We start from the raw sequence: 121,896 nt of genomic DNA on the forward strand, positions 1-121,896 counted from the left end.
GTGAGCTTTGGCAGTCGGGAGTTTCGGCAGGTGCTTGGCACCTCGGAAGAGTGTCTTCCTTCGGCAGGAGAGAAGGCGTGTCTGCCTTGGTGCTAGTTGTTTTGAGACTGGACATGCTCGGTTGATTATGGTGTGTAGTCCCCCAAGTTCGCGGTCAAGAAGTGACTTCTGGGTTGGGAACTTGCAAGCTTTTGTGTGATCATGACCGAGCATTCCAGGTTCAGGTGGGAGCCGTAGGGTAGTCCCTAGTCCCCCAAGTTGTCAATCTAGAAGTTGCGTTAACACTTGGAATGTATGATAAAAGCTGTGTTAGCCTCAGTGTTTGTTGGTAGCTGGGTACCTTTAAAAGAAAAGTAGACTTGGGTTGTTGAAGCTTCAGGAAGAAAATCTGTGGGCCTCAGTGCTTATGACTCGGGTCTTGCTGAGTGGTAACCAAGTGATGGTTTGTAGGAGGTAGGGTGACGCCCGTTCACCAAACCTGTCTAAATACACATCTCTCAACCCTTGAGCTGCTAGGGGAGTTATTACATTAAAACTGAAAAGCAGAATTTATTCCGGAAATTAACTACGAAACTTTGGATGCAATTTTGGAATGCCAAACGACCTCAAAATGCCAAAATCCATCATACAACACAGCAAAGCTATGAGTTTGACTCGTGGCTTCGTTCCCTTTCCGAAATGGTATTTTGCGTCCTAATCGGAGCTCGGACGACAAATCTACAAATTCCCGCCACGTCCTTTTTCTAGCTCAACCGCGATAAAATCCACAAGGTGGGCTAAAGCTTGAAGGAGAACAAAGAAGGGTGGGCTTCAATTTCTCTTTTTTTCTTTGAATGGCCATGTGGCCTAGGCTATTAGTTCCTTCGGTAGGGGAGTGGGTTGGGCCTTTGTTGGAAAGGGGGAGAGCATCTCATAACTGGTACACAGCTAAGAGATGAGGTGAGCTAGCAAAATTGAAAATAGCTAGGGCTTGGAGTTATAAAGGGGTCTAGGCATTCGGCAAGGGGTATCAAGGATTCCGCCAAGATCTGGTCTGTGAGAGCTCTTGGGTGATTTTCATGTTTCGTTAAGGTGAGTTGTGGATTTCTAGTTCTCAATCGAGACCCTTGCCAACGGCAAGGGCTTCCTAAAACTTTTCGAGCTCTGTCCATCTTCGAGCAGAGGGTTTCGAGGGCATCTCTTGGGCTGGGGTTGGGTTCGAAGGTTTGTGTAGCATTTGGCTAGGTTGTGGGTCTTCCAAATTGGCCAGGAACTGATTTGTATCCCAGCCTTTCGGGAAGGCTGGAAACGGGTGTAGACATGGGTTCTCTCCAGCTCAGTAGGTTCAATCCCCTTGGTGTTTTTGCCCAGGGAGGTTGAGAGCTTGGGGCTGGTCTTCCGAAAAATAAAGTTGAGTCATCCGAAAGCAACGAGTGGAGTTTGAGCAAGGTGAGTCCCTTGTTTTGCTCCTTTGAACATACGGTCTGATCTACGAGGTTTGGAGCTAGACACGCGGAGTTGAGACGAGAGCTGAGCCCGATTCGGACCGGGCCCTTGGCAAGCCTTGCAGACTCGGTGGGCTTTCCTTGTGACTGGGTGTCTAGAGCAAATTCAGCAGGTGGGTATTTGGCAAGGTGGTGACTGGGCCTTGGTCTTGGTGAGCTTATGTGTTGGTAAGCCGAGAATCGGAGCCGAGTAGGCAGATCTTGACACCTTGAGAATTTCATGAGTTCCCATTTAGATTTTTCATGGTCCTTGCCATTCGGCAAGTGACCTAGGACCTTTGTGATTATCCTTGTTTGTTGTTGAACTGGCGGTTGCAGAGCTAGGCCGTTAGGCAAAAGTGCTTGATTGCTTGGGGTTTGGCAAGGTTCTTGGAACTGGGCATATTTGATGAGTGAGAAGGAGCTGTAGCTGAAGTAAGTGTACGGGCTGGGTGTCTTGATCACTTTGGAGCTGGGTCCGTTGCAACTTTTTGGGATTTTGAGAAGGAGATTGGAGCTAGGTTCGGTAGGGTCCGCTACCGTGAGTCCGAATAGCTGGGGTCTTGAAGTCAAGGAGAGAAAGTCGGGGGCTAGGCCCCTGCGTGAGTTGCGACTTGAGCACGTTGTTGTTGGCAAGGGAGCTGGGCTGTCCGTGTAGCTGGGGCTTGGCAAGACACGAAAAAGCTAGAGCTGACGTGTTGGGAAGTCACTGGGCTGGGCCTTTGGTAGGGGATGAATTGAGTTATCCATGAGCTAGGCAAATCGGGTGATATATTTGGAGAAATTTCTTGGAGCCGGGCCATTTGAGGTTGGGCTAATTTTGGCAAGGCTTGGTGATTTGAGGCTGGGCAAAATTGAATTGTGAGGCCACTCATTTTTTATTTCCATGGGCCTTGCCGAACGTTTTTTTTTTTTTTTTTGTTTGTTTTTTTTTTGTTTATGAAATTGCAAATGTTGTGCAGGTACAAGGATTTGGGAGGGAAGGTGAAAAGGTGCTAGGGTTTCCCTTGTAACCCTAGGGCTTTATAAAATAGGAACTTGGAGTGACGTAGGCATCACACTTGGAAATTTCTTGAGAAAGAGTTCCAGAAAGTGAGAAGGAGAAAAAGATTTCTGGTGAGATTTTGGTGGTGGTGCCAGGGCCAAGGAGATTTCCGGTGAATTTCCGTGGTGATGCAAACAAGGTTAGACCTCATTTCCCTTGAATTTTTGAGTTGAAATTCAACTTTTGGTATGAACATATTGAAGAATATGATGAACACCTTGAGCATGAGTATGAACATGTTGAATGTATGCATCTAGATCAAAAACATGTAGAGGTCGTCCAATGTTGTGTTTTTGTGTTTGGATCCTCCTTGCATGTGCATTAGTTCCCTTTTCTTGTTTCTGCATGTTGTAGATGTCTGAGAGTGAAGAGGCCAGTGAGTATATTTGTTCTGAAGATGAGAGTTCCCAGACAGAGGGTTTTGTAGAAGGGCTTATAGAAGCTAGGATGGTAGTTCATGAGGGTGAGATGGCTGGGCCATCAGTGGAGTCTGGGTCAGAGGCATATAGGAGATGCAGAAGAAGTATAAAGTGTTAGAAGCCGGTGTTGATCGGGTTCTAGCCTTGGCACACACACGGAGGTGGGCTCGAAATGTCGGACATCACCATCGAGTCTGGGTATAGCCGTGGCTTCGGCTTGAGGGGGTGGACATCCGGGTTGGTGTCCCGTTGGGGAAGCGAAATACACTTACGAAGCAAAGTTGGTTGAGCTTCGGACAGATTATAGTGTGCCACCCTATGTGGGCTTGAGGTTACCCAGTGCTGCGGATGTAGTGAGATATCCTCCGGAGGGTTCAATGATGATATTCACCGATATGTACCAGCATGGTCTCGGACTACCGTTTCATCCTTGGGTTCAGATGATCTTGGCCAAGTTGAAGTACGCGGGGGCAATACAATCCCAACTTTTGGCTACTGCTGCACGAAGTTTACATTGCTTGGTGGTTGGTTGGGTTGGGAGAGCCAACATTTGAGCAGTTTATGTACTTGTATTCAATCTCCAAGCAACAGGGAACCTTTGGCTGGGTACAAGCCAATTGCCGGAAGGCAAAGGAGAGAGGTTATTTTATTGGGCATAAGCCGAGTACGCAGAAGTCTTGGCGGAACAGATGGTGCCTAGCCTATGGTGATTGGGAGTGTCCTCCAGGGAAGACCATCTCCAGACACATGCCAACCCACTTCCAGTCTATAGGTCATTAGCCTCATCCCTTAAGACTAGTTGTTTTGTAGTGTTTTGACGCCTGGGTCTTTATATATATATTTTCTTTTGGCTTGTGCAAGTGTAAATGGCTGAGTTGATATCTAAACTATGGTGCAGGTTCGGTGAAGTGGGGACCGATCTCCAAGGAGTGAGAAGACGAGGTTGAGAGAGTGAGGTCACTGTTGTCGGAGACCCAGCGTGAGCACAAAACCTAGTCACCCAGAAGAACCATGTACGAGTCCACTCTTGCAAGGGAGTAAGTACACTGGGTCGCCGTTGTTGTTTGTCTTATGATTCTTTTTTGTGCTTGAGACTAACTTAGCTTTTGATGTGCAGTGGCAAGGATCATAAGGGGAAGCACGAAGGTGGCCATGGATCTGGATGATCCCGAGATGCAGAAAGCAGGTGAGGAGTCTCGAGGCCAAGAAGGTGGAGAGGAGGTGCTCAATGCTGGGAGGCGTCCCAAAGGTGATGAAGGCCTGGTCTCGATGTCTTTGGGAAAGAAGAGAGTCTTTGGAGGAAGCTCACGAGGCGTGATGGGGACAGGGCGAGGCTTCCTCCCTTTGACCCGGCGCCGCCAAGCTCCCATTTGGTATGGATGATGTTTACGCCGATGGGGTGGAGAAGGTGGACTTCTCGGGGCTGCGTCGGCGAAGAAGGAGGTGAACGGCCATGCATCGACAAGAGGTTCCTTGGTGAACGTCTTCCGGAAGGCGTGAAGAGTGACCCGAGGTTCGGCGAGGACCCCGCCACCTCCTATGGATCGGGCCCGAAGACGCTCCCGACTCGAGGCCTATGTAAGTTGGCTTGCCTTAAAACTCTGTTCATATAATTCGAATTTGCCTTTAACTGATCATGCTTTGTGTTGCTGGCTTATGGCGAGATGTACGTGAATATGGCCAAGGTAGATAAGGAGATCCAGAGGTTGAAGAGGCGCAATGAGATGGCCAAGGATAAGATAGCGGAGGCGCAAGAGGCCATCTAAGAGAAGAACACCACTGGTGCTGCTGACGGTGATGACCAAGGAGATGGAAGAGCTAAGCGGTCGGGGCCGAGGAGGTAGCTGCTGCCCAGTCGAAGCGATCGAGTCGTTTCGGGGTTCGAAAGAGCTAAGGAGCTACATCATGGATCAGATGGTAGCGATGCAGCTAGGTTGGGAGGAGAGGGTGGCGATGTTCAACCCTTCGGTGGAGATTAACTTTTACACGAGTAGCGAGCCTCCCTCATCTAGTCATACCACTGATGCCACTCGAGCCAGAGCGAGCCAGCCACCACGGATGCTCCATCGACCGAGTCCTGAAGGCGTTGCCTTCTTTATGTATTGTAGCTTTTTAGTTTAAACACTTGATGTTTACCTTGATTATGTATGAACATTTTGCCTTGCCTGGGGCAAGGTTACTTTGATGTGCTATGATATGAGACTTGTTGTCATTTGATATCAATAGTGCTTAGCAAAATGAGAACCATGTGATTGATGAAAATGAGCCCGGGTCGGGCGTTCATTAAATATGTGCCGAAAGGCAAAAAGTACAAGAGTTGGTTGAGTCAAGGCTCGAGACCAAAGTCTAAGAAAACATAATGGCCTAGGGTCTAGGTATGTTTACTTATAGTAGTACTTGAGGTGATCAGCATTCCAAGGATGAGGCAAGGTCTTGCCCTTGGTATCACGAAGCTAATAAGTGCCGGGGCGGCAGACTTTGGTAACCTCATAGGGACCTTCCCATGTTGGGCCCAAGGTACCTTCAGTAGGATTCTTGGTGGCCAAGGAAATCTTGCGCATGACCCAGTCCCCAAGTTTGAAAGCATGGGCTTTGACTCGGGAGTCGTAGTACTTAGCGATGCGCTGTTTGTATGCGCGACATTGCGCATGTTGGATTGGTCACGAAGCTCGTCAATGAAGTCGAGGTTCAGGGCTAGCTGCTCGTCATTGGCTTCAGCCTCATAAGTGGAGGTGCGGTATGTGGGCTGGCCAATCTCCACTGGTACCACTGCCTCGGTACCAAAGGAGAGAAAGAAAGGTGTTTCTCCTGTTGAGGTCCGAAGGTGGTGCGATAGGACCAGAGAACCTCTGGGAGTAGCTCTGGCCAGCAACCCTTAGCTTTGTCAAGCTTAGTTTTTAGAGTTTTCTTGATGATCTTGTTCACAGCTTCCACCTAGCCATTAGATTGAGGATGGGCTGGGGAGGCGAAGCAAAGCTTTATCTTGAGGTTGGAACAAAATTGCTTGAACTTTGCATTGTCAAATTGCCGGCCATTGTCCGTGACGATGGTGTTGGGGATGCCAAAGCGACATATGATGTTTTGCCAAACAAAAGTTTCTATACGGGCTGCGGTGATGGTGGCTAAGGCCTCAGCTTCAGCCCACTTGGTGAAGTAGTCTATAGCTACAACTGCATACTTGACTTGGCCCTTGCCCTCGGGCATAGGTCCGATGAGTCAAGTCCCTATTGGGCGAATGGCCAAGGACTGACCATGGCTGTCAATGGCTCGGTGGAAGTTGTGGGATGTTGGCAAATCGTGACACTTATCGCACGGGTGAAGGTGCCGGCATCGGTGAAGTGATGGCCAAAAGTATCCTGCAGAATGATCTTGTGTGCTAGGGAGCGGCGCCTAAGTGGTTGCCACAGATACCCTCATAAATCTCCTCGGGACATAGGTACCTTCCTCCGGGGTCGGGCACCGAAGGTAGGGAGGCTGGCAGCGCTTGTATAGGGCACCATTGATGATCAAGTATCGGCGGGCGATAGCGAACACGCCGCGCTTGGCCAGGATCGCGGTAGTGTCTGTTGCAAGAAGCGAGTGATAGGGTCTATCCATGTAGGGCTTTGATCGATGACACGGATGAGTGGTGCCCGTGTCTTTGGGCTGGTCCAAGAACTTCGATGTGGATGTTGCGACCTATGCCTGCTCCATCGCAGAGGCTAGTCTTGCTAATGCATCGGCATGGTGTTCTCGAGGCGTGGCACCGGCCTATGAGATAAGCATTGAAAGTTGTAGCAGATGACGGGTATGTTGGAGGTAGGCTGTCATGGAAACGTCTTTGGCCGTGAAGTCTTGGTTGACTTGGTGGACAACAAGTTGCGAGTCGCTGAATATTTGGATTTGCTTGGTGCCCATCTCCTTGGCTAGTCGAAGGCCGGCTAAGAGTGCTTCGTATTCGGCCTCATTGTTGGAAGCGTGGAATTTGAAGCGGAGGGCATACTCAAGGACAACCTTGTCTGGGGATATGAGAACGAGGCCAGCTCCACATCCCTGGGCATTGGAAGAACCATCCACATACAAGGTCCATAAGGGCTGAGTCAAGTCTAGGGTGCCGTTGCTGGCGACATGGACCTGGCTCGAGGTAGGAGTAGGCTCGATCGTGTCGTGAACTGGCACGGCCCTTTGCGGCTTGGCGGGGTTTGTAGTGGATATCAAACTCGCCAAGTTCAATGGCCCACTTAACTAACCTCCCAGTCTCTGGTTTCTGCAACACTTGCCGGAGTGGTTGGTTGGTTAAGACATGGATGGTGTGAGCTTGAAAGTATGGTCGGAGCGTCTAGGTGAGACTACGGTCGAAACAAGTTTCTCAATGTTTGGGTACAGAGCCTCCGCATCTTGCAATCCTTTGCTCACATAGTGCCGGATGCTCGGCACCTTCGTATGGGCGAATGAGCAGGCTAACCGTGGCGAGGCAGAGAGGTAGATGGTGAGGATGTCCCCGGACTCGGGGTTGACAATAAAGGGCTCGGCTCATGTACGCCTTGAGCTCGCCGAATGTCTGGTCACATTCGGCATCCAGTAATCGCGCTTGCTACCCTTAAGTGCCTTGAAGAATGGGGCGCAACGATCGTGGCTTTAGAGATAAATCTGGTCGGGCTGCGACACGCCCGGTAAGGCTCTGAATATCCTTGACTGTCTTGGGTATCGTCATGTCCAAGATAGCCTGGATCTTCTCCGGGTTGGCCTCAATACCTCTTTGGCTGATCATGAAGCCAAGGAATTTGCCGGAGGCCACTCCAAAAGCACACTTGGTGGGGTTGAGCCGCATCTTATACTGCTTCAAGATGGTGAACATCGCAGAGAGGTTGGGGATGTGCTGGTCAGCAGTGCGACTCTTGACCAACATGTCATCAACATATACCTCCATGGTGTTGCCAATTAGTGGAGCGAAGATGCTTTGTTCACCAGACGTGATACGTAGCCGGCGTTCTTGAGGCCGAAGGGCATGACTTTGTAGCAGTAAAGACCACGGTCAGTGATGAAGGAGGTATGAGCTTGGTCCTCAGGGTGCATGAAGATCTGGTTGTACCCTAAGTAAGCATCCATGAAGCTGAGAAGGGCGTGGCCAGCCATGGCGTCAACTAGCTGGTCAATGCGGGGTAGGGGGAAACTATCCTTTGGGCAGCCCGGTTGAGATTTGTGTAGTCTACGCACATGCGCCAACCCTTCCGTGGTTTACGTACTATTACCACATTGGCTAGCCATGTGGGATAATCCACCTCCTTGATGAATCCAATGGTGCTCAGCTTATCCACCTCCGCCTTCATGGCCTCATACTGCTCTGGGTCATAAGCACGACGCTTACGCCGAACGGGTCGGACGGCAGGATTAATGCTTAGCCTATGGGAGATGACGTCAGGTGATATGCCCGGCATATCGTTGTAAGACCAAGCAAAGACTTCAGAGTTGAGGTGGAGGAAAGCAACAAGATCAGAGCGAAGCTCTTGTGAAAGGGAGGTGCCGATCCGGACCGTCGATCGAGGATGTCCTCGTGAAGGGTGACCAGTTTGAAGTCCTCCACAGTTCGGCCTGTTGGGTGGCGAACTCCTCCCTAGGATCTTACGGGCGCTCGGTGCCGAGTGGTGGGGCGGGTTACAACTAGGGCCTCACCCTATGTTGGCGATTGGTAGACTTCACTGCCGAAGCATAGCGGCCGGGTGCCAAGTTGATCGCCACAAGACGCGTGCTGTGCCATAGGCGTAGGAAATTTCAATAACATATGTGTGGAAATGAAAACCTTCATCTAGGCCATGGCAGGCGCCCGGGATGACGTTAAGGTGTGGGGCAATCAATAGAGATAGGGAGATGAATGCTCCCAATAGGTGGACCACATCGCCCGAGAAGCTTACTAGGGGTGTGACAACTGCGGTCGAGCAAATGAGGCGGGACCGAGGCTCGTTGAAGGCATTAGCAAACATTACACGACCGAGCCGGTGTCCACCAAGATGCGTCCAACGTCGAAATTAGAGATGTCGGCTCGGATAATGATTGGGTCATTATGAGGGAGGATAACGCCACGCTCCTCCTCCTCGCAGAAGGTAATGGGGGCCCAGCCTGTTTTTTGTGTCTTTGGCAAGCGTCCTTGCTCAGTGTTGAAGACCTGGTGCGCATAGGTGGAGCGGACATAATGTTTGATGGAGTTGTTAGAGGTTCCGGCCAAGGTAGGGCCACCACTGATGGTTGAGATCATGTTGATCTGCCGTTGGTGAGGGTTAGGTGGGGGTGGGAGGTTGTGCACATATTTATCCAGCTTCCCCTCACGAATAAGTCCCTCAATAATGTTGCGCAAGGCAACACAAGATTCGGTATCATGGCCACCGAACTGATGAAAGAGACAGAAGACACCTATGTTAGGCATAGGCTTGCTGCCCGGTTTTCGAGGTGGAGGTCTGGGGTATGATAGGAGCCTCGTGCACCAGGACATTCTCATAGGTAGTGTTAAGGGTGGTGAAGACTTCGAATCTGGGTTTGGGTGAGAATGGGAGTGGGGCCCGATCACCCTGGGGTTGCCTCCACTAGGTGGTGGTGGTTGCCATGTCGCCCTGCTTGTTGTTGCTTGAAGGTATGCTAGTATCTATCCTTCCTCTTGGGGTGCTTGGGCACCACAGGTGCTAGTGTAGGGCAGAATGTTGAGGTGGAGCTAGGATGGGTACAAGCAAGCGGAGGATCGACAAAGGATTACGCGGGGTTGCCGGCCGTGCTTGGAGTTGAAATACTCGGCCTTGGCGTGAGCTGCTTCATGAGCTCGCATATGTGTTCCAAGGGTTCTGTGCACGTACGGAAGTTAGACTCTCGGAGGCCACTCTTGAAAGCACCGAAGGCGACACGATCATCGATTCAGGCAGCGGGAGTATTCGTGGCTGAACTCGGCTGCATACTCCCGAAGGGCTCGTCCTCACCTCGCCGAAGCATGTATAAGTCGTCTGCGGAGTAGAGGCAATCGATCTGATCATGAAATGGTCGGAAAGCTGTTTTAGACTGTCCAATGTGTTGATGGTCCGGGTTCACTGTAAAACCGGAGGCGCGCCAGAGAGTGGAAGGAAGAGGAGGCACATGCCTTCGTTAGTGAGGCCCTTGCATCCCAAAGCGCATTGGAAAGAATGTATGTGGGTGAGAGGATCCTCCGTGCAGTGTAGAAGCGTCAGAGTGGCTGCATGTCCTTCTCCGGTGGTAAAGGATGCGTTCGGTAAAGGGCCCAGTCGTGGCTTTGCCTGCAGGGGTTGATGGTTGCGCTGTTCGCTCTCTAGGCGTCGGACTTTATTGAAGAGAAGCCTCATTACCGGGTCGGTATGAGGGAGAGTCTCAGTCTTGGGGTCCGGTGTGTGGGTGGCCATGGGCTGGATAAAGTTCTTCGAATGTCTCGGTGTGATAAGACTCGTAGTCTTGAGTAATCCTGCGCCTTCTCAGTCCCTATACCTTCTCCAAGGGGTAGTTGGGTAGGCTTTGGTGGGGACCTAGGTGTGTCACCTTTGGGTCTTGGAGATTAACGGGGATAAGAAGGGTTCAGCGGTCGGATAAGGTCCTGCAATCCTGTAGACCTTTGTTGATTCATGGGGTCGGTTCCTTGGCGGGAGATGCGGAGAAGCCGCGACTTGGTCGGCTCCGGATGGAGGGCCTTTACCCTTCTGGGCCTCGGCTGGATCGGGACATTGTGGTGGGAGTGCTCCAGCTAGTTTGGTGGGTACGCTCGAGTTCCCTGGGTAAGGCTGCGTTGGGAGCCTTGGGCCCGATTCATCTCCCGATTACGCGGTGTGCGGTAGTCATGCTCGAGCTCGACATTCTTAGCATGAAGATGGTCACATTTCACAGACATCCCAGTGACAGCGGCGCGGAGGCTCTCCGATTCTGCACGAGATTGGCATCTCTTGAAGGTCTCCTCTGGAGGTACTGGGGGTGTGGTCTTGAGTCCTGGCTATCCTCGGTAGGCATAGGTGAGTGTGAAGTGAAAAGAAGCGACGGGCGGATAGGAGAAGGAGGCAATGGGCTGGTAGAGAAAAATGGGATTCAAGTATCGCTTCCCACAGACGGCGCCAAACTATTGATGCTCTTTTTCGGAGAGGGTCAACTTAGAGAAAATAAAAGGGATTTGCCTTGTGAGGAGAGAGTGCGGACCTTGAAAGGCTAGCTGCGAAGACAAAAATGGGAGAATCGGTCGTTAAGCGGACACCGGTGTGGTGCGGTAGAAGGCTCTCCGATGCTTAAGTCACTAAGAAGGGTAACTTTGCAGAGTAATAGTAAAAGGTAGAAAAGTAGTTACCCCTCTTACTAGGGTACTGTTCCCTTTTTATAGGGAAGTGAAAGTGTGAGGTTGGTGTAGATTTCCGATGTGGGACTTTGTGCAAGTTGTCGCGGTGGTGACACGTGTCATGAGAATTAGGTTTAGCAGTTTGTGAGCTTTGGCAGTCGGGAGTTTCGGCAGGTGCTTGGCACCTCGGAAGAGTGTCTTCCTTCGGCAGGAGAGAAGGCGTGTCTGCCTTGGTGCTAGTTGTTTTGAGACTGGACATGCTCGGTTGATTATGGTGTAAACAGATAGAATGTGGGAGTTTTTGGGTTGTGAGATTTTGAGGTGGAAATTTCAAGAAAGAATTTATAGAAGGAAGAAAGATACAGACACGTGGGAGAAGGAGAAAGATAAGGGTTGGATATTTCCCCCATTTCTACTAAAGATTTTAGGGTTTCTTTGGTAAAAGCGGAGGAAGGAAGTAAAAAAGGCGCGATTGGAAAAGGCGCGTCAGGACACGTGGGCTAAGAGGTAAGTGTAGCGTACCCATTTCAACGTTAATCTTGCTTTTTCTCTTCAGCCATTTAGATTATTTTGGATGGTTGAGATTGATTCTCATATAAGGTTCTCACATAAGCGTTCTCATTTGATTCAAACCGTAAATTAAAAGCCTATTTGTTCTGTTGTAAATGGATTTTGGGTGTGTTTCTAAAGTCCATTTTGTGTAATGATTTTTTATAATTTGAGCCCTTATATCAGGTATAATGGTGAATCTTCCTATTTTTTATCCTCACCACAAATCGTTATGGCTTGCAATTCTGTATTAGCATTCTGGTTAAATTTTTTTGCTAATCAATTTAGTTTTCTTAAGTATATTTGAGCTTCTTATCTTGCTTTAGATATATTGTAACATATCATATTAACCAGAATGCTGTCACTTTTAAAAAAAGTTGCTTCTGCTGTGCTTTGAAAATAATTAATGTAAAGTAAAGCAGCTCCGTGTTTGGTAAACAATATCTTTAAAGTGCTGTTAGTACAAAAAGCAGTGTCAAAACCGTTTGGTAAGTTTTAATATAAAATTGTTGTAACTGTGAATGATGACTAAAATAGACATGATGTTAAAAGTGTTATGTACTAATCATGTGGTAGTAGTGGTAGTGATGGAGTGGAGGTGGTGGTGGTAGGGATGGCGCTTGTGGAGGTGGTGGTAGTGACAACATGGTGGTGGAGGTGGCAGCATGGTGGTGGTGGTGGTGTTGGTTGTGGAGGTGGTGGTGGATGTGGAGGTTTTGAAAAAGGTGGTGGTTGTGGTGGTGGTGGTGGTGGAGGTGAAGGTGGAGTTGGTGGTGGTGGTTGTGGTGGTGGTGGTGGAGTTGGTGGTGGTGGAGGAGGTGGTGGTTGTGGTGGTGGCGGTGGTGGTGGCGGTGGCGATGGCGGTGGTTGTGGAGGTAGTGAATGTGGTGGTGTAAGTGGTGGAGTTGGATGTGGAAGTGGAGGTGGTGTTATTTTTTAAAATGAATGATAGTATTTTGGGAATTAAAAAAATTCATTAAGGGTTCATCTCTGCTTCTTTTGAAAGCACTTTGAAAAGCAACCCATAGCCTGCTTTTAAAGCTCTGTCAAAAGGCCACTGCTTTTAAAATAATCGAGATATTTTATTTTTATCAAACACCTAAAACTGCTTAACTTTAAAGTGAAGCAGGTTTTTGGCCAAAAAAAGCAATCCCAAACGGGGCCTAAGTGTATAGGTATAAATGGTTGACCATAATATTCTCTTTTGAATATAGGTGGCTGATGACTCTCACTGCTCATGTCGGCTCTATGTTCACTTTTATGTCAACAATCGCAAAGACCCCTTGGTTCAGAGACAGCACCAGAACAATCTCTAGCTCCTCCGAACCAACCCATTTCCTTGCGCATCCACTTCATCATCGTCTTCCCCAAAGGACTACTGGTTGCAGAAACTCGAAGAGGACTTTTTTCCAGAAGCACTTGAACTTTGTGAATTATAACATGGTGGAGCTGCTGGTTGGAGTTCTCTGTAATGTTGCTTGTAACGAACAATGTGACTTGATTTGATGAGGTATGTATGAGGAAAAATCATTTGCAGTTTTTTGTAGTTTGATTAATTCACCTTAAAACAAGTGTACTAAAGATTGTGATAAGAACAAGCCAAATTTTATTGAGGTACCAATAAAATTTTCTTTCTGCTTTTATCATATCTAAACAATAAAAACAAAAAATTTCTCTAACCGCCCAGACCTTAAGCCTCCCCCCTTCTCTCTCCTCTCTTCGTCCACGCCTCTCTGCTTTGACTCACAAACAATGGTGGACCTAGAAATTTTTCTAGGAATGGGCTAAATTTTTTTTTTTTTTTGGGAGATCTTTCATAACTTGGATTTTTTGGGCTGATTAATATTATATGGTATGATTTTTTTTTTTTAGTACAAAATATGGTAGGATTTCAGTAGGTAGAAGAAAAAAATATATGATGTGGGTGGCTAGGATAGGCTCAATTCTAAAAGATAAGTGGGTTAATATTTAATTGTAGTTGATTTTATTGTACAATTAAGACTAAACTACAAAACCAGCACTGGGCTAAAGCGTAGTTGAGCCCCTTCATAGGTTCGCCATTGCGCACAAATCCCCCTCACCTACTTTTCTCTCTCTTGCCCTCTCATCTTCTCCTTCCCAACCGCCCTCCCCTCCCTTCCCTTCTTACCCGCCCCTCCCCTCCCCTCACTTTCCCTCTCCTTTCTCTTTTTTGCTTTTGTTTTCTTTTTTGCAGATTTAGGGTTCTAGTTTTTTATTTTCTTGGGGACGATGGCTGCCTTTGTTGGGTTGTTTTGAGGATCTCGGGTTCCAGCTCTTGATTTGCTTCATGTGTTTTGGTTTTTGTTTGTAATAACTGCATCAACTCTTTTTGAGTTTGTTGCGTGTCTGTAGCCTCTACTTGTAATTTTTTACTTGTGAGAGTTAAAGATTGTAGTTTGTAGTTGTCGCTTTGTGCGTTGTGGTCTATGCCTGACTTCTGCAAGCTTGTGACTTTTATGTCGAAATTTCTTTGGCTCTCTATGGCTATTTGTGGAGGTACACTCGTGAGCTTGATATTTCCGGTGGAGTCCTCCGTATTTGGATTAACCCTTTGTGGTTACTACTCTTCCATATTTGTTTTAACCTTGTGTGGTTATGTATATTTGTATTGACTTTTATGGTTAACTACCTTTGTGCTTGAATTATAAATACAATCTATCGTCTTTATTTTAAAAAACAATAAAAACAAAAAGAGAATACCATGCGGCCAGCCTCAAACTTAAGTTTAACTTCATTAATTTTATTCCAAATTAAACCAAATAAAGGTTTACCTATTAATTAAACTTTATACACCTTCCCCAAAATCACCTAGTCAGCAGCCTAATCCCTAATAAAAACAAAAAGAGAATACCACGCGGCCAGCCTCAAACTTAAGTTTAACTTCATTAATTTTATTCCAAATTAAACCAAATAAAAGTTTACCTATTAATTAAACTTTATACACCATCCCCAAAATCACCTAGTCAGCAGCCTAATCCCACACACAACACATTTTGGTGCCGCCGCCCCTCTCACCCCCTCTCCCCCCCCCTTCCCTCTCCGCGCCAAAAAAAAAACCACAAGTGTCATTTAACTTCATTTTCCTTGTTTTCATAAATTCTTGTATTTTAGGAATTCTTTTTTTAATAAGCAATAGTCTGAACGACAGTGAAGAAGGAAATTTCTCGCACACACATGACTAAGGCTCTTTTTCATTAGGCTAGACCAACACAAAGTATTTTGGGAGTTTAATTTAAGTGTTTATGGTTATTCGAAAAAATATGATGTGGCTTAAAATTGATCACATTTCAGGGCACATCAGGGGAATACATCAGAACGTTTCTCTACATGTTTGGTGTTGGTTTGCTGAACATATCATGAACCAAGTTCGAGCTGAACATATCATGAACCAAGTTCGACGAAAGCCTAAGAATCTCAACTAAACAAACCATACACAAATTTGAACACCAGCCTTCTGGAACATTCGATTTCTTCTGGGAAAAAAACACCTTATATTAAATGGAGTTGGTTTCACTCATGCCTAACTAATTATGGATTAGGGCTGTGCTTCTCCATTGGAACCCAACATTCGTCTGAGTACACTAGCAAACCCAGTAATGGTTCAACCCAAAACAAAACGAAAAATTAGTACTACAGCCATCCAAAATGTGCCGCCACCGCTGTATTCAAATAATAATTTGCTATGATCAAGTGTACGTTTTTACTTTCAAGCACTTAGTGTAGTCAAGTTCTTCGATTCCTAGTATTTTATTATTTCAATTCAAGTTTATTTAGTTTAAACTTACAGTTCTTAAAATAAAGATTTTAGTCAAGTTTTCCTGCAAGAAAGTTTTCATTAGTCAATTGATTTTAAGACCATTCATATTATTCACAATTGTCTATCATAAAATATTAATTAGAAACATTTAATTATTTAGGATTATTAATGACCCAATCCCTCAAGTTTCCATTGCAGTAAGACTAAAAGAAATTAGGATTAATGAGCAAGAAGGGTTAAGAAAAGGCACAGATTTTATGTACAAACAATCATGGAAAAGCTATACACACACACACACACACTAATTATTAAATATTATTTTAGGCAAGTTAAATTCATTCTAAACTAAATATTATGCAGCAATTAAGCAAGGGGAAAGCCCAATCTCTCTACTTGGTACAAAAAAGCAATTGATAAGAAAGATGTTATAACTAAGATAAGCCAATCCCATCCCCTTCTCCTCCTAGCTAAGTGGCTAAAATTCCCATTAGGGTTTCTCCTGTTAAAATGTCCTCACCTTCTTCCCATGTGCTGATCCTGCATTCACTGGTTTGCTCGTCAGATAAATACTCGCAAGAGACCGGTATCTTCGCTTCTTGGGCCGATCAACATCTTCTTCTTTCCCAAAAATCTCTTCAATCTTTGCCCAAATGATCACATTGATCAACGGCTTCTGATCAACCTCCTCACCCTCGTGCTTAGTGTTCTTGTTGCTGCTGCTGCTGCTGCTGTTATTGTTGTTATCTTCGTCGCTAAGCTGCATCAGCTGCTGCGCCGCGGCCAACTCCGACTCGGTCATGGCCTTATCGGGCCGATCGGTTTTTCGAGACGATTTTTCCATTGAAGAGAATTGGTTTGAAAAAATAGACATAGAAAGAGAAATGGGGTGGTTATATTGGGATTTTTATTGGTTGGTTGTATGGGTTTGGCGTAGAGCGTGTTTTGCGGGTACGTGTTGTATGAGTTTTGAAGGAAGGGAGAGAGAGGGAAGCAAGAAACTGCAGCGTTGGTCCTATGGAGGTGGGTGGAAGATGTGATTTCGCTTACGTGGATTTTATTGATATTTTATATGTTTTTATATTGTTATAGTGTATAGCTTCCCATCAATCTTATAAGTGCACATCTCATTTAACGCGGTTGGATTTAGATTTCAACAACACATTGACTTGCTTTCTTGACCAATCATGGAGTAATAAAACCAAATTCGTTTCCTTGTTTCTTTTTTCTTTTTTTGGTTGCTTTGATTAAGTTAGTCAACATAGACTAAAAACAGGTAAACAAGGAGACTGCAGAGAGGGGTGTTGTTGTCCTGGTCCACCATAGGAATTGTTTCACATCCCATAATAAGCCGCTTTCCAGATGGAATTGATGAAAGGTTGAATTGAACGCCACCAAATTGACTAAGGTCCTTCTATCTCTTATAAATGTTAAGTTTAATGTAAGTCATGGTAGAGATATGAACTTAAACCAATACAAGTCAACCAATACAAGTCTATAGGTGAATGATTATTTAGTCATATATCATTTAGTTTTCACATTATTATGGACGATTTGTTGCACTGTTGAATTGTTGAATATATACATATATGTAGTCTGTTGACAGAAATTCTCTTGCAGAATGGATGTTGTTGAACTTTTCGAGAAGGAACTGAGTCAATGTTGTAACAACCCATTCTGGATTTTCATTTTTAATCTTCAAAATTTTAGTGTAAACTCAGATTTTCGACCCTCCTTCTTTTTGGGAACTGGATCCTGGAATTTCTTTTGCACTAGCATGTAGAGTCATCTCCATGAGCGCATAGGCACGAATAGTGCCGTGAATCGGAATTATAACCGGACAGTTATGGTGAACGAAAATGCAAGGCCAATTTTGTAACTTTCGAAAAAATTATTTATAAAAAAAAACCCTAAAAGTCTCTCTCTCTCTCTCTCTCTCTCTGCATGACTCGCCTCCCCAGCCGCCGCACGATAAGGAAAGGCCACGAAGTCATGGTGTCGCACAACCCAACCTCACAGTCCAGTCACATTCCGATTGATTTTCCGGCCGATACAAGTCTCCGTTGTTGATGGCCCCTTCTTTAGTTTTGTTCATCTCTCAACAAGGAACAACTTCCTAGTTGACAACACCTTCACCATAGCCTCCCAGCATCCAGTGTAGGGCTCGAAAGATAATCAGTTTTCTAGATTTTCTAATGCCATGTCCGATGATTCTGGTGACGATTTCTGTCGATCCATGTCTTATCCTCTCATAGTGCTCTACTTGTTAATGTAGGTGCTTTTTATCAATTTTGAGGTTTTAGGAATTGATTTGAACATCCACGGCCACAGTCGGTTATTGCGTGGCAAATTGGAGTTTTGCCTAATATGGACAACAGTGTGCTTGGATTTGGGAAATCCAGTCGTTTGATCAACGATTGGAGTTTCGGCTGATATGGGTCGTTTGATCAGGAACAATAGGACCATTTGATCAATCCCATTTCGAAATATGTCACTCCTCGTGTCACCAAAAGTGTGTAGGACCATATGATCTTTCAGATCGACGATTCTAGGGTTTAGTTAGTCTATCACCGTCTGATTGTGCAAGCTACGTTAATCCACCCATTCGTGAACAAATTTCTAAGGTTTGTTTAGTGGATCATAGTTGACCCTTGACGCATAGGAACCTTCATATTAGTGTTGTGCGATTGGACCGAAAGTACTGCAAATCGTTGGTTACTGTCCGACTTTTGCGGCCGGTAAACCGAGGTTGACCAACCGGACCGATCGACTGCCGTTACGGTTGTGGTGTCTCGAGATCAATTCCGTCACCACCGCAACCGACCGAGTATATTATTAAAAAAACTTCCTTTGCAACTTCCCACCCGTAACCCATATCAGCTCTCTCCCTTTGTTTTTTTTCTTTCCCACTCTCCCCTTGTTTCTCCCCCAAGACCCGACCACCCCCATCCCCATAATAAGAGAGTGAGACAGAGATAGAGGCAGAGTCTAGAAAGGGAGGCAGAGAGACAGAGACAGAGAGAGATGGAGATGAAGACGGAGGAAAGAGAGCGAGAGTCAGAGATAGAGTCGAGAAAGAGAGAGAGAGAGAGAACGACAGTTGGATTGGATTTGAAGAAGAGGAATCATGGTTAAGTTCGAGGTTTGGAGTTCAAACCCTACGCTCTCCAACTTTTGCTAATTTTAGTTTTGGGCTTTTTAATTGGCCCGATATTCCTTCTTTTTTCAACTAAAAAAAGCCCCCTCTTGTAAGCCTAAAAAGGCCCCCCACCCATACTATTTTAGGCCCAAATCCATCACCATATATAAACCCTAAATCACCCTAACCCTCTCTTTTGCTCCATCGTCGTCTTCTTCTTCTCTCTGGTTTCTCTGAGTTTTTTTTTTCCTTCATCGAATTCTTCTTCTTCTTCTTCCTCTTCTTCTTCTTCTTCTTCTCTCTCTCTCTCTCTCTCTCTCTCTCTCTCTCTCTCTCTCTGTGTTTGTGGTGGATGAATTGTGCGGTTCATTGCCGACACCGACTACCAACGACGACACCAACCGATGCCGATACCCCTGTAACCGGCCTTGTGTGGGTCGGTGGTGGTTCTGGTTTTGGATATACCACATGGTTTCGGACAATATATGGTTGCGTGACATCGGTGCGGTTACCGCACCAAAAACACCATTACTTCATATCATAATTCTCAGTTTGTGGGCCCCTCATGCTTATTGACCTAGATGGTATGCCCCGCCGTCTCGGTTGATCGGATGTCTTCCGAGGCCACCTTGGCCTTTGAGAACACTTGAGATGATCTTCGGATGTCATCGTTTAGGTTTCACACACACTTAGGGTTCCGGGAAACTAGGGTTTTGTTTTAATGTTTCAGTTCCATAATTGTTGAATCTAACACCTCTATCTATTGGATTAGATGGTCACACTCCATGTACTTCTCAAGACGGACCCACTCAAAATTGAGCTAGCTTCAAACCTTTTGTGAGTGGACTTCATTTTCTAAATGATTTTGACGAGTTGAGTTGCTTATAAATATTTACCTTGCGTGATTTGAGTTATTTTGTTGGTTTAAATAAGCTTTCAATTGATTCTTGCATAGTAGTGTTTTGATGCTATTGCTTAACTTATATGGTTAAACGCTTTGAGACACTCATTAATCCAAAACTTCTAGTCGATAGAACTATGAATTCCTGGTTTATAGGAATAAAGGAACGAGAGGAATTTTAAGACAATTAGAGAAACAAAAGGAAAAATCTAAGGAACTGCTTTGAGTTCTGCTTATCTATTACATTCAATAACTTACGTATTTATACAAGTTTTGGGTTCCAAAAATAACTAAAGTAAAAGAGTAAATGAAGTTAAACCATAAAAGTTATGTGGTTTAAAAGCTCCTACGTACTTAAGCCATGAAAATGTGGTGGCTTAAGGTCAATTCTCTTTTAAGCCACAAATTATTCGTGGATTAAATAATATAATTGATTTATATCAATTATATTATATCATATTTATTATAATATTGAATTGTTGTAGGCAAGACATCCATTTTATATCGAGAGCTTACTACAACTTAGACTGTGTAGTTAAAAACTGAAGAGGTTTATGATCTAAGTGAACTATAACTTCTTTTCCCAACAAGTAAGCTTTCCAATGCTTCACTGCTTGATGCATTGCATACAACTCCTGTCATAAGTCATATAGTTCAATACCGGTCCACTAAACATCTCATAATGATATGCAACTGGTTTCCCATCCTGAAATAATACTGCTATCATGCATAGTTTGATGCATCTGCTTCCACTTCAAATGGTTTCTGCATATTCAGTAATGCAAGTACTGAGGCCTCTATAATCTTTTGTTTCAACAATTGAAAAGATTCTTCATGGTTTCTTGACCATTCAAACTTTTGATTGGCCTTTGTAAGAGAATGTAAGGGTGCTACAATTTGTGAAAAGTGCCGAATAAACTTTCGTAAATATTGACATGCACCTATAAAGCTCTGAACTTCAGTTACTGAACTGGGTGTAGGCCATTGAGAAATCACATGTACTTTCTCTATATCCATTTTCAGTTCTCCTGCACCAACAATGAATCCCATGTATACAAGGTGTTGTTTCCCAAATTCACACTTTTTACTATTTAACTGTAATTGATTTGTTCGTAGAACCTCCAAAACTTGAGCAATATGATGAAGATGGTCTTCCCATGTGACACTAAATATGAGAATATCATCTAAGTATACAATGACAAAGTCGTCAATGAAAGGGCAGAATACCTCATTCATCAATCGCATGAATGTAGTTGGAGCATTACATAACCCAAATGGCATGACTAACCACTCGAAGAGTCCCTGCTTTGTCTTGAAAGTAGTCTTCCAAGTGTCTTCTTCATAGATGCGAACCTGGTGATAGCCGAATTTTAGATATAGCTTCATAATGTAACGAGCACCGTATAATTGATCTAATATGTCATCAATCCTTGGCAATATTTGGATATCGATTCTTAATGGTTATTTTGTTGAGTGTCCTATAATCAACACACAAACGCCAGCCTCCGTCTTTCTTAGGCACAAGTAACACTGGCAAACCACATGGTGAGCAGCTAGGTTTCATGACTCCTTGTTCAAGAAGTCCCTAAATTTGCTTCTTGCTCTCGTCAGATTCTGTCAAAGAAGTGCGATACAAACCCAAGTTTAGTAGAGGTGAATCTCCTACCAACTAGATATCATGCTCCACAGCTATCCTCGGTTGCAAACCATGCACATCCTAAAATAAGTCCTTGAACTTCTCTTGCAATTTCCCTATGTTTGAGCATTACGTAGGAGATAAAGACAAAGTAGACAATGTCACAGCTCCAGAATTCAGATCTTGCTGTCGAATCATCAACAAAACGAATAGCCCACATGAATTGACTAACCTATTGGCTTGGTTAGCTGTCAGCAAATTATCTGTAGCTTGAGGCTTGCAAGCATTGATGTGAAACTCATTCCCATCCTTCACAAGTTGATACTTGTGAAGCCTTCGATAATGAATGGCATCTCGGTCCCATAAATATGGACTACCTAATATGACTTGGCAAACGTCTAAAGGAACCACCTCACATGTCACCTCATCTATATATCGATTGGTGATAGCAAATTTGAAGGTACGTTGCTTTGTGATCTGTAAGTTAATGTCCTTCTGAATCCATCCTAACGAGTATGGCTTAGAATGCGGTGTGGTGTCTAAACCTACTTTTCTTACTAAAGTCTTTGAAATCAGGTTTTTCTGACTTCTAGGGTTAATGATAGCTTGTACAACACTTTGCTTCACCTGAATATTCACATGAAATTGTTTGGGCTTAATTTGGCATACCCAGCCCAAGGTCACAAAGTCCATAGCAATTTTTTTACCAGCCACCAACGTTCCCTTGAATTGGGTCAAGATTATACACTCCGCCCAACACTACGAGCCCAGATTCGGACTTTGCAAAATAAACAGGAAATCAAAAGCCCAAAAATCCAAAGAGAACCCAGCCCAGGATCTATCAAAAGGTGTCAAAATAAAAACTTGGTCCTTGAAAAGAAGAGAGCAAGCTAGCCCTTGGTTTGATTCCAGAAAAATCAGAGCAGGCCCAGCATGATTAAAGAAAGAAGAAAAATAAAAACAGGCCCATGTGAAATCTCTTTTCTCTGACATTGAAAAGTCAACATTTTCAACTGATTTGATAAGTATGTTAATCAAAAGCAGGCAAACTAAGAGAAGACCTCTCTAAAATCTCTACCATCAGAAGATCAAACCCCTATTTTTATGTATAATATATTTAGAGATATTTCTTCTACTCCAAAAAAGGGTGATTCTCCCAAAAAATAAGCAGGTCATATTCTCAAAAAGAAATAAGCAGGAAGACAAAGAGTTGTTCAAACTGAGAATCAAACTAACCATCACAGTTTGAGCTCTCACAAGGGGCAGTTGGAAATTAAAAAGGGGTTAGGTTCTCTTCAGGAAAAACAGGGAAGTGATCTTGAGAACTGACTGTTGAGAGCTTATCTGCCAGAATTGATTAAAACTTTTCTTCTTCCTTTGCATTTAAAAATGAAAAGATCTTTTGAGAATTTTTGCCGCCCATTATTAAAAGAAAGAAACCCTACTCCAAAGCATTTCCTTATAAATACAAGAGAGGGTGAATAGAATCGACACACTCAATTTTCATCAATCAAATAAACAACCCAAAAAAATCAACCAAAAGCTCACTTGAACCACAAGAAAAACTAGTTTTAGATCAGAATTCCCAAAGTTCAGACTTAAAGAAATAAGTCATTCAAAACGAGATCTCTCTCGTTACAAATTTGGTTCAACAAAAGCCAAGACAAGCAGAGTTTGAGTTTTCTCAAATATGAAAACCTCAACAAATTTCACAGTGCAGTTTCCAGCTCATTAGGTTCTTAAGAACAGCCACTGTCCCTTCAAACTGAAAAAGTTGCAGTTCTGCCAGCTCAAAAGCCTCCCAAAGCTTGGAGTAGATTAAAGCTCTACCAAAATTGAACTTTGGTATCCATCTACAGCTGAAACTGAGCAGCTGAAGTTGTTGAAAGTCCATCTAGCCTAGACATACCCAGTTCAGCCGGATCGAAGCTTCTATACTGACAGAATAGAGTTCCACTTTCTTTTGCTTTTCTAGAGTTGATTTCTTCCTTTGTAGCTCAGAAAGAGCAGCCTCTAAAACAGTCCACTTTATTATCCATTACTTTGGCCAGAATTACCAATTTTATACTGATATAAATTGTGAAGTCTTCACCAGTCTGAGGCAAGAAAAAGAACTTACTTGGGAGATATTCCTCACCCAAATTCATAATCGCTTGTTTAGAAATCAGTAACTTGGGGCTCAAGTTATCGGTTTTAAAGAAGTCTGCTAGAATCTTTATTGCTAGTAGTGGCACGTTCATGCACCAAAGAAAGCTGACTTGTTGACCACTCAATGGTTTCCAAGGCAGTGGGGAACTTTGCCCTTTCATCTCAAGAATAAACACAAAACGGGTGAACATAAATAATTTTTCACGGTTATACGTGTCTTCAGTATCTGCTGGTCTTGTCATAAGGGTAAGTGTAACATCAAGTTGCTTCAACTATAGAACCTCTTCTACCTGTTGTGCAATTAAAGTGGCTTTTTTGTCATTTCTCCCTTGGTTGTTTTTTTTTCTCACTTTGGCCACAACTCAGGATTGAGTATCCAGCACTTGTCTTTGGCATATTTGCTGGTTTAACAGTGATCACAATAGATTTATTGTGTCTAACCTTCCTAGCTCTGCTTTCCCTTTTTTTGCCAATCAGTTTTGTTGACAGGTTTTAATTTGTCATCCTTTTTGTCAGTTCTTTTATTTTGCCCCTCAATGGTGATGGCCTTCATAGTAGCTTCTTCAAAAGTATCTATGTTGAACAATTTTAGTTCTTTCTATATGTAGTCTGCAAGACCTTCGGTATACTTCATGAAAACATCGTAGTTGTTGCCTTCGATGTCCAGAACCATAGCTTGGTTATGGAACTCTGATGTATACTCTTGTATAGGCTACCCAAATTCTTGTCCGAAGTGTTGTCACTTATGCCATCTTTCATCTCACAGCCAATTGGATAAAATTATTTTCTCAAAAGCATCTTGAAGTTCTTCCAAGTCAATTATGAGACATCATATCATCTCCGATAGGACGTCCACCATGTAAGGGCATGGCTTAAAAATTTCAAACTCACAAATTTTATCTTTTGCGCATTAGAATACTTATAAACGGTTAAATAAGTTTCTAATGTGTCTATCCAATTATCTAACATTTCATTATAAACATCTCCTTTATATATAGGGATATCAACCTTAAAATCAATTTTTAAGGTATCAAGAAAATTTTTGTTGTCACCTGATTCAGCTTCCTTTTTCGTTGGATCAACTTGTGTGTCGTCTTCATCTTTGCTATCCTCAACAACCTTTTTCTTGAACTTTTGATCAGGCTCATATGAAGTTGATGGATTCTAAGGTTTTCCAGTCTTCAAATTCTCCATGAGTTTAAGGATTGACGAGGACAAGTTTTCAACTTGTTGCTCAAGCTTAATGATGTGATCGCCATCACTAGTTGTATCCTGTTTGTTTTCTCCCGTCATAATGTCTCTCTTGGACATTGACTTTTGGTGTATGAGCAAAGGACCTAAAAGTTCTTCTCCAGAAGCTTTGCGATGGTTGCAAGTTCAGACCATAAACCACCGTCACCCTCTTGGATCTGGTGCTCTGATACCACTTGATCCAAAACTTCTAGTCGATAGAACTATGAATTCCTAGTTTATAGGAATAAGAGAACGAAAGGAATTTTAAGACAATTAGAGAAACAAAAGGAAGAAGCAAAGGAACTGCTTTGAGTTCTGCTTATCTATTACATTCAATAACTTACGTATTTATACAAGTTTTGGCTTCCAAAAATAACTAAAGTAAATGAGTAGATGAAGTTAAACCATAAAAATTATGCGGTTAAAAGCTCCTACGTACTTCAGCCATGATAAGGTGGTGGCTTAAGAACAATTCTCTTTTAAGCCACAAATTATTCGTGGATTAAATAATATAATTGATTTATATCAATTATATTATATTATATTTATTATAAGATCCTCCTGGATCACCCATGATCCATTGCTAATCCTTATAAGTTTATTATATGGTTAAATATATATACTTGAGTGAGTTTTTCGAAAGTATTCTTGATTATTATGATTTCTAGATTTCATTATGACCACATGTCTATACATAAAAATATATTATATATATGTTATTTATTTATATTTTTCTTCTGTGGGGACGTCCAGATGTTATTACTGTGCAGACGCCATGTATTTTCTACTAATCATCTCTTTTTACAAGTGTGTTCTTATTTGAGAAACACCCTTGTAGGGCCTACCACACATTGTATTTCAATTATTTAAACCGTCTAGGTCTTAGATGTTCTCTCAAAGATCATCTCTGCAAAAAATCACTTGAATCCGAAATGACTTGACCATTCAATTATATGGTTGTTATTATAGTCTTTTCTTGAATCACCGTGTTCATCTATTTTGTTGGTCCCAACTAGATATCTTAATGATTTTTAATTTGTCCGATTTTTTGTAAGGATTATCTATGAATGAAGACTTGAAAAATAGGAAGTTTGGAGATCATTGGAAAAAAAAATTCATAGGGGACCTTAAAGGGTGTCCCTCAAATAAGCTTATATATATATATATATATATAATAATCGCAGTTTATGCACAAATTTAATTAAAGAATAAACAAATATTGAATGTATAAAAATAATGGTATGAATTAAATGTAATGAATTTATGAACATAATATGTAATAAGAAAATATTCAAAAAACTTTTATTGACATTAAATATAGGCTCAGTGAGAATGCTTACAAAAGATAGCTTCCTAGTTATGCTCACATTTAGTTGTTCTTCAGAAATGTTGTTTCTGAGAGAACCCTTTGAAACTAAGAAAACTAAATTTTACATTCTGATTACAAATGAGGCCGAAGCCTCCTTATAAAGAGAGACATAACTCTAGAAAATTAAAGTAACTCAAGTAAACTAACTCTAGTACAATAATTACAGGTGACTTTCACTCAGATGCTTTTACTTTCACTCTGATGCTTTCACTTTCACTCAGGTGCTTTTACTTTTACTTTTCACTTTCACTCAGGTGCTTTTACTTTTACTTTCTGCTTTCACGTTGCCTCAGATGCTTTCAATGATTCAACTTTCAATTTTGTCCGCGCTCACCAATTCAGTCATAGGCAGAATAGGCTTCAGTGAGGATCTTGACCATGGGGATAGTCAGACCATCTCATCGGGCGATCAGGACTAGGGCTCAGAGGCCGAGGCTGACAGCTGGAGGAGGACTCAGATTCATTGTCTTCATCATCGTCTTGCATTTCTTCAGCTTGCAAAAGTAACTGTTTAGCTAGATCTCTTAGCTCAACTTTAGATTTTCCTTCAGTAGAAATTTGGGAAGACTGAGAAGAAGAAGGCTTAGGCTTAGGCTCAGGCTTAGGAGGTAGTGCCGGGAAATCTCTGTAGAAATATTCAGATATGCGGTGGATTTCAAAACGATCCCACCATTTAACAGAAAAGTGTCGGGAAAAGAATCTCTTCTCCCAATCTGCATGATAATTCCATTTCATAATCCAGGGGATCTTGTAACGGGTAAAAAATAACAAGGGTGTAGGGAAAAATAGATCACGCTCAGGGAGTTTAGCTCGAGCAGAGAATGTAGTAATAAGCTCAGTGATTGCAGAGGGGATGATTTCAGAGACAGGACCATGAGTATCCCACCAGTGAAGAAACCAGTAGGGAAGCTGATCATTTTTAAATTTATTATCAAAATTGATAAACCAAGAATGGGAAAACTCAGGGGTTTGGTGTAGGAAAATATAATAAAAGGACTCAACATAATCTGCATAATTGTATTGAAGCTTGGAAGGAAGGGTTCTTAACTCATAGGGGTGAGGACCCCAACTCTTTTGACTCAAGACCTGATAAATGTACAAGGAGTGGTAAATAATTTTTTGGGGATCAACTTTATCTCGTATAGGCTTAATATCTACAGATTTTGTTTCATGAAGAATTTCTCTGTAAAATTTTAAAGACTTATAAGGACTATGGGGAAGAAAATGAAAACCAGGAGGAAAATGATTAAAAGCTATTGCAGCAGGACTCACAGATGCAGAGATATGGGGCTCAAGAACAAATAGATTAGTAGTGCATTTAGATACATAAGGAGAAGACTTAGGTCTAAATGTAGAAGAAGATAGAGGACTTGCATGTGGGGGTAAAAGATAAGGATCATGGCTGGATGTAAGTGCAGACTGGTAGTTGGGTCTTACCTGGCTCAGGGTAGATCCTAAAGGGTTAAATTTATTAGCTAGAGGAATAGGGGACATACCAGGATAAGGTGTAATAGATGCAGGCTCATGTTTAGGAGAAGAAGAAGATGCAGATTCACATTTAATAGGATATTGGCTCAAGGTTGCAGGGAGGATTCTGGGTATTTGGGGGCTGGGACAGATTGTGCTGTTCTTTATTCTTATCTTTTTCTTTCATTTTTCTTCCTGCCATAATTTTCCTGTAAAAACTCTCTGGTAAGAAAATCAGGAATAGAATTCTCACTGCCTTTAATAAATTCAATAGTAAAATCAAATATGCTCAAAAGTGCTTGCCATCGTGCAAAAATCTGTTTTGATGCAATGTTTTGAACATCTTTTTCAAGAACATGTTTAGCAGATTTGCAATCAACACGAACAAGAAATTTTTGATTTAATAAATCATCTTGAAATTTAGTAATGCATAATACAATAGCTAGTATTTCTTTTTTAATAGTACTGTAATTATACTGCGACTTAGACCATGTACCAGAATAGAATCGGACAATTTGCTCAGAGGAAGTAGGAGTAATTTTTTGTTTAAGAATACCACCATATCCTATATCAGAAGCATCAGTCTCAACAATTTTAAAAGAACTTGTAGTAGGAATACCAAGACAAGGAAGTGTCTTAACATGACTTTTAATCTGTTTAACAAGCTCAGTATGAATAGAAGACCAAGGAGGAGGATTAGCTTGTAATCTATCAAACAGGGGCTTACATTGTTTTCTCAGATTCTTATAAAAATCAGAAATATAATTGAGTGATCCTAAAAATCTCTGTAATTGATTCCTATCAATAATTTGATCAGGAAATTTATCTGCAAATTGTATGGATCTATCTATAGGCTGTATTTGTGATTGACTTATATTAAATCCAAGAAATCTAATATGCATTTGGAATAACTTAATCTTCTTAGCAGAAACAACTAATCCATTGGCTTTTATAACATGCAAGAATTTATATAAATGTTTCCAATGCTGCTCAATAGACTCAGAGAATATAAGAACATCATCAATGTAAACAATAGCAAATTGGCTGTAAGAATTAAAAATTTCATTCATTATATTCTGAAATTCACTAGGAGCATTCTTCAAACCAAAAGGCATAACATTCCACTCATAATGACCAAAGGGAGTAACAAAAGCAGTCTTATATCTATCAGACTCAGTAATTTGTATTTGCCAAAATCCACTCTTCAAATCAAATTTAGAAAATATAATAGCTTTACTCAGGCGATTAATTAAATCTCTCTTATTAGGTATAGGGTATCTAATCCATTCAAGAACAGTATTAAGAGGCTTATAATTAATAACTAGTCGAGGAGATCCTCGTTCTAATTCTGCATTCTTCTGTACATAAAAAGCAGAACAAGACCATGGAGACTTACTACGTCTAATTATATTTTTCTGTAATAAATCATTTATTTCATTTTTACAGAATTCTAACATCTCAGGACTCATTTGGATAGGACGAGCTTTAGTAGGTATATTTTTCTCAGAAAATTTCTGTATATAAGGCAAACTTACAATATGATTCTTTCTATGCCAAAAAGCAGTAGGTAAATCAGAACATACATCAGCAATCAATTTCGTTTCAAAATCTTTAATCTGTTTTTGCATTGTAGGTGAACTTAACTGAGATTCAATTCGCTTATTTTTAACTTCTTCCTGTAAGTGTTTAATTTGATTAGTTTTGTCAAGAATCATAGATGTTGTTATAGAAGTAATACTTTTTTGTGCAGTTTTTAACTCATGTAATTCAGATCGAGTAAGAAATTCAAACTTAACGTTTTCACCTAAAGGACAGGCAACAACTCCATCAAATTCAACTTGTAAAGGATATAAAAGACTTATAAAAGGTAAACCTAGGATTACTTTATCAGTTATATTTTTGACCAAAACAAACGAAGTTTTAAAACACACTTTATTTTGGCAGATATGGGCTTTAGGAATCTCATAATTCAAGTGTAGCATTTTACCAGAAGCAGTACTTAAAGATTCAGTTGATTTTGTATAATATTTAGTAGGAATTAACCCTTCTTTTATGCAGTTCAAATCAGCACCAGAATCAAATAAGGCAATAGTATCAAGCTCAAAATCTTTAATAATTATAGTAATTTTAGAATACCATTTTCTAAAAGGAATATGATTAATTAAACTAATATTGTGATCAGTTTTCTCATTTTCGTCAGAATGGGTAGGACTACTTGGCTGACTATCAGACTTAATCAATTCTTTTTCTAATAAAGAATTCAAACCTTGTCGGATATCATAATTCTCAGCTTGTAGTTTATGACTTAATTGTCTTAATTCAATTATTTCCTTTTTTACAGCCTTTACCTCAGAGTGTAGATCATGCAAAGTAATGTCTTTTTTCCTATTAAACCTTTCTAGTGTAGAATTTAAACTTATAACAGAAGAAGGTTGGGCTGTATTCGTATGTCCTATAATTTTTCTTAATTTCTTTAAATAATCAGACTTCAACTCAGGGTGTTCTATTTTACTAATCAGGTCAATTAACAATTCTTCTTGTTCTTCCTGTTTGGTTAACACAGAAATAGACTTAAGGGTATTACAACACTTATCTTTACATCCTAATTGAATATTAGGTGAACTTATGTAGGATTCAGAAGACTCATAATCAGACCCAGAATTACTAACCATAGTTACATCTTCAGACTCAGAATCTTTTAATTCCAGGACTTTAATTAATTTGTCTTTATCCGCATCCGTGATCTGTAATTGTTTAATAGTATCTTTAACTTTGCACTTATTAGCATAATGACCAAACTTTTGACATTTAAAACATTTAACTTTACTCATGTCGGTTCTTTTCTTAAAGTTTCTACTTTTATTTTTTCTTTTAGGCTTATCGGACCATCTTTTCTTAAAGCGGGACTTTTTCTTATAAAACTCATCATTAGATTCAGTAAAATGTCTTTTACGCTTATAATGACGTTTTTTACGCAGATGACGAGGAGACTTAAGCTTATTTTTTCTAGAAGGAGGAGTATACAAACCATACTGTTCGCAAAAACTTCCTAACTCATATCTTGCAGATTTCCTTTCAGACTGTATTTGTTTATTTATTTTCATGTCAATGCACATTTTCATACCTTCTTGATTAATTATACTGATTATATTACCATAAGTCAGACTATCATAATCTATATGACCTAATTCATTACTTAATTAGGCAATCCATTTATAAACTTTTCTTTCCAAAAGGCTTGATTACTGTCTTCTCTCAGCATTACCCGTGAGATAAAAACATCTTTATACCACCTAAAATCACTTAATTGCAGACATCTCAAATTACTCAGTTGATCATGTATTCTAGACTGTGTATGACTCGGGGTTCCTATAAAATGCTCAATTATTGTATAAAGCAAAGTATTAACACTGTCTTCTATACCTTGTCCTATATTTTCATCAAACAAAGGCAGACCTTCAGCGTTTAATTTTACTGCATGTATAATATTATATCGGGACTCATCAGTTAAATGCTTATCCCACCAAGATCTCAGAGTTCCTGTAAAACCAGTTTCTAACAGGGGAATTATCTCAGATTGTCTTAAATTATGATTAGTACTATAACTATTAGCAACCATAGACATGTGGGTTAATTTATTCATAATTTCGAGCTCAGACAGGCCATCTATATTCCATTCATATAATTTATCAGGAGAAACAGAGAATTGACTTAGATTATTTCTTTCTTCAAATTGAATGTCAGGTGGTGTAGGCTTAGGATACCAATTTCTGGTTAGGCTAGTAGGATTAGTTAATTTCTTGACCTTTAGCGCAGATTCTAATTCTAGGTTTTTAAACGCATTCTCAATTTTAGAGATATTGCTAGACTCAATAGATTCTGTATTTGATTCAGACTCAGTGTCAGACTGTGTTTCTACAAGGACGGATGACCCTATGACTTTAACTCCAGATTTTTCAGGTTGTTCAGTTTTTAACTGTTTAAGCATTTCATCTATTTTGTCAACTATGGAGGATGTCTTAAGGGCAAACTTAGGCTGTAAATCTTGGAATTGGATGAGGGGCTTTTCTGTAGACTTAATGGTAGGCTCAATAGGCAAGGATTTATCGATTTTTGTTTCAATTTTATCAAGCTGTTTTCCTATAGTAATAAGACTCTGATTTGTATAGTTATTTTGTTCTATAAGGCGTTTATTGGGCTCATCATTTGGATCTGTTAACTTAAATGGGCTTGCAATGACATTTCTATATCCATGTTTAATTTTAATTGTTTCTGCAGGAGGGTGACTAGATATTACTTCAGACTGATCTAATTTTATCCATTTTTCTTTGGTTATAGTTTTTAACTCAGTAGGACTGTAACGGCTTTCTATAAAATCAAGATAAAACATTTCTTTTTTCTCAGATCTCATATAATTTTTCCATTCAGCAAATATTTCTTGTCTTTTACATGCATCAGGGACTAGATGATGATATATTTCTCTTCTAGGCTGGTTAATGGGATCATGCAGATGTTTATCTAAGGCTTTCCAATCAATTTTAAACTTTTCAACCTTTCTAAGGACTTTTAACTGATTATCTAAACCATATGCATGGGCTGCGGCTAATTCACTTGCTAAGAAATCAGATTGAGTAGGGGACATAGGGGGAGACTCAGGTTTAGGCTCATTTATAGGCGGAGCATTATAACAAGGATGACTTACTTGGGCCTTTTTTCTCAAGGATTCTAACTTTAGATCTATAAGAGCTCGTTCAATTTCTAAGTCTCTTTCTTGAATAGAAGACGAAGCAGATAAATTTCTAGCAGGCTCATGACGCTTAGAAGGACTTGGTGTAGGCAATTGCTGTAATTGTACATTAGACTTAGTTTGATTTCCAAAATTAATTTTAACAGTGCCATCTAAATATTGCTGTATGTAATCTAAATTATTTAAGCTACGTTGTATCGGTGCAGGTTGGGATTCGGTAACTAAAGTCCAATCTCTAGGTAAATTTATTTCAGACCATTTAATAGTATGGGGAATACTTATATTAGCATCAGGTGTATGGCTTTGTATTAATAAAGTCTGATCTCTAGGACTCCTATTCAGGGCTTGAAAATTCATATTTGTACCTGTAACTTTATAATATATTCTATAAATTAAAGCTATAGGCTGGGTACCAGGCAAAACATTATAACCAGAAGTTTTAATATTCAAAGTTAAGGTTTTAAGAATATGTGGATCATTCAAACTGATAGTAAAATTAGGATAGCAATCAAAATGTACAGGACCATTGCAAAGACTTGATTCAATCATACCAAGCACAGAATCATTAAATACTGTAAATCTAGCATCTCGTAAGCATAACAGAATAGAAGCTTGTAAACCTAATCTAGTTAATGGCTTAGCAGCAACTTGTACAAGACCAATATGCAGAAAATTATTACCATCATGCTTATGTTTTTTAATGGCATCTAAATTCAATAATTGACAAGACTCATGTTCTTTACTTAAAGCATACACTTGTTCTACAGTTTTAACATGTGTAGTTGTATTAAATGCATTCAAAGACCATTTTTTCCTGTATATATTTTTATCAGGTATTTTAGGTATATTCCAATCACGAAAATCTAATTGCTCATTATCATCATTAGAATTATACTCAAATTGTTCTTCATTTACTATCTCAGGTAGACGTCCTATAGTGGTTCTAGAGCTGCTCGAACTACAAGAATTTGTTCTAAAGAGGCGACTCATCTTACTCAAGTGTGTGGGAAAGGAAGAATAAAGAAGAAGATAAATAGTGACTCCTAAATCTTACTGTTTATTCTAAAAGAAACCTATCAGTGTTCTTCCTAATTTTCTGTCTCCTGCCCACCTATGCGTGCCCTACCACGGGACTTACCAACTGGAAAAAGGACTCACGGGTCAGACCTTAAGGAAGAAAACCAAGAAGTGACTCAAAGAACAAAAGAAAGAAAAGAAGAAACCAAGAACTTCAACTCAGAAATCCTAAACCAGCCACTTGGGTTGGATGAGTTGCAACTTAGACAAAATTCTCACAACTCTTACGGCTCTGATACCAAAAGGGGTCTAGAACCAAGAAGGGTAAGTATAGACAGTAAGGAAACAAACGTATAAGAATAATCGCAGTTTATGCACAAATTTAATTAAAGAATAAACAAATATTGAATGTATAAAAATAATGGTATGAATTAAATGTAATGAATTTATGAACATAATATGTAATAAGAAAATATATATATACTTTGGAATTGAGAAAGTAGTTTCCAATTCACCTTATGAGTACACTACCCCAATTATAGTGATATATACTCAAGTCTTTGGGATCCAGCAAGATACACATATACTCTTTGGGAGATGTGTCAGGATTTCTTGCCTTTTAGGCGTCATCTACGCACGTAATGACCAACTAGTTCAGTCAGCTTATCCCCCATCCTATGTGGTTGGACATCTCATCCCCCATCCCCGATCCGCCACCACAACCTGTGTGGCTGCAAAGGTGAAAGGGAGGCTAGGCCAGAAGTGCCTTGTCTATAGCATATGGAAGGAGATAAAGAAAAGGATAAAATTTCAGCTTATGGCCCCCTAAACATTGAATCCTAGCTCCGCCCCTATGTGGTTGGATAGCTTATCCCCATCCCCAATCCCTCAACCGCACATACATCGAGATTACTATGTACATGTGGGTTGGTCAGCTCTTCCCTGAGTACAGTTTGGTGAGGTTAAGTACAGTTATGAGTTGATTATGAAAGGGTATGTTGAACTTGTTAGCGTCAGCTTTAGTTTGTTAGCATCGACTTCAGTTTGTTAGTTTCAACTTCAATTGTTTTATTGATTTGACACACATTATAACTTATATTTTAAACCATTAGATTAAAGAATTTTGAATGGCTAGGATTACATTTAGAAAAAAAAAATTCACTTCTTAAAAGTAATTAATACACATTGAAAATGACAAAACCTTTCAAATCTTTTCAATTTTTTTTCTTCTCTCTCCTTGATTTCAGCTTGGTTTTAGCATTTAGGTAACCAAAGTCTGTTTCTGCGTCACTCTCCAAGCCATCATTCGCATTTCAACCAGATGTCTTCTTCTCTAACTTTTCTAACTATTTCTCTCTCTCTCTCTCTCTCTCCCCCTCAACCTTCTCGTTCATGACACTTTTTTTGGATTTAGATGAAAAAGAAAGGAAGCTTTTATTAAGAAAGAAAGGAAATCAAAGAATTAATGGGTGTAAACTCCCTTTCCTTGTTCTAAACTTAACTTTAGATTTATTTGCTCTGATATGCTCATGTTGTGTAAGGGGCTAGAGACTTGGTAGATTCTTGTTGGATTGTGTGATTTAATATTGTGCATGCTGAAAGTTTGGGAGTTTAGTGTTGTGTTTTTCCTATAGGTGTAAGGTTTGGGTAATGTTCTATTTACAGGTACAAGGGGAGATTGTTGGATTTTTGGCGAAAGTCCAATGGTTTAAGTTGTTTTTAACAAAACTAAGGGTATTTGGGCCTGAAATCTATCAGATGTTGGAGATGCACAAGTTCCCTCTCGGGTTCTAAGAGAGAATTCGAGGGCAAGTCCTGTCATGCTGCAACAGCCTTCTATTACCTTGCATTTTGATGAGGAAATACTATGTCCAAAATGTGGAATTTAAAATTATGAAAATTAATGTTTTAGAATTTGTGCAGTTTCTTCTTTGGCTAGGGCATGTTTGGATGTGCTTTTGAAACTGAAAGGGCTAAAAGCGCATTATGATAGCCAAAAGCATTTCTGACAACGTTTGACAAAAAAAATTTAGTAGTGTTTTTTCGTCATAGAAGCACTTTCTAGAGAAGCAGGTGCTATGTGCCTATTCAAGAAGGACATGCTATGTGCCTCTTCAAGAAGCACTCTCAAATGCTTTTTCAAGAAGCATTTGGATTTCTTATGAAAATTTTAACGTTTCTACAATAAAAGCTTTTTTCTTCTTTTTTTTTTCTTTTTTTTTTTTCTAGAAGTGCTTATGAGAAAAAGTGATTCCTAGAAAAGCAATCACAAACGAGCCCTAAGCAAAGTATGAAATTTAAAACAGAGAATTTGATGTTAATCTTTTCAGAGGCATCAATCTATAAATGAGTGATGGTGGTTGGTAAATTGTGTTACCAGTAACCTCGTGTGATGCTGGTGCTGGGGCTGCTAGTGGTAAGGTGGTGGTGGGGTTTGGGTGGGATCCTAGTGCTATGCGGTAAATTTCGTTGAATGCTTTTTTCTGAAAATAATAGATGATTGACTGAATGAACATCTAAAATTTCACTAAAAATTTTCTTCTCCCAATTTTTGTCGTTTCTATCTAATATTTACTGATAATGATAATTTATGGGTTTTGAAATGACCCTGAAAATTTGAGGATCTTATGTAGTTAACCCTAAATAATTTAAAAAAAGAGAGAGAGAAACTAGGCAATGCATGCTTGCCAAGGCTAGTTGGAGGATCCGTCAGCAGGACCAGCAGTTGTGCGCCCCATTTTCAGAAATAACTCTCATCTCAGTCAGGAGCAGTTGCTAGCTGTGTGCGAAGAACCAAATTCCAAAAGGACCTATAGTACTTGGTCCACTATTGCTTGGGCTAGAGTCATGTGGAAGGGATTAATCTGGAGAACTGGCGATCACGTCTGATTCTGCTTGGCACTTTATCACGAAACTAAAAATCGCTGTAGCAGCCATGTTTGTGGCAGTGATGTTCAAACAGGTTTTAATGGATTTTCAACCAATAAAATTTAGGGCCTACACCCACAGATTGAGAAGATGGCATGACAAAATTTAGGCAGGAGAAAAGTAAACAACTTGCATCACGTTAATAACTCCACCTCAAAACAAGAACTAAACTGAACAAGAAATTCGTTTTAAGACACTTGTATGAAACCCCCAAAGTTGCAAGGGAATATAACAAATAATAATGCAATGCTCTCTTAGGAATTAGAATACAAGCAAGAACGAGTGAGGACCCAAAAAAGAAAAAAGGAAAAACCCTAAAACCAACAGGAATGTAATAAAAGAATTAATAGAACAAATAACAATGTGTCGTACCCTGGCCCTCTTTATCTACACACCCCCCTAAACTATAGACTTCATCCCTCAAAATTTCCTCTTGGTAATGTGGAAAACAGCATGAAATGTCTGTAATCGGAGGAACAAATACTTCTGCAACTCCAGAAAGATAATTAACTGGAACTGAAAACCACCCCTAAGACTTTATTCATGTATCTAATCACAATTTAACCCGCAAACCTCCAACACAGGGCCACCTTTTGACACAAATGGATTGACTCGAACCCACATAAGAGTTAATATTGAGGCCAGCAGAATGGACCAAACCAAAATAATGGTGGGCATCCTATCTTGTTTACCCAGTAATCCCTTGAGGAAGGGGTAGAGATGCATAATGACCCAGAAGGCGAAAAATAGCCGACCAAACAATGGACCCCATGAATCATAGCCGTTATTGATGGCGTCTGAAATACCAACGACAACCCCGACTATATTTATTATTAATAAAGTCATGGGAGGGATCAACAATGATGTCCACTTGAAGATGTAAAGTTCTGAAAATGCTCCGTCATCTGCTGCCTTAGATGTAACTGTGAAGTTTGTGTTAACACCAGCCAAAACTTTGAGTAGACCCTGGAAGAGAGCAAACAGATGTGATGAAGCACCTCCAATTACCCAGAACTGCTCATTTCTCCACCAGTCATCTATCCCAACGCCACCCCATTGCATCTCAAGGATACCAGTCGCAGCAATGGATATGAAGAGAGCCATGAAAATAATACTGGCATAGTTGCTTATCTACATATTCAAGTTAAGAAGCCAAGAATTAGAACAGGCATGATTAACATAATCGAGTTATATCAGCTGTGTCAAGGATGTAATTTTGGACTAAAAACATAGGGATTAAAGGGGGAGGGAAATAATACAATGGTAGGCATTGCAAGTGTAACAACCTTCCAGTTAAAGTGATTTAGCAAGTATAAATACAGTAACAACTAAAAGCACTCTTAGCTCACATGTTTTTATTATTCTTAATCCAATATAGTAAAATTTTGCTCACATACTTCATACTCCAGAGGAACTTGAAGAAGTGGTTTAAGCTTGATAATGATAGACACTTAACTTTTGCACACAACTCACAGCAAAAAGATCACAAGCCAACAAAATTTTTTCCGGTTTAGCCATTCTACCATGAGAAATTCCTTTAAGCAGAATGCCACCAAGTTTTAAAAGTCAAGTACAGTTAACAGCATATAATCATGGAATTTTGGTTCTAATAATCAGAAACCATATTAGCACATTCAACCAGCTCAATATGTTGCTAGAGACCCCAAAACTTCGTATTTGAGACCTATATGCGGCTCAAACCCTCATACCACATATTTGTTACATTTAGGCATCTTTCAAGCATGGAACAGGAAAAGGAGAGAATGGACTTACCTCAGGGACAATGAATTTCCCAGTCAGAAGACAGATGGCTGGCAGGCTACAGTAGACGATCAAGGGAAGGGAGGTCCAAGGATACACAACTGAGTTTATATAGGAAAATCGTTCCAACCATTTCAATCCACTCCCATATCCATACCAGATTGGACAATGCCTACTCAAGAAAATCTCAACAGATCCAAGGGCCCACCGAAGAACTTGGTGTAAACGATCGGAGAGGTTAATAGGAGCAGATCCTTTGAAAGCAGGAAGCTTGGGTATGCAGTAGACGGACCGCCATCCATGGCAGTGCATCTTAAATCCTGTCAGAATATCCTCAGTTACAGAACCATATATCCAGCCAACCTGTTTGAGATTCAAAATTAGATTCAATAAGTGAATAAAAATGGTTTGAGGATAATAAGTTTACAAAACTTTAAACTTCTTTCCGAATTACTTACTTCCTTTCCCCATTCTGTTTTATCTTCATAACCACAGCTTATGACTTGGATGGCTTCTTTCAGGAGCGATGCAGGACTGACATCATGAGGTATTCCACCATTCTCCAGAACTGCAGAGGCTACAAAGACCGGAGACTGCCCAAATTTCTTCTCCAATTTCAGTTGGGACATATTGGATGATTTATTGGTGTTTGGCTCTGCAATATGAGGACAACTTAGTCATCGGGTGGGTAAACTTAAAACTTTAAATAGATAAAGAAATAAAGAAACACCAATACAAGAATGATAGTCGCTTTCTTTGGTGCTACCAATACCTTCAATTCCCACTTCAATATTTTCAAGTGCATGTATCTGCTTTGATGCTTCCCTCTGTTTCGATTTCTTCTTTTTATCTTTCTTTGACTTTGCATTCTTGTTTTTTCTAGACCCACACCAGAGGCAGCACCACTTTGGCCAGCAATTGCAGGTTCTGCTGGGGGGTTTCTTTTTGGTAGGTGCATCGTATCCATAAAGAGCTTGCCTTCTGAAAACACACCCAGTTCCAACATATATTGGTCCTTGTATACCGTCTAATCCTTTCATGTTGATCTGTTTTCAGTACCAAAATTAGCCTTTCCAGTAGCAAAAGAGGATAAAATATCAAATCAAAAGAAATCATATACTTACATCAAAGAATACAACATTCCGATTGGAGTATCTATCATGACGATCAATCCCATCAAATCTTTGAGGGAACTGCACATAGCAAATTTTCTTCCCTGATGTAGGGTCCATCATGAAACACATGGATTCTCTGATTGCCTTGCTATTGTTGATGTAGTGATCACAGTCCACATTCAAAAGATAAGGAGCATTTGAGATAATTGCTGAGACCCGCATCTTTAGATATAAAATAAGGGAAAAAAGTTGTAAATTATGAGCCATAAACATCCTAATAAAAAAGGATTGCCAAAAAAAATAACCAAAGAATGGAGAAAAATAAGGAAAAGGAGTCAACTTTAGGTAATATAGATATAAAAGGAAAAAAGTTAAGGCTTACCAGAGCATTCATGGCACCGGCCTTTTTATGGTGATCAAACCCTGGTCTCTTTTCACGAGAAACATAAACCAGACGAGGTAACTCACATCCTTCAACGTCACGAACACCATTATTACCAAGAAAGACCTGTAAATGAATATAATCTTTATTTGGTACTCTTCAGACCATCAATATATTGTATCATGCCTAATCCCACACACTTATCCATGGCAGCACGGGTGTCAAACATCTATGATAAAATTACGTGAAAAAACCTCCCTAACTACAAAAAAAGGCAATTACCAAAGAGCAAATAAAAGGTACAACTAACTGAAAATTCTGCAAGAAGCTCGAATTTGTGTATGTTCTTGATAAATAAATAATATACATATATATATGTGCATATATCAATTACACATAATCATCCTCAGCAATCCAAAGGCACATTGACTCTCAACGAATATTAACCAAGAATTCTAAAAAACAGCATTCAGGAGAAGAATTACATTGGAACTGACACAATTCTTCCAAAAAGAAAATATGAGAAACAAAAAATGCCACATCTTTTTTTGTGTGTTATCAAAAATAGCAGTCAATAACTTGAAAAAAGAAATATAATCCCACCTGAATCATGCCAGGATGGTCTCGTACATTGTTCCCAGGCCAAGGAGTCCCATCCTGCATTGTCCAGCCATCCTCAGGAACCTTTTGTGCCATGGCTACCAAGCCATTAATTCTAACTTTAAATTCTTCATATTCTCTCTGCACAAACATGAGAATAAAATTATTTATGCAACCTCTAAGGTATTTTACCAGAACTATTAGAGAAAAGAAAAAAAACCGAAAACGATTTTTTGAAAAACAATGCATTCAATTCTTTATAAGAAACTGCATGAAAAAAGTCACAAACCTTCATTGCACGTCTTTCCCTAACAAATGCTGGATGAACTTTATTTTTCAAATAGTCAATCTTTTGACAGAAGTACCATTCTGGGGCCCGGGGCTCAATACTATATTTCTTACAAAAAGGAACCCATTTCCTGGCAAATTCAGATGTCTCAGAAAGAGCTTCAAAAGTAAGCATGGCAGCACCATCATCCGATACATAGCACGCAACTTTATCAACTGGATAATCAACCGCAAGGATGGATAGAACCGTGTTTGCAGTGATTAGCGGAGGTTCTTTCATAGGGTCAACTGTACTAACAAAGATATCTACACTGGCTAATTCAGATGGCTTCCCTTCCTTTTCGTACCTGAGAATACAAGGAGCAAATGATGAAGAAACTTATTCCTACTTATTTGGGAATACCCAAAGCAAGTGGGAAAATGCAAAACTTTCTTCCACAAAAAAAGGACAAAAAATGAAGACAACACAACATTAAATAAGTTGACCAACCTGAGCGATAGCCGATCTAGGTATGTTTCTCGCTCTATTGGATACCATTTGGGGAACTGATCCAGAATCCATGATACAGCAAACCATATTTCACATATGACTGATGTCAACCACAAGCCATATGCATCCTTTACTGGATGGAGAATTCTATAATGAAAAAATAAGCCAAGGATTACAAGGCGGAGTATTATTATCATTCTGTATGGATTTATCCTGCTTGAAGTGATGGGTAACTTCCTTGAAAGTGGCTGCCTGCCTTCATCCATCCTGATAAAGTATATCAAATGAAGCTTGTAAATATACCATATGATATAATGAAGGAAAACATATTCATTTTTCCAAAAATACTTGACTCCCTATCATGAAGTATAAACAATCAACTAACATCATTGGTAACTAGCACCTACGAACAATGAGGGGATTGGAGTTTGGAGGAACACAGTGCTCTGTCTCTGTGTGTGTGTGTGCGTTTGTATGCGGTTCCATAATCCTCACGTTTCTTCGTCATGTAATTGTCGCAACATTAACTGCATAAATATTTTTTCCTTGTATAAGTTTTGGATGGTCACTTACATGGGTAAATCAGGATCATCCGGTTCATTCCCACCAAAGTTTCCGCCATTGTTAACTCCTTCATGCTTTACAACCTGAAGTTTGTCATTCTGCTTTTTCTTCCACTCTTCCATTCGGTCTTTCCACGCAACACTCCCATACCCATAGACTGCAATGTCTTTCTTAGGGACCATTGGTCTTGTTTGCACTAAGACATTCAAAGTGCTAAGATTACTACTTGAGGGATAAAAACAGTACAAGCATACATAAACACAACACAACATCATGCAATTTCACAACAAAAATAACTTACAAGGAGATGGATCAGGAAAAGGCATCGGATGGACTCTGTTTCCATGACCCAAAAAGGGAGGAACAATAAGAGCATGTCGATCCGAAGAAATTTCAGAATCCTAAAACAACAAAAAGTGTCACCATAAGGCTTAATCAAATCACAGCACACAACCATAAGGACATACACTGACATGCATGCACACATAAATAAATAAATTAAAAAGACAGCTTGCGAATTCTGACTGATTTACCTCCTCGCCATAGGTTAAGAGTGGGACTTCAGAACCCAGGGGAGATTCATGTTCTGAGTGTGTGGGAATTCTGACATTGCAGTCGGAACCACGGCCAATGTTAAGGCGTGAAGACAGCACAGCCTCCGCAACTTGATGTGGACCCATAGTATCAAGATTCCCATAATTGAACTCATTGTCCAAATCGTCAATGTCATCTTCTTCATCATCACCTTCAACCCTTGGACTACCTGCAAGTTGTGTCACTAGTTAAGTTAAAAGTTTCACATTCAGTGGCAAATTGAAGTAGCTGCATATAAAAAAATGGACTCACCTTTGATTCGTTTGTATCTGGTTTTACATTGAGGGCAAGCCTGATTTCCTTCCCTTCTCTCATACTCATAACAAGGTCTGCACACAGGGAAAGCACATTCGTTGCAGGCCACAAAGGGCTCTCCATCTACTGTAATCTCAATCTCGTCCCCACAAATTTGACATATTTGCCCACTCAATTCTTGTACAGACTTTATCTGTAAAACAGAAAAGGCAATAATAAGGTTGACAGCTTACGATGTAATATAAATTCTTGTCTTTCCATCGGCTCTATAGATCCACCAAACATGTAATACAGACGGTGAGGCGAATGCACATTATATTTTTTAGTGGGGGATTTCTGAACCTTCCCAACCCCCTTTTAAGCACAGTTATGTGCAAACTTAATCATTGTGGTGAATGATCAGTTTGTCACTTTCAAAACCAAAGTAAATTAATAACAAGTAACACCTTCAGATAAAAGTTTAAAAGTTTCGCAAAATGATTCCACAACGTCCAATTAAGCTAAATTTCCTACACTTTGTTTCACTTTTTAACCAGTTTATGCAATCAAAACAATAATTCCACTATATACTACTGTTTCTTGAAAACATTTTTTCTAAAATAAAGAATAAATAACTTTATTTGTTTTAGCTCACGTTTGCTTTCTTAACCCCAGGTTCCCTGACTGTGTTAAAAGACTACTATCTACTTTGTCCCTTCCTTTGTCTATGGGTTAGCGTAGAGAAAAGAGAGATAAATGTGAATGATTTCATACAAGACTTGGATAATGAAGATCTTCAAGAATAATTTTCTGAAATGTCTTAAAGAGATAAATTGTTACATAAGTTCATCAAAATTCCAACATCAATATACGTACAACGCCATTTCCAATTACACTGTCAATAAATAACCAATTTCTAAAATAATTAACCAAAAAATTTAGAAGATAGAGATAAACCGCACAACAGAAGCTGAATCTAAATCCCCTTATCAAATCAGTTTTGTTCGGTCCGAAAGCACACAAAGCTGCTGCATTTCAACTTGAAGGACTCATCTTGGAAATGAGTAAAATTAAAGGGGAGATAGAACACCAAAATATGCATAAATAGATAAGCCAAAACGATCTTTCTATCAATAACAGAAACAAAAAACAATAATAACGAAAAAAATGTGCAACCCCCAAACTTATAACATAAGTTCAAATCAGAAGCAAAGGTTTACAAAATTCATCAAATACCATCACAAACCCTAATTGACAGCATTTGCATTAGACCCCAGATTAGAACACAACAAAATGCACAAATGGGTATCCTCAAAACCAAAAAAAACATAAAACTGAGGGGTTCCAGGGGCTCTTACCCGTGCATTCTCATCTGCATTGATCAGCACAAACTCATTCCTATTATGAGAACCAGCAACAAGTCTACCTCTTGTATCCATCGTTCACCAGAAGAAAAAAAACACCACCACAAGAGTAAGGAAGAAGAAGGCGAGTGTTGAATCCAACAAGCCCAGCTGCTCAAATCTAGAAAACCCAAGTCAAGAACAGATCTTTCACTGAGTCTGCTGGCCCCCAACTCGCCCAAAAGGTCCACTTTTACGCTGAAGACCCAATATGGTGAGTTCCCATCACAAGAAACCCAAACCCCACCCACATAAGAGATGCTTTTTATAATAAGGAAACACTAAAAAGAGAGTCTTCCGCGTGGGCTTTTGTAATTTGATTCCTGCGCAAGCCAAGTCTCCTCTGTCACCTGCGTGGTCTCAATCTGTGTTGCCAAATATACCAATCTTGGAGACAGAGAGAGAGGGTGTGTGAGGACTCTGTAAGTGGAAAATCACGAAGCGTAGGAGAGAAGGAGATAATGAATGCTTTAGAGAGAGAAAATAGAAAGAGAGAGAGAGAGAGAGAGAGAGAGAGATGAAAATGTTACAGCAAAATGCAGATCAGCAAATGTAATGTATGATTATGTATGTGATTGAGAAAAGCACAGTGAGTGAGGTGAGTGGGGCCCAGATTGCGGTGGTGGGGCTGAGTTGTGTCCCCACCGGAGTTGGTAAGAAAAACGATTGCCAAAAACAAAAAACTGAAATCAGAAACAAAAATATTTTTAATGAAAAAAACAGAGCAAATATTATGTCATGTCCCTTTCTCTTTTCTCTTCCTGAATAATTAGTCTGTGTTTCTGATTTGTAAGTTACCAATACTAATAACTTTGTTCGGTTCAACTTCTTCAAGTGTTAATTTTTTTTTTTTCAGGGTTGGTGTTGGTTTTCGGTGTATTTAATAAAAAAAAAGAACTGCCTCAAAATAAATGAATAAAAATATTTTTGGGTTCATTTATTTTTGGCATCAAAAAAGGAAAATCCCCATAGAGAAAATGGAGGACAGAAGGAGTGACAGTGACTATTATTACTACTACTGTAGACGATGGATGGAGACATCAAGAGAGAGAGAGAGAGAGAGAGAGAGAGAGAGAGAGAGTAAGAAGAAAATAAAGACAGCCAGGAAGTAGGATCTGCTCACGCGGCGTAGATCATGTCTTGACTGTGCTTTAAGTGTAAATTAAATAACTATTCTCCCTATTTTTGTACAAACAAATAAATACGGGCATGTTTGGTAGTGTATTGAAAATATTAAAAGCAATTTTAATATTATTTTAGTAAAAATATTTAAAATTATTTATCGGTCATAAAAATATTTTCTGAAGAAGTACTTGGCACAGTAAGCACTTTCATTTTTAATAAAACCTTTTACATTATTCTAATAGAAGCACTTCTAGAAACAATTCTTATTAGCAAAAGTGCTTTCTACAAAAGCAGTCTCAAATGGGCATGTTCACAATTTCATTGTTTTACTTCCTTTTTTTTTTTTTTTTTTTTGGTAGAAAATGTGTGACTTTTCCACAATTCACTGGTAGATAAATTCTCTATGTGTGTCTGCAAATGAGAGCTAACTTGTGGCTGGCAATGGCAACAAAGAAAGAAAGAAATATATAAATGCAAAACAAAAGGACAATGGGTTGTGGTTTTGTTGTAGGCTAGCAATTTGGGTTTGTTTGGCAAGCAATTAATAAGGAAGTCTAGGAATGATTGTACTAGAATGGAATCAAGCTAATACCAATATGTATAATGCATTTGAGTGAGTGAGAGAAAATCTTACAAATGTTGCCACCACACAAACCACTGAATCTATTCCACTTCATATTTCTGCAAATATGGCAATTTTTTGTTTGTTTCTTTCTTTTTTTAATTGCAATAACAAGGTGGTCTTTATTCTTTGAACTTGCAAATGTTATGTCATGCTTTATTAATTATATGGGGTTACAACCATTTCTCACTTGGTTATGGCTCACTTTTTTTTTTCTTTTATGGAATATTTCATGCACTTTTTAATACATGTCATGTGTTAAGATTTTCGACATTTATTTCAACATTCACGGTATTGAGTGATTAATGATTTTTTACTTTCTATATCTAATTTTCACACTAAAAAGTAAGGACAACCATGAATTTGACATGAATTAACAAACAGAGCAGCTCATCGATTGGCTAAAGTTGCATTGCATAGACAGCTAGTTTCATAGTTTGAAGAGCCATCGAATTTTCTGATGGACGCACTTTTTGAGGATTGTAACAAGTAGGGTTTTACGGATACGAATCCTAGAGGAACGATGGGCGCTCTATTAGTAACTAGGTTCTTGCTCCCACTTGAGGCTCGCCTAATCCTCTAGGAGGTAGTCTGGTTTTTTCTATATTTGTTTACTTCACCCTCATTATTAATAAATATTATCGTTGATTCTATAAATAAATAAATAAGTAAAAGTAAGGACAACCACAAGTTTGACATGAATTAACAAAGTTAAGATAGTCAGACAGGTTTTCTCATTAAGAAAAAATATATATAGTAATATGGGTTGCTCTTAATTTTTCATTACAAGATATCAAGGATTGTGAAGGCCATGGTTCACATTTCGGGTCGTAAACTAACTCAATGCAATTTGAGTTCGGTTCGTCTTTAGCTCAGTCAAGCTTGTCTCCAAAATTTTAAATAAATAAAAACAAACAAATCAAGTCAAACTCGACTTGTTTATCAAGCTCTAGCTTTGATATGTTGAGTTCATAAAGCTCATGAATTGTTAGTATTTTGTCATGAGACAACTCGAGTTGGGCTTTAGTTCGACTTGTCCGCTCATAAGTTTAAACATTTTATATTTGTAATTATATTACAATAAAAAAATATTTAATTAATAATTTATTCAATTTGACAAAGAGAAAATATGGGTATCCTTTTTAGAAAGAGAATTCATTTCATAGAATCAAAGTCGTACATAGAGTGATACGATACAGTGGTCTCATTAAAACCTTCTTAGGAAAACCACATGGGACAAACCCCAAGAAAGGAAAGAGTATCACACATGTCATGGACTAACAAGAGAGTCTAATTTAGGTCACTTTGGACCGCTACAATAAAGGAACAAACAAAAAAGAAACCCAACACAAAGATCACCCACGAGTGCACATCAACACATAACGACTGTCAAAAGAATCCTGCTATGAAACCATAGTCATTTGTACAGCCACATAATAGTGAAAACACCCGACAGAAAGCACACTAAGAGAGACTCCAATAATGACAGAAGAGGAGCCTCACAAAAGCACACCAACTCAATCCAACCAAAGAAAATAGAACTCTTCAATTGGCACTGAAAAGAGATAATCTGCAAAGGACAACACAAAAGAAGAACCAAACACAATGAACATGCCAGGAGTAGAAAAAACTAAAGAAGAAAAAAAAAACCCTCAAAAGGCACACCATATCATCTCAATGCTAGAAAGAAAACCTCCTATGAAAATATCATAGTCCTTTAGGCAGGTTAAGAATCAAAAGGTATCCTGAAATAGATAACAACATAGAAGAACGCCATGCCCAAAAAAAAAAAAAACTGGCCTCAACCACTTAACCTAAATCCAAATGTCAAGTGTTAAAGCACTCGCCTAATGCCAAGCCCATGAACGCTCCATATAAAGATTAAGGAAGGCTCCTAGGAGACCCCAACAGACCAATCTCCATAGGCTTATCGAAATAGGCAGCACTACATAGACACTTAGGATCCATGAAATCTACCCTTAGAACCAAGACATCACTACCAAAGGACACCATAACTGGACGATGTTCATGTGGTGTGAGAACCAAGCAACTCTCAAAGGACCATTCAATATTAGCGACAGTAGCATCGCAGTTAGAGGCCAGAGAAGATGGCGACTATGGCAGGAGCAAAGATGAAGCTATAGCCCCAATCGCAAAGAAACCAAAACACCAAAACACTGAAGCCCAAGACTTGGCTAAAGAACAAGGGGAGGCAAAATGACGGGAGAGCAAAACAATTCGAATGTACTAGCCCCAAGGGTATCGAGAGAGCATGGAGGATAAAACGATACTAGGGCGATGATGACGACATCATGAGAAGAGGTGGCCAATCGGATTGATGAGTGAGTGAAGAGACTGAAAACCAAAACCTAACCCAAACCCAACTAGTCGGACCGGGGATAGACAAGATCAGCCAATGAATCTGCGACAAGGCTACACAAGAGGACAAAGATGACGAGCGCTGTCAAATAAAGGAGGATGACAACTGCTGGAATTGTGAGGAAACCTAATATTGACACACGGCTCTCCTCGTGTAGCCAGAGAGCAACCCCGTTTCAGTTTTCCACAAAAAAAAAAAAAAAGGGTATCTTGAAAAACAAAGTATTGGCGGGCAACTAGTATGATCCTTCATTTCAATTAAAATTTCACTATCAAATTACTTGTCCAATACCCAATAACAAGACTTTCTTCACTCCCACACAATTCTAAAGTGAAACATATCAATTTTGCTAATAAGGCCTAGCTCACTAAAGAAAAGGCATTTACTTATAGACTAGAGGTTCAGGTTCTAACTCCCATGACATCTTTGTTTTGTGTGTGTATGAGAAACTCTCTCCCTCTAGTTTAGACTATCGCTTGTACTAAAGCAACACATGTCCATTTTCAATTACAATATGAAATGTCCTAAATTTTTCATCCACACAACTTAAGCATGTATATAAACAACTCCTCTTTTCAAGAGTTAAAAACAAGCATAAATTTTCTATTATGTATGTGCATTTTTATACATTATACCCTTGATTTTGTTCTCACACTAGATTCAAATGAAAGTTTCAAGTTGTTGATGTAGCTACCATCTTAATAAGGATTGTACTTGGTCATGTCAATAAGGATTGTATTTGGTCATGTCCCTTTTTTTTATGAATGGATCATTTCATTAATTGTCTTTCTCTTTCTCTTTCTCTCTCTCTCTCTCACTGAGAGCTCCTACACTAAATCTAAATTGAACGACCTCTAATATGGTTTCCCTCATAATTGTCAACCATGTCAATTGGTAACACGCCAAGTACGATGGCAGGGCTCGGTATGACAACACCCAAGTCACTACAGTAATTCTCGAAAATTGCGAGTTCATCACAAGCCAAAGTCATCCAAATCTTTATTTTTTGGATATTTAAGGGTGTGTGCAAGGGGAAGATTATGTGGGGGGTGTGAAAAGGTGAGTCATTCTATAGTGAACTAAATACAGGATTGAATAATTGTGATTGATATTATATTTCTCCAAGAGGAGGATATATATATATACAAGTACAAGTTGACTTTTCCTACAAGGAAAAGCAATTAACTAATTACAAGGAATCCTAACTAGGTAATGATTCTAATTAGATAACATGAATTACACCAGGAAATCAGGGATTATGGGATCCCTAAATTATGGCTCATGCCAACACATCTTGTTGAAGAATGGGTCAAATCAAGATCACTCTTCATAGCACCAATTGGTGATTGTTGCTTGATGCATTTACACATAAGCATTGGTTGTTAAGAATCAAGGGAGCTAGGGTAACATTTTGATTTGGGTTATGTCTAGATAGTGGAAGGAGAAGGCCATTAGTTTGTTTGTGGTATTTGCAAACATCATCTCGTATTAAGATGGACTTCATGGGTTGAAATTAAAGTGAAAGGTTTGAAATTTTACATAAAAAAAATTATAAGTCAACATCATCTCATTTTTTGTCAAATGGTTAAGTGAGCATCTCCAACCGATATGTCAAATTGCCACATGAACATGAAATGGCAAAAATTGAAGGTTAAAGTTGCTCCAACTGAGTAGTCAAATCCTACATGGATTTGAAGGTTGAAAGAGATATTTCAAAAATAATATATCAAAAAGCTTGATGTCAAATATTATTTTAATATTTTTCTAGTCATAGACCCCACTATCATTTATTCTCTTTAAAAACTTTATGCATCCCATTTTCTTTTAAAAATATAATAAAATAATATGATATTTGGCATTTTGGGTGGAGTTAAATTTTTTCCAAAGTATTAAATTGCCACATAAGCCATCAAATTCAAATTCAACATTTTGCATTTGACATGTCCCTTAGAGATGCTCTTAGAAGTCATTTTGCAAAGGGGTAAATTTGTCTTTAAAACTTTGAAGATAAAATGGTGGGGGAAAAGGAATTGGAAATGGAAATAGCAGCACTATAAAAACATAGTTAGGTCACACCTCTTGCGTTTTTGCTGACATGAAATGAAATCTACTATCCATATTCTGCAAGACTGCCCTTTTGCTCATGGTGTTTGGACTAGGTCCTCTTCAGGTGGTTCTAGAGCACAATCTCTAGATCAGGGAATACATGACTGGTTTTTATGTTGTTAGGAGAATCTCCCTCATGCTGTCTTCGAACTCTTTCTATCTATTGGTTGGCAATTTGGGAGGCAAGAAATGACAAGCTGTGGAACAACAAGAACATGTCCCCAGACAGAATTATCCATGGCACTGCTGTTAGATTGTCTGACTTTGCACGAGTCCATGCCAAACAAGATGGTCATGCTCACACACTCATAAAGGCCCATAAATGGACTAAACCGAAGCCGGGGGTGCTTGAAGATCAATGTTGACCGCTTATGGGAAGCAGCAGCACCGAGGGTGGAGTGAGCATTGTGGTACGTGACTCTGAAGATTACTTTGTTACAGGAAGGGCGTTACATGTCGACAACATCTATTCCACACCAGTTGAAGCAATAGCTGCCCGAGAGGGTGCAATGTTGGCGGTGGAAAAGGGTTTCACTAATTTTGTTTTTAAGAGCCATTATCTCCAGATCGTCTCTACTTTAAGAACTACTACTACATATTGGTCTTTTATCGGCCCTATAGTGAAATACACCAAGAGTATGATGCCACAGAACACTGGAGAAGTTTTTACCCATATACATCGTACTGCAAACATGGTGGCTGATCTGCTTGCACGCTTTGGCCGGAATATTAGCATAGCCATCACCTAGTTTGAGGAACCATCAGATTCTGTCGTTGATCTCTTATTTAAGGATTGTAACTAGGAATTTTGTTATTGCTGCTGCTTGCGGTTGAGCAGGTACGGCTACTTTGTTAGCTTGACATCCAAACCCATTAGAATGGAGTACACTTGCCTAATCCCTGACTACATAAGTTGATTTTTGTATTTGTTACTTTCCTATTCAATAAATACCGTCGCCTTTTCTCAAAAAATAAAAAAAATAAAAAATAAGGTTTGTTGGGTGTGAATGGAATTTTTTTATTATTATTTATAAAAACCTTTTTATAGGATTGAAATATGGATAGAGCTACAAATTAATTTTGGTTAAATATGTTTTCTGTCCTATTATTTTGCTCAAATTTCAACTTTGATCCATGTGTTTCTAATTTAGGCAATTTAGTTTTTTTATTTAAGATATTTATAATGTTGGTCCTTTTCATAAAATTTTGAGAAATTAGAGTTAGATTTGTTTTAATTCAATATTTTTAATTACTTAAGAGCTTTAGTTATCTTCATTAGGGGAAAATATACAATTTAGCAAATGAACCTATTTGACGAAATTGAACAAAAAGGGCCAACCTTGTAAACAAATTAAAACCATGGATTAAATTTTCAAAATTAAAAACAAAGGGACTGAAATTTGATATCCAAGCAAACACATACACTAAAATTATGTTTAACCCTAAGTCTTGGGGTTTGAGCATGTTGTTACCAAGAGATAAATATGAGCCGATGTTCCAAATCCCAAATGCAATGAATGAGGACAATGCCTTCGTAGAGCATTCACAATGGTTGTTTAATAGTTCAATATAAATTGAACTATTTTGGCATCTATTGAATTGAATTGCAATTTTACTTGCAATAGTAAAGTTCAATAGCTTCAGATCAATAGTTATATTTACTTACATAATTTTTTACATACTCAAATAAAATAAAAGGGATAAATTTAATAACACTAAAAAATTGTACCATTGAAATATTTGAAAATAAAATAAAATCTAATTGCTGTATTTTTTCTATTACATTGAACTATTGAACAACCATTGTTGATGCTCTTAACAACATAATGTATTAATTGTTATTTTTTCTATTATTTATTGGCATGTGAGTCTCATAGTTAGGGTTCATCACATAGCACCCTCTATTGCAATTACGTTTATTGCAATGAACTAAATCACACCATTACAAATGAAATTTTACAGTTTTAATTTAATTTTATGCATGGCCATCCTCTTAGCCAATAATTCTTATTGACCTCTTACCTTTTACTAGGGTACATATTCTCATTTCCTATGCCTTGCACGTTTAACACCCAAAGCTAATAATTTATTCGATTAACTATTCATGCACAACCATTTTTTAATCGGCTGCCACGTAACATGTTTGTTCCTTTTCTTCTTTTTCCTCCTTCCCATGCTCCATGCCACATGGGCGTGGATTGTCGGTGGGTAAAATGCATACACCTAAAACCCTAAAATATATAAAATACAAAAAAGGGTTATTAGGCCCGCGTATTTATTTATTATATTTTTCTAATACCTTTACAATTACCTTTTTAGGTTGTAAATCTGTGATAGGCTACACATTACAATTACATTATCAAAAGTTGATTGTAAATGATTGTTAATCGCATACGTCAACGAGCTATATGCTTTGACCCTCATCCTTCATTATTTATTTTTGTCATTTTACTTCTTTTATTGGAACCTTCAAGCTTGCTTGCTTTTACACAACGTGTATCCGAAGCAAGAAACCCATATGGAGTGCATGTGAAACTCTAGCATTCGTCTTCTTGTATGATTATGATTATGATATTCACTTTAATTCATTGAGAAAAAAAAAATTTAGAATATATGGATTAGATGAGTTAATCAGGACATTGAGTTCTTCTTTTTGTAGTCAAGTTTAAATATATTTTTTGTATAAATTAGATTAATTTAGAGTAATTTAGATAGGGACGAACTTAGGATCTCAAAATGAAGTGAGCTAGATTTACCTTACGGGTGGACTGTTAGATTTTGGGCTAAGCTAAACCTGAAAACTTATATACTAATTATAAGAAGAAGAAAAACTCACATGAGCTATTGTCCAAGTTAGAGAGATAATGTGTCCGTCCCTGAGTTTAGACTACTGCTTGTTTACCCCAAAAAAAAACTGAGGGTCAAACACAAATCAACAAAAACATGACATTTAGGGTTTGCTTTGAGAGATCATCTCAAAGTTATAATTTGGTAACTAACAGTTTGGTTTGTTTTAGTGCATAATATTATCATTAGTGGTGGGGGGAGGGGAATTAATATAACTTTCCATTGATTCATCAACTGCTGCCTAGTCAAATGGCAACATGCCACGTGAGCTAATGTGAGTGTGGGGTCCATAGACAATTGAGTAAGTTCCAATCCGTGTAGGGCCAGAGGGTGGGCCCCACCCCCATTTGAGGTTGTCTCCTCCCGTTGGGAACTAACTAGATGGATAACAAAGACTTGTGAGAAAGAGGAAGGTACAGCTGGCTCCGTGTTGTTTGCTTGGGTGGAAAGTGGAAGTCTGAAACCACAGAAGAGAGAATTTAGTGAGAAAGAAAAGCCGGGCAAATAGTAGGGCAGGAGGACTTCGGCCCCAGTCAGTGTACTACAACCTAGCGCCAGTTATCACTAGCGTTTGTCTTTTGTGCTTTGCTTGTACGGAGTGAACAGGTAAAAGTACTGTTGAAAGAAGTGCTTTTTCTTAAGGCTGTTTCATTTCACGTCATATTTGACTTGATGTTGAATCTGGACTTGAGCACTAAAATTATTAAATGGGCTCTCTCTCTCGTTTGTGGGCTTTGCCCGAACGCGTTTTCTAGAAAGACATTAGTTGGGCTTTCTTATTCACAACCGCGCATTTATTCGTTGCACCCATATAGAAAATTCAGAAAATTTCCATTTTACCATTAATCTTTAATTATTTTAATTTGTCTAAACTGAAACAAACTCTACTTCTCTACTCATCCAAAACTCTATAAATACCTATCCATTTGTTTAATAATTCACACAACATCAATTTCTTCCTCCATCACTAACAAAGATTGATTCAATCTTTTTCATTTTCCTTTCATTGTTGTTGAAGATGACGCAAGAAGATAAAGGTTTTATGCAAAGGTTGGGCGTAGATTAGTGAAGATGGTGTTATTGGAAAAAATCAAGCAAATAAAAACATTTTGGAATTTTGTCTACCAAAAGTTTATAGAAAGTGATCCTGACAGTGCTGCCCCGAATCTCGAATACCTCAAGCCATTGCATCTCAAATCAAGACCATCAACCAACAATACTCTCTATGAAAGAGATGTTTGAAAAAGGCAACTCAAACCTCAATAAGTGGCTTTAATCTTGGTCATGCAGTGAGTGCCAATTCTTCATATCTTAATGTTGTATTCAAAATTATATTTATGAACTAACTTATTTTTCCTTTAACCCATGATAGTAATTTCAAGCAAATTCATATTTTTGAATTATAATAGGCTTCCAAATAGATCTTTTGAGTTATATCATGCTTGGCACATCTTAAAATATTGCTTAAAGTGGAACGATCAATTTCAATCTCTTATGGGAAGATCATCTTAGCATAGTAAGGAGACCATTAATTCAGGAGGATGATTCAAAAGATGTGGTAGATTTTCGGTTGCCATGTGTCCATATTGATTATAAAGTTCACATCTTCCTCATCATACAATTGAAATACCTACTCACTCATCATACAATTGAAATACTCATGGTCCTCATAGTCTGACACAATTGAGTACAAGGATGACTCAATCATTGGCGGATGTGGTTCCACTGGATCACAACGTGGAGGAGTATTTTCCTTCGGAGGACGTAATAGTGTCATTATTTCTGACACGGATGCACCAATGGAACAGACTGTGGGCATTGTTCACTTAATGAGCCATGTGTAATGGTTTTCCTCTTTTTTGTTTTGCCATGAACAGTCTATCAAAAAAATAAAATTGGAAATGCAAGAAATATTAAAGAATGACATTAAATTGAATAAAACGGCAATTAATATTTTCTTGCATGCGAAAAATCACTCGAATATGAAACTATTTAACCACTAAATTCAATGGTTGTCATTTTAATATTTTCTTGAAATAACTTGTTTGCCTATTTGTTCCTCAACTTGTTGCATTTAGGTCTGGGCACGAATCGGTTCGAACAGTAGAATGCTCTTCCGTTAACCAAATCAAAGACTTCAGTAGACCATTTTCTCTTCAGTTAACCAAACCAAAGACTTCGGTAGACTTCAGATCGGTTAACCTAATACTCGGTTCGGATTGGCCAGTATGTCGGTAGTACCATAATAAAAACATACTAATAAAAATACAATTTATAATACTTTCACATAACATAAGTTCTTGAACAAACACACCAAATTATCCTTGTAAAATATAAAAATCCAATAGTCTAATTCATCCAAGTATGAAATCAAATAATTTAGTGACTATATCATTCGATATGTACTCAAGATGTACTAGAAGCCACTTGTATTTGTTGTTTGAACCTTTGAGTGTTATTTTTATTGAATTCTCTACATTTATGTAAATGATTTTGACACTTGTTCTGCGTTGGGTTCTTTAGTTTTTCATGCTGAATCCAACCATACAAAGAACATAAAATTTGAATCAACAATTGGAAAGTTATAGGTGAAAAAGGGACAAAGGTTGAAATTGGAAAACATAGGAAGTTCATAAATTCATCTCTGACTAAAAAGTGCTATAGTACTCGGGTAAGTGATACAATGGTGATAAGGAGGTGATATAGTGGTGATAAAGCGGTGATAAAATGGTGATAAAGCAGTGATACAATGGTGAGAAAGAAGTGATACAGTAATGATAAAGGAGTGATACAAAATGTTTTTCGTATTTATCTTTGGTTTCTTGTTTTGTATTTAAATAATAAAGGAAATATAAATATCGGATTGGTACGGGTTTCCGTCGGGTTAAGAATTTTGTTTCTGTTAACCAAAGCAAACATTTCGGTACGGATCGGATCGGATCGGAATAATTAAAATTAAAAAATAATTATTTAACCAAACCAAACCAAACCGTCGGTACGGTACGGTCGGTACACGGATAATTCGGATAAGATGCCCACCCCTAGGTGCATTAATAATTTCCGACTTGTCTAAAATTTTACATTAATAACTTTTAAATGAAAGCTAAAAAAATAGACAGTAAAATTCATAATGAACCCACACAATGCCCCTCGATAGAAAAGGAATATTAGCATTATTATTTTGGTGCGTATACTGTTTGGCCTGACAATTGATTACTTTACAATTTACATGGGATGGATTCACATAGGAGCAAGGGTGGTCAAGTGACCACATAGGAGCAAATGTCTTTTGACAGGATCTGAGCCAAATTCTACTTTCGAATCTTAGTTAGAAGGGCAATTTGGTCAAGTGTGCCATGCTCGGCACCTGCCAGGTGTTGGACACGCACATGATTCGATGCAGATTCCAAAGTGAAATTTGGGTTGGGTCCTATCATATTTGTCCTTTTACTTTCATTTATTTTTATATTACTCAATTTACTTAAGTTTACAATGTAAATAAGGAAGTACCCCCCCTAACATTTGGATTCAAATAAAAATACTAGAAAATCAAATTCCTACCAAATCAAAATATGAAAAGAAAAAAAAATCAGTTTAAGTGCAAAATATGATTTAGGCTAAAAATGATGGCTCATTAAATCAATATATACTTCATACTAAAATCTTATAAAATCAAGTTTTCTTATTTGATGCGTAAGGAATAACAGCTGCCAAAAATTATTTTGAGAAAATGATTTTTTATGTATGAAATGAATGCATTAAGGGACCTAAGGCCAATCTAGGTAAAAAGCCTTATTTTGGTTAGTATGGAAAAATTAGGAATTTTTTAATAGATTGTATTTCTTTGTTTGTATGCTTTATTGATTATTTCTATCAATACAGTTTATGGAACGATACTTTAAGAGAAAGTTCTCATCAACTATTTATAGTTCGGATAATGTGGATAGTTCAAGTTCGAGAGATATGGGTATTTCAAGAGATGTGTTGGGTAGTTCGAAAGAAGTGAGTTGCAAGAAAATTTGAGAACTCATCATGGACAATTGTACTGTGGTTTTTTTTCTATTAATTATGAATTATAAATTATCGTTTCATTTTTATAAGTTTATTTTTATGTAATTTTTTTTAACCTCTTAGATGTTGACCCCTGCGAGGAATTTTTTTGGATCCGTTAGAAATTGTTAGTATTGCTGAAAACAATAGATATTGTTTGTCTCTCCGATTCCAGTTGCTTAGGCAACATGGTAATAAGGTTTCATGCGGTTACTCTGCGGTCACACGTTTGTTTTATAATTCTAGCTAGATTAATTAATTTTAATTTCTTCCTCTAATCTTGTAATAATATTAATGCATGTGCTGATGTATGTAGTAGTAGGGCTGCTAAGCTTTTACGAAGCCACACATCTTGGGATGCATTACTAGATGAGGCGCTTGCCTTCACCACCACAAATCTAACTACGGCGGTTGAAACGCAGCGTTTAAGCCCCTCACTTGCTAAACAAGTAACTCATGCCTTGTAACAACCATTCTGGAAGCGCTTCACAAGGCTGGAAGCAAGGATTTACTTGTCCATCTATGAGGAGGAAGGCCACTCACAAAATGAAACTCTCCTAATTAACTTTGGCAAAGCTGGATTTTAACCTTGTGCAGCAAGTCCATCAGAAAGAACTAAGTGAAATTACAAGGTTAATTAACTACATTAAGTGAAATGCTAATTAATTCAAAATTAATGATTATTAATTGTAATTAATTGATATTTATTCAGGTTGTGGAAGGACTTGGACTTTGTAAACAAGCTGCCCTTTGCAAGAGACAGAATAGTTGAGAGCTACTTTGGGGCTTCGGGAGTTTACTTTTAGCCTGAATATTACTTTGCTAGGATGATATTGGCTGAAGTTATTGCTTTGATAACCATCATTGATGACATCTATGATGTGTATGGCACAGCTGATGAACTAGAGCTCTTTGCTGAAGATGTGGAAAGGTTTATTGAAATCCATATAAACCGAATTAATTTTTTTTAAATTTAATTATTGCAAAAAGTTTTAGCTAAATACTGAATAATGATCATCAGTTTGACACAAGTCTTATTAACTTTTTTTTATCATCAGGTGGGACATCTTAGCCATGGACAACCTGCCAGAGTATATGAAATTCTGTTGTCAAGCAATGTTGGATTTCTACACTGAAATTGAAGAAAAGTTTGGAGAAGAGGGAGATTTATATCACAGTCACTATGCTAGGGAATCAGTAAGCCTCATATGTTTTGAGCTAGCCACGATTAACATCGTTACATGGCCAGAAATTAATCATTTAGTTAATTAATTTCTTTTTCTAGTATATATGATAAATTCTGAGGTAATATGTACAAATAATTCCTTCCTACAGCCTTCCAAACTTGGAGAGATTATAGAATAATATTGTATCACTACGTCAGCTGGTGATACTCCCTCTTAAAATTTAACACGTGTCATTTTTTAAAGAAAATAAAAACTTTTTGGACAGCTAGACTTTGACATCCGATTTTACCCTTTAAAATAAAATTTTAAAAACGAAAAAAAGAATGAACTCTCCCACCCCAACCCAGATGCAATTACCTTTGGCCGCCGCCGCCACCTCCTCCTCTGTTTCTATTCCTCCATCCATCTCTTTCATGTACAAACGACAATCTTATTTTACATATGGTGTTTGTTTTCACATTCAATTTTTTTTTCATTTTTCTTCCTTAACAGCAGCATTGTAATCATAATCTCAATTGTTCAATTTCCTCATATCTCATCTCCCTAAAAAAGAATTAAAAAAATCAAAGAAATAGATGATTGTACAGCAACCAACCACAACCCACCTCGAACCTAGCATTACCTCCACTAGTGGCCGCCACATCCCTCTATTTGCCTTCCTCTCAGTTTCTCTCTCCTCTCTTGTCTTCAATTACATTAATGGATGCATGTCCAATTGAACCCCAGTCAACTTATGGGTATCAACTTATATTCCTTGTATGGAAGGAAGAAGAGAAACAAAGAGAAAGAGAGAGAGAGAGGGAGGGGTTGGTGGGAGGAGAGGCAGAATGGCGGTGGATGGATTTTGCCTAATTTTAAGTGTTTCGAAGGCTAAAACAGTTTGCCGAGTTTTTTAGTGTTTTGAAGGCTAAAACAATAACTTCAAATTCAACTGTAAATAAGCTATAACTTTTTTCTAAAAAATGACACATGGCAAACTTTGAACGGGAGTAGTACCAGCTGACGTGGTGGTATTATACTATTTTATAATCTCTCCCAAACTTGGGCCTAAATAACAGTTGTTTTAAATTTTAAAAAAATTTGTTTAGGCTTATAAACCGGCTCAATCCAAACTGCCATATTGTTTCTAGATTGGTTTCTCTAACTTGTATTTATATACATAGAGTGTCCATTGAGACATCCCTCAAATAAACCAATTTGAGGGACACTCTTGTATTTTAATTATCTGAAATAATTATATATATAATAATAATAATAATAAAGTGTATTACAATTTTTTAATAATTAAAAAAAAGTTGTATAGTCACCTAGCTATACGATTTAATTATATTATATTTACAATGAGTATTTCCGCATGGCTATACTATTTATTGGAAAAAAAAAAACAGTACCATTCTAGTTGCGTTAGTTTATACTTTATAGATATTGCTAGTTTCGACATCTCCAAAGCAGATATTGAAGAAAGAAATTTGACACTAAATCAATTTGAGAGTTCAATTCGTAGTATAGCCGCACAGCTATGCTATTATTAAACCAAATTTTAAAAAAAATTCTTATAGCCGTGCGGCTATAAGATTTAATTATAATAGTATTTTATATGATGCATTCATATGTTAAAGACATGTAGAGAAGCATTTTGTATTTGATACACACAAAGGAGAAAGAATCTAAATTCCTCTCTCTCACTTATTGCCACACCATCCAATTGGTTTTTAAGGCAAACTGCCCACACCTTCTCTCCATCTAGTGTGGCTTAGAGCACTTCTAGCAGTTTGCCCTTTGCCATGGCAAGGGGGGGACTAGGGCAACAACTATTCACGTGAATAGTTGCTGCCATTGCAAAAGGTTGTGGTGTTTCCACCAATTGCCATAGCAACAACTATTCACATGAGATATGAGGAGAGAAATTTGTATAGAGTTTTGATGTGGGAAGTGAAAACTACAACTAAGTATTTCTTTATTTATTTTTTAAAAAAATTTGTTGCTGATGTCAAAACTCGGTGGAACTACGGCAGATCTTGCCGAGGGCTAGCCTGATTTCGTGGGCCCCATCTCCTGCCAGGGCTAGCCCTTGCTGAAAACAGCTTTTGGGCCTAAACCCCTACCCTCCCCCCCAAAGCCCTTGTTGCTGGAACTACTCTTACAACACACACAACTCATAAAAAAGCATGGCCCATAATTTTCTCTTTTATAGCTGCTCCATGTGGCTTTTGTTCCCTACTTTTTCACAAGGGCTGACTTTCCCTTCTTTTTAGCTTGCCCACGTGCTGCCTTGTGTCTCTTCATCTCCTTCTCTCACATGGTGCAAGGCTTCACACAAAGGGGAAAGAATCTAAATTTCTCTATCTCACCTAGGGGTGGGCTCTGTTTGGGTTGGTTCGATTTTGGGCTCAATCCGAACACTGAATCGTAGGCCTCGGTTTGGCTATTTTGAAAACCGAAACCAAACCATAATTGATGAAAACCAACCACTTCGGTTAACCAGACTTGGTGGTTTGGTTTGGTTCGGTTTCGGTTTTTTGGCTTTCTTAGAGAGAGAGAGAGAGAGAGAGAGAGAGAGAGAGAGAGAGAAGAAATAAAAGCGATGGAGAGGAGAAGAAGAAGAAAAAAGACGGAGAGATGGAGAAGAAGAAGAAGAAGAAGAGGAGAAAAAGAAAAGAGAGAGAAAAAGAAGAAGAATTAAAAAAGAGGAAGAGGGAGACAGGGAGAGGGAGTGAAGACAGACGTAAGAAGAAGGAGAATAAAAAATAGAGAGAGAAGGACTGATGAAGACAAGACAAACGGAGAGATTGAGAGAGAAGAAAAAGAAAAATATTGAAATTATGTATTTTGTATATATATTTATTATATATAATATTTTTTTAATATCTTCAGTTTGGTTTGGTAAAACTGTGGTTTTCAATATTGCAAACCGTACACCGAACCATATATTTCGATTTGGTTTGGGTTCAAACCAATGATAAAAAAAAGATTGAAAAAAAACTAAACCAACCCAAACCATCGATTTGGGTTAAGCGGTTTGACCAGATTACCAATTTGAATGCCCAGCCCTCACCTATCGCCGCATCATCCAATTGGTTTTTAAGGCATGCTGCCCACACCTTCTCTCCATCTAGTGTGGCCTACAACACACACAACTCATAAAGAAGCCTCGAACCATGCACCAACAGCAGCCCATAATTTTATCTTTTACAGCTGCTTCACGTGGCTTTTGTTCCCTACTTTTTGACGAGGGCTGACTTTCCCTTTCTTTTAGCTTGACTTTCCCAAGGGTCACAAATAAAAAAAAACACAATTAATTCAAACCAAAAATTTGAGCCAATTTACAACAGCTAGATTAGAGAGGGTGAGCGAGAGACAAAGACAGACGCTTTCACTATAAATAGGTAAGAACCATAGCTCTTCAACTCACACCAATCCTTGAACAATTAAGATCATATTCTCTACCTTCGATATCTTCCAGATTCTTAACTAGCAATACAATGTCTGGTCAAGTTTCACTTGCATCGGATCAACTTCAAACCCCTAAGGCCACTCCTAATGATATTAATCGACGTTTTGCTAATTTTTCTCCGAGCGTATGGGGATCTCATTTTCTGTCATATGCTTCTGTGGTAGGCTAATACTATATAGGTACTTCGTATCTGCAACAATTATTTTGAATATGTATATATATTTTTTTTAATGAATAAGGGGGAATAAATATGTATATTTTCATATTACTGAAGATTCACGGTTTAAATTTGCATGAACCATGCTGAAGTTCCTATCTTTTTAATGGCCTTTCAATCTGTTTTTGTAGGAAACAAGCATCAAAGCTAAGCAACGTGCCCAAGAACTGAAGGAAAAGGTGAAGATGATCTTAATGGCTCCAGTTAAAAAGCCTTCACAAAAATTGGACTTGATTCAGGACATTCAGCGCTTAGGTGTTTCTCACCATTTTGAAAATGAGATTGAGGAACTTCTGCAGAAAATTCACAACAGCTCCCATGATAGTACTGAGCCTGGGGACCAAGAAACTGATAATGAGCTTTACACTGCAGCGCTCAGATTTCGATTACTCAGACAACAAGGTTATAATATTTCGTGCGGTACGTAGCCCTCATGGTTAGTTTTATAATTATGGATTAATTTTCATCCTCTGATCATGGCTTGTTTTAAAAATGCCTCATGATGCAGATATATTCAATAATTTCAAGGACAGTGATGGGAAATTTAAGGAATCTCTGGTGAATGACGTATTAGGACTTTTAAGCTTGTATGAAGCCACACATCTTAGGAACCACAGAGAGGATATACTTGATGAGGCCTTAATCTTCACCACCACTCATCTTGAATCTGCAACGCACCGTTTAAGCCCCATACTTTCGAAACAAGTCACTCATGCCATGTACCAGCCATTCTGGAAGGGCTTGCCAAGGCTAGAAACAAGGCATTACATGTCTCTCTATCAGGAACGCGATTCACAGAACGAGACTCTCCTGAATTTCGCAAAGCTGGATTTCAATCTACTGCAACAAGTTCATCAAAGAGAACTAAGTGAAATTTCAAGGTTAATGTATTATATATTGTCAATCAGTTTTAATCTCCTATTTACATTAGCATAATATAATTAATTCATGCAGGTGGTGGAAGGACTTAGACTTTGTAAACACGCTACCTTTTGCAAGAGACAGAGTAGTAGAGAGCTACTTTTGGGCTTCTGGAGTACACTTTGAGCCTCAATATTACTCTGCTAGGATAACACTATGCAAAGTTATTGCTTTGATAACCATCATTGATGACATCTATGATGTGCACGGCACACATGAGGAACTAGAGCTCTTTACTGAAGCTGTTGAAAGGTTCAAAATAATAGTCCTTATTTCGTTAGTATTAGTATTTTGAAAAAAAAAAAAAAAAAAAAAACAGAATGATTGAGGAAATTTTACAGATGACACTCCAAAAGAGTCATCATGCACTCATCCAAAACAATTATGAAAAGAGAACTTTTTTGGAGTGTCTATATCAGCTCCTCATACTAGTATATCTGAATAAGCCGTAACAAGACATATAGTCTCATATCATCTTATTTATATGATAAGGTGGGACATCTCTGCTATGGATCATCTGCCAGAGTACATGAAAGTTTGCCATCAAGCACTATTGGATGTTTACGTTGAAATTGAAGAAAATCTTGCAAATGAGGGAAACTTATATAGCATCCACTACGCAAGAGAAGCAGTGAGCCTTTCGTGCCCATAATATTATGCCATTACCGATTAGAGTTTTTTTTTATTTATAAATTTTTTTATAATAAATATAAATATAAATATTTTAAAATATTAGTAAGTCAATCTAAATGTAATAAATATGTTCATTTCTTAATATATTTTTTAACTAAGGGCATTTTTGGGTATTTTGAATATTTTATCATTCTTTGTCTTTCTCTTTTTATAAATAGATTATACGGGGCAAAAACTTTTTTTTTTGTCACTTGTATTGCATGAAATTTCAATTTGGTCACTAGACTTAATTTTTTTTTTTTTTTTTTGTAATGATGAAATTGAATTTTTGTATAAAACTCAGTGACTAAAAATGTATTTTTCCCCTGCGTGTTTTTTTTGTGTGTGATGAAATTATAGAGAGATTAGAGATTAATTGCATGGTTTGGTCTTTCAGATGAAAGTCCTAGTTAGAGCTTACTTCCGAGAAGCCAAATGGTTCCATCAGAAATACACACCAACAATGGATGACTACATGTCGGCAGCGCTTAATACATCCAACTTCATGTTGGCAACCACATCCTTTGTTGGAATGGGAGATATTGCTACCAAAGACTCCATGGATTGGGTTTTCGACGACCCTAAGATGGTAAAGGCTGCATCATTAATTGGTAGAATCATGAATGACATCAAATCCGACCAGGTACTTTTATATATCAAAAGTACTAATTAAAATAACAGTAGTTTATTTGAATTATAGAGAACTTGAGATAGATCTCAAAACCAAACTTTTAACTTCGAGGTAGATCCAAAAATTCAACCAAAAGTTGGGTTTAGTTCACACACATTTGTTGTTGTTGATCTAAGTCCTTTGCCTCCTACGTGTATAAGATAAGATTACTTTAAAAAAAAAAAAATTCTAATATAGACATTTTGTTTTTTTCGTCTCTTTTGTTTGAGCAAAAGAGAGGACATGTTGCCTCAGCTGTGAAATGCTACATGAAAGAATATGGTGCCACAGAAGAAGAAGCTGTTGGAAAGACAATTATCAATGACTGATTAAAACAATAATATAAACAGAATTTATAACAATCTGTAACACAGAATACAGTATATGAACAATAAATAAAACTGACTTGAATTTGAGATAGATGCTTGCAGATTTGATGCAATGTCCTAAAGACAGTAATTTCACCCCTTCTCGGTGCTTGAAGTTCTACAGGTGACTGCCTCCCAGGATTCAACTATCTGTTATTCTAAGCCCTAGCACTCGGACTTAGAATCTGGCGAACGTTGTTTGTTTTCCTCTCAGACAATATGAAATGCTTGTAGAATGCTTTTTCTGTGTTGAACGTATGAGGCCTTATTTGATTTAAATAAACTTCTGAAACCTTATCAGAAGAGTCACAACTGTTAGAAAACAGTTAATAAAACTAATCCGAATTAATAAAAAATTATTAATTCGAAACCAAAAAATAATTTTAAATCTGAAAGTGCCCCAAGGCCCAAGGCCCATCTTTTTGACTATTAAATATTATATATTTTTATATAATATTCAAAGCCCAAATCGATTTTGAAGCCCAAATTGCTTCCACTTGGCCTACTTCCATTTACTAAGTGTGGCACTTCCACACTTATAAGGACCTCACTCTTTCTACTTTCTATCAATGTGGGACAAAGGTTCTTGAATTTAATTCAAACTTCCAACAATACCCCACATTTGAATCGAAATTCTAGACCCCACATTTGAAATGTGATACTTTTACTGCTAAATGTATGTAATGCATTTGAGAGGAAACAGATGTTATATACATCAGGAAAAGTGTCTTTTGGACTTGAACTTACCCTAGTGAAAACATATCGGATTTACTTGATGACGCAGTGGATATAGTTGATCTTGAACTGTTCACCGTTATAGTAAACCTAGACAATATGTCTCACACATATAACATCTTAACAAACGTTAGTTCATACGTTTTTGTTCATTTTGGTCCTGAACATATCCCAGGTTTCATGAGAGCTTTAGAGAACTTAGCCTTTTAATTTTCCGTTCTCATAAATGCGACCCCACATTTACTCCCATATAGGTGACACCAATTAAGAGTTTTCTGCCTAAACTCCTCTTAATAAGATATTAGTGTCATTAAATGCAAAGCATAACCTTCACATCAACAGACAACACACTAATCATCATAGGAATGAGTTAAATTGTGTGTTCAACTTTTGAATCTTACCCAACCAGTTTGCCTATTGAACCTAGACCATGGGATCTCCAATCAACTAGGTTAGGTTTCCGTCAGGTTTGATTCATTGGATTGGCTTCAATCCCATTCCCCTCGATGTAAATTTGATTTGCTCTCTTGGTAGGCCTTTTGTCAAAGGATCTGCAATATTTTCCTTTGACTTCACATAGTCAATGGATATAATTCCATTTGAGAGCAATTGTCTAATTGTATTATGCCTACGCCTGATATGTCTTGACTTTCCATTGTATACACCACTCTTGGCTCTTGCTTGTGCTGCCATACTATCACAATGTATACAAATCGCTGTCACAGGCTTAGGCCACATTGGAATGTCCTCTAGGAAGTTTCTCAGCCATTCTGCTTCTTCAGCAGCTTTATCTAAGGCTACAAACTCTGATTCCATTGTAGAGCGTGCTATACACGTCTGTTTAGAGGATTTCCAAGATACTGCAGCTCCACCTAATGTAAATACATATCCACTAGTTGATTTGGTTTCTGTACTGTCAGAAATCCAATTTGCATCACTATAGCCTTCTAGAACTGGTGGATATCTAGTGTAGTGCAATCCATAGTCTTGGGTGTATTTCAAATATCTTAGCACCTTGATTAGTGCCTCCCAATGATCATGTCCAGGATTGCTTGTGTATCTACTAAGCCTGCTTACTGAATAAGCTAAGTCTGGCCTAGTAGAATTCATTAAATACATTAGGCTCCCAATTACTTGGGAATACTCCAATTGGGAAATTGCATCTCCACTATTCTTTTTTAACTTGCAGTTTACATCAAAAGGAGTCACAGCAGGTTTGCAGTCAAATTGACCAAACTTTCTTAAAATTTTTTCTGCATAATGGGATTGAGTAAGAATATACCCATCATTATTTCTTTTGATTTGAATTCCCAATATGACATCAGCTTGACCTAAGTCTTTCATGTCAAAACTTGAATTCAACATCTTCTTTGTAGAATTTATCGCATCCTTACTTGTTCCCATTATGAGCATGTCATCAACATATAAACATACAAGAACACAAGAATTCTTATTGTTTTTTATGTAAACACACTTGTCACATTCATTGATCTTAAATCCGTGTGACATCATTGTATGATCAAACTTTTGATGCCATTGTTTTGGTGCTTGTTTAAGTCCATATAAAGACTTAACAAGTTTACAGACTTTAGTTTCTTGACCTTTTACCACAAAACCTTCTGGTTGTTCCATGTATATTTCTTCATCTAATTCCCCATTCAAGAAAGCTGTTTTTACATCCATTTGATGTATGTCCATATTGTGTATTGCAGCTATAGCAATTAACATCCTTATAGATGTAATTCTTGATACTGGAGAATAAGTGTCGAAATAATCCAACCCTTCTTTTGCCGATACCCTTTAGCAACTAAACGTGCCTTGTATTTATCAATAGTACCATCGGCTTTTAGCTTTCTTTTAAAAATCCATTTATATCCAATTGGTTTGTTACCAGGTGGCAAATCAACCAATTCCCACGTATGGTTCTGCATAATGGATTCTACTTCGCTATTAACAGCTTCCTTCCATAAAGGAGCCTCAGGTGAAGCCATAGCTTCCTTATAAGTTTGTGGTTCTTCTTCAATCAGGAAACTTACAAAATCTGGTCCAAAACTTTTTGGTGTTTTAGTCCTTTTCCTCTTCTAGGTTCCACTTCCTTTTCTTGGACACCTGAAGAGGATGGTTCATCAGGATTTCCATCATGTACTTTCCTTTTGTTTGAACCGGACCTCTTTTCTTTGTAAGGAAAAATTTCCTCAAAGAAATCAGCATCAACAGATTCTATAATTGTGTTAACATGTATATCAGAAATATCAGATTTAATAACTAAAAATCTATATGCAGCACTTGTGTTAGCAAAACCTATGAAAACACAATCAATAGTTTTAGGTCCAAGTTTTACCCTTTTTGGTAAGGGTACTTGTACTTTAGCTAGGCAACCCCACACTTTCAGTGCCTTGTATGTAGGAATCCGTTCTTTCCACATTTCATAAGGAGATTGTTTACTCTTCTTATGTGGAATTCTGTTCAAGATGTGATTTGCAGTAAGTAAGGCTTCACCCCACAGATTGTGTGGAAGCCCAGAACTATTCAACATGGAATTTATCATATCCTTGAAAGTTCTATTTTTCCTTTCTGCTACACCGTTTTGTTGCGGTGTATATGGTGCAGTGGTTTGATGTATAATTCCATGAGTTGCACAAAAATCAGAAAATGCAGTGGACTCATATTCTCCACCTCTATCTGATCTAAGTACTTTCACTTTCCTATCAAGTTGATTCTCAACTTCTGCCTTGTATGTCTTAAACATCTGTAAGGCTTCATCCTTGCTATGTATTAAGTATACATAACAATACTTACTGCAATCATCTATAAATGTTATATAATAATTTTTCCCACCACGAGTTGGTGTAGATTTAAAGTCACAAAGGTCACTATGAATTAATCCAAGTAATTCATTTGATCTTCCTTGAACAGATTTAAAGGTTTGCCTAGAAAACTTGGATTCTGTACAAGTTTCACACTTATTATCAAAGTCAATATCAATTTTAGGCAATAAACCTAGATGCATCATTCTATGCATAGATCGATAATTTACATGACCTAATCTAGCATGCCAAATATTAGAAGACTCAGCAAAGTAAACGGAAACCTTATTTATATTATTATTAAAAGCATCATTGCCAGTTACATTGAGTTTGAACAAACCATCAGCAAGGTAACCCTTTCCTACAAACAGCCCTCCTTTGGTTAGGATGAACTTGTCAGATTCAAATACAAGTTTGAAACCCTTCTTACTAAGAATAGGCCCAGACACTAAGTTCTTCCTAATTTCAGGAACATGCAGCACATCCAAAAGGTTTAAAACCTTCCCAGAAGTGAACTTCAGAGACACTGCCTTTGCCTTCAACTGCAGATGCAGAGGCATTTCCCATGTCTGACAGTTTCTCACCACCAGTTCTGTTCGTAATTAGTGAACAGATTTCTGTCACCACAAATGTGCCTAGTAGCACCAGTATCAACCCACAGTCCTTAGTGTCGAAACCAGATTGGTTTCAGACACTACAGCCACAAAATGTTCATTGACTTCACTCACATTGGCTTGAGGATTGGTTGGATTTTGGTCTCTTCGGTGGCGGCAATCTTGTGCTTTATGCCCTGGTTTTCCACATACCCAGCAAGCACCTTTGATTTTCTTGAAATCCTTGCCTTTTGGTGCATGAGTTTTGCCATAGTTCTTTGCAACTTTCTTGCCCTTGTTATTCTGGAATTTTGGCTTTGATGTCTCAACGACATTGGCTTTGGCTTCCATGACAGGCACTTCACCCTTGTCACCTTTCCTGTGATCCTCCTCAACTCGAAGCCTCAAAATCAGATCCTCCATAGACATCTCTCTGCGCTTGTGCTTCAAATAAATTTTGAAGTCTTTCCATGATGGAGGCAGTTTCTCTATGATTGCTCCAACCTGGAAGTGTTCATTAATAGAGCACCCCTCTGCAAGCAAATCATGGATCAGAATTTGAAGTTCTTCAACCTGTTTAATAACAGTCTTCGAATCAACCATGGCATACTTGAGAAATTTGCCAATCACGAACTTTTTGGCACCAGCATCTTCTGTTTTGTATTTTTTCTCAAGTAATTCCCAAACTTCCTTTGCAGAATTGTATGACGAATAAATGTCATACAGAGTATCATCAAGCCTGTTAAGGATGTAGTTTCTGCACAGGAAATCAGATTGTTTCCAAGCCTCAATGGTCATCATTGTTTCCTTAGACATTGGATTTTCTCCTGATTTGGGAGCCTCCTCTCTGACAACATGTGCCAGATTCATGGTTGTGAGATAAAACAGCATCTTCTGTTGCCATCTCTTGAAGTCAATTCCCTTGAACTTCTCAGGCTTCTCGTCATGAGGATTCTTAGTCACCCCGTTCACAGTCACTGATGATTGTGAATCCATTTTACTGTCTTTAGATTGTTGGAAAGACAATTATCAATGACTGATTAAAACAATAATATAAACAGAATTTATAACAATCTGTAACACAGAATACAGTATATGAACAATAAATAAAACTGACTTGAATTTGAGATAGATGCTTGCAGATTTGATGCAATGTCCTAAAGACAGTAATTTCACCCCTTCTCGGTGCTTGAAGTTCTACAGGTGATGCCTCCCAGGATTCAACTATCTTTATTCTAAGCCCTAGCACTCGGACTTAGAATCTGGCGAACGTTGTTTGTTTTCCTCTCAGACAATATGAAATGCTTGTAGAATGCTTTTTCTGTGTTGAACGTATGAGGCCTTATTTGATTTAAATAAACTTCTGAAACCTTATCAGAAGAGTCACAACTGTTAGAAAACAGTTAATAAAACTAATCCGAATTAATAAAAAATTATTAATTCGAAACCAAAAAATAATTTTAAATCTGAAAGTGCCCCAAGGCCCAAGGCCCATCTTTTGACTATTAAATATTATATATTTTTATATAATATTCAAAGCCCAAATCGATTTTGAAACCCAAATTGCTTCCACTTGGCCTACTTCCATTTACTAAGTGTGGCACTTCCACACTTATAAGGACCTCACTCTTTCTACTTTCTATCAATGTGGGACAAAGGTTCTTGAATTTAATTCAAACTTCCAACAGAAGCAAATATCGAACTAAGCAAGCAAGTGAATAATGCATGGAAGGACATAAATGAAACGTGCATCCAGAACACCACCATCCCCATGCCCCTGTTACTGCGAATTTTGAATCTTGCACGTGTGGTTGAAGTTTTATACAAGCATGGTGATGGCTTTACTGATGCTGGAGTTTTTCTCAAGGATTCTGTAGTTTCTCTGTTTGTAGAACCTGTGCCCTTATAGGCCTAGAATTTGAACTTGTCCTTTGTTGGAGCATAAAATTTCTAGTCCTCCAACAAGTAATCTTATGTCCTTGTTGAGAAGCCGATCACCATACTTCACTTGCCACAAATGAGAGAGAAGGGAGTACCTGCAAGAGAACACACAGATGCCCAAATCAGTGTTTAGAAATATCATAGTAGAATCAGAATATCCCTTACCCAAGTCCTGTAGTAAAATAAGGAGCCAGTCTTCCATGATTGGAACCATTATTTGAATGAATATGTTTGGTGTTTCTGTTTGTTCTTGATGCTATGAATTAAATAAAATTTGTTTAACTTTTTAGCATATATATAAAATCCAATTGGAGTAGTAGGGACTTGTAGCGGAAGTTCCATTGTAAGCCAATGCAATCCAATTTTACATCATAATCCAATCCAATCGCAGTTACCAAATTAGTTAGTAGAGTGAGAATCTGGTTGTATTTATATTATTTAGAGGTAAATGGTTTAGTTGATACACAGTTCTTTACATGGCCCTGGATCCACTTGATCGATGCATATTTACATATCATTTTGTACCCTTCTAACTTATGATTTAGTTATGTTTTTGAGTTAAACTTTGTTTTTTAATAAGTTTTGTCTTTGTTTCAGTGTAATAAGCTTGAGACTCATTAAAGGCATTTTGGAGACAAGTTAGCTCAAAACGGTGTCTGTAGATCAGTCAACTTTACCGATTGGACTGTACTTGCTCAAGAAGAACCAGATAATGAGCCATACATCACTAGAAAGATGCAGAAGTCTAGTTTCTGGAGAATTTTACGGTTCATGATTTCGAGTCTTCTAGAGAAAGTTATACAAATTTTGGCAGCTTAAGGTCAGAAATCTGCAGCATCTGCGTTACTGGGCCAAAAATGACATTTGATGGTCTTTCCGATTTTTCCTTGAGTTGGGCTGTATATTCTTGGACAGATAAGACAAAGAGCTTCAAGATCCATATTTTTTCAGATTTTTCAGACTGGATAAACAAGCCCAAAACGAGCCCACAAACTGACTACAATGCATTGTCATGCATGATGAAGTGTTATTGATTGTGGGAAGGTTAGGTAAAGCATATTCAAAACTTATAATTTGAGTGCACAACTACAAAATTGTAAAACCACGACACTTAATAGACGACGGTGAAGCTTAAAACCGTCGTTATATTTTAAAAGACAACAGTTTTACAAAACTATCGTAGTATACCGTCTTATACACCACTAAAATCAATTTGGGTTTTAAATCACGACGTTTGTACTTTTAAAACACGCTAGCTCTTTTTTCTTTTGTTGAAACACGCTAGCTCGAAAACATTCACTCCTGAACTCTCGTGGTGCCCTTTCAACTCTCAAATCTTCCTAATTTTCCTCATCTCTCTCCCTCCCTCAACTCTTGCCCTCGACCCGACCTCCAAGACAGACTCCTCCGTCGAAATCGATAACCCAACTTCGTCGTTACATCTCTCTTCCCTCGGTAGTCGTTCGTTACTGGTACAAGACCTAGTGGTTTCGATTTGAAATCCTGAAACGACGGCGTTATATGAGCGACTGCAGAGAAAAATCACAGCACAAGGTAACAGTGGTTGTTTCAGACCTGGCGGCTGCCGCTGTAGTCCGAAGATCAAGCTTTTCAATCTGCCGTGCAATTCAAATGTCGTCGGCGTCGTAGTGGCAGTGGGAGACCGCCATCGTCGGCGCCGTCGCTGGGTTTGCCACCAACACCGGATGCATCCTCTGGACGTAAGTACGAGATTTCAATTCCACGATGGTCAAGTCTCCAATCTTCCATCTTACAAGAACACAGCTCATGCCATTTATGTAATTTCATTTGTTTTTTTTAATTCCGATTTCACTTCTGGGTCTTAGATTTATGTTGATTTATGAATTTTTGAAGTTTTCGTTTATTTTCCTATTAATGACCTAGTTTTGCTGTGCAATAAAGTTTCACATTGGCTTGGATTTTTTTGAAGCGACTTGGGAACAGGTTGGTTGAAAATTAAATTCATTACTTCTATGTGTTTTTCTGTTTCTGTGGATTTTGGGGCTTCGGGGATTTTATTTTTGGGTTTTTATTTCAGCAGTGTTGTTCTATTCCTTAGTTTTGAGATTATATACACAAATTTTCATTGGTTTGACATTTGCTGTAAATAGGTGTTTGGGAATCGAGAGAGGAACTCTGAATTTGGGAAAGGCAGTCAAAACAAATGAATAAGAACAGGACTGTAAATTTCGTCTTGTGTTATTCACAGTGCTTACTCATGTAGCTCATGTCTATGAGTGTAGGTATTTTGATTGTCATCGTTATACATTTCAGATTTAAGTATTTGGTTTCTTGAAACTTTGTTTTTAGTTGTGGTTTCTGATCTCTAGCCCATGTGTGATCTATAATTTTCTGATACTATGTGCAGGCCTGCTTAAAACAAATAAAAGAATGCAAGTATAGGTGGGTGTACCAATGGAAGATTTTGAAACTTTCAATTCTTAGATGACCCCTGATGTAGAGTTTTCTTCCCCCTTCCTTAATATTTATTTATTTTAATAATGAATATAGCATTGGTGCACAACATTTGGGACTGGAAGAAGACAAATACAACAATAAAATACTATGTGATTATTCTCTTCCCTTAAAATATTTGGGACTTGTAGTAGTTATAGTGTTTTCTGACTGTGATGTTTGAAATATAAATGGACTTTGTTTTAAATCTTTCATTGTTGCTTGTGCGTGGGGTTGGTTTGGAGATGAGATGCGAAGCAAAGAGCAATTTGTGTAATTGTGTTTGTGTATTTATCTGCATATGTATAACAACAATGACATGGTGATGATGGAGATTTGTGGACTCGGAGTGTTTTCTAAGAGTTGGTTTTTTTTTTTTCACTCTCAATGTCATTCCTGCATTTTATTTTGTCTTTTAACTCTAGAAAATAAACACATGAAACTTGAAATTTTTTTATGTCTATGTCCCTGAATTTGGCTGACTTTCTTTTTCCCCTAATTGTTTTTTATGTGCAGCTCTTTTGAACTATAAGTTGAGTCAGAGTATTTCTTTTACTTGATGAAATAAGTCTCTCCAGGAATTGCAAAAAAAAAAAGGTAATGGCTCTAAGCTTTAAGATTTTCTATTGAAAGCCTATGCTATTTGTTGTATTATAAGTCTGGAATGTATTGAACTTTGTGTTCTAATATAAGTATGTTACTGAATCTCTGTTTTTCGGCACAAAGTTCATTTCAGTTCATTTGAGTCCCAGAAAATTGAGTTCTCATAGCATTCAAATTTCTTCATTACATTCAATTCATTTCTTGGTCTTTTGGGAGGAAGTAAGAGAGATTTGAATCCTGTTTTTTTCATTGCTCAAATAATTTCTAATTACAAAGATGTGCTATGTATTGATCCTAATCTTGTTTTCCTGTAGGATCTTGACAACAAATTAACAAGTTATTTGATTAATTTTTTCACGAGGTATTTTCATTTTATTCACTTTAAGTATTTTTGCTATTGGGTGCTTTTTTTTTTTTTGGAGCAGGGAAGGCATTGAAAGAGAGGGAAAAAGTTGCCGAACAAAGAATGAGATTTTGGGGAAGATACAGGAGAAGGGGCATTGGACTATTGCAATTGAAGGGAGGAAGAAAGGCTTTGCTATATGTTGAGTACGGAATAAGAAAGGAAAGAGAAAAGGTTAATATTAGGAACCATGTAATTCATGTATCTATGGATGTGATAGAATTTGTGAGTAATCACATGTAGTTCCACTGTTTCTAATTCTATGTAATAAAATTGAATCTTCAAGTTTTATGTAAGAAATAATTTTTGAGTATATATATTCATTAATAAAGTGTTATAATTGGTTTTCTAGTTAAAATCGTTGTATAGAATCATTGGAAACAAAAAACTAGAATGTAACAGCTTGGGAACTTATTAGACGATATATTTAAAGAAAATAAAACGATGGTTTTATTTAGGGGTGGCATTTTAAACCGAAAAACCGAAAAACCGCAAAAATCAACCGATAATTTACCGCAATGAAACCGCAATCGCGGTAAACCGAACCGCATTTGCGGTATTAAGAACCGAACCGCATTTGCGGTTGCGGTTGCGGTATTTGATTTTCAAAACTTGCGGTTACCGCAAACCGCAAAGTATAGCCACACGGATGATGAAGTTGAATTTTACAAGGAAATAGAACATATGACAACTTGTAAGTAATTAGTTTATTTATACTAATGTTATTTATGCTTCTTCTTATAATAAAATGTACTACACTATGTTGTTTTATTTGTAAATAACATTGGTGCTCAAACAACACAACGGGGTTCTTCAAATCCACTCACCACCAACACTTGAGTTTATAACTTTAGTTTGTAACATTGGTGCATTGCATTTTCCTTTTAGTTTGTAACTTTAATTAACTTTGAATTGAATTTTTCTTTTTTGTTGTAACTTTAATTCATTTTGCTTTGCATTTTCCTTTTGGTTTATAACTTTAAAGGATTTAGAATTGGAATGCTTGAGAAGTTTAACTTTAATTGGAATGCTTGAAATTGTAACTTTAATTTTCTTAGGTTGTGAATGCTTGAGAAGTTGATGAGATTGTGAATTTATATATGTTTGAGAAATTGAGGTTGTGTATTTATTTATTTAGGTTGTGAATTTATATTTTTGTGAATGCTTGAGAACTCGCGGTTTTAAACCGCTAATTCGCGGTAACCGACCGCATTTTGCGGTTTACCGCAATGTGGTAAACCGCAAAACGCGGTCGGTTTGCGGTTTCAAAAATCACCAAACCGCAAATAGTCGGTCGGTTTGCGGTTTGAGTAAAAATTCGCGGTTACCGAACCGCAACCACCCCTAGTTTTATTGGAAAAGTCGTCGTTTGTACAAATAATCAATGACCGTTTTAACACAATACCGTCACCTTTATATACAATCAATGACGCTTTTTAACAAAATACCATCGTCTATTGCATGTAATAGACGACGGTTATTTTAAAAACCGTCGTTTTTACATATAATAGACGACGGTTAATTACTGTCGTAGTTTGACATTCAAAAAGATAACGGTCGATTTAACGACGGTTTGAAAAAGAGAAAGACGACGGTGTTTTCCCGTCGCCTATTTCAATTTTTGTAGTAGTGGTGGAGTTTTGTAGCAACCAAATGAAGTAAAAGAAGATGAAGTGGGAGCTGCAACCCTAAGCTTGAAGAGAAGAAGAACTGTTTTCAAATGCAATTATGTGTTAGGTGAAGTTGGTGAATTAAGTATTGTAAGTTGGTGAAGTGAGTGTTGTAGGTAGAATCAATACTTAATTCAGATTTTCACTTCCCTTAGGCCTATAAATAGTGAGTTTCTCCAAGCTTGTAAACACACCCCAAGGGGGGGAGCTCTCAAACACTTCTCTAGAGCTCCCCTTCCTTCTCTACCTCAAATTCTTTTAGTTTTCTTTTCTAGTTCTTAATTGTTATAACAAAATTATTTTGCTAAATTTTTCTTTAAGTTTTTTCAAGTTCTACTCTACTTCATTTGTAATGTAAATTCTTTTCTTAAGTATTCAATTTTGATTAGTTTCCAAGTTTCAATTATGGTTTTTGTTCTTATTCATTATGCTTATAAGTTAATATGTTAGTTTGAATGATTGATCACCATTAAGGCTTGCATGTTAGCTATCTTGGTTTGAATTAAGAGTAGACTCCATGCTTTAATTCGAATTGAACTATGAATAGGAAGAATATGTATGGACATTCGACAACAAGGATTAAATACATACTTGATTGTTTAAAATGTTCTTCTATGCTTAATGGATTCATAATGCTTAATTTTAAGTTAGACAACAGATGATCAAATTAGGGAATTACAAATATAAGGTTAGGACCCTACATCATGGATTAATCATACTTTAGCTAGAATCAATCCGTTAATCTAAGTGATGATGGATTTTGAAGGGTCTGATGGGTTTGGTAATTATAGCATCTTTGGTGTATTTGTTAATTGTTTTTTCAGTATCTTAAAGTGAAGATTAATGATGATGGTCGTGGTTTTTAAATACAGTTTTTTTACTTAGACAATGAAGGTTATGTGTCATGGAAATATCAACTGCAATATACCAACATGCGATATACAGTACTTTGGTGGTCGGTTTATGGTTTGTCTTTTTAGCATATCGTAATACGGTTGATTCACGATTTCATTGAAAAGTTGCGGTAACCGAACCACAACCACCCCTACTTGAAGATATATTTTGTAGCTTTGCCATGGCAGAGATACGGATCTCTAGCCTATGCATTTAGAGGCTGTGCATTTATCCACATTTCGTTAAATCTCAACAGTTGTAAGAGCACTTCCAGCAGTTTGCCCTTGCCATGGCAAGAGGAGGGCTAGGATAGCTACTATTCACGTGAATAGTGGCTGTCTTTGCAAAAGGTTGTGGTGTTTCCATCAATTGCCATGGCAACAACTATTCACATGAGATATGAGGTGAGAAATTTGTTTAGAGTTTTGGTGTGGAAAGTGAAAACTATGATTAAGTATTTATTTTTAAAAAAATCTGAATTTTTTTTTGTTGCTGACGTCATCGCTTAGGTCAACAAACTCGAGCTTGAACTATGACAGATCTTACCTGAGGGCTGGCTGGTTTCGGGCCCCACCTTTAGCTGGCCTAGCCCTTGTTCTGAAACATTTTTGGCCCAAACCCCTAGCCCGAGCCCAGCCTTAGCTGTTGGAAGTGCTCTAACAATGTATCCACTAAAAACACGACAAGTAGTCAAGCTTTGAGTTAAGATCTTTCTTTGAGTTTTCTAAATGTTAAAACGAGGTTAACTATGATAACAAAGATCAAATATTACAAAATATTATAATATTATAAATAAATAAATAAATTTATATTTATATATTTTATGATTTAGGGTTTAGGGTTACAACTTGAAGGAGGTATTCCCAAAAGGCCTTTTTGATGGGAGAGAGCCTGCCAAGAAGGCAGGGATGGACTGGGCCTTTTGGTAGTGGTAGTGGGCTATGGTTGATTTTACAAAAGGCCTTTCTTTCAACTAGGCTATAGAAATGAATTTTCTAGAGTTCTTTTTAATTTTTTGGTGGTATTAACTGGGCTATGGCCCAATCAAGTTCTTTTTTCTACATTTGATTTATTGCTTAAAGATATATATATATATATATATATATATTTGGGTCTGAAATTTGCTTGAAGATACTTCTTCTTTCTTAGTGCCTCGTTTTTATGGGTGAGCAAACCACCTATCCTTATACTTTATAGGTTTCTTATGGTAGAGATACATGAATAACTTAATTCTAACAAGTTGCAGCTGGATTTAATTTGTCTGGAGTAGAAAGATAGACTAACTAGTTCTTCCTTTAATACTACTTTTGTTTCTAATTTTGAAAGTGGCCGTAAGTTCAAATCTCCAACTCAGATTGAAAAAGGAGAGAGAGATACATCAATATCTTAGACAAACATCTTGCACAATTTGTCATAAAAAATATCTTGGGTTGTCTCCGTTTCATGGGCCTAAGAAAATTAGATAGAATCGTTAGCAGAAAGAAGATGTGGGAACCCTTCACCAAAAAAAAAAAAAAAAGGGTTCTTCAATCTAAGTCCAAAATCTCTAGCCGTCATTGGATTGAGTCCACACCTTTTTTGCTGTAGATTTGGGTCCATTGTTTTTTATTAATTTTTTCGTGTGTCAATTTTACCCTTTGAGGTAAATAAGATGTAACAACCTGGTCCTTAATTAATATTTAATTATTAATTTATTCCAATAAAAGACCACTATACCCCTAGAATATTTTAATGGTATTAAAGTTGACTTTTTGACTAGGAAGGAATTTTGGGATTTCAGTTATACCGTTGCGTAGAGCGCAGCGAGATGAGTCCGTAGACACGTAGTGGGCTCAAATCGGAGTTGTAACGAAGGAGTTACGATTAAAAGAAGTTTAGTGGCATAACCGTAAATATTTTTAAGTTCAGATTTTATAAACCGAGAAATTTCTGGATTCGGGAGGGGCTGCAGCAGCTGACTTTGGGAGCTGTTTTCTCTCAGCTCCGACCCCCGATTCAGGCAAGACCAGTGCCAAACGAACCACCAAACTTTCCTCTTCCAGCCCCAACCCTTCACCGCCTCGATCCACCGTCATAGTCGCGGAATCCGCCACGAAACAGCGGCGGTCTTTGGATAGTTTTGACAAAACTTCCAACCTTTCGTTCTCTGTCGTCTGGCCACCAAATCGGACGAGTGAGGTATTATTTTCTAGCTATTTTTCATGCTCTAGCTGCTGGTTGGGTAGGATTTCAGAAATTTCGAGCATAGATAGCTCGATTTAAGAGTTAGGTTTCAGCCGATTTTGAGAGCACAGTTCTGGCCACTTTTTGGGGTATGTCCAAGAACAAAAGTTGTTCCAAATGTGGTGTTTTACCTAAGTTAGGAGTTTGGGCCAGCGGTTCAGAGTTTTTCCGGTCATCGAAAATTGATCAAGCCACCCACGCTCTGCCGACACGTGTGGCTGCGCGTGGGCAGATTGGTGGAGACTACATTCAGTTTTAGAATGATCCTTGTGTTATCACAAGCGCGTAGGATTTCACGGATTTTAATTCGGATAACGTTTGAACCTCGAACGGATCTCGCCTAGTGTGATTTCCGGGTTCAATACGTTTGAACCGTTGGATCGTAACCATTTTCAGATATGTTAATCTGAGTAATTCTAGGATCGTATAGTAGTTGATGATCACAAAACGGAGTCGGATACTCCAGGAATGTCAGCCTTAGTGCTAGTTTACGAATAAATAAACTAGTTGCAGATCGAGGAACAGAGAAAAGAACTACGTGTGGCTTGATCCTCGAAAAGTGCGTAGGCGCCTATAGTTATCAGCGCATCCACGAGTTAGGGCTCGGGGTTTATGTTATCTTGTTTTGATATTTTGGTCATTTACGACTTACGACCACCGGTGTCGCTTTAAATGTGATTTGACCAGATTTCTAAGTGGAATTTGGGTCGGGTCATTTCATAAGAAAGGAACATTAATTGAAAATCCAAATTAATGTATCAATTTTTTCCTTCTAAATGGATTTCATATTTTAAATTTTGAATCCTTCCATTGCCGCCATGACACATCCGTACCAAAAAAAAAAAAAAAAAAACTTTTCTTCAAGTAAAATACTTTAACAATTAACTATTGCAATATTTATATAATATATAGATAAAATATAATTAAAGTCATGAAAGCAATGACCCACATATTTTATCTTACAATGAAAATTAAGACCCATAGGCAAGCATCAACATAAAACTGTACCTATCCATAATGTTGATTCATGAGGTTTCAAGCATAAGAACAAATAAAAAAAGTTCATATAAAACAATGAAAGTAGGAGTATTATTGATGATGTCTTCCCAACAAATATTTACCTCATTACTAGGTAAATATGAGATAATATACCTAATTATTAGGTAAATATAAGATAATATACCTGTTTGCCCGTTCTTGGTTTACTCCTATGATGGAAGGGCAAAGTTCCCCACTGCCTTGAGAACCATAAACTGGTCAACAAGTCAGCTTTCTTTGGTGTGCGAGCGTGCCACTGCTAGCAAAATTTCTAGCAGACTTGGTTTGGAATGGATAACTTGCGTCCCAAGTTACTGATTTCTGCAAACAAACGATTGTGAATTTGGGTGAGGAATATCTCCCAAGTAAGTTCTTTTCCTGCCTCAGACTGGTGAGGACTTTAACAATTTATCTCAGTATAAGGAGGTTGCCTTGGCCAGAATGGTTTGATGGGATTTAAATTGTTCTTTAGGCGGAACTGCCTTTTACAAAAAAAATATATATAACAGTGAATGCTTATATTAGAGGAAGATGAAGGGACAGTGGGCTTTATTTCATCGAGATAGAAGGTTCGTCCGCTGGACTGAGATACCCGGGCGATTTGGGGCGCTTTGGATCGACCGTTGACAACCTTGGCTGCTAGGCTTCAACTTGTAAATCGATACCAAAGGCTGATTCTGGCAGAGCTTTGATGTACCTCATACTTTTGTGAAGCTTTTGAGTGGCGTAATCGCAATCTTCTTAATCTGCACGGCGGAGTGACGGTTTTGAGGGCTTCATGGGCTAAAGACTGCACTGTGAATTTTTCTGAGGTTTTCCATACTTGGAGGAGACTCAAACCCTGACTGTCTTGGTTTGCTGAACCAAATTTGTAACGAAAGAAATCTCGTGTTGAATGACTTGTTTCTTAAATCTGGATTTTGTGGATCCTGATCTGGAGCTGGTTTCACTTGAAATTCAAGTGGGCTTGTTGGTTGATTTTGAACTTGTCTGTTGACGGTTTTCTTTGTGTAGGATCTTTGTTTGATTGGGTGATGATTTTTTTGTTGTGTCTTTACCCTGTTCACTCCTTCTTGTATTTATAGTAAAACTGTTTCTTTTCTGGAGTAGGGTGATTGTGTTTATTTATTGGGCGGCAAAGATATCTCCCCCTTTTTCTTTTTTTAATGGAAGGAAAGAAAATAGGATTTCTTCAGTTTTGGCAGATAGGCTCTCAAATAGGCAATCACTTCCCTGATTTTCTTGAAAAGGAACCTAATCTCTTTCCCAATTTCAACTGCCCCTTGTGAGATTTTACCCGTGATGGTTAGTTTGACCCCTTTTCTGGACAGCTCCTGCTTTCCTGCTTATCCCTCTTTGAGATTGTAACTTGCCTATCTCCTTGGGAGAATTACCTTCTCTGAAAAGACAGAAGAAAAATCTCTGAATATACATATATATATGTAAGAGGGATTTGATCTTCAGTTTTTTCAGAATCAACTTGATGTCATGAACCCTTCAATCACTTCTTCTATGACAGTTGCCATTGCTGACTTTTCTTTATCCCAGAGATGTCACGTGGGATTTTTCCTATTTCTGGGCTCCCTCTTCCTATTATATTGGGCTGTGAGGCCCAAATTGGCCTTGTTTGCTCTGATGAGCCTTGGTGGTCTCTTACGGTTTTTGGGCTTCCATCTTTCTTTGATTTTTTGCGGCTTTATTCGGGCCTAATTTTATTTGGTGGGTGTGTCAATTTTGGCCCAAACAATGCTCTTAAGTCCGAATCGTTTTGAAGCGGTTTGCACTTAAATGACATGGCCATTAAATTGGCGCGTGGTAAATTCCCATTACCTCACGTCGCCACTCTTCCCACTAAGCTAGTGCCCGTGTGAAGCAGTTTTCAGTTACTAGCTCTTTATTAGCTAGTCAATATCAGGTGAGGCCTTGTCTTCTCTATGTCGATGTCTTCTCTTTCCCACGTTTTCTGGCTTTTTAAAAGAAATTTAAAACCCTCCGTTTCTGTTCACCTGAAAAACCTAGTTCTTTCAAACTTGATTCCTCTTGAGCTTTCTTTCTTTCGATAACTTCCTTTCGCTCGATCCTGCCTTGCCCTTCCTGTGAACCTCCCTTTTTAGAAAAAATAACTCCAAGAAATGTCTTCCCCGAAATCCCGTGCTCAGTCTTCCTCTGTTCCAGTTCTTCCAGACTACATTACTGGGGCTGGGATTGATAAGCATGCGATAGAGGTTAGGAGCAAGCTCCATCCTTTTGCCCAGAAAAACCTAGATGAAAATGTCCTCCATTTGTTCGAAAACACCTTGGTGCTGGGGCCTCACTGGTTTGGCCCCGTTCCTCCCGAGATGGCAGAGCGGTGATGAAGAAGGATGCTGAGGCCCCTCTATGTTTCGAGAGCTCTTCTGCTCTGGCTTCTCATTCTTGGGTTAGCAAGAATTTGAGTCGTTCGTTCCCATCCAGGAAGTGAGAAATAGCCCATCAAGTGGGGTGATTGGATTGACAGACTCCTTCCTCAATTTGGGGCTCACTGAAGCGGGCTGGAATTTATGACGCCATACTCCTATCCAAGCAATCTATCAACGAGGATGAGAACACGCTTGCTGCTGCTCTGTGTTTCGGAATTCGCGAACACCTTCGATTTTCGTATAGGCCCCATGGCTCCGACGCTGGATATGGCTCAGATTTTTGGCTTTAGGCCTCATGGAAGACCCGTTGATGCTGTTGGTGATTATCACAGAAGAAGGACTAGCGAAGCTAGCCAAGCCATTCACTATTTCCCAACGATTAACGAGTGCTCCTTCTCCAATTATCTCAAAATTTAGTGCCGAGAAGGACAAAGATCAACAAAGATATGTTGTTCCTCCCGTATTGCTGAACAGGTTTGTTACGCCTAATCGCTCTTCTGCAGCTCGCTTGAGTATAGGCATCCGCGTAAGCTCGCATAATCATACGATGTTGGACTCGGGCCTACAGCTCGGCCCATCTATTCAAGAACCTGCATACCGCCACCCCGGAGTATCCGCTAAATCTGCTCGCTCCGGTGCCTTACGGATGATTCAGATCCGCCGCAGTCTATTTTCCCGAGTTAAGGTTTCGGATATAGTTCGCACGAGGACCGAGTTCGGCTCAACCATTGTTGTCGGCGAAGTCCCTAAGCGATCAATCGATGAGTACCGATGATCTTCGGGCATTGTACCAAAAGGTGCAGCGCATGGCAAGTGGTGATCGGAGGACCTATCCGTGGTTTCAACCTCGGACATCGTCTCGCTTGAGAAGGAGCCGTAAGACGAATATGCCGGCGATTTTAGGAAGAAGTTCTGAGTGTGACCTTACCCAGAGATCTGCCTCATGGAGGAGGAAAACCTCCAAATTATCATTTAGGCGAAGTCTACCATCCCAACTTCGCAAGGCAACTTGGCTGCCCTCGGCTCATACCCCTCAAGTCATACTGAATCGGGGTCTTCTTGGAGGGACGCGGATGACTTGGAGGTCCACAAAGATGCCAGTGTGCGGTGAATAAAATCAACAATAGTAGATGCCCTTTATCCTTCATGGGAATTGAACTCCTGCAGATTCTGCGGAGTTTGATGCTTGGAAAGCCGATTCCGTGATCCGCTTCGCGACCGCACTTCAGTCCTTTTTAAGGGTGGGACAATTGGAATGTCCATTCAGACGAAGAGACTCACAAATTCATGGTGCAGACCATCAAAGACATCAACATGCAAGTTATAGAAGGTAATCTCTCCTGTCTGTTGCCCATTCTGCTTTTTAGTGATGATGCTAATCTTTTTCTGTACTCAGATCCCTCTTTGACAAAGAATATAGGGAGCCAACCAGCCCAAAGTGGAGAGGTGTTTGGTAAGTTCGTGATATTTATTCAGTTTCTCCTACTACTCTTCTACTGGTTTGACCTTTGACTTTTGTCCTCTGCATAGTTAATTCTGTTATTGCTACAGGGATCTGGAGCTGCCCTCCGGGAATGGAGAAGAGGAAGAAGAAGAAGAAGAAGAAGATCAGGTAGAACAGACTCTGTCGAGGCCACTTCTCCCGTTAAAAGAAAGAGAAAAGAAACTGCCATCTATGACTCGGTATTCTTTGACAGTTTCCTTTTGAATTCTTCATAATCTTGTTCTGTCAAACTTATTTTTTGTCTGTTGCAGTTGGAAGTCCTTCTCCTCCTCTTACTAAGTCAAAAAGACTTAGAAAGAAGATTGTAGAAGAATATGTGGCCCCGGAGGGAACTAGGGCAGTTCCTACCACCACTTCTGGCACGGATGATGACCTGAGAGAGGCTTTCGAAGCTGTGGAGCAAGAAAGGGAGCTGGAAGAGGTAGGAGAGGAGCCTCAAGAGAAGGCCAAAATAGTGGAAGAAGATGTGAGTTTTATATACTTGGCAGTATTTGTTTCTGCTGCACTTTTATTTCCCTGTTCGACTTGTGCATCCATAGGAGGAAATTCATGCCGAGGTGATAGCGGAGAGTATTGCCTTGGCTCTAAGCAGCAGGAAGATATAGGGCAGGGTTAACCAACTCAGAGGTGGCCCTTTTGATGATCCAGAGGCGAACATTCCACCGCCGCTCCAACACCGAGGATCAGCAGAGCAAATCGGATCGAGCACGGGAACAATCGAACAAGTGGTTCTGCTCCTGAAACCATAGCGTATGGCTGCTGCCGTTCGCTTCATGGTGAGTTCGCCTTACTCTGCCTTTTCCTGTCTTATGTGGTTCTGTCCTATTCCTCTATCTCTCTTTGACCCTTAAATCTTTATAGGTAGAAACATCAAAACTGCTGGGATCTTGGCAAGGTGAGGACCATCCTCATGCACCTCCGATTGTTCTTTGTGAGTGCTTTTGTACTTTTGTTTTCTTCTTTTCTGTTTCTGCCTTGTTTTGACTTATGCTTCCTTCTACAGATGCCTATACACTCCCTTGCAGGTTCATCCGCCATGACCTCTTTCTTGATCCGAGTGGCAGAATTTGAAGCTATGGACCTAGATGCCCACCGGATAAGTTGGAAAAACTCGCTCTCTGTTGGTAAGATAAAGTCCAGGCAGTGGAAGAAGCAATGGAGAGATCAAGATCCGCATCAATTGGAGCCGGATGAGGACAGAGAGGCCTTTGATCGGTGTGAAGGATCTGGATCTGCTGCATAGACAGAACATGGCCCCAAAACCCATACTTGAGATGAGCCTTGGCTTGGCAAGGGATGTGCTTAACCTTCACGACCGTTATGAAGATCTGAGGCCCACCTTCAAAACCTCTGAGTTCTGCAAGACCACTCATGAAGCCAACTTGGCTGATTTCGCAGCGAAGGCGAATCGACGATGGTTGCGGGGTACAAAGAAGCCAAAGTTGCTGCAGATAATTTGGAGAAGCAGATTATGCGGATCTTCAAAGGCGATTAGCGGAATGCCGGGAAGTACAAAGACATTGGGGCTGGATTGAGTTCTAAGACCAAAGCCACCTTCCTTGTACAGAGCATGGTTGCAGCTTCTAGGCCAGCCCTGGAGATTGCAGAAGCTTCAATTCATCAGGGTGTGCTGCTTCAAAAGGAACTTTCTATCAAGAAGACTAACCTGCAAGAGACTCTTAGAAAACTAGGATTTTCATTTCGTTATCTTTTGCTTTTTCTGAACAGCTTGCCGTGGGGAAGGCCCCACGGTTTATTTATTTTTAAATAAAGTTTATTTTTGTTGTAACTTCTAGTTTTTATTTTATTTCTATTGATGGAACAAACGGAAAACAGAAGTAGAAGTACAACAAAGGGACAAACTCAAAGTAAATCTAAAACAAGGGTAATTTTGAAAGGAATCAAAAGATTTTTAGTGTAATCTTGTGTCTATCCCAGGGTCTGTTTGTACAGCCTGCGAATCCCACATGGTTGGATAAAACTTTTTTAATCCATTTGCCATTGATTGGGGCCGTATGAATTTCTCCATCCCTATCCTGCAATCTGTATGCCCCCATTCCGAGGATCTGATTGATTATGAAAGGGCCTTCCCATGTAGGCGACCATTTTCCATAACCGCCACATGGGTTCCGAGGGCGAATCGCCTTTCGGACTATCTCCCTTCTTCAAAACTCTTGTTCCCGACTCTCTTGTTATAGGCCCTTGATACACTGTTTTCTGCCAGAGTTTGTTGAGAGTGTCAGTGCTTGCATCCAATCCCTCCAGTTCAGCGCATGGCACTGGGAGTAGTTTTCTCCTACTAAGTCATGTTGGTGAGCAATTCGAGGGACTGAACAGCTATCTCCATAGGCAGAATTGCATCATGACCGTAGGTTAACGCATAGGAGTCATGCCATCGCTTCTTTTTTGAAGTTCTATATGCCCACAGAGTTTCTGACAGCTTCTCATGCCATTGTTTCGGATTCTTCTCAAGCATTTTCCTGATAATGTTGATGATCACTTTGTTGCTTGATTCCGCCTGTCCATTGGCTTGGGCATAATAAGGAGTGGATTGGAGCGATCTGATTTTGAATGCCTCTGCCATGTCCAGCATTTCTCCGGATATGAAGGAGGATCCTCTATCAGTTGTGATTGATTCTGGGATGCCAAATCTTTGTATAATCTGCTCTTCTATGAAAATGATGATCTCTTGAGATGTAGTAGATTTAACAGACCTTGGCTTCCACCCACTTAGTGAAATAGTCTGTGGCAACAATGATAAAGCGATCTTTGCTGGCTGGATAGATCTTACCAATGAGATCCATTGCCCATCCCCTAAAGGGCCATGGTTTTACCACTGGATTCATGGGAACTGATGGAGCCTGCTGGACTGGGCCGTGTCTTTGACAAGATTCACACCCCTTGGAATAGTTAATGCAATCTTTCATCATGGTTGGCCAGAAGTAGCCATATCTCCTAATTAACCAGCACATTTTTCTCCCACCTTGATGCGCTCCACAGATTCCTTCATGGGTTTCCCCCATAACTTTCATGTATTCTTTCTTTCCGAGGCACCTTAAAAGCACCTCATCCTTGCTCTTTCGGACCAAATCTTCATTCCACATAAGGTAGTTTAAAGCCATGATTCTGACTCTCTTCTCGGAGGGCAAAGTTGGATATCGTAGATAGGTCATGATAGGATTTCTCCAATCATCTTCAGTGATTGTGGCAGAGTTGACATCTATCTCCATCCCCCTGGCCAGAACAGATGGTAGGCTTTTCTTTCCTATCCCGATGATTCTTTGTACACAGTCTTGAGCATTTGTACGCTGTTGCCACAGGCCAATTCATTGGCAAAATTTTCTTCCCTTGGGATATGTTCCCAAGTGGCTTCTCAATTCTGCAGAAGATTCCTAGCTGCCACCAAGTAGACAGCCAAAGAAGGGCTTAGACACTTGTATTCCCGACAATTTGTCTTAAAACCAAGACATGGAATCTCTCGAATTTCCACAGATTGGATTCCTAGTTCTACCAGTATTTCTAAGCCAATGATTAAGGCCTCATATTCTGCCTGTTGTTGGTGCATTGGAAATCCAATTGGAAAGAGTAGCAGTGTCTGATTCCAAGTGGTTCTTGAAGACAATTCCCCTCGAAGTTATATCGTTTTTGATCAATCAAAGTATAACTTCCAAGGTGCAAGATGAACTGAGTAGATAGGATTGTTGAGGCAGGTGTGAGCTCTGGTTAATAGATCTGCATTTGCTATGTCTAAAGAGTCCATATTTTCAATCTCCTCTCCGGGATGATCTGCTAGGAAGTCTGCCACAGCTTGTCCTTTGACGGCTTTCGAGGAACATATCTGAAGGCAAATTCTGTCAAGGCCAAGGTCCATTTTCCAATTCTGCCTCTTAGCATTGGTCTTGTTAGCATGTATTTGATCAGATCTGTTTTGGCAATGATATAGATGGTGTATGGCAGCATGTAATGTCTGAGCTTTACAGCAGTGAAGTACAAGGCTAGGCAAAGTCTTTCAATTGCAGAATATTTTCTTTCCACTTAGAGTTCTGCTTAGGTAATAAACCGCCTGTTCCTTTCCTTCCTTGTTATCCTGAACCAATAAACTTCCAATGGATACTTCTGATGCAGATATATAGAGCTTGAGTGGTCTGCCTCTCTTTGGTGGGGACAGAACTGGTGGATTTGAGAGGTAATGCTTGATTTCCTCAAAAGCTTGTTGGTGCTGTTCTTCCCACTTAAAGGTTTGTTCTTGTTTTAATCTTAACAAAGAAGAGAAAGGCTGGATCTTTCCTGCAGAATTGGATATAAATCTCCTTAAAAAATTAATTTTTCCTAAGAGACTTTGCAATTCCTTCTTGTTCCTAGGTGGCAAAGCTTCTATGATGGATCTTGCTTTGTTTTTGTCGATCTCTATGCCTCTTTGGTGGACCAAGAATCCTAGGAAATTTCCCGCTTGAACTCCAAAAACGCACTTCTTTGGGTTCATTTTCAGTTTATGTTGCCTCATTCTTAGGAATGCTCTTTTAGATTTGTCATGTGGTTTCCCTCCTCTGGTGATTTAATCACAACATCATCAATATAAACTTCCAGGGAATGTCCAATCATATCGTGGAAAACAGAATTCATTGCCCTTTGATAGGTAGCCCCTGCATTTCTCAAGCCAAAAGGCATTACAGTGTATTCAAAAGCACCTATATGCCCTGGACACATGAAGGCTGTCTTGTGGATATCTTCTTCTGCCATCATGATCTGATTGTAACCTGCGTTGCCATCCATAAAAGATAGCATCTGGTTGTGGGCAGCTCCATCTACTAGCATGTCTGCCATTGGCATAGGGTACTCATCCTTGGGAGAGGCTTCATTCAGTTTCGTAATCCAGCAGATTCGATTTTCCTTTTTAGAATCGGTACAATATTAGATAGCCAATCAGCATAGATGGCAGGCCGATGAATCTGCCTTGAGCAGCCTTTCTATTTCTTCTTTGACTTTTAGTTCTGTGTCCATGGACATCCTTCTTCTGGCCTGCTTGACCGGAAGGTATCCCTCTTTGATTGGCAGCTTGTGTTCTACCAATTCCCTGTCTAATCCTGGCATCTCATGATAATGCCAAGCAAAACAATCTTTGAACTCTTGTAGAAGTGCAACGAGTTCATTCTTAAGTGGCTCTTTCAATAGTGCGCTGATAAAGGTAGGCCTTGGATCCTCCCCTGTTCCTAAGTTTATTTCCTGCAAAGGATCTTCTACCTCTGGCAGAGAGTCATCCAAAGGCACTGGTGCAAAATCTAGCATTTCCTCCTGTAGTTCCTCTTCCTCCCGGCTTTCCGTGCTTTCATGAGTGAATTCGCCATATTGATGGTGGATTCTGCATAAAAACTTTTTCCTTCCAGTATATCAACAATCTTTTTGTAATGGACCGGATTGTTGCAGCTCGATCCTTTTCTTGTTGATTGGGACTAGACATTAGTGCTATGGAAATTTAGAACAAAAGGTCTGTTCCAATCCTCCAAGGAATTGGTTAGACCTTCTTCAATGAGCCTCTGGGCCGTGACACCATAGGGGCGGCCGTTCTGGTTGACTCCAAAGAAGGTGAAAGGACCAAGGTCATCATGATAATACCTTGCCTCACAACACATGGCAGAAGGTAGAAATGGCCGTGGATCGGCCTCTATTATCTCCATGTAGCCTTCTTCATTCCATAAAGCTAACTGTTGATGAAGAGTGGAAGGAACACATAGACTCTGGTGAATCCAGTCTCTGCCAAACAATGTATTGTAAGTGGTAGAGGTAGTATCTACCACAAAGAATGCAACCTTCAGCTTCTTGCTTCCTACTAAAACATCCACATGTAGGATCCCAAGGGTTTTGGTGATGCCTCCTGCGAAATTGGTGACGGTCAGGCGAGTTGGAATTAAATCCTTTTCTGTTCGCCCATTTTGCTCGATTCTGTGAGGCAGAAGGTTGATGGCTGCACCTCCATCTACCATAGTTTTGGGAATAGGAACACCCCAAAGTTTGCTGTTATAAACAAGGGTCTGAGGTGGTTTGCCATTTCTTTGGTTGGTTTGGAGAAGCAAAGCTGATCTGTAGCCAACTTGTGGGTTGTTCATACATCCTAGGGTATGCTTTCTTTGCTCGCATTTCTTCCGCTTCGCCAACCTGCATTCAAAACTTTCTTGGGAAAATACGTCTCGTCAGTGCTCTTGTCCTTCTCACCCAGAACTTTTCTGGTAGAATGAACACCATATTGATGCCTAGGTCAGACGTAACAAGTCCTCCACTGCACCAAGGCCTCGGTTTCCATCAATTCTCTGTCATAATCCATCATTTCTCCATCATACTCCTCCGTCCATTCTCCTAGTTCTTACATTCAGGAGCGCATTACAGTCATCTGTAGATGGTTCATAATCTAGCTGCCTCTTCATATTCCTCAACCCAGTCTCCTTGCCCTTCTCCTGGAATAGGATCGATTTTTCCTCTGGTCGGGGAGTTTTAAGTAGATTTTCTGAGGCGGAGGTAGAATGGATAGAAGGTTTCTTTGAGGATTCTGCTTTTTCAACTTCACGTGGTTGAGAGATTGCTTGTTCATGCTGGGGAAATATTTACGGCTCTTTCCCTTTTTGGCGGGATTGGCCTCTGGAAGCACACATGCGTTTTCTCGTTATTGAGGAATGTGCGATCTTGTCTCTGAACCCTCCTCCTTTGGGTTCTTGTCGGCTCCATTGTTGGTCTGCCACTTTTCCCGACAGAATACCACCTGCCTTCAATGATGGCCGCCAAAGGTTTATCACTTTTGGGCACTCTTATTGATTTTTCTTCCTTGGGATGCTTAGTCATTCTTCTGCTGGATTAAACAGGCCTAGGGTAGTTTCTGTGCGGCCTTATCACAGGCGTGGTTCCGATCCGGTCAAAAACACTTGGAGTGGGCAGATCCTGTTTTCGGGATTACCTCGGCTCGACCTCACACTTGCACTCTTTGCAGAGCACTATTCCAAATGAAATGGTTGCTTTTGGTCTTTCCATAGTCTCCTTTGAAACTATTCCGCTTCTCTGAGTCGGTCTCTATAGTTCATCCTTCTTTCGTTACGCGAATTTAGGTTGACCATATTAACTTGTGACAGGGAAAAGGATGCTGTGGTGACGGATGAAGGTTTTTCTGCTAGCTTCAGCCTTCCTGCTATTATCCCTTCCTGTATAACATCTCTGAAAACAACACAACTATTGGTAGAATGATTCCAAGAATTGTGCCATCTGCAATACTGTCTGCCCTTGAGTTCTTCTGGTTTGGGCATTCTGTGAGGCGTCTCTATTGCTTTCTGTAGCAACATTTCATCAAACAAAGCATCTACTTTGGTCAGATCGAAAGAATATACTTTGTTCTGCATGGGTTTGTTTGGAACGAACCCTCCTGTGAATGGTGGCGGCTTTTGATCCTTTGGAGGCTTTGTAAGGGTTTTACAACTGATGGGATGCTTTAATTTTGCCATTTCCGCAACTGCAACCTCTCTCTCCTCCGATTCCTCTGCATCTTCTTCTGACTCCACTTCAATCATATGTATTGAGGAAGAAGGGGATTTGTAATACGTGCCTTTGGAAGAGTTTCTCTTCTGCTGTTCCTCTCTGAGCAATTCCTCGTACTTGGCCGCTTTATCTGCCAGTTCTGCCAGATCTCCAAACAACATCCCATCAAATCTTTTCCTCAGAGAAATTTTGAGGGCAGCCTGAGCCATTTGGATGAAGTGTCTTTCTTCGATGGGGATTCGGCACTTCATTTTGAGCTTCCTGAACCTCGTTTATAAAGTCTTGGGCAGGTTCATCTTCACTCTGTTTGAGAGCGGCAAGGTCACTGATGGTGACTTCTGGCTGAATCCTGTAATAGTAGTCATGGAAGACGCTCTCCATTTGCTCCCAAGTCTGAATAGAATTTGCTGGCAGGTTAGTGTAACCAAGTGAAAGGTTGTCCAGAGAGAGAGTTCCCAAAAAGTCTTAGCTTTAACAGTGGGTTATTCTCTATGGCTATGCATTGGGTGGAAAATCTGCCTACGTGCTCAACTGATGAAGCATGAGGATCCTCTCCGTTGAATAAAGTGAAGTTTGGTACTTTAAAACCTGGGGACAAGGGTATCTGATCGATGTAAGGTGGATATGGCTTCCTATAGGTGTGCCTTTCCCCCCTCCGGCTTCAGGCTTCATCATTTCCGATCATCCTCTGCAATGCCCCACGTCATTTAGAGCATTAACGGGATGGGGTTTTGTCCTGCATTTGAGCAAATCGTGGTTACGCCCTATATGGTCTAGGCGAACTTCTTCCTGTGCTCCTCCGCTCTTCCAGTCTGGGTGGTTCCTCCGTTTGCCCCTTGCCTGTTTCTTGTTATTAGCATAAGGATAGTTTCCCCCTCTGCCTCTCCTTCCTCTTGCGGTGGAGGGAATGGATTGGGGTCCATCCTTCTGGGCCTGTAGGGTAATATTGCTGTTGGGCAGAATTTTCATAGGGAGATCTTGTGGGGCCGCTTGCTGCGGAACAAGTGAGGCTCGGCCGATTCTGCGGACTTGTCTGGCGCGCAGAGCTCGGCCGTCTTGGGGCGAGACGTTCTTGGACAGAAAAACCATTTCCTGTGTCGGCTGGATTTCTCCCGTTACAGTATCCGGCTACACCGCACCGAGAGGATTCTCTTGATATGGCCATGCCAATCCGGTGGGGACCATAGGGAAGGTCTAGTTCTTTGGACCACCTCATCGGGATTAGGGAATTCAGCCATGGCGACCTCCGATCCTTCCCGAATTGCTGTTGACTGCCATTGCATCATGGTGTCATATTATTTAGGTATATTGGCTCCTTTGTGTTGTGACCTCTTGTCGTAACACGCATTCTCGAGTTCATCCTTTTGAAGCCGGTCTGGACCTCCTGCTCCTGTCTTGCCATGTCTTGAATGCCGGGCATCACTTTCTTCGATTCCAGTCCTTCCCGAGGGCCACTTGGTTTATTTCCATGTCGTGGTGTGGGTTCTGGCTAGAGCTTCCAGTATTCATGGACTGGTAAAGAACTCAATGAGAAAATGTATACTGAGAAGTCCCACTGGGCGTGCCAAATTGTTTGCCCGTTCTTGGTTTACTCCTATGATGGAAGGGCAAAGTTCCCCACTGCCTTGAGAACCATAAACTGGTCAACAAGTCGCTTTCTTTGGTGTCTTGCGTGCCACTGCTAGCAAAATTTCTAGCAGACTTGGTTTGGAATGGATAACTTGCGTCCCAAGTTACTGATTTCTGCAAACAAACGATTGTGAATTTGGGTGAGGAATATCTCCCAAGTAAGTTCTTTTCTTGCCTCAGACTGGTGAGGACTTTAACAATTTATCTCAGTATAAGGAGGTTGCCTTGGCCAGAATGGTTTGATGAGATTTAAATTGTTCTTTAGGCGGAACTGCCTTTTACAAAAAAATATATATAACAGTGAATGCTTATATTAGAGGAAGATGAAGGGACAGTAGGGCTTTATTTACATCGAGATAGAAGGTTACAGTGCAGGTGACTGATTTGAGATACCCGGCTGGGACGCTTAATGGATGGACCGTTGACAACCTTGGCTGCTAGGCTTCAACTTGTAAATCGATACCAAAGGCTGATTCTGGCGAGTTTTGATGTACCTCATGCTTTTGTGAAGCTTTTGAGTGGGCGAATCGCAATCTTCTTAATCTGCACGGCAGGAGTGACGGTTTTGAGGGCTTGTGGGCTAGAGACTGCACTGTGAATTTTGTTGAGGTTTTCCATACTTGGAGGAGACTCAAACCCTGCCTGTCTTGGATTGCTGAACCAAATTTGTAACGAAAGAAATATCGTTTTGAATGACTTGTTTCTTAAATCTGGATTTTGTGGATCCTGATCTGGAGCTGGTTTCACTTGAAATTCAAGTGGGCTTGTTGGTTGATTTTGAACTTGTCTGTTGACGGTTTTCTTTGTGTAGGATCTTTGTTTGATTGGGTGATGATTTTTTGTTGTGTCTTTACCCTGTTCACTCCTTCTTGTATTTATAGTAAAACTGTTTCTTTTCTGGAGTAGGGTGATTGTGTTTATTTATTGGGCGGCAAAGATATCTCCCCCCTTTTTCTTTTTTTAATGGAAGGAAAGAAAATAGGATTTCTTCAGTTTTGGCAGATAGGCTCTCAAATAGGCAATTACTTCCCTAATTTTCTTGAAAAGGAACCTAATCTCTTTCCCAATTTCAACTGCCCCTTGTGAGATTTTACCCGTGATGGTTAGTTTGACCCCTTTTCGGACAGCTCCGCTTTCGCTTATCCCTCTTTGAGATTGTAACTTGCCTATCTCCTTGGGAGAATTACCTTCTCTGAAAAGACAAGAAAAATCTCGAATATACATATATATATATATGTAAGAGGATTTGATCTTGATTTTTTCAGAATCAACTTGATGTCATGAACCCTTCAATCACTTCTTCTATGATTGCCATTCTTGACTTTTCTTTATCCTTAGATGTCACGTGGGATTTTTCCTATTCTGGGCTCCTCTTCCTATTATATTGGGCTGTGAGGCTAAATTGGCCTTGTTTGCTCTGATGAGCCTTGGTCTCTTACAGTTTTGGGCTTCCATCCTTCTTTGATTTTTTGCAGCTTTATTCGGGCCTAATTTTCGCTGGGTTGGGTGTGTCAATTTTTGGCCCAAACAATACCTAAATATTAGGTAAATATAAGATAATGTGCCTCATTACTAGGTAAATATAAGATAATATACCTAATTATTAGATAAATATAAGAGAATGTAACTACTTACTAGGTAAATATAAGATAATATCCCTAAATACTAGGTAAATAAAGACAGATCACAAACAACCAACGTACATGGAATTGTAGGATCTGGCTTCCCAATTGTACCATATGTTCCAATATTTGGCGGCGGAACCCAGAGCCCGAGCACAACTGGTCCCTCTCCCAATACCAAACCGTCACCCCTACTGCAGACCCCAAAACCCCAAACAACTCCTGTCAAAAGAAGAAGGCACCGCCTCCACCACCACCTCCCTCACCAAAACCTCTAGGGAAAGCACCAGCTCCAATACCTCTAGCAAAGCACCGCTGCCGCCTCCACCTTCGAAGATTAAGGCGGCATCAGCTCCCTCCTCAAAACCTCTTCCAAAGCATGGCCTCAAACCTCGGTGGACGCACTTGCTCAAACCTAATCTGGTGCCCAAAGCACCTGCTCTGAGGCCTAATCGGGTGCCCAAAGTACCAGCTGCACAACCTCCACAAAAAGGACCTGCTCGGAGACCTAATGGGGGACGGAGAGCACCTGCTCCACTGACTTGTTGGTGAAAATTGCAGAGATTGTTGCTGAGAGAGAGTCCGAATTGGGTTAGGGTAGACAATATCATAATTATTATCATAAAAATTAATTTCTTACCTTATTTAATTTTTAGGGGCACGATGGGAATAATGAAGTAATTTAAAAATGAAAAAAATAATATGTAAATATCAAAAAATAAAAAAAGGAATGTAATCACACGTGGCATAAAAGTCAAAGGACTTGTATCAACAACAATAACTACGAAGATGGCATCCAAATTCTGTTTTTGATTTTGGCCTTATACCGAATTTTTTATAAAAAATAAATACTAATACTCTAAGTAGATCACACACTGTCGTGTCAAATAAGCATATAGCAGTGCATCATTGTGTCGGTTTATGTTTTTCATTGATGCATGTAGGATAAAACATTATTACAGACAATTAAATAAAAGCTCAAACCCTTAGAGTCCCTCTCTCCCAATAAGGGCTAAAATCCAATCAACAACCAGACAATATTGGCAGGACCTAACTCAAAGCATAGAGGTCCTCTCTTATTCGAGCGAAGATCGAAAGACAATTTGACATAAAAACTCATATAATAGGTACTGGATCAATAAAATGTGAAGCAATCTTATCCTTCACCACTTTACCATTGTCACCTTTGTAAAGGAGATCTACCACTTTTGTTAAATTAAGAACTCTCATTAGGACAGCCATTGGCGCTGCAGTTGGTCTGAGAAACTCCTCGTTTATGTCCTTTCACAGATCCACCACTTGCTTGTTCAAAGCATCAAGTGCCTCTTGCTCTGACACCCCATATTGCTTCATGTAGCAATCAATACTACAGGCAACATGGCCTCTCTCTTTCTCAAACTGCATACATAAATTCAAAATATTAATTCGGTAATATTATAGAAAATCAGATTGTCATTCTTACCACTACTGCTAACACCGATGTTGTTCCCAACTTAATCACCAACAAAGTCTAGTGTGAGTTTTTATCACCAAAGGCCATGATGCTATTAGTTGTGGAACCACTTATTATATATAGTATTTTATTTTGTCAAGTTTTCGATGTAAAACTTTGCATTTTAAACATGCTTACCTAATTTAGCATGACAAGAATATTTTATACCTTGCTTGTGACGATATCATCCATGAACCTAAAAAGGGTCGTGGAAGCTCTAACAATTTTTGCGTCATTGGACAGCCACTCAAATGTCTCCTTTGTTACAATATCTCCCATGCCAAGTAAGGATACAGTTGAAAGCATGGGGTAACCAGTAGAAACTATTGCAGCAGGTAGATATACTCCTCCATGGTTGGGGTGTATCCTTCATTGAACCATCTGGCCTCCTCAAAGTAAGCTCGGGCTACAGCTTTCAACTGGAGGGGACAAAACGTTATAGCTAGATAATGTGGAAGAAAATAATTTAAATATATTGTAACCAAAAGTGTATATATATTATATACATACAGATTCCTTTGCATAATAAACTCGGTATGATCTTCCATCCTTTGCAATCTCTTCCTCAATTTCATCGACAACATTCAAAAGGGTACGATAAAATATTTGCATATAGTCTGGTAGTTCATCTATGCAACTCATATCCCACCTGAAAATTTGATAATTAACCTTGTAAGTTGGCTTATTTAGGAGCACTTCTGCAATTACAATAAATCAGCTCTAAATTATTTTTTTTTTAAAAAAATTATGATTTCAAAGTAGTACCTCTCAATTGCTGCAGTAAAGATCTCAAGTTCTTCAAACGTAGCATATGCGTCGTAGATATCATCCATCACTGATACCAGGGCAATCACTTCTGTAAGAAATTTTCTTGCTTCGACGTATTGGGGTTCAAAGTATACTCCGACTACCCAAAAGTACAACTCCACGATCCTGTCTCTTGCGAAAGGCAGCTTCTTTTCAAAGTCTACTACTTTCCACCACCTAATGAGCAATAACATTAGCTGTATGTGTAACTTGAGTATATATGCTCACATTTACAATTAAAAGAGAGACTTACCTAGTAATCTCACTGAGCTCATTTTTGTGCAAAGACTGAACAAGATTGAAATCTAACTTCGCAAGTTTCAACAAAGCTTCATTGTGTGAAGCTTCATCTTGGTAGATTGACATGTAATGCCTGGCACATACCCTCTCTAGATCTTTTCGCAAAGGTCTCTCCAAGGCTTGAGTGATTTGTTCTGCATGTTCGTAGTTTCCATGAGCTTTTGCAGCAGAGTCAAGGTGAGTGGTGGTGAAAGCAAGAGCTTCATCTAGTATTTCTTCTCCCTGTATGCCTAGATGCCCGGCTTCATAAAGGCTTAGCATCCCCGGAACATCGACAATTAGGCATTCCTTGAAGCTGCCATTTTCGTCTTTGAACTTGTTGAACACATCTGCTTGATCGTCATAAAAATGAACAGGCATTAGTTGGCCAAAATCAGTCACATTACACTCCACTACATGATAATTTGTTGATTAACTTACCACATGAAACCTTATATATCCATGTTGTCTTAGTAGCCGGAAACCAAGAGCAACGTTGTATAAATCTCCATCATCACTAAAGTCATGGTCAGGAAATGCAGCATGCATACGCTCCAACGCTTCTTCAATTTCACTTTCAAAATGGTATGCCAAACCAAGGCGTTGGATTGCATCAATCAACTTGAGCTGATGTGAAAAGTCACCTGCACTAGTTGTGAATACTTGCCTCCTAACTACTTCTCTCAGCTCCTCAACTTCTTCTTGGTTCCGGGCATTTGTTATCTGCAGCCAGCAATTAATTAAATAAGAAAAACACTTGTGAATTTTTTTTTGTTGAGAAAAATAAACATGAATATATAATTTCCATGAGATTACAATGTCTTGGGAATCATAGTTCATGAACCGATCTCCCCAAATGTTTGGTGGGAAATTTGCCGTCCGACGAATAATTTCAGGCTTAGATTGGGCTGCTGCACAAACTTGGATAGACATGTTTTGCTGTTTTTTCTTTGGTAGATAAAAATCAGACGTCACTTATTAGTACTTTTTTCTATACGCTTCGAGCTTTGCTATGAAACTATGAAACACATTGATGGTAGACTCATGTATATATAGGCAAGGGTTGGGATATAAGATTATTACAAGGCAAGAATAGAATCGTGAATAGCAGAAGATAGATTCATATAAACCATATAATAATTTTCAAAGCAATAATTTCCACGGCTAGGGGCTCCCCCTTTTTTGAGTGCGGGGTTATATATTATCTTTTGGGAGTTTTAGTAATATACCCAAAACATGGGCTTTAATTATAAAAAAAAAAAAAATCATACATGGAATGCACTTTAGAAACATACCCAAAAATCATTTACTACATATGAAATTAGTATTGAAGTTCCTATAAATTAAATCTTTGCTATTTATTAACTTAAAACAAGCCCAACACAAAATTCTCAAAAAAACCCAAAACAAGTTGAGCAAGCCCATCCTAGATTTTTTTTTTGTTGAAAAAATCCCAACTTTAAAAATAAAATAAAAAATTACCAAAACCAAGGGTCTATCCCCATGACCCTTCATTCTCCATCAAACCTTCGCAACCCATGTCATAGAAGTACATTGTTAATACCATGTCATAAAAGTTCATTGTTAATACCATGTCATAAAATACATTATTAATATCATGTCATTAAAGTAGATTGTTAATAACAAATCAGAGAAATACATTGTTAATCACATATCAGAGAAATACGTTATTGATACCATGTCATAGAAGTACATTGTTAATACAATTTCATAGAAAAAAAACATTATTAATATAAGAGATATTTAGTCATATATCCATTCTTAACACTAAAACTATAAATAAACCATACACCATTTAGTTTTTATAAACATACCAAAAAAAAAAGCCCAAAAAATGACAACTGGACCTATTGAATTTAATTTTAATTATTAAATTACTTTGATGCCATATTGAGTGTTTTGGGCTATTTTGTGAGGTTTTGGGGTTGAGTTTGTATTAAGAAATCAATGACAATTTTATAATTTAAAGGAAGTTAAAAGTTATTTTGTTATGTTATAAATGAGCTTTGGGTGTATTTCTAAAATCCATTTCATATAGGGTTTTTTTTTATATTTTCATTTCATAATTTGGACTCCTAAATTGAGTATAATAGCAAAATGTGAACAGTATAACAACTGTTGATACCACAAACTAGAAGTTAACAATTGTTCATACCACTTACAAATAACATGCGCGACGAGATACATTTCGTCGCACAAAATTAATATATATTATATAAAATTAATAATATTATTATTTTTTAATTTTGTAAAAAATATATTTGGTTTTTTTAATTAAAATGAAATTGCAATAAAAAGATTAATCGTAAAGAAAATATTTATTATATAAAATAAAATAAATGTATACAAGAGAAATATTTTAAAAATAATAATGAAAATAAAAAACTAATCAAATAATGTTCCAAAATCTACATGGTCGTCTGCCACATGCGGCTCGGAGGTGGGCGTCTGAGGGCCGTGGTCCGTGGGGATGCTTGGGGTGGACGGGCTCGGAGGTCGGCGCACAAAATTCGGGATTGGAATGCGGACGCGTGAGGGACTGCAGAATCACCGACATCGACCCTCGAGCTCGGCAACTGCGATGTCAAACAGCGATCGCTTGCTGCGACGATGACCGCGGTCGAGGTTCCCTCTGTCGAGCATTCCCCATCCCCCTATAATATGTTCCTGGTCTCCTCCTGAGAGTCTGATCCAACGTCTCCGTCAAAATATAAAATCCAGCATCCTGTGGAGGATCCACAGACTCGATCGGAGCCTCGGGAGGAAGTTGGGAGGTGAACTCCTGAAGAACCAACTGGCTCATCTCCACCATCGTCGTCTGTTTAACATTACATAAAATATAAATTAAAACATGCATATAAATTGAATGCGTAACATAAGAATTAAAATTAAATAATACTTACATGAAGGGACTCGGCCAACTCATTCCCAGGTCGAACATAAACGTCACCAAAGACATCGATCTCTGGGAATTTCGACCCCCTTAAATTGAACAAGAGAAGAAAAATAGTAGTAAGAACAAAATAAATTAATAATAATGACGTATTAAAAATTACATATAAATTATTTTATTCTTACCCGCTGCCGTGCATCCATCTTATATGAGAAGGGCCTGGAGGCAGAATGGTGGAGAAGAGTCTTCTTCTTCCTATTGCCATTATTCACTTGGGCTTTATTCTGTTATACAAAAAATAAAACGTATTAGTTAAAATATAAAAAATTAAATAATAATGAAATATAAAAAATAAAATAAACATTTAATAAGAAATATGTAATAATTAAACAAATATTATTAAAAAAATACCACATAATCGGGCGCCTGAAAATGAGCGCAGAGCCACGCCTAACTATCCTCCCGCCCCTCAAGCTCCTTCGGGCAACCCTCCTGAAGAGTGACTTGCGGATCATCAAACGCCTGAAAATGGTGGTGCAAGTCGCTCTTCCACTGCTTGTACCTCTTAGCGAAGAGTCTATTGACGTATGCCAACGACTCCTCGTCGAGGTCCTCTAAGTTGTAGTTCGTCTGCAATAAATTAATTACATACATTAAGTAATAGAAATATATAAAGTTTGAAAGAAAAATAATTAAAAGGTAGGATACATATCGACAATTGGCCACGAACCCTCCATCTTGATCTCGTCAGGCATGACCTTCCAAGACTTCCATTGCATCAGGCAATGGGTCCGAACGACGTGGCCAATGTCGTGGGCCAAGGAGCTATGCAACTCAGCCGTCGGTGCAGCCTGATGGCGCTCGTTGTATCCGATGCTGATACAATTGTTGGTCACCCGGGTGACCTTCGCCGTCTTCGGTGCCGACACGGCCCTCGGGTGTTCGAAGCACTAGTACCGTTGGTTGATGTGGTGCTGGCGGCGGTGCCACCACCTTGCGCTAACAGGCTACACCACCGATGAAGCCGATGATGTAGGCGCTGGGATCCCCGGGACCAACTAGCTCATGGTCTGGTCCATCGATGTTGGAGCAATGACGGTGATGCCGGTGGTGGGGCTCGAACTTCGGTGTAGTCGTCACCACTCTACGACGTCTAATCAAGTCTGACATCTGCACAATTTCATTAAATAATACACATACAAATTAATCAAATTTAAGGATATATACTTAAGCACATATAATGTCATTAAGAATTTGAACTAATTAATTAAAAGCATAGTTTGACCTAGGGTTTGCGATTTCGGAGAATTTGGTACTCCGATCCACGATCCGTCGAATCCTACACGATCCTATAAATACAAGGTACAACATATGTGAGTTTGAGTTCGATCCAACGGTCCGAACATATGAAACCCGGAAATCGTACAATAGGCAAAATCCGTTCGAGACTCAAACGGTAACCAAGTTCCAATCCGAACACACCTACGCGCTCGTGACAACTAGGGGATTGCATTGGGACCCCATGCCCAATGCTACAGTATCCCATGCGCCACCACACGCGCCGATAGCAAGTGGGTGCCCAAAGCGATAACAATTGCCAGAAAATCCTAAAAATTAAGGCCAAGGTTCCTACCCTAGGTTCAAAACATCAATTGGAGGCACTTTTGTTAACGGACCTACCCCGAAGAATGGCCAGAAGTGCCGGAATTTCAATTCAAAAATCGGCCAAAACCTAGGGTTTCAAATCCACTGCCCTTTTCAAACAATCAATCAAATCCTACACAACCATCAGCTAAAGCATAAAAAATAGTCCAGAAACCATACCTCAATTGTCGGATTTGGTGCCCGGAGGAGAGAGAAAAACGCCGGCGAAGATTCGGTGAAAACCGAGCAAATAACGGTGGCGGGATGGACGGCGGCGTCGGGAAGCTCAGGGTTCAAGGGTTGTGGCGGCGGGTCTCAATTGGGGCAGAGTAGTGGCTGAGGTGACAACGGAGAGAGAGAGAGAGAGAGAGAGAGAGAGAGTTAAGGCAGATTTGAAAAGCGGGAAGAAGGAGAAGCTCGTGGCGTTTACGAAAACTTATTCGACTTTGCGCGATGAAGGAGTAAATGCATTGCGCAAAATCATTTAAATGAATTTTGCGCAAGCTCTGATTTGCAAAAAAAAATTACTAAGTGTTAGGGTGGAGGGGCTAAAATTCTGACTAAGATTGCGCGACGAAAGGCAAGTCTGTTTGTCGCGCAAGTCTATAATTTGTCAAAAAAAATTACTAAGTGTTTTGGTGGGGAGGGATTGAAATTCTGACTTAGATTGGGCGACGAAAGGCAAGTCTTTTCGTCGCGCAAGCTTTTGGTCCAGATACTTTGCTTGTGACGACTCGTGAGTACATTCGTCGCGCAAGTCTCTGATTTGCCAATAAATTTTACTCTGTGTTTTGGGGGGTGACCTTTGTACTGAGTGAGATTGCGCGACAAAGAGTACGTGAATTCGTCGCGCAAGGCTTTGTTCATGCACTTTGCGCGACGAATGAAACGTCCTTTCGTCGCGCAAACCCTTCCCCTATACCCTAAACCCTAACTCCTAAACTAGTTTCAATGATCCAACAGGCAAACTTGTTTTTTTATACTTCGAGATCGTATATGTCGAAAATCGAAAAAAATGTACGTTCAGAGATTAAGTAACGGGACAAAACTTTTCGACGGTTATAAAGAAAAAGTCATGATTTAATGGTTATTTTAACTCCGATTTTGAAATTTTTTTACAGCTACATTTCTTGACTGAATATGAATACAATGACTGAATTCGATCTTCAATTTAAGATATTTACAGTAGGGGACATCACATAATCTTATGTTATATTTAAGGAAAGTATAAATAAACTCTTCATTGTTGGTGAATATTGTGTTTTGATGACATACGCATTCTACGAAACTAGTTTCAGTAATCCAGCCGTCAAACTTGTTTGTTTAGACTTCGAGATCATAGACCCCAAAAATCGAAAAAAAAAACATTCAGAGATCAAGTAACGGGACAAAACTTTTCGACGGTTATAAATGAAAAGTCATGATTTAACAATTATTTTGACTCCGATTTTGAACAGCTACACTCCTTAACCTTATATGAATACAATGAACTAATTCGATCGTCAATTTCAAATATATACGTGTGTATATATCAAAAATATATATATGTTTGTGCGACGAGAGAGCTTTTTTCGTTGCGCAAAATATCATGGCGCGACGGATTTTTTTTTCGCGCAAAATTTTAAGTTTACACGACAAGTAACTTCTGCGTTGCGCAAAATATGTGCGACGATGCCTTCTTCGTCGCGCAAGGATTTGGCGCCATGTCAGATTGTTTATGATTTTCATTTTTTAAAAGTGTTTTGTCAAAATAATTTTAAAAATTATTATTAAAATGATTTAGATATATTGATTTACCAAAGGTTTATAACTAAATTTATTTTAATAATGTTTCATTTCTCCACATATATAATGTTTGGATATAACAACTACATATATTCAAACATTTGCATTACACAAAATATGTCCACTAACATAATAAAATTACAAAAAAAATCATTATTCATCATCTGAACTTTAATAACTTTCGTTATCGCCGCTATCATCACTTTCGGTCTCCCAATCCTCCTCCTCCTCCTCCTCTTCTATAACTACAACATCGTCGTTGCTCGGGCCCACTGCAACATCGTATCGTGGAAGATCACCGTGGTCAATTGTAATTGACTGAATCGGTATTTCGATTGAAGACACTCCTTGTATTTGAAACGGTTCTTGTATAACATTTGTATCTCGAAGTGTTTCCGCATCATTTTCCATTGAAGATTCTAAACATTGGTCAGCCACATTGTCCACGTCGTTGTCAGTTGGGTCTAGTTCTGGTATAGCATACACGTTCCTATGATCCATCTTCTGAACAACGTTCCAACCGCTCCCGGCTTTAGGGTCATCTAGATACACAATTTGTGTTCCATGTTTGCCAAAATATAAGGGTCGTCATCATATCAAGTTCTGTTAATGTTCACAGATAGTAAGCCATGATCGATTTTAACACTTTCCGGCCTATTTGGGTTCGTGTCAAACCATCGACACTTAAACACGATCACTTGGTATCGATCTTTGTAAAGCAATTGCACGACAGTTGTGAGTTTGCCATTGAAATCAATGTCCGTACTTTCGCCTCTACCTGGGACATATACATCGCTGTTTTGCATACACAACTTGTCATCTCATGCAACCCCCAAAAATTTGACGCCGTTAACATTATAACCTGAGAACAATTCAGCGCGAATCGTGCCGAACGCCAAGTTATATAACTCATCACTGTAATTGGGGGAATTCGATGATTTCAACTTATTCACCTAATATTATACAAAACCATTCACATGTTAGTCTGACAAAATTAAATACTACAATTTATATTTCTCAAATAAAAAACACTTATAACTTACAGAATCCAAAAATCATTATGGAAACAATTCACAGTGTTTCTGGGCAACCAAATGTGATGGATGTTCTCGCTTCATCATCTCTTCATACTCATATAAGTATGCCATGATCTCATCACAATTGTTCAGTACGAACCAATGCGCTACCTCCATGTCATTTCTAGAAAACGACTCTCCTCGTCCAAGATCTCTAAAGGGTCGTGTGCTTTGGGCAAAAATAGAAAGTTTTTCATTTCTCATACCTCCATCATTATTACGTTGAGGACGAGTGAAAGCCGTCTCCACATCTTTTAAATACATTCCATAGAAAGTAAGCGACTCATATTGAACCCAAGCCTCTATAATTGATCCTTCAGGCTTCGTCCTGTTGCGTACACTTTTTTCAGCTCTCCGAGAATCCTGCCAAAATAAAGCAATATGATACAAACTAGCAAGCATGTGATAATGATGCATACACAAAAAATAAGGATTATATACCTTTCTATTGGATACATCCAGCGATAGTTGACAGGACCAGCAAGCAATGACTCTTCTAGCAAGTGAACCATCACGTGCATCATACTTGTGAAGAAAGCTGGAGGAAATATCATCTCAAACTTGCATAGGACTTGGACAATGTCATGGCGCAACTGAAACATGTTCGTCTTTCGCAATTTTTTTGCCGTCAGTTGGGAAAAAAATCTAGACAATAACATGATTGGCTTCACTACATCTTCCGACAATAGGTGTCGAATACCCATAGGAAGTAGGCGTTGCATAAACACATGGCAGTCATGACTTTTAAGTCCAGTAAATTTACCCCCGTCAACATTCACGCAACGTGCGATATTAGAAGCATACCTATCGGGAAACTTTACAGACGATACAAACTTTAGAAACTCTTTCTTGTCATTCGGTTTCATAGAAAAGAATGCAAAATCCCTTCTGGCTTTATCACTATCCCTATTCATCCATAAACCCCTTCGTATGCCCATTCTTTCCAAATCAAGACGAGCTTTGATCGTGTCCTTTGTCTTGCCCTCGATATCTAGAATCGTGCCCACCAATGTGTCGAATACATTTTTCTCAACATGCATCACATCTAGATTGTGCCTTAATTTGAGTTTCGACCAATATGGGAGCTCAAAAACCAAGGCTTGTGCGTCCAGTTCATATGTGTAGAAGGTCTGATCCGACTAACTGTTTTCTGAACGGAGCAAAATCCAAACGGTTAAGCTGGTCCAATATCTCGTCACCGGACCATTCTCTAGGTCCGAGGCGACGCTCTGTGTTCTCGTCGAACTCTATATCTTTTTCCCTCTACTCGTGGTCCCATGGCAACCATCTCCGATGACCAAGGTAACAAACTTTTCCAGCGTGCCAACCAGAAGTTACATCTTCCTTGCATACATGACATGCCATATAACCCTTTGTGCTCCACCCAGAAACCATTGCATATGCTGGGAAATCATTCACAGTCCACATAACTACTGCCCGCAAAGTGAACATCTTCCCACTTGATTTATCGTATGTGCGAACACCGTTTGTCCATAAATCCTTCAGCTCATCAACCAGCGGAACATCATTGACATGCTAGGATCCTCAGTTATCAAAACAGTCATCATCATGTATTCTTTTTTCATGTATTTCCAAGGCGGCAAATTATATGGGAATACAAAAATCGGCCAAGTGCTGTGGTGTTGGTTTAGAACCCCATATGGATTGAATCCGTCAGTGGCAAGTCCCAATCTAGCATTTCGGGGATCGCAGCGGGAGACGTTCGATCGAACTCTTTTCATGCCTCCCCATCTGCAGGATGCCGCATCACATCATCATCTACCCGTTTTTCCTTATGCCATCTCATGTCTGTGGCAGTATGCATCGACATATACAATCGCTGCAACCTAGGTTTCAGGGGCAGATAACGCATGACTTTTTGATGGATCTTAGTCATTCTATTCTGAGATGTCATTTTGAATCTCAACTCATTGCATATAGGGCATGTATCCAACGTTTCATGCTCTTTGTAGAATAACATGGAATTGTTTTTGCAAGCGTGAATTTTTTCATAACCCAATCCCAGACCATTCAACACATTCTGCGCGTGTTTATGGTCTTTCTGCAACAATTGTCAGTCCGAAGCATTTTCTTGAAAACCCCCAAAAAGTAATCGAAACACAAGTTGGACATACAATACTTTATTTTTCTGTGCATTAGCTCCATAATGGCCGTGAGAACGGAAAAGCTCTCGTACCCCAGGTATAACTCTTGGTTAGCATTTTTTAACAATTTTTCATATTATTCAAACTCCGCACTGTCTATTGGTGTAGGCACGTCATCTTCCCCTTCTTGATTTATGTTGGTCGATGCAAATGGAAAAGCTTCCTGTATAATATCCATGACTTGATCTTTAGGATCCACAATAGGTTCAACATTGTCCACTCTTGTGGCATTTGAAGATGAAGCATGGTCTAATTGTTCCCCGTGAAGGTTCCAAATGCTATATGTCTCAATCATTCCATTCCTTACTAAATGAAATCCAACATTTTCAATTGTCTCCCACAACGTGTTGTTACACCTCCTACAAGGACAACGGATTCTAGTTGCACCCGGGTTGTGTCTACGTCCAAACTCAATAAAATCCTCGATTCCATCCAAGTATTTGTCTGCGCATCTGTTTGGGTTATGTATCCACCTTCTCCTCATAATTCCTGAAACCAGAATCACAATACAACAATCACAACAACTTCATACGAAGTTATAATGTCACCTTATGCCTCCGGTAAGGGCCCTATCCCATTTAGGAATGCATAGTCCTGCCACGTAACCTACGGCTACATGAGATTAGATTTCGACGTGGATGAATTTCACAAGATCTCGTCATTCTTGAGGTGGCCATAGGTATAAATACCTACGTACCACCCGAAGAACGTACGAGATGACACCGAAATCTCCACAATCGAAACCTAATCCTGTAGCCGTAGATTACGTGACAACACTATGCGTTACAAACTGTCCAAATAATGGGACAATTCAAGAATTAATTGGACCGCAGTCATGCTTTACGCATCCATGCATGAAATCCAACTAATCTCGAAGGGGAAACTAAGTGTTACTACAAAATAAAAATAAAAGTACGAAGTTAATTTCCATTAACTTCGTACATCACAACACATTGTGCTACGACGCGCACAATTTAACAACATAATATAAATATAATTTCACAACAAAAAATATAAATATAACGAACTAAGTTCAACGTAATGTAAATAATTTAATATAAAATGAATAACATACCTTCTCAATCGTTCTCCACAATCGCAAATTACAAATATCTATAATGAGAACAAAATTAATACCGTTAGTACGAATTTACATTAATACTTTTAAACAAGCGACAAATAATACTTACCCAATGAGCGTATTGAATTCTCAGCAGAGGCAGCAGCGGCACAACACAGATAGATTTTTAAAATTTTTGTAAAATTTTGCATTCTAACTCTGCAATGGTGGAATGCAGATATGTAGAAGAAGGAGTTTGCGCAGCGAAACATCATTTTCGTCGTGCAAAACAATTTTTTCGTTACATAAAATAACATTTTTCGTCGCACAAAGACTGTCAACATCGGAATTTTGCGCGATGAAAATATCTCATTCGTCGCGCAAACCCTAAACGGCGTCGCGCATATGCAAATTTCCATAACCCGAGAAAGTGCCGAAATTACACTTTGCGTGACGAACTCTATCGCCGTCGCGCAAGCATTTGCCGCCAAAAAATCCGTATCGCAGTTTTTCCTGTCCACTTTACGCAACGAAATTTGTAACCGTTGGCGCCAAAAAATTAACTGGGTTTTTCTTCCCCACTTTGCGCGACGATTCGTTTGTTTGTCGTGCTAAGTATCTTTGCGCGACCAAATATTTCGTCGCGCAAGATTTTGTAGTTTTGGGCGACGAATTTGTTTTTCCTTCGCTGGAGTGAATTTTGCGCGACGAATTTGTCTTCGTCGCGCAAATAGTAAAATGCAGTAGTGATATCAACGAGGAGTTCCTTAGACCAACTTCTATGCCGATGCCTATCCTTGAACGTATTGTTAATTTAACAAGAGTGGTGGATCTCGTCTACCAAAAAAATGATGGCTATACACATGCTGGAAAAGTGATGAACGATTGCATCGCTTCATATTTGATTGATCCGGCACCAGTATGAGCCTATGAGTTGGATTATGAGAAAGAACTGGCTGTGCTTTATATATTCTCTGTTTGAATAATATGACCTAATCGCCTCTAGTCAGCCGTAGTGTCAGTTTAGTATTGGTGTGCTTTAAAAAAAGTTGTTTATCTTGAGAATAATCAACTTTGAAATAAAGCAGTTGAGTGTAGTGAAACTGTCGTGAGTATAAACAACACTATCAAGTGTCTGGTAAACTTTAATGTAGAATTATTGTGGCTGTGTATAATATCCAAAAAAGGCATGATGTTAAAAGTGTTATTAACTTATTTGAGTGGCAAGAAGAAAACTAATTTTGAGTGCATACAGATATATATATTTTCAAATTATCGAAGAGAATTTGAAAGAACCAATTAATATCATTAACATCAACAAAGCATAGCCTAGAAGCAAGGTCTTAAATATCGATAGTTTCGGAAATATCGGTAGTTCAAAAACATGGAAATATCGGGAAAATATCGATATCAATAAAAATTGGATAAAAACCATGAAAATTGTGATAAATACATGGAAATTTTTAATGAAACTGTAGAAGAAGTTCATTTAGTCAATCATCTATTATTTTGACACAAAAAATTGAAAGGAAATGCATTGCATAGTGGGTTTGAGTGATTTAAGTTGATTATATTGCGAGCTGACAAACTTTGTGACTTAGAAAATTTGGAGTAATTAATGAAAGAGAATTAAACATCCCTTAGTAATTTATTTATCATTTTTTAGTAAAATATTTTACACTTTATAAATTGCATGACAAGATAGATAAGTAACCTTATTTCACGTTATTCACTGGACATGGTACACATTATTATATTTATTATTTTATCAAAAATTGGAAAATAATTAAATATGTAAACCAACTTGATTTGTCATGAAAATTAGGCACTATACCATGCTTAAAAAAATAATAGTGAACATTGAAAATTAACTAAGAACATAAATAAATTTATCTAAGGAAGAATTAAATAGGAAATAAAGAAAATGATTATAGAGATTTAAGTGATTAAGCAACAATTTATTTCACGTTATTTACTAGATATGGTACGCGTTCTTATATTTATTGTTTATCAAAAAAGTGAAAAATAATTAAAGATGTAAACCAATTTGATTTTTCATGAAAATTAGGCACTTTACCTTGCTTAAAAAATAATAGTGAAGATTGAAAATTAACTAAGAACATAAATAAATTTATCCAAGGAACGATTAAATAGTAAATAATGAAAATGATTATAGAGATTTAAGTAATTAAGCAACAATTTGAAGGAGAATTTAGTAATGTAAGTACTTATAATGAATAATAAAATAATCAATAACATTAAATGGATTAAATAGAAAAGAAATAAATTATATTAAGTAATTAAGTAGCTGATCAACAATATAAAACAATAAGTAATTATGTTAATTTCTATTTTGAAAAACAGCTCGCAAGTATTATATATACTAGATTCGATAGTTTATAATCACAAAGTTATAACTAGCGTGGTGGTTAAGTGGCTTATGATTTCGGACTGGAGAGGGGTTCGAACCCCACTGTGTGCGAGCATGAGTGAGTTTTCAATGTTTAATTTTTGAAAGTTCATATCGCAATATTATCGATAATATCGCGATATATTGACCATTTGCAGCTGTCAATTGAACGAAATTATCAATAAATTGACGATATATAAATGGAAATGTGCTAAAATATCGCTGCCCCAAAAAAAGGATAATTTCGCCGAAATATTGGCGAAATTATCGATATTCAGTTCTCTGCCTAGAAGCATGCTTCCAAATCCACAATTTCCGAAGACCTTAGGTCTTGGCTCAGAAGAATTTTCGTCCTAATGACTTTTTTTGTTTATGTTTTGTTGTTCTCTGGCAGATTCCCATTACATCCAATCAATCAATCTTATAACTCTTTAAAAATAATATAAGGGAAAAAAAAAGAAGGGAAAATGCTGGGGAAACTAACTTTAGATATCAACTTGTGTATCGTTTCTCTAACAGAGCATTTGACCCATTATATTGGTGGGCTCCACCTTTATTAGAGATATGATACACAAGTTGATATTTAAAGTTGGTCTCCATATCATGACCTAAAAAAAAATTCCAAAACTCCCAATGACATTTTCACCTTATAACCCTCCCTCTCATGGGCATATATGATGTGACACTTACTCCCTTGGAGATGCTCACCTACAACAATCATCAACGTATGTGATGTGACGTGACATACATAATAGTTATGAAAATATTTGACATCGAAAGCTTGCCTGATGCATAATTTAATGCAATAATTTATGTTTTATAAGATTGATTGATCAAATATAATAGAAATCTGTCAGGAAATCAAAAGAAAAACCCAAAAAAAAAAAAAAAAGAACCTTTAAATTCTAATAAGCAATTATTGATTGATGTGCTATAAGATTGGTTAAATCGAGTGCTGCTATTTTCACCCATGTCTTATTTTCTAACCCATTTTATATTCAAAAAATTTTAAAAAAATTTACCTCTCTGTAAAATGACTTCTAAAAATTTAGAGAAAAAACCTCACCTCACCTACCCCGACCCACACACACTCTCTCTCTCACCGCCCCAAACTCCCTGAAAATTAGAAAATGTCCCTCAGCTCCTAAAAAACATAGATCTGGTTACGTGAGGTTGATGGTTTTTAGAAGAAAGAGGGGCCATTAGTCAAGTAACAACTAACTAAGCAAAAACCGCCATATTAATCATATACAAAATACAATACTTAGTTTTTCTGCTTGGCAGTTGACATAATGCATCATCAAATCAACAATCTAACATTAAAACAAGAAATACCAAATAACCCCAAATCAAAATTTGACCAAACAAATCAAAAATCAAAAGCCAACAGCCAAATTATTAGAATCAGAAATAACATAACCAAAAACAGAAGTAAAGTCACTTTCTTGAACTTCAAATGATATACAATAGCATTTAGAACTCATGTTCAAGCCTATACGGGCTAGTCCATTGACTTACTTTCCTTACACACCAAGAATTCCTATTATAATTGTAATTGATTTGTTTTAATTCATGATTTCCTACTGTAAATAGATTTAAGAATTTATTATTTACTTGCCCATTCAGGTTTTGTTGTATTATAAATCTGACCTCATACAAGGAGAAGAATACACCGAAAATTCCCACAAACAAATATTCTCTCATACTTTTCATATTTTAGCATGGTATCAGAGCGGCGATCTTGGGATTGTTGACTCTAGTTTCTAAACCCTAGCCGCCACCATGGGGGAAGATGACTCTTCTAATCCTCATGTCAGTAGCACCACTGCTTCCTCATCTCCTTCTCAACCAACCATACCCGAGTTGAGTGCCCAGGTGGCTCAACTAATGAAGATGCAGACTCATACTTCAAACCCGATCCTAAATCAGGATCCTACCAAGATGACCCCGAACTTGACTTAGACAACGACCCGAAACTTGAATCAGACGACGACCTTGAACTCAAATCAGACGACGATTACCTATGAAGCTTCTGCTACACAGATTGGCATAAAGTTGGATGACACCAACTATTCCCTATGGTCCCAAGTTGTTGAGTTGTATATCTTCAGCAAAGACAAATTGGGATATATTAATGGCGATCTTTCACAACCTCCTTCGACAGCTCCAAAGTTTCCCCACTGGCGCATCGAGAACTCTATTGGGAAGGGATGACTCATCAATTCTCTAGAACAGAGCTTGATTGGCAATTTCATTCATTTTCTGACGGCAAAAGCAATGTGGGATAAAATTTCCACAACTTACTATGATGGCACTGACACCTCTTAGGTTATGATTTGAAACGACGAGTCTCCCTTATGGAACAAGTTGGCGGCTCCATTGAAACCTATTACAATACTCTCCAAAGCTTATGGAGAGAGATTGATTTCCGTCGTCCAAATATGATGGAGTATGACAGTGATATCAAGCATTATATTGCCATTCTGCAGGAAGATCGAGTTTACATATTTTTGGATGGCTTTGATGATCGTCTTGATAAGGCCCGAAGTGATGTTCTTCACATGACTCCATTCCCTACTGTGGACCAAGCTTATGCCTATGTTTGCCGTGAAGATGTTCAACAAGCTATGATGATGGGTTCATCTGCACCCACTGGTGTTGGCTTAGCGGCCAAGAGTGCGCCTCGATTAGGTCCCCCTACTCGTGCCGGATAGCCCTAGAATTCCTCTACCGCGGCCCACCTTCAGATCTAGTCATATGCTACTGCTGCTGGTGCGCCACTTCCTAAAACCATCCCGCCTTCCTGTCCCAAGGCTCTGACCGATGGAAATGGTTACACTCACTGTGGCAACCCCAAACATACCTGCGACACTGTTTTAAGCTGAATGGTTATCCTGATTGGTAGGAGGACCTCCGCGCTCGTAAGCTAGAGAAACTGCTAGTAGTTCCGCCGTCTGCTCTTGTCTCTACCGAACCTCAATTAGCCTTGTTTCCGCAGGTAGACCCTACCGATAGTCCCGTGCTTCGGATGTCTCAAGTAACTATAGTTATGTATTTCGTACTTCTGATCTACGAGATACTACTGGTTGGATAATTGATTATGGTGCCACTGATCCTATGACCTTTGATCTGAATGATTTTTTGCACACCACTACACCCCGCCGCACAAGTATTGCGAATGCGAATGGAGTTACCTATCATGTGACAGGGGCCGGTACTATCAACCTTTCACCTTCTCTGTGCCTTTCCAATACTCTACTCGTTCCATCTTTATTTAATAAATTAATGTCTGTGAGCCAGAAAACTGAACAACTAAATTGTTGTGCACTCATTTGTCCCAATTTTTGTTTACTACAGGATATTCTCACCAAGGAGATCATTGGGCGTGGTACTAAAAGAGGAGGATTGTACTATGTGGATGACTTCAGCATGGGACGTGCCAACAGTGTGAAGCATCAGTTTGATGACAAGCACCGACAGATTTGGCTCTAGCACCGACGTTTGGGGCATCCTTCTTTTTGTTATATGAGACACTTATTGCCCCAGTTATTTTCTGTATTTAAGGACTCATATTTTAAATGTCACACTTGCATTTTAGCCAAGAGTCACAGAGCATCATATCCTTTAAGTATGAATAAAAGTACCATTCATTTTTCTTTAATTCATTATGAGATTTGGGGACCATCACCTATTTCTAGTCATTCCTTTTGAAAAGAACTGGACTTTGAAAAGAAGTTGCCTTTTGCAAGAGATAGGATTGTGGAGCTGTACTTTTGGATAGTTGGGGTCTATTTTGAACCGCATTATATGGCAACAAGAAAAAGTCTTACAAAACTAATTGCCCTGGTATCAGTTTTGGATGATATCTACGATGCATTTGGCACATACAAAGAACTCGTGATTTTTACTGGAAAAAGTTCATAATCTTCTTTCTAATTAATTATTGAAGCTGATTTATTTGTTGCATAACTCCTACCTGCTTGTATGCCTAAGATGAATGTGGTTTATGCAATATTCAGGTGGGGTATCAATTGTATGGATGGACTTCCAGACTATATGCAAGTATTTTACCATACCCTCTTGAATGTTTACGACGAAATTGAGGAGGAGATGGTGTTTGGGCCAAAATTCTGCACGCCAGCCCATTTTTGTCAAGAGGCCCATGAACCAAACATTTGGGCTTTCATCTACAAGAATCAGAAGGAAAAAAACCAAGACACTGGAAAAGCCCAGACCTTTTTTGAACAAATTACAAATATAGCCATGATCTAAAAAGAATAAAATACCATTATTTGCAATTAAAAAAAATGATACACACAATTTTGGATAAAAGCTCAGCTTCTGAGAAAATCTCACCACTTGGTCTCTATCCCAAAAAGCAAAAAGAGCAGATCTTTCTCTCAAGAAGGTCCCCATATGACTTCCTGACTTTGAACAGTCAAAATTTTCAACTGTCACAAAGGAGTTGATAGGGAGTTAATGAAGGCAGGTCTTACAGGAGGACTTCTCCATTTTTTGTAACCAAAGGAAGAAGATCAAAATCCATTTTTATATAGAGAAACTCTGCACCAAAGCAGGTGGCCTTTCCAAGAGATAAGCAAACCATGTTTTCAAGAGATAAGTAGGGAGCAACGGAGTTGTTCAACAGGAAAAGCAAACTGACCATCATGGTAGATTGTGTTCTTTCTCTTTAAAAGGAACAAAAAGAGAACGAAGAAAGTTGGTCTTTCTTAGGCAAGAAAAATACCTCCATGAAAGCTGATTGTTGGTGGCTCTTCTCAGCCAAAATAAATAACTTCCTTCTTTTATGAAATTGAAAAGAGTAAAGATCTTTTAAAAGATTTGCCGCCCATTTTTAAAAGATTAAAAAATCCCACTCCAGCATTTCCTATAAATATGAGAGAAGGTGAACAGATCAGAGGACAATCAAAAAATCAATCAAGACAAAAACTCTCAAAGTCATAACTGACAAACCCAAAAAGATCAACTAATCTCAAAAGCTTTCAGACCCTAAAGCAACCAAAAGCTCTTTGATCCACAAGAAACATATCAGCTAGAATTCAATCTCTGGTTTTAGTTCAGTTCAGAGAAATAGTTTTACAAAGCGAGATTTCTCTCATTACAAATTTGGTTCAACATAAGCCAAGTCAAGCAGAGTCCGGGTTTTCACAAATATGAAAACCTCAACAAATTTACAAAAAGTCTTTGTTAAGTAGAACAGGCACCATATGTAACAACCCAAACTTAAAATTAATATTTAACTATTAATTTATTAGAGGAAAAGACTAAAATGCCCTTAGAATATTTTATTGAGGAAAAGATTGACTTTTTGACCGAGAAAGAATTTGACCGTTTCACTTACACCGTTGCGTAGAGCGCGACGAAACGAGTCCGTAGACACGTATTAGGCTCGAATCGGAATTATAACGAAGAAATTACGGTCAAAATACGCTCAAGGGCAAAATGGTAATTTTGGGAAATCAGGATTTTTCTTAAAAACCCTCGTTTCTCTCTCTCCCGTCGCGATCTCCCCTGTTCGTCCGATTGGTCCTCTCCTCCCAGCCACCGCCACAGGCCACCCCGACCCATCGGACCGACCCAGACCACCGGCATCACTCCGCCGACCTAGCCCGGTCCACCTTCCGCCGCCGCCGCCTCTAACCGTCGGAAAAACCATGATTTCCGACTGGTTTTGTAGAGCTTTGGCCAGCGATTTCTCCCTCCTCCGGCCACCAATCCGGTCGTGTGAGGTATGAATTTCTAGCTATTTTTCATGATCTAGCTGATGGTTGAGTAGGATTTGAGGAATTTCTAGTGTGAGAGGGTTAGTTTCGAACCTAGGGTTCGGCCGGTTTTGAGATCGCGATTTCAGCCGCTTCCGGCCACTTTTTGGGGTAGGTCCCAGAACAAAAGTGGCTCCAAATAGGGTGTTATACCTAGGATAGGAGTCTTGAGCCTAGTTGTTGAGTGTTTTGGCGAGGCGTTATCGCTTAGGACACCCACGCGCTGCCGGCGCGTGGGCAGATTGGTCGAGACCCCATTCAGTCCCAGAGTGTTCCTTGGGTCGTCATGAGCGTGTAGGAATTCGCGGATATTATTTTGGTTACCGTTTGAACCCCGAACGGATCTCGCCTAGTATGTGAGTTCCGGGTTCAGCAGGTTTGAGCCGTTGGATCGTTGTTAGGTCCAAGTATGTTAATCTAGGTATTTCCAGGATCGTATAGTATTTGACGGATCGTAAAACGGAGTCCCGGATACTCCAGAAATGTCAGCCCTAGAATAGGTTCTACGGTTAAGTAAACTAGTTACAAAATAACGAACTCTGTTGCGGTCAAGAACACAGGAAAGAACTACGTGTGGCTTGATCCTCGTAAAGGGTACGAGGCACCTACAGTACGGCGCGCCACGAGATAGGGCCCCGAGTTTGTGTTATCGCCTGTGGCAATTTGGTCATTTACGACCCACGTGCACTAGGTGTCGATTTTGCAGATTCGACCGGATTCCAAAGTGGAATTTGGGTCGTCGTTCACCATAGCACAACTCCACGGTGACCATCAATCCACCCACTCCTCGTCGGACTTGAGATGCCTCAATTCCGCTTCAACAAGCCTTCCATGGCTCATAATAAATTGAAGCTCGCCAAACTCAAACGTTGGTATCGATTTGGTATCGATTTCCAGTTGAAACTCATCAGTTGAAGGTGTTGACGATTCAATCCAGCATAGACACATCCAATCCAGCCTAGTTCAGAGCAGCTACCCAGCAGAATTGAAGTCCAACATTCTGTTGTCTTTTTAGGAGTTACCATTTCGCTTTTTGAGTCCTGTAATAGGCAGTTCTGCCTAAACAGTTTTTCTTCTTTTATCTATCTTGGCTAGAACTACCAATTTTGTACTATGAAAAATTGTGAAGTCCTCACCAGTTTGAGGCAAGAAAAGAACTTACTTGGGAGATATTCCTCACCCAAATTCACAATTGCTTGTTTAAAAGTCAGTAACTTGGGGCGCAAGTTATCTATTTTTTAGAAGTCTGCTACAGTTTTAAACTTCTACTAGTGACATGTTCACGCACAAAAGAAAGTTGACTTGTTGACCACCAATGGTTGTCAAGCCAATGGGGAACTTTACCCTACCATCATAGGATTAAAATCAAAACGGATGAATAGATGGTAAAAGAAGGAAGATCATACCAAGTTTACTATGCAAAAGAAGCTGTACGTAATGCAAATGCACACCTTTATTTGCTGTTAATCTATTTTGGGTTTGTTCCATGGGATTTTTTCAACAGTCACAACTCACTTTACTTTTCAATGCTTTTAACAAACGGCATAGGTTAAGCTCAAGCCCGGAACTACTAGACTAAGGCCCAATGGTTGCACAAAGACTACATTCCAAGCATGGAAGAGTATATGAGTGTAGCAACAGCTTATGTTGGTAACACCTTGCTTTCAATTACATCTCTGGTTGGCATGGGAGATATTGTAACGAAGGAAGCTTTTGAGTGGTTGTTGAATGATCCTAGAATTCTTAGAGATTCAAATATCATTTTTAGGCTCATGGATGACCTTATACGTGGTACGTATAATAAGATGTTCTTACCTTGGTACAAATCAGAATTAGGTAAGATAATTTGTATTCTGTATTTATTTTTGCAGTTTGAGAAAGAGAGAGCATGTTGCTTCTAGTATTGAATGCTACATGAAGCAATATGGGGCGCCAGAGCAAGAGGTGCTTGATATTTTTAACAAACAGGTTATGGATATGTGCCAATGCCGGTCCTCCTCCGTGTTCTGAATCTAACAAGAGTGGTTGATCTCCTTTACAAAAGGGAGGATGGCTACACGCTTTTTATCAAAAGAGTGGTTGGGAAAGTGATGAAAGATAGTGTTGCTTCACTTTTTATCAATCAGTAATTGCTGATTAGAATTTAAAGGTTCCTTTTCTTTTTCTTGCCTTTTTTTGTTTTTGTTTTTTTTGTTCTCTGGCAGATTCCCAATCAATCAATCTTATAACACTTTAAACATCAAGATTATCCCCCACTCTAGGATCATAAATGTTCAAATTAGTTTCAATTTCATAAAATAAGTTTGGTACTTCACGGTTCAAATTAGTTTCAATTTCTTTTTTATTTTCATTTATGTCATTTTCATTATGTTCTTTAGCTAAATTTGGTACCTCACTGTTTTTAAGGAAATATTTATTTAAAGATCCTCTTAGGTTTTGAGCAATTTCTTCTTCCATTTTCATTTTTGGTCTTTTGAGATTTCCAGAAAGTTGCTTTTTAAGAAACATTTTAAAAAAATTATCATAAACACACAAGCAATCAAGAACAATAAAGGTAAAACTAATTAAATGCAGCAATTCAGAACCACCAAACGAGGCCTATGGGAACACCGTCCAAACTCATTGTCCAGAGCATATATTACATATGATACATGTGTTATATTACAGAGGTGAGAACTACAGTGGTGACATTTGTCAAAAAAATAATTCGAGCATGTTTCCCACGCTCAAAACATGGTTGCAAAGGCACAAACGATAAACATATGCTGCAAATCTGGCCAATGGTAGGTCGAGGTAGGGTCACTTGAGATTACAAAAGATATCCCACAAAAAGAAGTTGCTCATTCTGCATTTGTGCTGTAAGCCAATAGTTCTATCCCTTCGCTATATATACATGAGTATATGAACAATATTTTCCATACTTGCAGAGCAAAAAAGATCTGACATTTTTACACTAGTACAAATCATGGCTCTAGAAGCTGGTTCAACAGCACAATCACAAAATTCTAAGGCTGATCAAATTGTTCGACGGACAGCAAATTACCACCCGAGCATTTGGGGGGATCAATTTATTCATTATGATTCAGAAGACATAGTAATTTATATATCATACAAATTGTTTCAATAACTAAATGCATGTTTCTTTGTTTTGTTTCAAAAGAAATTTGACATGTATTTTGCTCATTCAATTTTGTGGATACAGATAACTTATGCCCATAAGCAACAAGAAGTTGAAGAACTGAAACTAGTAGTGAGGAGGGAAGTGTTCAAAACCAGTGCAGATGATTTTTCAACTCAGATGAAGCTAATCGATTCAATCCAGCGCCTAGGCGTGGCGTACCACTTTGAAAAGGAAATAGAAGAAGCACTGGAGCATATATATGCTACAAATCATTTCCATGATGATGATGATGGTGATGGTGATCTATACAATGTTTCTCTTGGTTTTCGGCTACTAAGACAACATGGACACAATGTTTCATGCAGTAAGCTAAATTATTAGAGAAATTAATGTAGCCAATTTGAATTTGGCAAAAATTATTTCTTATGTGTCCATTTGCTGCAATTAATCAAGCAGGAATGTTCAACAAGTTCAAAGATATTAAAAATGGAGGCTTCAAGGAAAGCTTAATTGCTGATGTGCTGGGCATGCTAAGCTTTTATGAAGCAACTCATCTGAGGGTGCATGGAGAAGATATACTAGAAGAAGCTCTTGTTTTCACCACCAAACATCTCGAGTCGGCAACAACCCATGTAAGCTATCAACTGGAAGAACAAATACTTCAAGCCTTAGAGAGACCGCTGCGAAAGGGTCTCGAGAGGCTATGTGCCCGTCGGTACATGTCAACTTACCAGGATGAAGCTTCACATAATGAAGCTCTATTAAAACTCGCCAAGTCAGACTTCAATCTTGTTCAGTCTTGGCACAAACAGGAACTCAGTGAGATTATTAGGTAGGTTATCTTTTAATTATGCGAATTAGCATTAAATAAGTTAGTAATTTCATTAATAAGTTAGTAATTCATTAACTTATGTTGTCAATTAATTAGGTGGTGGAAAGAACTGGAGTTTGAAAAGAAGCTGCCTTTTGCAAGAGACCGAATTGTGGAGTTGTACTTCTGGGTAGTGGGAGTCTATTTTGAGCCCCAATACCTTGTTGGGAGAAAAATTCTCACAAAGGTGATGGCCCTATTATCAATAATGGATGATATCTACGACGCATTCGGTACATTTGAAGAACTCGAGATCTTTACCGAAGCAATTCAAAGGTTTGAATTTTTGAAAAAATAAAAACAAAGCCTAAAACAAAAACAAAACAAAATTTTGCTTTGGATATATATGCTTCAGATGAATATGGTGTATGCAATTTACAGATGGCATGTCAATTGCATGGATGGACTGCCAGCTGACTACATGCAAATATTTTACCATGCGGTTTTGAATGTTTTCAATGAAATTGAGGAGGAGATGATGAAGGAAGGAAGAGCATACCGAGCAAACTATGCAAAAGAAGCTGTATGTATTAATTAATTAAGAAACACATGTACCGCTTAATTTAAATTTAACTTTTTTGAATTAATTTACATATGTCCCATATATGCAGTGGAAAACTTCAGCTAAAGCTTACTTTGATGAGGCCAAATGGTTCCACGAAGGATGCGTCCCAAACATGGAGGAGTATATGCGTGTTGCTACAGCATCTGTTGGTAACACCATACTTTCAACTATATCTTTACTTGGCATGGGAGACATTGTAACTAAGGAGTCCTTTGAGTGGTTGTTGACTGACCCTAAAATTCTTAGAGCTTCCAATATCATTATTAGGCTCATGGATGACATTGTTTCGACCAAGGTACATGATTCTCACTTTCGTCTATCAATTCAATTCTTAAGTTTTATAGTCCTCGTACACTAAATACAGTGTCGCTTCGGTCCTTCTGTCAAATTCTATAATTTTTAAGGCAAAAAATGTCTGCTGACACCATATATATTTTTACCTCACTTCTCATTATCCACTTTCCTTCTCATATTTCATCCTCATTTGAAGTTGCAACTTCAATTTTACCTGGAAAATGTCATTAGAGCTTCAATTCAAGATGAATTATGAGAAGAAAATCGGAGGTGGGAGGTTAGAGAGGTGTGTGCTACATACGTGGGTACGTTTACTCCTAAGTTTTGACCCAAAAAAAAAAAAAAAAAGGGCAAAGGGATTTCGACAGATGGACCAAAAGTGACAAACAATTAAATATAGAAGGACTATAGATTTCAAACAGTTGGGGACAATTTAGTCAAAATTAATCTTACAATCATGGATTTTGGATTCCATTTTTGCAGTTTGAGAAAGAGAGAGGGCATGTTGCTTCTGCTATTGATTGTTACATGAAGCAATATGGGGTGTCAGATGAGCAAGAGATAATTGATGTCTTCAACAAACAAATTGTGGATTCATGGAAAGATATGAACGAGGAGTTCCTAAGACCAACTTCTATGCCAATGCCTATCCTTGTACGTATTGTTAATTTAACAAGAGTCGTGGATCTCCTCTACAAAAAAGATGATGGCTACACACATGTTGGAAAAGTCATGAAAGATGGTGTTGCTTGTTATTTTATTGATCCGGCACAACTCTAAGGACTGTCTGTGAGTTGGGATTGCGTGTATGATAGCTTTGCTTTTTATATTCTCTGGTTAAGATGACCCCAATGCTTTCAGGGATAGGCACCCGGGTGACCTTCTCCGTCTTCAACTGCCGACGTAGCCCTCAGGTGTTCTTCTTGGCTGCAAAAAATTTGACATTAATGTATTAAAAAGAAAAGAAAAAAGGAACTGGAGTTGAAGGAAATTTATACTGGTGTGACCCGACGCACCAGATGGCGTCCGCCGATGTGGTGTCGGTGGTGCTGGCGGGCGGTGACGCCGCTTAGCGCTAACAGGCTGCGCCATTGATGAAGCCGATGACGCAGGTGCTTGGGACCACCCAAGACCAACTGGCAAGGAGTCCATTAGTGCTTTGGAGCAATGCCAGCAAATGTCGGCTGAGCTGGGGGAGGCGAACTTTGTGACATCTGCAAAATTTCATTAATACACATACAAATTAATCAAATTTACGAATATATAATTGTAAGCACATACAATGTCATTAAGAATTTTAACGAATTAATTAAAAACATAACTTGACCGAAGGATTGCAATTTCGGAGTATCCGGGACTCCGATCCACGATTCGTGGAATCCTACACGACCCTAGAAATACAAGGT

At 38.9% G+C, this 121,896-nt stretch overlaps 6 protein-coding genes, 2 long non-coding RNA genes and 4 pseudogenes across 13 annotated transcripts; 5 read left to right on the plus strand and 7 right to left on the minus strand.

Annotated features, from left to right (window-relative positions):
- Nucleotides 1-8,886: 8,886 nt before the first annotated feature.
- LOC148920731 (uncharacterized) lies at nt 8,887-9,393 on the minus strand. Its single transcript, XM_089046975.1, has one exon. It carries the CDS (start codon nt 9,391-9,393, stop codon nt 8,887-8,889), a length of 507 nt encoding a protein of 168 aa, XP_088903101.1.
- Nucleotides 9,394-15,777: 6,384 nt separating this feature from the next.
- LOC103331352 (uncharacterized) lies at nt 15,778-16,505 on the minus strand. Its single transcript, XM_008233970.3, has one exon. The coding sequence runs from the start codon at nt 16,410-16,412 to the stop codon at nt 16,044-16,046; it is 369 nt and encodes a 122-aa protein (XP_008232192.2). The 5' UTR covers nt 16,413-16,505; the 3' UTR covers nt 15,778-16,043.
- Nucleotides 16,506-36,244: 19,739 nt separating this feature from the next.
- LOC103331341 (cellulose synthase A catalytic subunit 2 [UDP-forming]) lies at nt 36,245-44,109 on the minus strand. The gene is made up of 14 exons (XM_089043813.1): nt 43,510-44,109; nt 42,170-42,365; nt 41,857-42,086; nt 41,625-41,724; nt 41,333-41,519; nt 40,760-41,026; nt 40,271-40,616; nt 39,985-40,122; nt 39,382-39,507; nt 39,009-39,221; nt 38,657-38,930; nt 38,343-38,539; nt 37,897-38,247; nt 36,245-37,254 (listed from the first exon to the last, which is right to left on the minus strand). Exons 1-14 carry the CDS (start codon nt 43,588-43,590, stop codon nt 36,673-36,675), a joined length of 3,288 nt encoding a protein of 1,095 aa, XP_088899939.1. The 5' UTR covers nt 43,591-44,109; the 3' UTR covers nt 36,245-36,672.
- A 17,194-nt stretch (nt 44,110-61,303) lies between these two features.
- Nucleotides 61,304-70,488, plus strand: LOC103331330 ((-)-germacrene D synthase-like). The gene is made up of 8 exons (XM_089051713.1): nt 61,304-61,485; nt 61,674-61,962; nt 62,051-62,423; nt 62,497-62,715; nt 62,956-63,094; nt 63,533-63,778; nt 64,042-64,109; nt 70,004-70,488. Exons 1-8 carry the CDS (start codon nt 61,354-61,356, stop codon nt 70,215-70,217), a joined length of 1,680 nt encoding a protein of 559 aa, XP_088907839.1. The 5' UTR covers nt 61,304-61,353; the 3' UTR covers nt 70,218-70,488.
- Nucleotides 68,332-69,304, minus strand: LOC148920732 (uncharacterized). The gene has a single exon (XM_089051710.1). It carries the CDS (start codon nt 69,302-69,304, stop codon nt 68,366-68,368), a length of 939 nt encoding a protein of 312 aa, XP_088907836.1. The 3' UTR covers nt 68,332-68,365.
- Nucleotides 70,489-71,366: 878 nt separating the features above from the next.
- Nucleotides 71,367-74,085, plus strand: LOC107881200 (uncharacterized). 3 transcript variants are annotated; one of them, XR_016126711.1, is made up of 3 exons: nt 71,472-72,214; nt 72,382-73,321; nt 73,753-74,085. It is a non-coding gene; the product is annotated as an uncharacterized LOC107881200 (long non-coding RNA). The 3 variants fall into 3 exon arrangements; XR_016126712.1 differs by having other exon boundaries at nt 71,480-72,048; nt 72,155-72,214; nt 72,382-74,085; XR_016126708.1 differs by having other exon boundaries at nt 71,367-72,214; nt 72,382-74,085.
- A 5,499-nt stretch (nt 74,086-79,584) lies between these two features.
- LOC148920733 (uncharacterized) lies at nt 79,585-94,595 on the minus strand. The gene is made up of 2 exons (XR_016126720.1): nt 94,137-94,595; nt 79,585-79,669 (listed from the first exon to the last, which is right to left on the minus strand). It is a non-coding gene; the product is annotated as an uncharacterized LOC148920733 (long non-coding RNA).
- On the plus strand, nt 84,211-85,229 carry LOC148920734 (uncharacterized; annotated as a pseudogene).
- Nucleotides 94,596-95,413: 818 nt separating the features above from the next.
- On the minus strand, nt 95,414-97,760 carry LOC103326376 ((-)-alpha-pinene synthase-like; annotated as a pseudogene). The gene is made up of 7 exons (XR_016126699.1): nt 97,619-97,760; nt 97,240-97,525; nt 96,777-97,155; nt 96,482-96,700; nt 96,227-96,365; nt 95,885-96,135; nt 95,414-95,622 (listed from the first exon to the last, which is right to left on the minus strand). The product of XR_016126699.1 is annotated as a (-)-alpha-pinene synthase-like (transcript).
- A 1,647-nt stretch (nt 97,761-99,407) lies between these two features.
- On the minus strand, nt 99,408-100,795 carry LOC148920735 (uncharacterized; annotated as a pseudogene).
- Nucleotides 100,796-111,638: 10,843 nt separating this feature from the next.
- LOC103331416 ((-)-alpha-pinene synthase-like) lies at nt 111,639-117,852 on the plus strand (annotated as a pseudogene).
- A 677-nt stretch (nt 117,853-118,529) lies between these two features.
- LOC103331320 ((-)-alpha-pinene synthase-like) lies at nt 118,530-121,319 on the plus strand. 3 transcript variants are annotated; one of them, XM_089051690.1, is made up of 7 exons: nt 118,530-118,733; nt 118,842-119,124; nt 119,214-119,592; nt 119,689-119,907; nt 120,013-120,154; nt 120,243-120,491; nt 120,974-121,319. In XM_089051690.1, the coding sequence occupies exons 1-7, from the start codon at nt 118,605-118,607 to the stop codon at nt 121,268-121,270; spliced, it is 1,698 nt and encodes a 565-aa protein (XP_088907816.1). In that variant the 5' UTR covers nt 118,530-118,604; the 3' UTR covers nt 121,271-121,319. The 3 variants fall into 3 exon arrangements, with proteins under 3 accessions (XP_088907816.1, XP_088907821.1, XP_088907826.1); XM_089051695.1 differs by having other exon boundaries at nt 118,538-118,733; nt 119,217-119,592; XM_089051700.1 differs by having other exon boundaries at nt 118,663-119,124.
- The last annotated feature ends 577 nt before the right edge of the window (nt 121,320-121,896 follow it).

The sequence above is a fragment of the Prunus mume genome, linkage group LG1 (assembly GCF_029339155.1).
Source record: "Prunus mume cultivar Tortuosa linkage group LG1, ASM2933915v1, whole genome shotgun sequence".
In the NCBI taxonomy this organism is placed as follows: domain Eukaryota; kingdom Viridiplantae; phylum Streptophyta; class Magnoliopsida; order Rosales; family Rosaceae; genus Prunus; species Prunus mume.

What these genes read in the sequence shown, in the direction of transcription:
- LOC103331341 (XM_089043813.1), bottom strand. Translation starts at nt 43,590, where the DNA reads ATGGATACAAGAGGTAGACTTGTTGCTGGTTCTCATAATAGGAATGAG. An exon ending in TTTTCCTGATCCATCTCCTT is followed by an intron (nt 41,520 to 41,624) that starts GTAAGTTATTTT and finishes TGAATGTCTTAG; the next exon opens with TGCAAACAAGACCAATGGTC. An exon ending in TATTGAAGTGGGAATTGAAG is followed by an intron (nt 38,540 to 38,656) that starts GTATTGGTAGCA and finishes CTCATATTGCAG; the next exon opens with AGCCAAACACCAATAAATCA.
- LOC103331330 (XM_089051713.1), top strand. Translation starts at nt 61,354, where the DNA reads ATGTCTGGTCAAGTTTCACTTGCATCGGATCAACTTCAAACCCCTAAG. An exon ending in TTCTGTCATATGCTTCTGTG is followed by an intron (nt 61,486 to 61,673) that starts GTAGGCTAATAC and finishes CTGTTTTTGTAG; the next exon opens with GAAACAAGCATCAAAGCTAA. An exon ending in TTTACTGAAGCTGTTGAAAG is followed by an intron (nt 62,716 to 62,955) that starts GTTCAAAATAAT and finishes TTATATGATAAG; the next exon opens with GTGGGACATCTCTGCTATGG.
- LOC103331352 (XM_008233970.3), bottom strand. Translation starts at nt 16,412, where the DNA reads ATGTCTATTTTTTCAAACCAATTCTCTTCAATGGAAAAATCGTCTCGA.
- LOC103331320 (XM_089051690.1), top strand. Translation starts at nt 118,605, where the DNA reads ATGGCTCTAGAAGCTGGTTCAACAGCACAATCACAAAATTCTAAGGCT. An exon ending in TGGACACAATGTTTCATGCA is followed by an intron (nt 119,125 to 119,213) that starts GTAAGCTAAATT and finishes CAATTAATCAAG; the next exon opens with CAGGAATGTTCAACAAGTTC. An exon ending in ATGACATTGTTTCGACCAAG is followed by an intron (nt 120,492 to 120,973) that starts GTACATGATTCT and finishes CCATTTTTGCAG; the next exon opens with TTTGAGAAAGAGAGAGGGCA.
- LOC148920731 (XM_089046975.1), bottom strand. Translation starts at nt 9,393, where the DNA reads ATGTCCTGGTGCACGAGGCTCCTATCATACCCCAGACCTCCACCTCGA.
- LOC148920732 (XM_089051710.1), bottom strand. Translation starts at nt 69,304, where the DNA reads ATGGATTCACAATCATCAGTGACTGTGAACGGGGTGACTAAGAATCCT.